The 142965-nt window shown below is 38.4% G+C and overlaps 9 protein-coding genes across 11 annotated transcripts; 3 read left to right on the forward strand and 6 right to left on the reverse strand.

The window, feature by feature from the left end:
- Window positions 1-4888: 4888 nt before the first annotated feature.
- On the forward strand, window positions 4889-16477 carry prlrb (prolactin receptor b). The gene is made up of 9 exons (XM_067519891.1): window positions 4889-5047; window positions 7154-7242; window positions 8590-8722; window positions 10168-10337; window positions 11686-11852; window positions 13501-13642; window positions 13751-13847; window positions 13931-14000; window positions 14086-16477. The coding sequence occupies exons 2-9, from the start codon at window positions 7182-7184 to the stop codon at window positions 14917-14919; spliced, it is 1674 nt and encodes a 557-aa protein (XP_067375992.1). The 5' UTR covers window positions 4889-5047; window positions 7154-7181; the 3' UTR covers window positions 14920-16477.
- A 2558-nt stretch (window positions 16478-19035) lies between these two features.
- Window positions 19036-26072, reverse strand: LOC137135587 (selenocysteine insertion sequence-binding protein 2-like). The gene is made up of 18 exons (XM_067519890.1): window positions 25883-26072; window positions 25241-25383; window positions 24967-25111; window positions 24784-24871; window positions 24482-24684; window positions 24292-24376; window positions 24097-24191; window positions 23558-23704; window positions 23387-23476; window positions 23183-23257; window positions 22894-23026; window positions 22592-22758; window positions 22372-22501; window positions 22080-22260; window positions 21738-21958; window positions 20092-20246; window positions 19807-20002; window positions 19036-19586 (listed from the first exon to the last, which is right to left on the reverse strand). The coding sequence occupies exons 1-18, from the start codon at window positions 25943-25945 to the stop codon at window positions 19462-19464; spliced, it is 2442 nt and encodes an 813-aa protein (XP_067375991.1). The 5' UTR covers window positions 25946-26072; the 3' UTR covers window positions 19036-19461.
- Window positions 26073-26719: 647 nt separating this feature from the next.
- Window positions 26720-32817, reverse strand: mfsd10 (major facilitator superfamily domain containing 10). The gene is made up of 13 exons (XM_067519892.1): window positions 32660-32817; window positions 31318-31508; window positions 30314-30410; window positions 30068-30171; window positions 29818-29976; window positions 29504-29695; window positions 28989-29091; window positions 28778-28889; window positions 28583-28691; window positions 28412-28502; window positions 27689-27736; window positions 27509-27598; window positions 26720-27298 (listed from the first exon to the last, which is right to left on the reverse strand). Exons 2-13 carry the CDS (start codon window positions 31477-31479, stop codon window positions 27195-27197), a joined length of 1371 nt encoding a protein of 456 aa, XP_067375993.1. The 5' UTR covers window positions 31480-31508; window positions 32660-32817; the 3' UTR covers window positions 26720-27194.
- A 796-nt stretch (window positions 32818-33613) lies between these two features.
- On the reverse strand, window positions 33614-45577 carry LOC137135586 (zinc finger protein 462-like). The gene is made up of 11 exons (XM_067519888.1): window positions 45420-45577; window positions 45018-45082; window positions 39821-44916; window positions 39260-39549; window positions 38847-38965; window positions 37923-38054; window positions 37562-37805; window positions 36890-37032; window positions 36581-36804; window positions 35163-35934; window positions 33614-34446 (listed from the first exon to the last, which is right to left on the reverse strand). Exons 2-11 carry the CDS (start codon window positions 45025-45027, stop codon window positions 34310-34312), a joined length of 7167 nt encoding a protein of 2388 aa, XP_067375989.1. The 5' UTR covers window positions 45028-45082; window positions 45420-45577; the 3' UTR covers window positions 33614-34309.
- Window positions 45578-46274: 697 nt separating this feature from the next.
- Window positions 46275-50270, forward strand: coq2 (coenzyme Q2 4-hydroxybenzoate polyprenyltransferase). Of its 2 annotated transcripts, none has more exons than XM_067519893.1 (8): window positions 46275-46418; window positions 46834-47191; window positions 47740-47906; window positions 48298-48419; window positions 49176-49261; window positions 49380-49513; window positions 49640-49828; window positions 49961-50270. In XM_067519893.1, exons 2-8 carry the CDS (start codon window positions 46879-46881, stop codon window positions 50114-50116), a joined length of 1167 nt encoding a protein of 388 aa, XP_067375994.1. In that variant the 5' UTR covers window positions 46275-46418; window positions 46834-46878; the 3' UTR covers window positions 50117-50270. The 2 variants fall into 2 exon arrangements, with proteins under 2 accessions (XP_067375994.1, XP_067375995.1); XM_067519894.1 differs by lacking the exon at window positions 46275-46418 and adding an exon at window positions 46499-46517.
- On the reverse strand, window positions 50246-53539 carry mboat4 (membrane bound O-acyltransferase domain containing 4). The gene is made up of 3 exons (XM_067521329.1): window positions 53418-53539; window positions 52678-52902; window positions 50246-51943 (listed from the first exon to the last, which is right to left on the reverse strand). Exons 1-3 carry the CDS (start codon window positions 53537-53539, stop codon window positions 50992-50994), a joined length of 1299 nt encoding a protein of 432 aa, XP_067377430.1. The 3' UTR covers window positions 50246-50991.
- Window positions 53540-56825: 3286 nt separating this feature from the next.
- On the forward strand, window positions 56826-75413 carry gldc (glycine dehydrogenase (decarboxylating)). Its single transcript, XM_067520127.1, has 25 exons — window positions 56826-57236; window positions 57394-57472; window positions 59677-59812; window positions 60205-60369; window positions 60727-60804; window positions 60978-61125; window positions 61222-61418; window positions 61559-61655; window positions 61799-61904; window positions 62227-62366; window positions 63062-63142; window positions 63266-63363; window positions 64281-64365; window positions 64461-64502; window positions 64618-64760; window positions 65952-66027; window positions 67860-67985; window positions 68675-68824; window positions 69511-69623; window positions 69723-69864; window positions 70890-71001; window positions 71109-71204; window positions 71582-71754; window positions 71876-71956; window positions 73948-75413. The coding sequence occupies exons 1-25, from the start codon at window positions 56961-56963 to the stop codon at window positions 74086-74088; spliced, it is 3081 nt and encodes a 1026-aa protein (XP_067376228.1). The 5' UTR covers window positions 56826-56960; the 3' UTR covers window positions 74089-75413.
- A 531-nt stretch (window positions 75414-75944) lies between these two features.
- zgc:114041 (uncharacterized protein LOC574425 homolog) lies at window positions 75945-84461 on the reverse strand. The gene is made up of 5 exons (XM_067520128.1): window positions 81128-84461; window positions 79876-80109; window positions 79637-79780; window positions 78492-79274; window positions 75945-77527 (listed from the first exon to the last, which is right to left on the reverse strand). The coding sequence occupies exons 2-5, from the start codon at window positions 80075-80077 to the stop codon at window positions 77364-77366; spliced, it is 1293 nt and encodes a 430-aa protein (XP_067376229.1). The 5' UTR covers window positions 80078-80109; window positions 81128-84461; the 3' UTR covers window positions 75945-77363.
- Window positions 84462-84523: 62 nt separating this feature from the next.
- jak2b (Janus kinase 2b) lies at window positions 84524-109779 on the reverse strand. Of its 2 annotated transcripts, XM_067520125.1 has the most exons (25): window positions 109254-109779; window positions 105207-105443; window positions 104445-104568; window positions 104238-104355; window positions 98444-98589; window positions 97850-98141; window positions 97248-97367; window positions 96959-97116; window positions 96703-96814; window positions 95910-96096; window positions 95387-95511; window positions 94785-94919; window positions 91741-91828; window positions 91437-91493; window positions 91143-91270; window positions 90800-90938; window positions 90181-90332; window positions 89476-89626; window positions 88822-88958; window positions 88216-88405; window positions 87897-88021; window positions 87616-87788; window positions 86919-87036; window positions 85508-85621; window positions 84524-85178 (listed from the first exon to the last, which is right to left on the reverse strand). In XM_067520125.1, exons 2-25 carry the CDS (start codon window positions 105436-105438, stop codon window positions 85071-85073), a joined length of 3429 nt encoding a protein of 1142 aa, XP_067376226.1. In that variant the 5' UTR covers window positions 105439-105443; window positions 109254-109779; the 3' UTR covers window positions 84524-85070. The 2 variants fall into 2 exon arrangements, with proteins under 2 accessions (XP_067376226.1, XP_067376227.1); XM_067520126.1 differs by lacking the exon at window positions 91437-91493 and having other exon boundaries at window positions 84525-85178; window positions 109254-109778.
- Window positions 109780-142965: the final 33186 nt, after the last annotated feature.

The following is a 142965-nucleotide window of genomic DNA, read 5'->3' on the forward strand; positions in this document are numbered from 1 at the left end:
TCCTCGTAGATTTAGAGAAAGTGTATGACAGGGTGCCGAGAGAGGAGCTGTGGTATTGTATGAGGACGTCTGCAGTGGCAGAGAAGTATGTTAGAGTGGTGCAGGACATGTATGAGAGCTGTAAGACCGTGGTGAGGTGAGCTGTAGGTGTAACAGAGGAGTTCAAGGTGGAGGTGGGTTTGCATCAAGGATCGGCTCTGAGCCCCTTCTTGTTTGCTATGGTGATGGACAGGCTGACAGATGAGTTTGACAGGAATCTCCATGGACTATGATGTTTGCAGATGACATTTTGATTTGTAGCGAGAGCAGGAAGCAGGTGGAGGAAAATCTAGAGAGGTGGAGGTCTGCACTGGAAAACAGAAGAATGAAGGTTAGATGCAGCAAGACAGAATACATGTGTGTCAATGAGAGGGACCCCGGTGGAACGGTGAGGTTACAGGGAGCAGAGGTGAAGAAGGTGCAGGACTTTAAGTACTTAGGGTCAACGGTTCAGAGATACGGAGAGTGTGGAAAAGACGTGAAGAGGCGAGTGAAAGCAGGTTGGAACAGGTGGAGAAAGTGTCAGGTGTGTTGTGTGATAAAAGAGTATCAGCGAGAATGAAAGGAAAGGTGTTCAAGACGGTGGTGAGACCAGAGATGTTGTTCGGCTTAGAGACAGTGGCACTGAAGAAAAGACAGGAGGCAGAGCTGGAGGTAGCAGAGATTAAGATGTTGAGGTTCTCTTTGGGAGTGACGAGGATGGAGAGGATCAAGAATGATCCTGGTGGGGTTTTATACAATCTTTTTTTAACTTAGAGTAGTTTATGAATGTCCTACTCTCTTTTACAGGAACACCCAGGATTTGGGCTTAATTGGGGTTAATTAAAGGCCTTGCTGAGAGCACCACATTCGCTTTGATGATGTCTTTGATTCTTGATCCTATCACTCTATGGCTCTGATTAGTCACAAGCTTACTTCTCTAACCTTTAGGACACAGTTGCCCCCATTTTGAAGTCATCATTAAACAGCCCTACGGGCTGAGCAGAGGGTCAAAGGCCGACTCAATAAACTAGACTCCCTTAACCTGAGTTAAAACAAAATTGAGAAGATTTTAATTATTTATAGGTTTTATGAAACGAATTGTAACCATACTTTGTTTATTCGAAAGTGGCTAAATGTAAGATGGTTTCCTGCCTTTATACTCTGCATCTGACTCATACTGTACTGTAAATGTCACATTGATCATATCAGGAGGTAAAAAAAAAATCAAATGTAAGTAAATAGGTAGATTTATGTGTTTATTTAGTTAGTATTTGAACTACATATTTAATAAAACAGCTTCTTACCCACAGCTGTTACAACTGAACTTACCACAACTGAACTCTGACACCCGCTGACCCCACACTCCCTCACACACTCATCTCCCCTCATCGTCTCTCCTGCAGATACAACCATTGAACTGTATCCATCTCCCACACTGGTCCAAGTCCTCATTCATTTCACTCATTCATGTACTGCATCAAAACTAATTAAAACATTTTAAACCCCTTGAACATGAGCCAGCAGCAAATTAACGCACAGTTTGCTGATATAAGGCTGCTTCAATGCGACTACATTCAATGGGGTCTCACCTGGCAGAGCATTTACTGTGCGAGGGGTAAACTAACATTTTCTAACAAGGACTGTCAAATTAAAAAGGAATTAAATCAAAACTTAATAAATGGATGAAAATGATTTGTTCTTTTGGTAAATGTTTAGTATTTATATGCTTGTTTATTGTTTGTGTGCATGACAGTATATGAAAGTTCTACATTTTAAATTAAAAGATTTTCCCTAACGTTGAGTGCTGAGTACCTTTATAGCTGCCTCCTCCAGTGGTGGAAACATCATCAAGGAATCAGTAGGAACAACATGTCATACGACATAAGTGTTTTCACTTCAGTCTTACCCACAGATATTTTAGGTGGAGCTGAATTGAGTCCACTACTGGTCTTATTCTCGACCCCGTGAGCCTTGTGTTAGTTATAGGGTTATAATAACAATGATCGCATGCAATCACAGGAGTAATTATGACAAAAATTGTTGTAGTTGCTATTGGATTGGATTTTCTACTATGTCACTTATTTGATTTTGCTGCTGTAACACTGCAGTTTCCCACTGTTAAATTTAAACTCTATTGGACAAATTAAGTATTACACAGAGATAAAGAAATAACAAAAACAAACAAAAATATTCTGTTGTGTGCCACAGACACTTGTTTTCTCAATATAACAATATAAAATTGTACATCGTCGTGTATCTGTAACCCATTTATCATCACAGACTATCTGTCTTTTGTTTCTTATACCTGACACCTAACAGTTTCCTCAAGACAAAAAAAGTCTACTTCCTGGAAGAAACTGATACAGACACACCATCCATCAGACACCTTTACTACTGTCTAGATGCTAGACTATGGAGCTAATTCTAGACTTTGCCAAAATTTGTTTCTGCATGTAAATGAACCACTAGGGGAATGTAATAAAATCTTTTTGTATGACAATATACTGGCAGAATAAAAGATTCAGACATTCACAAACTTTTTAAGACATGTTACCTTGTGTCTTTATTTTGTAAGAGTTTACACTTTAAACTGCTCCAAAGTACTCATATGTTTAATAACTGTCTTGGTGCCACATACAACAAAGTGTAAAATATCTTTTTACAGCAGCTCTCAAATGATCACATAACATCTTAGCCCTGAAACACAGTCACCCTAAAGCTGCCTTTGTTCGAGTGCTCATTCTACAAGAACATTTTTTAAGTTAGATTTATTGTGTAGAAGTCCCTGGGAATAATTAAAATGCGAACAACAATCTACTGCACAGTGTTTAAGATACATACATACATATATATAAACAGAGATAAATATGAACCGGGCTAAAATTGAAACACAGTTGGGCTGCAAGATATCATTATATACTGAAACAAGTAGTAGTATGAGTCACTCCATTCTTCTTTTTCTACTACCCTGGCCAACCGTGAAAGTACAGACAGTAAAGACACTTAGTAATTGTAAATAAAATAAATGCCAAATTTGTAGATTTTATAGTCAACAATATCAGTGAAAGACTAAAATTTACTCTTTAACAAGTGTTTCGTGAAGAGACCTTTGGGACTTTCTTAAATTTAGAAGCTTTTTTAGCTCAAAAGTTTGGTAGTTTTCACTGTTAGGTTGGTGTGTTTGGTTATTGTAAAAGCATTTTATGTATATTTGTCACCTCCAGAAGTCCAACATTGAACTTTTAGCAATTTGATTAATATGATTCCTGATATATTGAAAAGTAATTTTAACAATATGCATAGATGGAAAATGTTGTTATGGCGTGTAGAATTTTACAGGATATAAATAAAATGTCTCTTATTTTGTCCTGGCAGGTAACGTACATGACATCTTGTTGTCAGATGGGTGATATTTGAGAGCTACGCAGATCTGCTGCTAAACATCAACATCAAGTATAGACAACATAAGCATCAGATTATTTTTAAAGGTCAGCCATAACCTATTAGAACAAGTTTATTATGGTTGTCAGATTGTGGAAAATCCTTTGCTTGTTTGCAGGATTTCACTGCACGGCATCTGGATCACATTACATAAAAACATATTAACATTTACACGTACAGACATATTAAATTATTGTCGTTTAATAATTTACACAGAGTTTGAGACATGTTGATTTGCATGCAATACCTAAAACTAAATATACAGAAAATGATAGAGTGTAAAATATTGATGGTAAGTTTTTATAATTTTATAATTCTTTTGTTAACGTAAAGACTGTCGTCCCTGAGGATTTAAATGTCTTGGTATAATAGGCACATGTGTCTCTATAGGCAAATGCATTTATAAATGCTAATAAACAAAAAACAATTGGTATTTCCCACTTTTTAATACTGTTTCAGATTTTCAGTTATAAATATGTGTCCTGATCTATTGAAAAGTAATTTTAACAATATGAATAGGTGGAAAATGGGTTCTGTTGTTATTACATGTAGAATTTTACAGGTTATAAATAAAATGGCTCTAATTTTGTCCTGGCAGGTACCAAGTCTTAATAGGAGCTCATGACATCTTGTTGTCAGCTGGGTGATTGGGAGCTAAGCAGATCTGCTCCTATACATCAACTATAGAAGTATAGACAACATAAGCATCAGATTATTCTTAAAGGTCAGGCATAACCTATTAGAACAAGTTTATTATGGTTGTCAGATTGTGGAAAATCTTTTGCTTGTTTGCAGGATTTCACTGCACGGCATCTGGATCACATTACATAAAAACCTATTAAGATTTACACGTACAGACATTTTAACAGTACATTTTGACACGTTGATTTGAATGCAAAACCTGAAACTAAATATACAGAAAATGAGTGAGTTTTTACAATATTATAATTCTGTTGTATAGTAAGTATGTGTGTTTCCATATGCCATTGCATTTATAAATGCTAATAAACAATAAACAATCAGTATTTTATTACTTCATCAGATTTGCAGTTATAAATGATAATGAACAATGAAATCTTCTCTTGATGTTTTCTAATGATCCATTAACATAGTTAAAAATTCATGTCTCGGTTTTACAAGGCTGCAGCTGTAAATGTTAATAGACAGTTTTTACTTTAGTGCAAATGTGTCCTTCTAATGTTTTGGCCACTCTATTAAAAATGAATGTGGGGAAAATATCTGCGGTTTTCAGATCAAACAATTAAAACAATTAAAACGACCTTGGCAGCACAGAAATGCGGAACTTTCAGGAAACCCTGTCAGAGTGAGATGTCTCCCACCTCTGCGCTCTTTGGCTGCTCTCAGGTGGGCAACTCGTGACGACAACAAACCCCTCCCCCTTCCCTGACACAGAGGTAGTTCCTCATTGTACATCATACCTGAGGTGTTAGACGCAGCAGCGGCGGCCAGGTGTGAGGAGGACTTTTACGGTAATGTCATGACTGAAGACGGCGACTGTTCCTCTGCGCTCGTGTCGGTTAAATGTAGTTCATTCACAAAGAAGGTCGACACCTGTCCTGAGGAGGTGAGTGAACTGCAGAGGTGTGTGCACGTTTAATTGTGTCACATAGAAACACTTTTTATTTTCTGTCCCTGCAGCTGCTGGCAAAAATGCATATAAAGTCAGTCATATTTAACAGTAGACAGTGCCGTCTTTGATTGAGCTTCGGTCTGATGTGTGTGTGTGTGTGTGTTAGTGTGTGCGTGTGAGTGTGAGCGCGTGTGTGTGTGTGAGCAGCCACAGCACGAACATCGCGTTGTGCAATGTAACGCAATACCGTGTAATAATTAATCAGGCTTATAGCTTTAAGTTAGTTAAAGCATAATTTGCAGATTGTATCAGAGGGGGTGTTTGGACGTTCTTTAATCTCAATTTTGTGCGGTGATATGAAAATTGGGGTTTTAGTGTTACTTCTATTTTATCCAGGAATGGAGAAAATCCTAATCATAACATTTTAAGGTGAAGCTGGAGTCTGTAGCCTTGCTCATTTATTTGTCAGATGACTTCCAATAAAATAAATTTTTGTAAGCATCAGTGCTATTCCGCTAACTGATTAACCGATCTAAACTGATTGATTTGCACCGACAGTGGCTGTTTATAGAAAGCTTTAATCATAAGATTTCATAATTCCAGTGGTATGTTGAGTACCCACCCAAGCAATATTGTTGCAGACTAAACAATTCGACATACCAATATAAAAGTGTTTCAGCTTGTATCTTGACAGCAATGTTGGTTATTTTTTCTGTTTCTCATCATAACAAGATGATAATAATCGTTTTTGCCAAGAGATGGAACAGCAGTAATTCACAAGAACAATATATACATTAAAAAAGCTACGTTTTCACGTGTATACAAATGAACAATAATTATTTGCTGCCTTGTACCTCACTTGTAAGTCGCTTCTGCTGAATGACTAAATGTAAATGTAAATTATTATTTCAGCATTAAATTGAATTCTTATTTAGCTTGTAATGTATATAATTTATACTTTGCTACCAAACTAATATATGTTGCAGCAAATAGAATGGTGTATGTATAGTACATAAATGATTTTACCCCAGGAAATGCCAATGGTCCAGATGTCCAAGATAAAAAATGTTCAAACAGTTAATTAGAGAGGCTAAAAAGACTAAATTTATGCTGCACGGCAAATCCCACAATTTGGCAGCCCAAAGCTGTTCTTATAGATTACAACTGATAGTTTTAACAAATTTGTACCAATAAGCCACAACATGAAATATTTAGCTTCAGGTACTATTTTTGACATCAAGTCCTGCTTTTCTTTTGTCAGATCTGAGAAGTAAGCCCCATCCAGACCCCACCTTGCTCAAGTGATCCTGTTAAAACTTGTCGAAGCAGGTGCTGCAGAATGAAACTGAGCTAGTTGTTGCTGTGGTAACTGTACATAACAAAGACAAATCAGTAAAAAAAAAAAAAACCTCATTGTTGCCATCGCTTAACACACGAACCGATAGCCAGTGAATGAAGCGTTCCTACACCTCTTCATGTGAAAAAACTGAATGAAGCATTTCAGTGTTGTTATGTACTGACAGACAAAAAAGCAGCTTCAGAGTCTGGACCAAGGACCATAAATCTACAGAGCACTCCGCCAGGAAATTTCCAGTGTCCAAAAACGGACAGAAAACAGGCAGATACACCAGTGTGTACCTGAGCCGGTGGAGCTGGATGAGAAAAGGATAAAATCTGTGAACATCAGTGACTCAGATGAGCTGAAAATGTGAATGATTGGTTTATTGAAAATAGATTAAGGTGTGTTTTACAGACTTAATACAGAACCTCAGGATATAGCATAATCCACACCTCATGACAGTCTGGCTGCTACTGGAAAATGTAGTCATTTGAAGCCACCCGCTCTAGTAACTCTTCACCTTTGAGCTATCTTTGTTAACTTATAACCCTCATATTTTGTTCGGGTGACGGTGCAGGCACCTTCTCTCGTGCTTCATCGGGGCTGTGTGCGTCGACTTAAGCGCACCTACAATTTTCTGCTTGTGCTGACTGTTTTCCCTTCATCTGCCATTGTTTTAGGTAGAAACAAGACACGTAGCTACGCCGTGGGTTAAAATCACCCCATTGACAGCATGCTGGTATTGTCACTTTGTTTTTTAGGGCACACAACAAGACAGTTTGTGCCAGGATGAGGAAAGATCTTGAGTTGGTGCCACTTACGCTGCTGTCTGTAGCTGTGATGTGCAACAGTAAGTTGAAAGGCTTGAATGGCGTTAACATTGGCTAATGGCATCATCACGTTTAAAAGGCTGGTTCGGTCAAAATGTGAACAACAACAAAAATCATTCTCTCAAATCATAAACGTGTGTTTTTAAGTACAAACGCCTTTGAAAATGCAAATACCATAACAATTTAAAAAAAGGATAAATATAACAAAATCCGTATTTAAAACCTTACACATTTTTTAGTCTACAGCTATTTTGGCGATACATTAATATACATTAATCTTTTGAAATGTATAGTTTAATATAAACTACGTAGAGAATTCTTGCTTGTGAATTTGTTTTAACGAACATAAAATTGTCTTTCACAATTGGCAAATCCAAACAATAGATTTTTCACAAGTAATGCAAATGCAGACCTCAGATGAATAAATACTGACGATTTACTCCACTGTTGTTCATAGTTTTATATGGGTTAAGAGTGGTTTGCCAACACAGTGACAGGGATCTTTATTTACACAACATAAGAAAATCCTTAAAGTGTATATCAACCTAGAGGTAAATACAACATTCAAGGCTTCTTTGTCATTAATGCGTTTCTTTTGCATTTCATGCATTTGTGAAAAGTACATTTCAGTCCTAAGGGCTGCAAAACTTGGCTCTACATGTATTTATAGACAAAATGAATTGCCAAAAATAAACATTTCTTTAATTTTAACACCTTGTTAAAGGTGCTAATTTGTCCATTTTGGATTTAAACCAGTAATACAAAAAAAAATAATCAGTGGTTGGAGGGCAAAATTCACTTGGTAGCTAAGGTTCTGTTAGACCAAACTTGCGACATGATAGGTCCGAAAGCATAGAAATAAAGTGGCAAAATAAAGTAACATAATCACTTGTAGGATTAAGCAAGGCTGTCATTGAAGAAGCTCAATGGTTAGAATCTCAAACTCCAATGTGATTGAGCTGACTGAGACGTAGAAGTAGAAAAAAGGAGAGACGGCAGGTAAATTTCAGTTCCTGCTGAGTTTTGACTCAGATGCTGAAGCAAACACAGACGGCTGCATGTGGCTGATACCTCTATTTGCACCTAACAGACACCTAGCATTAGTTGGAACATTAACTCTGCGTATTACAAAAACATTTCCCACTTGTTGTTATTTTTCTGTATAGGATTTACAGAAAAACAATTATAACCAAACCAAAAACTTAAACTTAAACTTGGTCACCCAAAATGACTCGATACCACCCAACAGAAATGAGATCTTTAACACTGAGGGTGAGCCAGCCCTTTAAAATGTTCCCCTTTTTTTGCTGTGCTGGTGCTACATTGGGAATTGGGAGCTGATGCTTGTTTGTCTCATGTGTTGCCAGGCATGTCTCCACCAGGGAAACCAGTCCTGCTCAGCTGCAGGTCCCCTGAGAAGGAGACGTTTACCTGCTGGTGGGAGCCAGGTTCTGATGGAGGACTGCTGACCATGCACCGCCTCTTCTATGAAAGAGACAAGTCGGTCCAGCTGCTAAGTTTGTTTAGTGTTTTAGGTTTTTGGTTGTTTTTTTTTTGTGGGGGGGTCACAGTGTAGATGCAGTGAAGGTGGGTGGGACAGAGAGAGGACTGACATGTAGAATAGTTTCCAACCTTGGTTTAAATCACCAAACATTGTCTGCATCTTACCTACCAGACCACCAGCCTCTTGTTAAGTTTATAAGTAAGTATATAAGTAGGTAAATAAACCAAAGTAAACTTTGAGTTGTCTGTAGTGTGCTGTAGACAAGAGAGTGGAAAACTACCACCTCCCATGTTCACACATTTGTGCTCAGGTGACTGAGCACAAATCTTTGTTGCTGTGCAAGTAAACCTGCAGCCTTCAAATGCTTCACTTGTGTGACCCTCAATTCCCCTGGCCTGAAGGAAAAATGCCAGTTAAAGTCTTTTCAAGGAGAATGGAACAGTTATTGGTTTGGCTGAACAGCCAGTCCTCGTCCTCGGAGGAAGACTATTAATGATGCTGGTGATTCCCTGACTGAAGACCGATGTTCACGGAAAACCTTTTGTTTGTTCAGAACTTGTGTTGTTTCCTCCAAATAACCATGAAACTAACACCAGTCTGACCAGCATCAGCTGTAATTTGTGTTGATTGCACATTTGCATGCTAACAATCCAAACTTTAAGATGGTAAATGTGGCCAGCATCATACAACCAGTATTCTCGGCAGAGGTGTTAAAGTACACAAACTTAATGCTTAAAAGCGTTGCAGTATACGGCACTCAAGAAGAAATACAATATTAAAATATACTCAAAGTACTCCACTAAAGAAATTATGTATTTTACACACTGAATTTGATCAGGTTGATGACATAAATTGACAAGTCTAGTCTCTGAGTTGTAGTTGAGCAAAACTAACAAAATGGAAATACTCCAGTAAAGTAGAAGTACCTAAAAACTGTACTTAGTACAGTGCTTGAGTAAATGCAATTACTACGACTGATCACAACATTGAACAGTAATTGCGAGTATGTTACAAGCTAATGTTAGCAGTGAGAATTGCATAAATGTCCATAGACTCTTAAGATTATTAATATGTAAAAATGTATTTTGTGACGTTCACACTATTTCAAATTAAAATTTAATGATCAGAGGCTTCTGTATAAGTTAAAAATAATTCACATTTTTTTGTCCAGTAAATCTGTCAGAAAAACTAATTTCTTTGTATTTTTAGAGGATGATATTTGGGATCACATTGCATTGGTCAGTGATGAACTCACACCTGATTCATACATAATTTTAAGTATCAAGCCACTATTAATTGAGTCCTGTCTGAATGGTGTCATGTATTTACTGCCCACAGCAGTTTTTATTATGCTGACTTTGGTGTCCACGTATGTACAAAGCACGATACCCTGGTGCACCCCCATCCTCGTCAGTAAAGGTCTTGTTTTGTCTATGTACAGTATGGAAGGAACACACGAGTGCCCTGACTACCGCTCGGCGGGGAGAAACTCCTGTTTCTTTGATAAGCGCCACACCTCCATCTGGGTGGAGTACTACCTGATAGTGGTGGCCTCCAATGCCCTTGGGAACGCCACTTCAGACCCCTTCAAAGTGGACGTGATGGAAATTGGTACGTTGTTAAGGCTTATTGTAGATAAGATTAATGAATCAAACTTAAAGAGAGACATTTTGACTCCTGGTCCTTGACACTGGGGTAACCAAAAAGAAAAACCTCAACTCCATTTTTTTTTATTTAAATGAATATGAATAAAGAGGAAAAAAGAGAAGGTACATAAAAACAAATGTGCTGACTAAAGGTCATATTAGATTTTTTTTTATTTGTTTTGTATTGTTTTGCTATAATTAGTTAAGTTATAATTACTGTGTGCTGCTCTGCATTGTAGTACTTGTGGTACATAATGTACAAAAAGTAGTGACCTTCTTTGGACTTTATCCTGTATTGTTGTTTTAAAGCACAGACCCACACTGGGTATAATTATCATTTTCTGGCAGTGATTAACTGTGACTCCAATGACTTATTAACTCTAAATAAAAAAACTCTTTTAAATTATTAATGCTTATCAAGATTATCTTAATGTTCTCAGCTTAATTGTGTTTTTGTGGGCCAGTGACAAACTTTGAACTACTGATTACTACTGTACAAAATCTGTGTATTCGTTACAGTAGAAGTGTACACAGCAGAAAAGAATCTGTATTGATTTAGTTAATTGGCACAGTTTTATTGGCCGTGCAGTCTTCTTGAGCTCAGTAAGGAATGGAAAAGTACTGAGTGACGGACACAAGGCACAAACGAAAACAGAATGAGGCGGAACTGGTTACTGCCAGGTGTTTAGCTTGTGTACAGTCTCGGATCAAATTTCACATCCTTTATTTGGTTGTAAAGGTAGTGTAGTTGCACTTTATGTAGTGTGCAATAAATTTGGAGCAGTTCAGTGTACAAAACTAGTAAATCTACTGCTTTAGATTGTGTCCCAGTCATCTGACTATTCTTTAGATCGTATTTTTACATCACAACTGTGCATGTGTCAAAGTAACCAAGCAAGCAACATGCGGCTTTCTGCTTGCAGCACCAGCCTCTGAGGAATCCTGTTTTGTTTTTTTTTTTAGCTTTGCCGGTGCCACATTTCTACACGGGGCAGTGTCGGTCAGTGCACCACTTTGGTTCAGACTGAAATATTGGAAGGACTGGTGGACAATCAGAGTCCCCACATAGAAATACCAATGTTATTGGTGATTTTGCGCTTGCAGCACCAAACTATGTCAATAAATATTGGAGAGATGACTATGATTATGGCCTTCTCATGAGGAATTGTATTAACTTTAACAAAAAAACAAACCAATGCCATTCCTATCAGTCCCAGCTATGCTCCGATTTTAGTGCTATTAGCAAATATTTGTATTCTAATTTGCTGCATATTATATGTATGTATATACTGAGTCTTGTCTGCATTTGACAGTGGAGCCCAACCCTCCTGAAAACGTAACACTGCTGCTGGAGGAAAGGGAGAACAGTCCATGTCTTGATGTCAGATGGGAGCCCCCCCCAAACACGGACACTAAGTCCGGCTGGGTCACCATTAAATATGAACTAAGAGTCAAAGAAGAAAACGACGACCAATGGAAGGTGTGTGATAAATGTTAAAAACCGAATTCCTGAAAATCAAAACGGGTTCAAAATAATACTTTTTTTGATTTGTAATTATTTACAGCATTGTTTTACTTGTTTTGTTTTCCAAACCAAATAATGGTGTTATTGATTTTTTTCTTTTGTCTGAGGTGACTAGTTATTTGGCAAAACATGCAACAATTTTAGTGTCAATACGCAACTTAAGCCAGTACCAGCATTAGACTCGAATAACTTCACCCTGCTCGGCCTAATCTGTCTCCCTGCTCTGCTTAACCTTTCAACAGTCTATGCACTCATTCTGATGAATGAGTGAATAAATTCGGATTCTCCAAAACTTACTAATCAAGCAGAAAATGGTTGAATTTTGGTATAAGAAATTCAGGGGTGAATGTCTCTGCACAGCTGGCAGTTTTGTTCAGTGAACCTGGATCACAGGAGGATTTTAAAGCCCCTCTGCACATTAAGAACATATTTCTACCCAAAAGTATTTGAAAAAGTTACATGCAGCATCTATAAGAAAAATTTCTATTAAAAAAAAAGTCATAAATTGAGAGGATCCAGCATCACAAATAGGCACAGGTCAGGCTTTTTGACTGCTCTTTGATAGTAAGCTCCAGACTTTCTGCCCATTTTTGACTGTTGGTCAGTGTGTCACTCTGTAAACACACACTCCCATAAATGCAGAAAAATTCCTGTGCCTTTATATTAAAAGTTAGTAAAACAAACATGTCGTAACGGGTCATAACTGGAAACAAACTAGAGGTTATAAATGCAGTTAAGTACAATATTAAATGGGATCGCCGTTTACTAAGCAACTAAACTTAATGACCTTGGATCAGCCCGGAGGCTCCTGCTAGAAGATTTGAGGTGGCCATCTTGTCCATAAGGAGTTAAAGGTTAACGGGTTAATGCCCAGACCTAATTTTTCTGTGAAGGTAATCAGTGAGATTTTAACATACAGTGTGAAATCTATGAGCAAGATCTGCCAGCAAGTGATTTCACCACAAGATCAGGGTGATGAGTCCGACTTTTTTCAATTGTTTTAAGTGACTCATAGCTGCATTTTAGAGCAGTTGCAGCTGGGAGAGAAACCTGGTTTTGGTATGAGTGGCACCATAGCGAAATGAAAACAACCTATAAACATATCTTCAAGTCAGGTAAACAGTGAAGTTGTTGACAGCTAGTGGAGGGCAGTGGGCTGCCTCCAGGACGGTGAGCAGGTCAGCTAACCGACTCACTTCTATACTAACAGTGTATATGACTAACAGAGGGCCCCAGGGCAAAATTATGTTGTTGGGCCCAATGGAACATGTCAGTTTAATTATTTCCCAAAGCACCCAGGAACCAACCGGTTCAAAAGCAGTGGTGGATCTACTAGATTGTGCATGGGGTGGTATGGCAGCATCTGGGGATTTTTCCCTTACTTTATTTCAAATCACAGACAATAACTACAAACATGGGTGAATTAAATGGTCTGTTACTGTATTAAAAAATAATATGATGATAGAACAGAAGCTAAAAACATTAATTCCAACTGGAATTCAGCAGTGGCATTGTACTTTCAGGAAAAATAAAAAACAAATTTATTTCCAAATACCACTGTTGAGATAGTACTGTATGTTTTTTTTAATTTCTCTTCCTTTAGGAGTACACGTCAGGTAGACAAACCCATTTTATCCTGCATAACATCAGAACTGGGGTGATGTACATGGTTCAGGTGCGCTGCAGACTAGACCACGGCTCCTGGAGCCAGTGGAGCAACTCTACCTATGTGAAAATACCTAACTGTAAGTCTTTGGAGTTTTTCAAGTCTGGGTGACAAGTTGATAACAGTTAAGGGGTCACAAACAAATATTAACCGTCAATTCAATGTTTTTATTTTTTTTTTAAATTAGATTTTCAGAAAGAGAAACCGTTTTGGATATTGATTTCTATCCTCACTGCAGTTTCATTTATGACTGCCACGTGCATCTTGGTCACAAAGAGGAAATAGTGCGTATCTCCTAAAATAATATGCAGCTCTTAATATAGAGCCAGATTGATGATGATAATCTAACTCATTTCCTCTTGTTCAGTGTGACACAGCGTCTTCTGCCCCCAGTTCCTGGTCCAAAGATAAGAGGAGTAGATGTTCATCTTCTTCAGGTAACACTGCATGTGCATTACATTTCCAGCATGTCCAAAAACCCACTGATGACAATATTGAATTAACCCAAACTAACTCTTCCAGAGTGGCAGAGCTGAAGACATTGCTAATGCCCTGATCATCCACCAGAACTTTCCTCCTACAGTGGCCTTGGAGGACAAGATCGAGGAGTACATAACCGTGTCTGACAATGATGACGGACTGCTGCCAGATACATTCCATTCCCAGAAAAGCCAGAAAAGTTTTATTTTACACTCTGGCTTCCATATGGACTTGGAAATCCAATGTAAGGAGTCAAGTGCAGACCAGAATGCCTGGGAGGAGGCAGAAGAAGGCAAGGAGACTGTGAAAATGCCTCTGTCAGGAGAGACTTTATCTAACACAGAGACTTACCAGCTGCCAACTCAGAAGCAGCTGTGTCCAGGAATAAACTTCATAAACACAGACACACCATATCCGAATCCATCAAATCACAACATGGCAGCTGAGAACCTAATCCAGCCTCTCGCAAACAACAGCTATGTGGACATTCAGAGACACGAGAACCTGCAGATGGTTGATGTGAACCAGGTGGACGAGGTGAACCAGGTGGACTACAGCATGGTGAAAGAGGTGAAAGGTGGCAATATTCTCATTGTGGAGAGTGAAAAAGTCCCAGGCTACATGGACATTTGGAGACCGCAGGAGAACATACCTGAGGACTACAGCAGGGTGAAAGAGGTGGACAGTGACAATGTGGTTGTCCTGCAGAAACACAGTGTCTCCAATGACTCTTCCTTTAGGGAGAAGGGGGTCCACTACATAGACTGCAATAACCAGAAGCTAAGGAATCCTCATGTTACTACACCCAGTAAAGTGGGAGTGTGCACAGAACTCAGTAGCGGGTATGTAGATACTGTCTCTGCATCTTTAATGTAAGTTGGTTTCATATGCAGTTTCCACGTCTGTAAATGACTGATGTCCCTAGTGATCTATTGTTTAGAGTTAAATAAGGAGGTGGAGACATTGTGTATTTTATTATTACCTGATAGATTACTATGACATTTGGTACGTACAGGACATTCACGTTAACTAGAGGATGAACTTTGGTTTGACCTCTTGCACCATGATGATGATCGCAACTATTAAATGGGTGCAGTGAAATTTGCAGTGTCGCTTGAGGATACATTTTAATAAGATTCCTAGGTCAATGTTTCCCCCTTTTCTTTTTTCAGTGTGTGACATCTGCTGGATGGATGCGCACAAAATTGTACTTTGACATTAATAGTTCCCAAGTGTTGCACTGCCATGACATTTTCCTCAAACCTTCGTGTTTCCTACAGGATGAATCTGCTCAGTTTTGTGAGCCTCAGCCTTTTTGTCTTTTTTGAGTGACATCCATTGAATAGTTGTTCTAAAACTTGGTACATGTTGTAAGACACTAAAGAATGAGCATAATAACTTTGGTAACTAATAGCGCTATTATCAGGTTCAAATTTTAATTTGTCCAAAACTTTTGATTTATCAGCATTTATGATTTTTATTTCATAAGGAAATAATTTCAAAAGGAAAAGTATCCAAACAAGCTAAACTTAAGATTGTGAACATGGTAGACACTGAGAATATGGCTAAATAGATTACTTGTTGGTTTTAGTCCTTTCATGTGATTTGATGACAAGAGAACTTGAAAGATGACTTACAAGACTTTAAAGAGTAGCTGGTGATGAAATAATTCCATAATAGTTTTGCAGTCTATTAGTTTTGCCTCAGCCAGGTAAATTCTGGTCGTGCTGGTTTGACTGGTATGTGTCTACAAGAACTCTACTGTTTCTTTTTAAAGTTGCTAATACAAGCAACAACCAATGTGGATTCATAATGATTAATCTGGAAAAAAATAAGCCTGCACATGAATGTGTGTAGTCCGGGTAGTAGTAATATTTATTTATTTTCCAAAAAACTGTATACCACCAGTATATTATATGTACTATATACTTTAAATGCAACAGATTTAAAAATGAATGACTGTTCATTATTACTCATGCGAGTTTTATTTAAAAAGAATATACAGATGTGAAAACAATTGTTGGTACCCTTGCATCACAATGTTCTCTGAAATAACCTGACACTGACAAAAGTAATAACAGTATACAATAATGCAAATAATCCACTAGAAAATGGTCCAGATGTATTTGATAGAAAAGAAATTAAATAACTAGTTTATGATATTTTATTGATATTGACAGTTTCCTGTAATATGCATCACACGTTCTCAATCTTGTAATGATTCATTTAGCTTATTTTTATTTGAGAATAGCTGTCAGTTGTTTGGTTTGGCCTTTATTAAAAGGCCTGTATTATTTAAAACATCTGATATTTATTTTATATGTCTTAAAATTGTTTTTAAGAAAAGGTTATTTCAGAGAGAACGTTTGGTTCTAATATATTCATGGAAGGGTAGTAACAGTTCCTTCCATGGCTGTCTTTTTTTTTTTTTAAAGATAGCGCATATAAATAAAATTTTATTTATTTTACTTACAAATCACAAATTATACATTTTTTCCCACAATTTTATTATTTTTGAAAATTTATATTAAATTATAAAACACTGTTTTACTTTAAGAAACCATTTATTGAAACATGTCGCACGTAGACCCAATACAGGCTACTTTACATCTCACTGTTAAACATATGAATGTAAAAGAAAATTGTTAGTTCCATTTAAGTAGGGAGCTAGTAAAATAATTCACATCCGTTTGACACAGGTGACATCAAATTATTTTTTTATGTTTAATAAAAATAAAGATACTGTAGTAGATATTATTTCAATAGTCTGTTCCTTGTACATTTAAGTACAAGTCTGTCTAGTCTTCAGTGACACTATGCACCGTGCTGTTTGTGAAGCACAGTTTTAAAGAGTTTTCATTCAAGACTTCTGAACTCAATAAAAATGTTTGAAGTAAAATGCCTGTTGCAGAAATACTAAATATTTTCCTATATTCATCCAGTTCCTGTTAAAATTAAAATTTAGATTTTTTGTTTTAACTAAACAGATCCCAGGGTTTAAGATTAATTATGTAACCTCTGTTTATGATGGTATGGTGCCTCAGGGAAGAACACTTGGCCCAACTGTTCTGCCTATTGTAAATTAATAACCGAGTGATTTAAATACAGCCTTTTCCCTCTTTCATACAAGCATTGCTTTTGATTTCCCATTAAAAACCAAATCTGAGACCAATAAATGTAAAAATATATTTGTAATTCCCATTGAAAATGTATCTACACTTCATCTTTCCCCCCTAAGGAGGTACATAAGAGTTGAATCAAAAAATCTATCTTATCAATATAGCTTACTTTTTTGTTTCTTCTTCGGGCAGCTCTAACCTCAACAGTGTAAAATGTATAATTTCCCAAATTGGTCTACAACCACCACAATCTCATTCACTGATTTAAACAGTATTCAAAAGACTAGTTTGTAGAAATAGGTTTGGGTTTTTTTTTGGCAGAGAATTAGGAGTAAATTGATACACTGTATCAGCACAGTTCATATGATACCCTGGTGCTGTCTGTAGGAAACCAGATCTATCTTCCAGCACCTCCAAAGCTCACTAACACCTTGTATCTTTGTTTAACCTATACCAAAACTGATGATTGGAAAAAAAAAGTGATGTTTTATTGAACAGATTGTGATGAGTGAATGACTTGTAAAGATTCTTTAGAAATGTAAGGGTACAGACATTTTTCACAGCAGGCATTTTGGGTTTTCATACCCAACTAAAATTAAAGGTAGCCATAATTAATACTGTTCATCACACATGTCAGAATATCAGACATGAAACTTGCCTGTAGGCAAATTACATCTGCCTATCAGGTCCAAAGCAACTTGTAATAACGCTAATGTAATTTTCCTGCATTACATTTTGAAACATCCATAACTGAAATGGATAAGTTTTATAAGTAATAATCATCTCCTGTTACAATGTTCATCTCAGTCCTCTGCAATCTGTATTCAGACTTTTTGCTTCTTTTAACATGGCTGTAAACCTGCATTTCACATTACCATATCATGTTATCATGATGCCATTTTATTTTATTTTTCCTCAAAGTGTGGATGAAGAAATCACAAAACATGTTTATTTTTTTTAAATCAAGTAATGTTCTCATTTTCACTGTGATCATAATTGTCTCCACAAAACTTCTGAAATTTGCACCATAGTACAACATTACATAGTACCTATAGTGCCACACACAAATAAAAAAAAATAAATTCTCTATTTCTTTATTGCAACTGGGGAAAAAAAAAATACTGCTGACCGCTCGTAAAAAATAATCTTATGCAATTAAAAAGTTTTCTTATGCAGTTGAAATTTTAACTCAAAATTGGTTACATAATAAAAAAAAAAATAGGTTACACAAAAAAAGTGAAAAGGCGTTTTTGTGAACATCTGAGTGCTGACTGCTCCCTACTACACACTTCTAGACAGGTTTTGCATATGTGTTCATCCTAGAAAGCTTAAAAAAAAAAAATATATATATATATATATATATATATATATATATATATATATATATATATTCTCACTGACTGCATATAAAACCTGCTAGTGAGAGACTACTTTCCTGTTAAGTGAAATTGGTTTAGTATGTTGTTTTCTTGTATTTAAACAGCATACTATAAAGCTAATTTATATAGTGTGCAATTGATATGCGAACAATTATTTTAAATTTAATATACAACTGTTTGTCTCGCTACTAAAGCCAAAAGCAACGTCTCAAGCATAGTGTTGTAACTTTGAGCGCCACATTTATCAAATCTCAAATTTTGTACAGTACATTCACAAATCTCTCATTTTTTCATCTCAGTTTTACAAATTGCGATAAACACAATTACACAGGCTCACTCTGGTCTTGCTATTCTGCCTTTTATTGGCAGCTCTACTGATCCTGTCAAATAAAGCCAAACACACCAGAAAGAAATACTAAATGCTAAAATAAATCAAATGAATCAGAGAAACAATTCAATATTTATATAAACCCCTTAACAATTTCCATAGGGTCTTAATTGTTATTCCTGAATAACTTGTTTGTATTCTACATACATTCAGAGCACACAGCTCTACATGTCCTATAAGCACGTTCACATGGTGTCCACAGCTGAAAATTCATATTGCGGGATATCCTCAAGTCATCAGTCAGGTCGCAGTGTTTTCAGTGGTTAACCTTGCCAGTTTCTAACCTCTCAAATTAGACAGTTCTGCCCAATTACGTTGAACTTAAAAACATTATTCGAGAAGAACATGACGTAATTCATATGCAAATATTAGCAGCTCGATTAATTTCTTGACAAAACCACCAGGTTGAGAAACATTGCAGAAGAACACCTTGCCTCGCTCTCGCTTTGCATGTGGGATTAAGTCCATCCTAGTTTCTTTTGTGCTAGAGTGGATTCATTTGTTTTTTAAGGCACAGAGGGCTTCGCCACTGTCAACTCTTCTCGTCTTCAGAGTTTTCTGTGTATTCATTGTCCAAATGCATTGAGCTTAGCTGCTCCTCAAAGTTCAAAAATGTATGGTTGTTTTCCTTCTCCAACATTCTTTTCCAAACTTTTACTGGGAGAAACAAATAATAAAGAGCAATTATTTGATTTTAATTTTACTATCACTTTGAAATTTGTTACTGTATCCATAACCTCTTATTCAATAAAAGTTTTCCCCAGTATGTTTAATTGGTCCAGAAACAGACCTACAGAGCTTTCATTTGGTTTGCTTTCTTTCTTTTCAGTTCATATAAAGAGCATGTTTCCAGTATTGGGTTGAGAAAGTAACTTACTGTATTCAGGTTCCTCCACCTGTGTGGTGTCTGGAATGGCATCAGCCTTCTTCCCCAGGCTGCTGATCTGCAGCTCTTCCTCATTATCCTCGGCCTGTTCTGGTTCTGCCTGCTCTGTCTGCTCCAGGCTCGTCACCATCACTTCATAGGCTCTCCTGGCCTCAGACGACAACTCAATCATCTTGTGATAGCAGTCCTGTGGGTAAGAATATTTTAGCTTGCTAGAAATACTTCATCAACTTTCAGTGTAATAATATGTTAGTGATTAGTCTCTGCAAACCTGACCTGTGCACCATCATAGTTGAAGATGCCCACCAGACTGACAGGCACTGCCTTGTTGACGCAGCGGCCCAAAGCTTTCCTAGAGAGGGCAAATACAAATGGCACCCTCTGCTCTCGACATGTGTCAATGATGGTGTGGATAGCCTCATCCAGGCCACCTGTAAAGGGTGGGGTTTCTACATCAGCATCGCACTATAAATGTTTTTTTTTTTGCTAGTGCACATCTGTGGCTAACCGCTCAGGTTTTAATTTATTGGAAATTTATCAGTTGGATGCAGACTCTTACAAAAACTAATGCCTCTAATGACTATACTCACATTTAGGTGGATGCATTATTTTTTCCCCCTCAGGAGCCACACCAAGTTGACATAAACAGACCTATTTGAAAATCTTCTCCCAAATTAATAAATCAAAAAATTGCTGCTGTGACTTGTAATTCACTTTATTGAATTAAAATAATATTTATTTAATTATAGGTTATTTGATATAGCTTTTGCCAAAAAAGGTGGTGAGGGATTTAGCTTTGGCACCTCCATGTGGATTTTTTGCAAAACAACAAGGAACAATTTTTAGACAGTTTGTTGCAGATGAACCTCTGCCTCTCTGAAATGCTCCTGTCACGTTACTGACCTGTTGCCAATTAATGTAATTAGTTGTGAAATACTCCCTTTGTTTTCGATTTGCAGCAATTACTTTTCCAGTCTTTTGTTGCCCCCTTTCCAAATATTTGAGATGTGTTGCTGCCATCAAATTCAAAATGAGCTAATATTTTCCATGAAATGGTAAAGTCTCAGTTTCAACATCTGATGTTTATGTTTTCTATTCTGAATAAAATATGGGTTGATGAGATTTGCAAATCATTGCATTCTGTTTTATTTACGCTTTACACATCGTCCAGACTATATTGGGGTTGTATTTGCTGATTTCGAGAAAAGATACAAGTACTAAAATGTGCTTGTAGTATGACTAGCTGCACAGAAAAATCCTCATCAAATCACTATACAGTTAAACTGATGAGAGACACTGGGAGGAAATTGCTAGTCTAAATAGTAGCGGGACACATCTGAAGACAACCTGTTACTTTCGAAGAGTGGACAGTTCACTGTTTTCACCCCGTCACAGATTTTTAGTTTCTGTCTAGGAGCACACACCTGACAACTGGAAGATCTGAGTTACACAAATCTGCAAATCCTCTGAGAATCGAAATACTTGTGTGTTATTCTGCCAAAACAAAAATGGTGGCATCCAGCTTGTAATCGGCTTTACTTGTGTCAGTGTCACTTAAAACACCTTCCAACCACAGTTTCACCTTCGCCTAACTGCTCAACCATCAGTAAGTTAACACCGTATGGTGCCTGGTCAGAGAAGAGAGCACAAAAGGGCAGTACTGGACCTGAAACCCGATACTGGTATGGGTATCAGAACCCCCCTACCTAAAGTAGACTCATTCAACTGTCCACATTAATAAAAATGTAAATAAAACAAAAATAAAAGCTGCTGATTCTTTTTAGACAAAAAAAGTTTAGTCAAAGAAAAACCTGTATATGGACTGCTCAAAATGGTCTCTTGGAACAATGACAATAAGATGATCTGACATCTGAATATAAAATTACTATCCCTGAAAAAATAACTTAAAACAACAAAACTACCTTTGGACTGGATTCGTTCACAGTTGGGTGAGATGATGACACACTTGACTTTCCTGAGTTTGAGGTGCTTCAGGACCTCTCTGAGCCCCATCACAATCCGCCGTTTCATGCGGGCTTTCATGGGGTCCTTCTGGTACAGGCGATCCTGAAAACGAACCAGCTCCTTTAACAGTGTCGTCACACACTCATCAACGTCTCTGCTCAGCATCTGGCTGCAATAGCTGACACGTACAACAATATACATTTTAAATTGGCAGAATACGTGAGAAAAACAGTGATTGAAATTTAAAGCCAATAGTGTGTGACTGGGTTAACAGTGAAGCATGATGTTTTTATTCTTACTCTCTGAACTTTCTGCTGTGGATTTTAGGCTGATAAACTGCACAGGGCACAGGTGAGGTGGTCTGTTGCTCCACAATCTCTTGGTCTTTATTAGTCTCCTCATCCCCTTCCTCTATCATCTGGCTCATGCCATTAAACTCCAGCTGATCATCGAGTTCCTCTGTGGGACTTCCAAACTCATCTGTGGATTTCAAAGCAGAAAATACATTTGTACACATATTAGCACATTGCAGACATGGTGACTTGCTGTGGGTCTCAATTGTATTCAACGATCACATGTGATTGCTCTGACCTGAGGCATTTGCTTCACAATGCTTTTCTTCTGCAGCATCATTTTCAGGTTTTAACTCATTTTCAGGCAGAAGACCCATTTCCTCCATTAAATGTCTTTGTTTCCTCTCCTCTCTCTCTTTTAAAATGACCTGAGGAGCAGACAAAAATAAACTAACAAGGCTCCAATGCTGAAACACATTCTCACAAAATATGAAGAGTCTGTGCATAGATGGACCTGCCTTCTTAAGAGGAGTTGGCTTCTTGGCTTTGGGCACCTCTCTCTGCTTTCCTTTCTTCACCAAAGGGCTGGTGGAGTCCAGGGGATTGTGCGCAATTTTATCTTGCTGCCAGGGAGGCTTCCTCTGAACTGAAGGTTGTTTCTGGACAACTGGAAGTCCTCCACCAACTGCAAGTACATCAAGAGACATCAAGTACATCAAGAGGCAAACGCTGGGCACATTTTTAAACCACCAGATAACTTTAAGTCATCACAGTCCCAAGAATGTCTTTTGAAGTGAGTATAAAGTCGGCCATAACCTACCTGAGAGAATGACTGGTTTTGTGTCCTGGTTGGGTTTTTGAGACTGCTGCTTCTTTTCCAGAACTGCCAACATGTTTCCGATATCCAGCTGAACAGGAACTTTGCTCTTCTTGCCAGAGACTTTTTCAGCTTTCTACAAATAAAAAGACCATGATGTCCGATAAATGTGTACAAACACATTTTAATACATTTTCTCTTAAATGACAAAGAAAATAAAAACATAAATAAAAAAAAACAACAACACAAAATCGAGGGGAAATCTTTTTAAATGTAAAAGGAAAATACAAACCTGTCCCTTCATTGCAGTTGTTTTCTCCTTGTTTTGTTCAGCAGACTGATGCTGGCCAACTTCTCTTTGGTTTTCCTCAAAAAGCAAAAAAAACAAATCAAACAATACATTTTACTGACAATTTATTGACCTCAAGTGATGAAATGTGTCCAGAATTTAGACAAATACAGTGTTTTTAATTCATATGTGAAAGTATTAACATACCTCTTTGTATAACTTTGCTGCATTGCGGCTGCTTGTCAACCTATCAGCACCAGTCACAGCTAGACCCAAACCTGGAAACTCCTCTTCATCCTGACAAAAGGCCACAAAAATTATGCCTGCTTATAAATTGTTTTTTTTTTGTTTTTTTAATGAGTTTTAATTATTATTTACCTCAAATTTTGGAGGCTCCTGATAAAGTTTTGGTCCTTCTGACTCATCTTCTGGGTCTTCATCAGCATCTTTAGATTTCTTTTTCTTCTTCCTCCGTTTTTTCTTGCCTGGCGCTCCCACTTGTTGCTGTGCAGTCATTTCTCCTGTCTGATGAAAAACAAAATGAAGGACATGTTATTTCTAAACATCTTCTTAAAACCAGATGAGAGTTTTGCATGTTTTTAATTCACCCTCAGCTTATTCAATATATTTACCTCTGTGACTGAAACACATCTGCATTTCAAATTTGTTGTGGCTCTAATTTTTTTAACAAAAGGTTCCTAAAGCAGTAGAAACTCGATAGATATGGTAACCCATTAAAATAATAAATAATGCATGAACGTTTTTTGCTAAAATCATGATTTGCTCATTGATTATCTACCCAGATGGCATAGCTAGGAGTGGCAACAACCCAGCATTATACATGCCTTATTTTTCATTTATAGATGTGTAACCTGAAGATGTCACGCTGAGAGTCTAAATCAAACATTTCATTATACCTGAATGTGGTTGCTGCTGATTGCCTTATCTACAGGGACAGGTTTCTTTGGCGGCTGAGAGGCAACATTAGCCCAGGAAGTCACCACTGGCTGACCTGTTCAGAATAAAAGGGAAATAATAAATCACATTATCAGCATCAGAAAAATTACTGACATTATCTTATTCAGTTATTACCTGCAGGCATTCTGACTTACCTAATGAAACAGTGCAGGAATCTGGCTTAGCAATATTGGCAGTTTCTAGGAAATCGGGTCTTGATGAGGATCCCCTACTGACAAACTATCAAAGACAAAATTAAGCACACGATGTATGAGTGTAAGTCTGGTGAAGTGAAGCATTCACTGCAAACTACACAATATCACCTCCAATTTTCAGTGAGCTCACCTTCCGTGTAGAGGCTTGCTTTTGAGGGCTTGTAAGAGTTGGACCCCAACACTCTTTTTGAACTAGAGGAGGTTGCGCTTTGCCCAGTGAAACACCAGTTAACTCTGGAAAATCAGTCATCTTCACTTCAAATGGGACGGAGTCAGTCTCTACTGATTTCGACTTTTCTGCAGAGCCTGGGCCATATCTGGTTCCCCTATAACCTAACGATCAATTACAAAAAGTTATAGCCATTGTTTGCTACAAAAGGAATTTGACTGATGCCAAGAATCTTTCTGGAGGAAACCCAGCTGAATTACTACCTCCTCTTCTTCCGCCCCTCTGTGCATCAAGTGAGTTCTTGTCCACAATTGTGCCTTGTGCAGGGAAGTCATTGTTAACTTTTGATGCCTGTGGAGCAGGAAAGAAAGATGATTAATTGATTTTACTGAGATGATGATTTTTTTTTTTAAATCAAATCTTATGATCCAAAAAATGGAACCGACCTTTGCTTGTTGATTCCGTTCAGACCCATCTTTCTGATAGAAATCATTATTCGTTTCTCTAACACGACGGCTGCTGCTGTAGCCATGATTCCTTGACCCATCTCCTCCTTCTCCTGTTGACTTTGAGCTCAGACCTGACCTATTCCTTGGTTAAGTAAGACATTTACAAAAATAAGTATGTGAATAAATTACACAGGTGACTGGGGGCAGTTAGTTGGTTAAATGATTTAGCTTTTTTTTGACAAACATAAAAATATCATCATTCCTATCCTACCCTCTTAAAGTCTGGTCAGTAACATATGGGCTCGGTATCACAAGTAAAGGTGATGAGGCTGAGTGGATCTCTGAAGGCTTCTTCCTCAGTCTTCTCTGGTGTTCAGGGTCAAAAGGGCGGGCAGCAGTTGACAGTTTGCTCTCCTAGGTAAAGCAAATGTTGTCTGTCATCGACAGTCTGCTAGAATACGACCTTTGATAATTGCTCCAGTTCAAATGTAGTATCCATGTAGAGTATTGCCACAATTGCTTCAATTGCACTTTATCCGCGTTTTACACTCACAGTTAACACACGACATGTTAAACTAAATGATTCAAATAGTTAACTATTAGCTACTTTGCTAATTTGTTTCTTTCATTTTAACATTTAATCTCGTGTTAGTTAGCTAGCTAGCTTTACATTATGTTACATAATCAGTTAATCCTAACTTGAATGCAGTTAACCCATCAAAATCTTATTTTAAAACCGTCTTAACAATCAGATTAGTGGTGTGGTAAACAAAGCAGCTGAGCTGCTGGTGTCACTGAATCATGTTTACGGCAGATGAAGTTCGCTAAGTTGAAAGTTTGTTGACGTTTACAGAATCATTAGCGTTTAGCAAGCTAGCTAGCTAGCAAAAACGAACGTGGTTGCGTTAAATACCTTATCCATGTTCAGTTTTTCCAATGTGTATTCACATTTCCACGTGTCCGGTTGATCTTGCATATGTTGCTAATCTATCTATTACAGGAGCGGTACATGCACAGCGCTGCATCTACCCCAGTATGCAACCTGTCCGAAAATATAGCAGACGCTACTAGTTGGAAGTACGGAAGCGCCGCGGGGTCAAGTGCGGCTGCGCTCACATCCCTGCCAGTGCACTTTGAGCTCGGCCCTATGAGAGGAGCGATAAATGCAGCATGTAGTGTCACAGCATCCAGAGTTGGCAGAAAGACACAAACTTAATACTCAAGTGCATGCGTAAAAATACACCACCACATGTAGAAATATTAATTCTACATTCTTTTAACAAGTTCAAGATCTTAGTACATGCTTTAAAATGTACTTAAGTACAAAAGCACAAGTAAAGAGCATCTGAGCATCAGTGAATTACTGAATAATTCTAAACGTGATGCTCATGATAAAGTCAATGCGTAATTCTAGTCTATACTTGTTTCACATGTTTTATGGAAAAATGAAAAAATCATCAATATTAATTTTACAAATTTTCCTAATGTTGGTTAGTATCGAAATATTCAAACAGTTAAACCACTTGATGGAGCTACTTTTATTCACTTTGTGGACTTCCAGATAGTTACTCCATAATAGTACATCATCATTTTTTGTTTATTGTATTCTGTATTAAAAATCTACATCTTTTAAGTGACTAAATGTAATAAAAGGTACAATATATTTACAATATTTTTCAGTTACCCTAAACTGGCAGTGTGCAAACTTTTAACGCACTTTTGAGAAAAATAATAATAAATTCCCATAGGCAGGTGTTGACTTGTTTATTCTTGTCAAATTAAAATATAATGTCAAGATTTTAAAGTGAGCTAAAATAAAATGCTACTTGCAAAATACAAAAATCAAAGTAACTTATAAAATACTGCATTATAAAATTATATCTTTGTTCCATAAGCAAAACCGTAACCCACTCTATCCCATGGAGCCCATAATACGTGTAGGTGCACATCAGCAACATATAATGTGCATTTATTTCTCAGTTATACAGTCAAATCTGCTCTAACAGTTCCTGTGTTTTGGTATATACATATTGTGTTTCATGTAGTGAAAAGTGGCCAACAACACAGAAGGTAGTGCACACCTTCTATTTCTTGTTGTATAGGATTAAGGAAATAATAATTCAGTGCTTGCTTTCCCAGCAGATGTAAACATCATAGCATTCATTTAGGCAACTCGACATGGGAGAATTTCTGCAATCAGAGATTCTTTCTCATCTTTGTGCTGCTCACTCTTCCTTTTGCCTTCTGGCTATGGTCAGGAGACTTAGGGGTATAATGAAAGAGGCTGAAGTGAGGAGAAAACAGATTTGAGCTCCAGCTATCCAGTAAACTGTGAAGCAAACAAAAAAAAGTTCAAATTCAGAGATATTACAAACTACTCAAAATGTTCTGTCATAAAATGCTAGTGTGAATTCATTTTATCAGAATTTTGGGCAAGATCCAAAGCACATTAGAAGAAGATAAACACAATTATCCACAAAACTGGACTATAACTTAATCATTATAATATCCTTTTGTCTCATAATCTTATCGTCCTCACCAGAAGATGATACAACTGGTCCTAGCGCTCTGGCGAGGGCACCCAGGCTACGCAGGATCCCCATCACTGTGCCCTTCTGATTAGTTGAACCTGGAGGATTATCCACAGTGGGTGATCAGTAACAGTGTGGACATTAAAAGCCTAATTAAAAAAACTTCTGAGAACTAATAAGAGGCTCACCATGGTCAGAAACAAGTGTTGATAAGCATGGAACTACTACCGCAGCCGCTGTAACAACAGGAGAAGCATAACATTTTAATATAATGCATTTAACATAATTCATTGTTTGTGAAAATTATTATGCTGCATACCAACATGGATAGGTGATGTGTGATTTTTATGTTATTTAAACTGTATTTAACTAGGAAATCTGTGAAATACATTAAAACTAGAGCACTGTGCCTTAGCGCAAAGACAAAAGAAAGAGGGTTTGTTAGCCAAGTTCTCTCTCTTTCGGTTGATTTGATTGTTTTATTTTATTTCTTAATGTATTTTTTTTAATTTAATCATTATTGTATTATATAACATACACGGGGCTCGTTTGTTTTCATTTCTGTTTTAAAAAAAGGTTATTATCATTATTCACACAAGATTATTATTATATAATTATTATTTGCAGTGTAAGAACGCTGTTTGTTTGGCTTTTCTATATCCCTGAGAAGATTGTGGTTCACACTGTACAAACTATAAATGCATAATGCAGCACTAGGATTTGTTTCACTCTTTCACTCATGAAGGAGATGTAGTATTTCTGATGCTATTTGTACCGTAATACTACAATTTTATTTGTCTTTACAATTTTATTTCATAATTATAATTTGCCTGTTTGTGAATTTCCGGCTTTTACCTTGAGATATGTGTTAAATAGTGTTTACTGTTCAGACACACTGAAACATGACTCACCAAAGGAGTACAGCGCCAGGCCGATGTAAAGCATTGTTAAATTCCAGGATAACCCAATCAGAATAAATGCTGGGATCAATATTAAGATTGCCTGAAAGTGAGAAAAATTGTTTAGCAAATTTGACACGTGCAGCAGAACCTCTTTGTCATCTTAACATATATCACTTTTACCATACGAACGGCCTTAATATGCTGCCCAGGTTTGATCCTGCGAGCGTATCCTCCCTGGATCAAAGCCATGATGACGCCAATGAAGAAGAACATCTTTCCCTGCTGCATACTGTTGAGAGGAAGCTGTTGAGATTACTGTTGAAGTGTGTTTACCAAAATACATAATATACAAAGCTTTATCTTGGTGGTTCATACCTTGTAAAATGGAAACGTTGGTGAGTCAGAAAACTTAGCGTAAACTCCAGACCAGAGAACAGGAAGAGGTAGCAAAAATAAACCAGGCCCAACACCTGAAGCTTTTTCATTCCTATAAAAACACATCCCCTCACTTATTAGTTCATTTGTGATTTATTAATGGGTTATATTGGTGTACACATCTGCCTCATCCAATGTGTCCACTACCTACTTTGTCTTGAAGGTGGATCTTTTGTCCTGGTTACAGCTGAGAAATAGAACAAAGATAACGGACTGAGAAGGTCCCTGGAGTCTCCAAAACCTGAGGATGAAGCCTATAAGGTAACAAAAACATGTAAGGTGACATCCCAATCTATGAAAACCAGAGTAAAGAACTGAAAACTGATATTATGTGGAAAAACTCCAGGATTTATGTCATGTTGTTACTTAATAACTGTGTTAAGAGCACATGGTTTTATATCTATTTAATGTGTTTATGTTTTAGGTCTCGACAACGTTGTACTTTACTTATGCTGCCTAACTAGACCTCTTGTTAATGCTGCCGGGGTTTGTGTGGACTGTGAGTTAGGCGACATCAGGTACACAACTGGAGCTCTATTAATAAGAGAGCTAGTCAGATATACCAAGTGAAAACACTCCTGTGGCTCCTTTGGATTTTAAATAAATCTTTCTTTTATTAACAATCCAGAATCAATGATTGAAAAAGAAGTGCTTCCATAAACTAACCTTGACATCCTTTGTTAATGTCTCAGGCAGCATGACACAAATAAAGAGCAGATCGGCAAAACTGAACGCCAAAGCGAGCAGAGCTGGGGTTTGGTGGAAGACGTTTCCTGTTGCCGCGGAGTTGATCGCAAAGTAGGCACCCATCAGAGGCCCCACAGTGAAGCCCAAGGAGAAGGCAATGCCAATCATAGCCTGGTCCACAAAGAAATGTATTTAAGTAATTAAAGTAAAGGTCTCACAATACCAAAGTGTGAGTATCCTGATACTCAGATGTGAGTAAATCTCGCTGTGGGTGTCCAAAAGTCTGTGCTTACCATTCCTCGGTTTCGTGCTTTCGGGGATGGCAAGTCGGCTACAATGGCAGTGCAGAGGCTGACATTGCCCTTGCAAATTCCCCCAATTACCCGAAACAAAAGGAACATGCTGAAGCTCTGGGAAACTGCCCAGACTGCATAGGAGGACATCAGCCCTAACTGAGACACAAAACCCCTCATTAGGCCAGGTTGAGTCAGTGTTAATGGCTTGTATATATTTTCTTACACACGTAGGATGTGAATGACTCACTGTGGTAATGATAAGCAGGGGACGTCTGCCATGACGATCGGACAGAGCCCCCGTTACAGGCGAGGACAGGAACTGCAGCAGAGAAAACAGTGACCCGATCAAACCTGAAAGGTAAATTAAGGAGCACTTCAATTAAACCTGCGATTCCAGTTTTTCTAAATTACTGCGTTTCTTTAATGCTCAAAATGTGACGCAAAGCCGGAGCTCCACACCAGCTGTATAGAAGGTGAAATCAACCAAATATACCTCCAAATAGTACACTGTTGTACTTCTTCTCCATAGGAATCCCAACAGCCTCCCTGAACCAGTCCACCAAACTCTGCAGCGACTGATATACGTCATCCTGATGAGGAAAAAAACACAAACATATAGCGTTACATGAGCCGAAAGGTCGACTCAGCGTGAGTCAGCACACAGACTGTGTTGATGCACAGTTCACAGTTGCAAATCTAAGCACTCAACGTTCAGTCCACTTGTGGTTTCTATGGAACACAACGCCCCTTTTGTTCAACAAACCAGTGCAGTCTGCACCTCATCTGTTCACTGAGCCCCAAACAAAATCACTTTCGTTCTATTAATTCTACTGACGAACAAGTTAGAGTGTAATTACTTGCCTAAAAATACACCACTACAAGTAGCTTCAAATTCTTTACCGGAGTTGAAATAGCACGTACATGCCTAAATTACCCTTAAATAATAATGGATTTCTCTGAGCTTCTGTCTAAAAATTACAGATATAAAAAAAAAAAGTATTTTAAATGCTACCGAACTCCATTCCGTTGAGGACATGAAAGTCCAAATCTAGTCCAGATTCCTTCCAAATGATGTACTCCATGCTACTCTCAGCTACTAGTTTGAACAATGATCTAATATTATTTAAATTTCTTATTTTCAGAACAGTGCCCTTACGTGTGTAGCGATAAAAAGAACACAGTTTGGCCCTGAGATGGACTGGACACTTGTCCAGGATGGACCCCGCCTTTCGCCCTATGACGGCTGGGATAGGACCCAGCCACCGGTGACCCTGAACAAGATAAATGGTTGCAAATAATAGACTGATGGATGGAAAACTCAAGTATCTCAAAATTGTACTTCAGTACTCTACTTGATTAAGTGTACTCACATCATCCCAGCTGCAATAAATACTAGTTCCAGTTTAGTGATTATGTCTCGTGATTCAAGTAGTACTGACACAGAAAATGCAGGGCAAATAGCTAATTATTAGTATCATCAAAAACAACAACACTAACCCCTGTTTGTGCATAATGGTCCAAAATCGAAGGTAGCAGAGGTAGAATCAGGGTAAATCCCAGCAGGTCCAGCAGCAGGGTGATAAACACGATGTTGATGACCTTCGATGAGAACGAGTCACCATCCTCTGCAGATTTTGCAGATTTGTTTATGGTTGACATTTCGCCGACTGAATATCTTTCTTCTGTTTCTGGTCATAAGTAAAACACATTCAGCACGTTAGAAGAGAAGCACTACCATCACTGTAAACATAACACACGGACATTAAAATGTGCCTGGAACAGAACATCTGATACGTTTACAACCAAAGGTTTGTATTTTCCTTTAAGCAATTCTGGAAAGAAATATGTTACTTGGGACTAATTTATATGGACAAAATCAAAAAGAGGTTTGTGAGTATTGTTAGAGTTTTGGTACATTTCTTCAAATTTCCGTTAAAGAATGGCTCCATTCACTATTAATCTTTCATTGGAAACTGCGTTTTTCGTCTTGTCAGCTTACCAACTGTGAACTATATGTTATGCATTATCAATTCAATAGTCTCCATTTTTTCTATAATTATTATCACATTATATAATTTTCCTCAGGAAACGTCCAATGGATTCACATCTACACTCACTGTCCACTTTATTAGTTACACCTGTAAACTCTAACGCAGTCAAATACAGCAGCTCTGGCCCTAATTCTACTTTTACAAGGTTAAAATTTCTCAGTTTGTAAGTTGAAACTGTCAGGATGGTGGTAATTCAACTATGTGTTTATTACTGAGGGCATAGTGGGTGGTGGAGATTCATACTGGAATGCTTTTGATTTAACATTTAGTGGAAATGCCTAAGTAATTTTACATTTATTCCGACAATATTTGAGTAAATGCTCTAAATGTAAAAAGTGTACAAAAAGTACAAAACGTTCTATCTTACAAAGTGGTTTTGCTCATTTTTTCTCCTGTCAATTAAAATATGGGAATACTTCATTTACCACTGATTGTAAGGTCAAGGTGGTCCTTCCACAGGACAAACGTATATAAAGCAACTTTCCCAAAAGCAGAGGTGGGCAACAAAGTCCGTTTCCAGCCGTCTTACAGTAAGTTATCAGGAAATGAGGGAACGTGTTGCTCAGGGAAGAAGGAAACACTGCTCAGAACAAACTTTGCCCGTGTAAACTCCAATAAATGCACTGGCATACAAACTTGAATGTTTCTAAACCTGCCAGTCTTGTTCTAAAATTATTAAAACTTTTCCGACAAGTGGCTCCGATTATGAAGTGACTTATCTATATGTAACACTATTTGGTCTTTTATTTACGGAGCGACTACAATCACTGTAACTGGATTTTTCTTACCTTATCCCTGCAGACTCATAAATGAGAAGAGCAGACCGCACTGCTTCGTGCAGCTCTAACGTTCCTTTCATCAGCCCATCCTTATTACTGTCCATCCACACCAGGAAGCGGTGTCCTCTTACATCAGGACAACATGCGTCGTAAGCAAACCACACGACCACAGTGCTGCCTTCAGGTGTTCCTCCGTGGCTCGTATTTTAGTGTTCTACACTAGTTCCGGATTTGTTAAAAGTAATTTAGGCAGTTTTAGTAAAACACCCTGTCCACGAAATGTTTGTACAAGTAAAACTGTCCATACCATATCAGTAGAAAGAACCATCCCACCGATTCTTACAGGGGCTATAGGAGGTAGGCTAAATGTATTATAATTAAGGGTTAATAAAACGGTTTGATCACCCCCCCCCCCCCAACATTTAATGCCATAGAATGTCTTGATATTCTATTTAAGGAAATTATAAAAAGTGATTAGATTTAAATTTTCTATATGAGCCCCAATGAACGCAAACACAAAGAAATAAAAAAAAAGTTCATACACATAAAACATTTAGTATAACTAATATACATTTACATAATACACTCATTATCAATACATCTGAAAATTATTTTATTAACCGTTTACTGAAAAATGCCTTAAATTACTCCCCGTTGCCCAATTTAATGTATTTTAATCGTGTTTTGCTTTGTGAACAAATACTTACAGTTAACACATTTCCAGAAGAAAACAATATTTGAATAAGGTTTTCTAACACTTGCTGAGTTATGCGAAGAGAACTGGTTTATTTCTGTATGTTGATGAAGAAATTTTAACAGCTGTGGTTAACAGCAAATGTGGCAGCACCGCAGTGCCCTGTAAACATAGACAAATACAACTTGCTTCTGGTAACAAATAAATATTTAGATTTTGTTCTCTAGCTAATTTTAAAAAGGAAAGAGTAAGAGAGGGCTAAGGTCACATACAGGTAAGTTTATAATAACAGAAGTAATAAATATGTCAGTTAACCTCTGAAATACAGTGGACCCCACCTAACCAGCACAATGAGAGCTAAAGACAAATGCAGTGATAAATGTTTCAGTTTATTTTAAAAATGGTATCTAAGATAAAAGTTTTAGAAAATAAACAAGTTTATAATGTAAACAGAATACCAAACTAAACACTTCTCCCTGTACATGAAGAAAGTATTTCCTTGCAAAGGTCAAATATCCAGCAGCATGTGAAGGTAGCAGAAGAATTTCCTCAGTCTGTGGAGTTGAATGAGGAAGTCTAATGTTTTCACTTAACAGTAGTTCACAATGCAGAGAGGTTTGCATATTGTACAATAGCAACCTCTGACACCTTTCATATAAACTGCAGGAGCAAAACAACTTACTTTTCCGGTAGTGTCACACCTAAAAAAGGTTTGAGTTGCACAGTCTATGAAGTTGTATTTATTGCATCCCTCAAATTAAATCCTCTCCATAGTAGCTGTACTCATAAAAAACAGACCTCTTAAAAAATAAAATACATAAAATACATAACACAAAAAGTCATTAACAGGTTGTTTGCGCAATACAGACCCCCCCCTCGCCCCCGAAAAAAAAACAAACAAAAAACAGCAGAAGCAGTTCTGACAGGAAAAGCCGTTTGTTTCACATGCAACATAAAGGAAAACCTTACATTCCATGTCGCATAATATGACGTTCCAGTTCACAGTTGTTCAAGAGGTTTCTTCCACAAAGCTCACAGGTGTACAGTTTCTTTTCTCCAACTGAAGTGTGCAGGACCAGAGCAGCTCCACCTGCAGCTGCACCTGAAAAACAAGAGAAACATTTTTTTTCCAGGAGAGAATCAGGGCGAACCCTTGTCCTAATCACCAATTTTTACAACCTAAGTATAGTCCATAGGCTTTCTCATTAAATCCAGTCATGGTGCGTCTTGGAGGATTAAATGTATACTCGCCACACGTGTCACGACTATTTCGACAACGGCCAGACACGTCTGATGCCACCAGCTGTTCTACAACAACTACAACAGGAACTGTTAGGCCCAGCTGTTATATTTTTACATTTAGTCCTTATCTAAGGGCCTAAGCGTATCCAGGCTTACCCGACCTGTGCAAGTTTGATGATTTTCTCATGCACTAAGTAACCCCATTACAGTAGGCATTCCCAATAAAGCATATTTCTTAACTGTCGAAAAAACAAGAACCCTGGTTTCTTATGATTGGGGTTGGTGATTTGCCAGTCAATTAGATTTGTCTAATGACTCAAGCTGCTTGCTTATCTCTAGTCTTGATTTTCTATAACCCCACAATTCACACAAAATCCGACAATTAGTGTTTCATACAAGGCATCTTACAGAGTGCCGTTGCACAGTCTAGAGTCAGGAAACACCGGGTGCAGGTGTTTCCTTGCATTTATGATTAGTGGTTGGTTTGTGTTGCACTGGGTATTGAAACATTTCCTCTGTTCATTCAATTAAAAAAAAAAATCATTTAGGTTCACTGTGATAAATTGAGATCCTCACCTGTTGGACTGCTGTCCCTTTTGCCGGCTCCCTCCTCCTGTTCATAATCCTTACAGTGTTTCTGATTGTCTTTGATGATCATCCCATCCTCTCTGGGCTGTTCATTCTCAAAAATATCAGTGTCTTCTTCCTCCTTGCAACACTCAAGAAGCTGCATTTCCTCCTTGAGAGGTGCATTCTGTAGTACTGGCATTTCTTTGTAAGAGTTCGTTACTTCCTCACTGTTTTTCTGAATGTGCACTTCCGCTTTGCAGCTTACAAGTGAGACCTCTAAATTGCCCTTTGGGCTTCTCTTAAGATGTGCACAGCTGGGCACAGAGGTTGGCTTTTCAGCCTTAATAATGTCTTGAGCCTGTGTTTTTTCAGTTTTTTCCCCACAGGCCAATGGCTTCACTGGGCCACTGAAATACTCTGATTGTATAACTGCATTCCAGCCCTTCCCAGCAGTTTTTATCCCCTCCACATTTGCAGCGTCTGACAAGAACCCAACTCCTGCTTGTTTTATTGGCTCCTCTGCGTGCTTTTGTTCTGCTTCCCTCATCTGCAGAGAGGTTCTCTCTTTGAAGTCATTTTCTGTCAGGTTGCCAGTTAGTATTTCATGTAGTAATTCACTACAGTCTGTAACTAACTCCTCTGTTTCTCCATCCTCATGGTCACTGTTGTGCTGCTGCAAATTAAACAACCGTTCCCCTTTCTGCACTGGCGTCATATCAACTGTTGCTTCTAGCTGATCAAGGCTGACCTGACCCACAAGCTCATGATTCCTCACAACCTGAAGCAAAGAAAAACATAAAAATCAAATTATAAACAGCAGACAGATGTAAATAACCTATAGATGTATACATTCCTTATATTAGAAAGAATTTCTATCAAATCTTTAAAAAGGTCCAGGAGACATTTTAAATATTTTGATAAGTGGAAATAGACTCTAAATTAAGTTCAACAATATTTTTTTTCCCAATTCATATTAAAATGTGTCATGTCGCTGTATTCATCCATTCTTTTTTCTTTTAATGGTTATTCACGTTTTAAACACCACAACAACAATTTTGTATACTTAATTGCTCCAAAAGCAAAGTCTACAGAGCTTTGGAGAAAGTGTGAAGAAAGGGATTCAAAAGTAAACTGAAGAGTTCTTAAAGACTTTGCCAAAGTCCTTCCTGATTTGCAGTGGGTCCAAAAATCTCAGTGCACAGGTGGGAACACCGTGCAACTTATTTTTCAAAATTTTATTGGAATATTTTCTCTATCATTATAGCTATGATAGGATTATGTATGAGAGGGTAATTTTTTACAGATTTGAAAAAATATTTCTCAGACGGTCAGATTTTTCCATTACAAAGAAGTTGCCTATGGTCCTCTTTTCTTTTTAACGACATTCCAGTGAAGCTTGGAGGGCTTTAGCTACAAATCATCACCTGATGCTTATCACTCAGGTGGCCTTCCAAGTCGCTCAGGTGCGTGCAGTCAAAGTAACACAGCCGACACCTGTAGGGTCTGACGTCATTGTGCCTCATCATGTGCAAATGGAGGTTTTCAGCACTGCTGCTTGTGAAAGTGCATTTGTGACAGCGGAAGACAATCCCCTGAAGGTAATGTGACAGCTTAGGGCGTCGGACCTCTATTGGCACAACACGTTCCTCTGAAAACATACAAACAAAAACACTTATAACACGAGAGATAAAGAGATTATTACGTGTGAAAGCCAAATCCCCTATCAAACCTACCACGATGTAAGACGATGTGATCAATCATGTTGTTTTTATTCTTGGTCTGGTAGAGACAGAAAGGGCAGCGGAGGTCCTTCAGATGAGTGGCTTCTGACTGGAAGGTAGAATGACCAGTCTGCATGTGCATTTCCAAAGTTTTCCTAATTAAGGCAGGAGAAGCAAGTGATGAGAAAGCATGCCAGTTACAAAACGTAGACTTAGTTTAAAGCCAGCTTCTGGTGTCAGATATGTCCCAAATAAAAAGTTAAAGGCTTATGACCGAAATCTGCCAAGTCAGCAAAAGGTTTACTTTTTAAATCTGACTGATTAATTAGTACACGAGTTCTTCAAACGTCCTCAATACATAACTGAGGATCTATATTTGAAAGCAATGTTATATTTAAATGCCCATGTTAATATCATCTGTTCACCTCAATATATAAAATTATTACAAACATAAAATCATTCCATTTTCTATACTTTACACAATTTATTTTGAATTCCTGAACTGTGTATACAGCACCCTCAAGTGTCCAAAATTTATAATGACTAGATATTGAAGAGGTCTTGAATAAATAATTTCTCAATCTAATTTAATATGTAGCTAGATAAAGCATAATTAAAACGTGGAAAAAGAAAAATTACATTCGTTTTCAATGGATATAAAATACAAATTGTGGCGATGGCTACCTTATACCAGTGACAAAGTCGCAGTCTTTACATCTGAGGAGCTTCCTTCCATGGCGGTTTAGGTAGTGCCGTCGCATACTAGACTGGTGTCCAGTGCTAAAGTTGCATAACTCGCAGTGAAGCAGACTGTTCTCAGATAATACAGTTTCATGCAGGTTCTCTTTAGATGAGACACCAATCTGTGCCATCAAGCTGTAGTGGGTTAACTGCCGCTGCACATCTGGAGGCTCCAAGTACAATGATTCTATCAAAGTTTCACAAACAAATGTGTGTCAGCATGGTTACTAATGTGTGTAGAAAACTAAATGCAAATTGACTGTTCTAAAGATTATAATATTGAAACATAAGAGGAATGACTTGCTTTCAGTCATCTCAGGTTGTTCATCAGGTTCAGGGGAATTGTGTATTTCATCCGTTGAATGCAATGACTCCTTTTCGGGCTTCGAGCTCTCCTCATCTTTGTTACGAGTCTCACCCGTATCCATGAGGTAGTCTGGGCATTCATGAAATAAGAGAAAACCTTAAAATGGAATATTTCAAAACTGTTCTATTCAATTTGCTCCATTATTTGGAAAATTCCATAACTTGGCTGCAAGATAATGTGCTCAAAACTAAACTAGATTACTAGGAATAACAGTGATCAAAACAGTGTGAGTAGCTACACGCAAAGGTAGCAGCTGAAGTAAAATGGCTGAACAGCAGTATATTTTAAAAAACACTTTTTGGGGGTTGGTAATATGAAGCTATCTTGATCAAAACCAGCTAACAGAACTGACGCTACAGCTACAACAGGTTATATTCACAGAGTTGGTAGTTTGTTAGGTACATCTAGCTAAAACTACTGTATTCTAATGTTTTGTTTTGTCCTTTCGGGTTAACCCGTGAGTTCATACAATGTTTTACACAGCTAAATTTAACTTTATAGTCATTTTGGTGGATGTAGTTTGTGCTAATTTTGAACTTCATACGTAAAAACTTGAGAAGTCATTAAATAACATTGTTGTTACAACAAATATAGTGAATGAAATATCAAAAACACACTCATAAAAGGAGAATGTGAGGGCAAACTAGTAAACTGTAACAGCCTAGTTTAAAACATGATGTCTGTCAAGATGTCTTGAAGGTGTCACTTGTCAAGATAACCTTCATATTCACTGCTGATTATATTATCTGAAGTCAAAAATGAAAGTTATCAGGTCAAAACAAAACAAACAAAAAACTTAAAACCATAATAGTACCATGATACAATTAACAACTGTTACACACACAAACAAGTTACACAAACCTTGATGTTTTTTCATAAAATGACTTTTCCACAGGCCGAGGACGGTCGTCCGAAAGGAGCAGATACTACATAGGAAAGGTCTTAAAGTTCCAGATTTGTAGATGAGATATTTGTTAATGCTGGTGAGATAAAGGCAAAATAAGAATTGAGTTGGATTAAATCACTTTTGGACAATGTAATGAGTATGAATAATAACATAATAGTTTTAATTAACTTTGTTTGCAAAGGTCCGTAAAGCTCACCTCATACATGAAAGTCTAACCTTAAGGGTAGCAATAATTAACAGCGTTCTATGTTTTATTTTTTAATGAACATTCCTGCGATATTACAGTTAATGACAATATCCCGCAAGATGATGATCATGTAATCAGAGTCATAAATCTTAACTGTAAACGACCAGAGTTTATCCTTACTTGTGCTTTAATGCTGAGAGAGGCAGGTTGTCCAGGTTCTTGATGGCCGCCAGGGCTGCATGGCTGCGCTCATGCGAACGCAAACCCTTCAGTGACATGAATGTCCGCCTACACTGTTTGCAGCTGTGCTCGCCTTGTCTCGAGTCCCCCTCAGGTTGCTCTGGATCAGTAGGCTTTGAAGGTGATGGCACCGGACTTGCTGGCAAAGTGAAGGTTTGCACTGGTGTCACATTCCACTGGGCCAGCTCTTCCACGGTTTCTAACAAGGGCAGCTCATCTTGCCTACAGAGCTAAAAATACAACAAATAGGCATTAAATTCTGACCCAGTGACAATAAATCCTTCTTTGTGAAGTTGATACGTTTTTTGTTGGTACTGTTGATCTGTATTGTGTTGGCATTCCTATTATTTTGTCTCCATTTATATCATTTAAGCCAGACTAAGTAAAAGTACCACCTCTCTACACAATAAAGCACAGTTCAACAGCCAGACAGGTTATAGACTACTAGCTAGGTGTACGTTTGAACTGCTAACTCAATGATAATGGGAAAAATCCACTTACTTCACTGGATCTGGCCTCTGGTGTTGCCGCACTGACAAACGATGCCTGCCTCTCTGCAGCCTTTGCCTTCTTTATCTTATATGCTCTGTGTCGATCCAGGTGGGAGCTCAGATTCTTAATCCCATTTATTTGTTTCTTGCAGTGGGCACACCTGTAAATCCCTGTGCTTCTCTGTGTTCTTTGTGACAGCACAGTAAAGTCAAATTTGCAATCTGATCTATGAAAACCACTATAGTGAGCAATAAGATGCCGAGAAGATTCAAACGTTAGGCGCAGACACTTTTTACATTTGACAGGTGCAGTTTCCTCATATTCAGCTCGAGTCAGGCTCGGAGCCTTCCGTTTACGTTTGTTATACCTTTCCAGCAGCTTGTACATGCGAAGTGCATCCAATTTGTGGGTATGTTTGTAATGGCAATACAAGTATTTACGACACGATCCTGTATAGGTGCACATGTAGCACTTGTACAGTGGCTCTTTGTTTGGCACTGGTCTTGCACTTGATTGGCATGTCCGGGGAGAGCCCAACTGTTGACTGGGGTCTTTCTTTTTCACTGCTGATGTTTTGGTTTTTAAACTGGCAGCCTCTAAAGCCGAGCCTACAGAGGCGTAATCACGTTGTTCTTCAGTTTGAGATTCATTTGAATTCTCAGAAGCTGCCAGTTCAGCCTGACCATGGTCCCTCTTGCAGTGGCTTTTTAGTTTTACTATTGATGCATGGATCTGCGGACATTTTTTACACATGTAGCCTCTTTCATTGGCACCTTTGCCCAATGTACACTCGATCATGTTGGTTACAAGTATTTCATCAGTCTGAAGTTCATCTGCCCTGACTACGAGATCTGGATGGATCATTTGGCAGTGAGTGAGAATTCCATGGTAGCTAGCATTCACATAGGGGCAGGTTGGACACTTGTAAATTAATACTTTGGTTTTCTTTGTTGTTGTACTGGACTTAAATGCCTCAGAAGTGGTTTCCGGTTGCTGTGTTAATGGGTGACTGGGGGACTTCTGTGGCTTGTGTACTGGTGCATAGTATTTTAAGAAGGCATCCCTTCCATGTTTCTTAGCATAATGACTTCCAAGGCGTTTTTTCTTAGAATAGGATCTGGTACACAGGAGACACTTGTATGCACAGTCCTTAACTATTATGGATGGATTCCTGTGGTGAACGAGAATGTGTCGACTGAGCCCAATTTTGGTGCTGAAACTATAACTGCAGAGCTGACACTTAACCTCTGCGTATTTTTTCTGACATAAAAAGGAGGCTTTCGAAACTGATCCCCGAGTGCTGTGAGAATTAGATACAAGATTTTGTTTTATTTTACTCACAGCTGTTGGTTCAGGAGCTGGTTTGGGTGTGTTTGACATCAGTGCAGTTTTTTTATGGTCCGTCTTGCAGTGCTTGTTTAGCTTCTCCGGTGTTGCATAGATGTGATGGCAGGTTTTACACATGTACCCTCTATATCTCAAATTGTCACCAGAGCTGTTTGTTTTCAGACACTCATCCAAACTCTGCAAATGTCTTTTATCCACATGAAGGCTGTTGGCTCTGGATACAAGGGCAGGATGCTTCATCTGGCAGTGAGTAAGAACTCCTTGGTAATTGCTGTTGATGTACGGACAATGTGGACACTTAAAGACATGCACACGCATTTGGATTTGCAGCTCTTGCTGTTCGTCTGAATTTTCAGTTGCAGCACCTTTGTGTTTCATTCCACAGTGGGTGCTGAGGCTGTGCCAGGTATGAAAGCTTGCAGTGCAGTGAGAGCATTTGAACAACCCGGATGATTCTGCTTGTTCATGACAGGTATCCATTGACTGGTCGAATTCAAGAGGTATTTGGTACGTCTCAAATGACTCGGGTATTTCATGGTGGTTTTCCAGCTGGCTGTTTGCAATTCGTTTCTTGTTGATGACAACGCCCAGGACTGATCCATCTTCTTTCACAGACCAAGGATGAACGGCTCGATAGTGTTGTGTAATACTTGTTATTGAACTACCTTTAAATGAACACGCTTTGCACGAATACGTCTTTGTTTCATTTTCTCCAAAACTTGGGGCACCATCAGTGCCATCACTAGCATCATTTGTGTGCTTTGGTTGAGGTTTCTCCCTTTTAGGTGTGGTTGTTCTGGGACCGACATATAAGTGAGTACTGACATACTCAAAGCTTACTTTTTGTCCTGGGTGCTGGTTCTGGCAATGCTTATAGACTGTTGCTGCATTTGTGTGCGAGAAGACGCACAAGTGACAGTGATACCCCGACTGTAAATTTCCTTGGTTAAAACATGTTCTTAAAACATCATTGCATGAGCGATTTGACCTATGGATTTTCCACATATGCCTCCTCAGAAGATACACAACCTGAGTAGTATATGAGCATCTATAGCACTGAAGGATCCTCTGTGTTTGGGAGGCTCTCAGTGAGGGCGACACTGAAACTGAAAAGCATTTGGCAAGTTTGTTTGTTGTTTTCTTAGTATTTTTTTTATTCTCAAGGGTTGCATGATTGGAGCCTTTGTTTTCAGCTCTTTTTAGGTGCGATTTTTGTGTTTCTTCAAGAACCAGAGAAGTATACCTACGAATTAGCTCGGCCTTACCCTTAACTTCAGGATGTCTTTTGAAGTAGTGCCTCAAAACTTCATTCAAAGTACTGTGCCTATAGTTGCAAAAGTGGCAAAAAAAACAATTTTCATCACCTTCATTCATAAGTGGCAGAGGTAGATGAGAAGCAACGCGTGACTCCTTGGTGTGAGAGCTAGATTTTTTGATTTCTTTATGAAGCAAAGCTGTATGTTTAAGAATGCATTCTTTGTTGGAATGTAAACGTCTGTGGATTTTACTTTGATGGTTCAACACTCCTTTAAGAGATGGATTTCCAAAGTTGCATTTCTGGCAGTAAAACAACTTTTCTGGATATTTGTAAAGATGAAATCCTATCATGGAAGCATCTGCTACATCATCCTCTTCACAGCGAGGTTGTTTTCCGCTATGTGCATCATGTTGTTCAGTAGTTTGAGCATCAGAAGATGAGGTATTGGCTGAGGCCTTCGCTTCACTTTGAAGTTTCTTTTTTTGCAGCTCGGCAGTATGTTGCAAGAGCTCCTCAATGGATGTTGTTCCATGCACAATATGTTTCGCATTGCAATGACCAAGGACGCTTCGAATCTTGTAGCTTGAATAACTGCAAAACCGACAGTAAATCACTTGTAATGATCCATCCATTCCAGTAGATAGTTCCCTTTTATGACTGGTGAGTGAAGTCTTTGTTACACTTCTATCCTCTGCAGATTCCATTTTCTCAGCATTTGGAGTTTCTGAATCACAAGCTTCAGATGTTTGCTTCGAGTTCATCAAGGACAATGAAACCTTTTGGTGTGAGAGTTTCGCTTTGTCGTATGCTTTTGTAGAAGACTCCGTGATATCCTTTTGAGGTGTAGAGTTTTCCTTTATTGTGTTAGGAGTATTTTCAGTCGTCATTGATTTTGATTTTGTAGATGCCAGTTTAATTCTGTCTATTGTGACAGGCTCATCTGGGTGGTTTTTTTGATAGTGAACATGCATAACAACAGCTGACTTGTGACTAAAGTTGCAGCTGTTGCAATGATATAAAGCAACATCTGCTCCTCTGGAGATGGAATGTTGGGGTATTGGTGGATTTTTGACTCCCTTACATGGTGATTGGGCACCCTCTGGAGTACTTCCATCTGGTCGTTCTGGACTGGGTGCCTTTTCACATGTATTCAACAGAGATGATGCCTTTTGCCATCTAGATGCAGAATATCTGAAGTACAACAAGGGATTATCCACCTCATATGTTTGGTGCATGTCCACGTAATGTTCTTTCAAGGTCTTCAATAAAGTAGTGGTAAAGTGGCACACAAAACATTTGAAAATCAAACTGAGCTCACATGATTGCAGTGTGAATACATCTGGAGCCTCTGGATGATTTTCCATATAGTGTTTCTTGAGATCAGGTACACTTACAAACTCAACTGGACACTCCAGGCAACGAAAGGTTGCGCTTTGATCCTGTGGATCCTGAATGTAGGCAACGTTGCAGTTTACACATGGATGTTCGTTATGATAATGCATAGACACATCTTTGATGTTTACACTGTTGTAGTCACAGTGCTTACAAAAATACATTTTCGAGCTTTCTGTGTCCCCATTTAAAACTCTAACCCTTTCTTCATCCTCTTTGCTTAGTTCAAATGAGAAATTTGCACTACTTGATAATTGTTGTTTACTTGCATTTGTGTTTCGTGCGGGTTTTGTCTCTTCTTTGCATGACTTTGCTTTTTTAGCGGGAGGACCTTCTGACCTTTCAGTACTGGCTCTTTCAACAACATTGTTAGTAACAATTTCCTCGACCTTTTCATTAGGCTTCAGAGATTTCAGGTTAGAAGCCTTTCTAGGGATATCAATCATGGACTTTGCAGTGACTTTATACACACCACAGGAGCTTGAAGGAGACTCTTGCAAAACCAGGGTTTCTTTGTTGCCATTTAGAGGCATTGAGGCATCAGCTAACTTCACTGGTGGTTTCCCATTTGATGCCAACGATGACGTGAAGTATTTGGTGATGGTCTGCAATTGGCTGTTGGATGGTTTTACATCTTTTGATAAGCTGGGTGTGCACTTTGCTTTTGAGGTAGAAATTTCTGAAAATGATGAGGAAATCTCTTCTGCATCTTCCTTCTGCTGGTTCATCAAAGCTGCAGTTAATTTCATCTCTGGGTTTCCAGAAATATCTACTGTGCCATTTGGACTTTCATGTTTTTTCTGACAGTGCTTCTTGTGTTGATTTAAAACGTCCTGCAGAGATGACTGAAAATCACAGTGCTGGCATAAAAAAACATTTTCTGAACTGCTACTAAGGTTGTCAGGGTTAGCTTTAGTCCCGTGGTGTTTCAGACCAGCCTCTGAGAGAGCAGATTCTACATCAAAGCCATGAACCTTGTTGAGGTGTTCAAAAAGGTAGACCTTGGATTTAAAAATGAGCGTACATTGAACACACTGCAGAGCCTTGATTGTGGGTTCCTGAGCTTCACTGTGCATCATGTGGCCAGATGTGGAAAAGGGAACTGAATCTAAAGGTGTACAGAAAACACAACACTGAATAATAGTTTGATGCACTACACTAAAGCACTTAACATTGTCGGCACATTCATTGAGATAAATAAATAAATACCTTGTTGCATCTTGCATTCCTCCGAACCCCAGAGCCTCACATAAACAGACAAAACCGTGGCACTCCTACCGGACGGAAACACACGTTATTGCTCGTCTCAAGGTACAAATCCCTTGCCATTTTTATTGGCTACTACAACTGATTCCGCTGTCATGGCGATAAGTATATATAACAGATGGATTTTAAAGCGAATCAGAAACCAGACATATTCTGTTCTTCTCAAGCGTTTCAGAAAAGTGTAACAATGGCAGCAATAAAAACTTCGGGGTTTAACTTTCGTTCAGGTAACTTTAACAGGAAAGAGCTATAAAGCGACTAAACTCTTAAAATAACACGATCACAGGAAAAAGTCAACAAATTTAAGTTAATATTGACCCCATTGCACACAGTGGATGTACTCACGTATACAGGCAAACGCTAGATGAGGTTTAACATGCAATGTTTTGAATCGCTGTTGATGACAAGCTAAAGAGGTCCCAAATTTCCGCCATTTTTCCCGCGAGTCTCCGACTCGACGTCGTCGTAGTCTTCTTCTTCGTCGTCGTCGTCTTCTTCTTCTTGTCCTTTGTTTCGATGGCGGGTGGCAGCAAACGTTAAAGCGCATTACCGCCACCTACCATGTTGGAAGGTGGACCAGACTGAACCACTCATCATAAATAGATCGTTCAGTTTGATAAAATTACGTAAAAATTAATGCCCAATGACATTTATTCCGTTAACACCTACATAGAACCGTGCAATGTTTTCCTCTCCGGTGTTTCTTCGCTGTTTGTGACTGTGGTGCCCCAATTTCCAGCTGTTTTGCCACTTTTACAGTAACTGCAGTGACACCTAGAACGATTTGCTTGGGATATTCTTTGGGGGAAATACATCCAGGCTTTGCCACAGAAATTTATCATCCAATGCTGAAGCTGCTTTTGAGACTTGTAGCCACTAGATGTTGCTGTACGACGTGAGTACAAGTCACAGATTGGGTTAAGGACATGACTGAGGTACCAATGCGAGTGTTAGGAGAAACGTAAAATAGGCCTGCAAATAACTACTTACTTTTATGATTGATTGTGTAGGTGGATATTATGTCAATTTACCATTTAGACTAAACGTCTAAACACAAAAATAATTAACAATCAGATGTTTGGTACGTTTTCTTGAACATGTTTTCAGCGATTTCTGATAACCAAATTAAACCAGGTGCTGAATATTTTTAAAATTAATTTAATAATAAACCAATAGCTCCAGTTTTAAAGTTTTTCTTTTCTTTTCTCGGGGTTGTCAACAAGGTTCAACATTGGTTCCGAGCACTAATGTTGTTTCTAACGGAACAATACCGAATGCACCATTACGGGAAAAGCACGTCTACCCACTGTTTACCTTTGTACTTTCTCTGCTGTAACGTACAGTGTAAGTTTGTTTCACTGTTGCACCACACTATATTTTGTTTACGACTAGCTAACGTTGGTAAAAAAAAACAAAAACAAATTGAAATAATTAATTCTTAAGGTAAAGTTGGCACCACGGTTCGTTTGTCCTAACATTTCATTCGTTAGCAAACGTTAGACGTAACGTTACTGAATTAAAACGTGCATGACTGTAGTGTTAGTGTGTGCCGTTGTCTGCGTGGCTTAAGTCTAATATAAATTGACTTATTTCTACTTGCACCAGCCGATACAGACAGAATGTTATTCACACACTACATCATAAACAGCTGTCATTGTGCAGCTTATTCAGTGCAGCACAAAAGAAATGCTTGTTGAAGCAAACGAGTCCTGTTCTGTGAAAAAAGCCATTGTCAAACGACTTCTGTTTGTGTGTTTAGGGGTGACGTTGAGAAAAAAGATGTCAGCCTGAACTCAGAAACACAATGCTCTTAGCCAAGCTGACCCACGAGTTAACTCTGCACGTCCTGAGGAGGACTCATTACGGACCTTGCTATCCGTGCTTTGACTCCCTGTCAAGCTGCATCCTTCACAAGGCAAGAAGAAGGACTAAATGTGGTGCTCACTCACAGACTACATTGTTGGGAAGAGGGTTTTATAGCACAATTCAACCATCATTCAGACAACGTGAAGCACATCACTATGGAAGAAGGTCATTCAGTGCTGCTAGGATCGTGAATTCAGTGCCAGCACCTGTCCAGCCATATCTCCGATTGATGAGGCTTGACAAACCTATTGGTTTGTACAAAACTCTGTTTTTGTTTATAGTTAACCCAACGTTTTGGAAAAATGTGGAATTGTTTTTTTTTCTCTTTAGCTGTAGGATAAAGCAGAAATATCTGATAATGTAAGACCTAATATGTATTTTTGAAACTGTAAAAATACAGCATTTCTAGTTTTCATGAGAAACCATCCACCCATCCATTATATGTAACCACTTATCCTGTTTAGGGTCGCGGAGGGAGAACATGCAAACTCCACACAGAAAGGCCACAATCGACTTGTCAAAGAATTGTCAAGATAATTCTTTTCAAATTCTTATGTGATATTCTGAGCACCAGGTTAACTATTGATGAATGTGACTTTTATGTCTGAAGCTAAAAGTCAAACTTTAAACATGACTAAAATGTAAACAATGATTTCTACTCTCATATCTGATTGGTGTACAGCAACACTAATTGCATTTCCCTAAGCTTAAATGGAAAGTCTGGTACCTAATGTTTAGTAGTTTGATGGAAGCTACTTTCTTTATGCTAATCTCTTGTTGTGTCTGTGTATTATTACAGGGACATGGCTGCTTTACCTACCTTGTACATGGAGCATTGCGCTTGCTGCTGATCCTGGATGCCTCCCAGATCTGGGCATGCTCACTTTGTTTGGCACAGGTGCTCTGCTGATGAGGGGAGCAGGCTGCACCATTAATGACATGTGGGATAAGGACTTTGACAAAAAGGTATATGAAATAATTATTATTATTACATACCCATACTTTATACTTTATAATTTAGTTTTTTGTAATGTAATACTTTTCCACTTTTATGAAGGGAAGATTATTGCGAATTGTTTCTGCTAATTGTATAGGTTAGTTCTTATTTTATGCTTTCTCTTATCATTTCCAATTTATCATCTGCCTTCTGTAGAAATAATTGAAGCACATATTTTTCAAAGCCATAATACACAGAATGCTAATAGTATACAGAATATTGTAGCTGTGCCTTGTGTTTATCTTCATCACCTCCAGCCACACAGTGACAAAAAATAACACTTTCTACATTCCACTATATCACAGCAAGGACTACATGTTTCTAATATAATTTATGATTGAAAGTGATGTTTTTGTGCAGGTGTCCAGGACAGCTACTCGACCGATTGCCTCTGGGGACATTTCTCAAATGCAGGCACTTATCTTTCTGGGAGGGCAGCTCTCTCTTGCCCTTGGGATCCTCTTGTGTCTCAATTATTACAGGTACACAGGGATCCTCATGTTTAAAAGTAGATCTATACCGGTTTCAGAATACCTGCAGGAAAAAGAAACAAATAACCAAGTTCACTGGTCAGACAAAAACAGTCTTTGGACTTTATTTTACATTATTTTATTTTGCCTTTCCAATAATAAAAAATTAGGTACTGTTGCCCTGTTTGGGTGTTTAATACTTCCGGATGCAACCCATGACAGAAAATAGTAATTTTTGGTAATTAAAACCAAGTTCACACATGTTCTCGTGTGCATTAAAACAGTTGTCATTTTACACATGAACACTAGCGAGATTGTCAATCATAAATTGTCAATCATAAATTATATTAGAAACATGTTGCCCTACACATAAATAGTAGTGGCATTGTCCTTCCTCTTCCCCATACTGGGTACAAAGAGACCCTTTTCCAATGGTTTTCCATGTTAGGGATGGAGGATGAAATTCACATCCTCCTGCCATGCAAAATGTTTCCCAAAATTTATAGAAGCTAGTATAATGCTTCAGCAGTCCAAGGAACAATTACAGCTAGACAAACTTATTTCAGTGTTCATATAAACACCTTCATACAAACTCTGTCTCAAACTGTTCATTAGTTGGAATTTATAGATATGATAAAAAAAAGATTTTATCAATTAAAATGAACAGTGATAATGTTCAACGGCAAGGCATATGTAAAACTGCCGACAAAAGTAATACCTAATGCAGAGTTTTTATGTGTGTGACTTACGGTTTATTCTTTCTCACAGCATTGCTTTGGGTGCAGCTTCATTATCTCTTGTTGTCACGTACCCGCTGATGAAGAGGATCACTTATTGGCCACAGTTGGTGTTGGGTACAGTACATATATTACTAGTGTATAAACATATCCCACTCTACATCTGATGTTTCTCTAAAACAGCAAAAAAAAAACTGGCCTTAAGTATCATATTTTATCTGGTCCTTCTGTTTAGGGCTCACCTTTAACTGGGGAGCACTGCTTGGCTGGTCAGCTGTGAAAGGCTCCTGTGATTGGTCTGTGTGCCTCCCCCTGTATTTCTCTGGGGTGATGTGGACGTTGATATACGACACAATATATGCACATCAGGTGAAGCTGAGTTTCTGCTTCTTAAATATGGGCCAAGATATATTTACATGATGATGTCAGAGGCCAGAGACCCTTAGGATTCTGGACTAAATGAGTATCTTTGTTTGATCTTTCTCTGATGATAAGGACAGGAAAGATGACTTAAAAATAGGAGTAAAATCTACTGCACTGAGGTTCCAGGAGCAAACCAAGCCTTGGCTAAGTGGCTTCATGGTGGCCATGATGTCAGGACTGGTTATAGCTGGTGTCAATGCTGAACAGACTCTCCCTTATTACGCTGTACTGTCCACAGTAGCCATTCATCTAACACATCAGGTAAGGAACACACTGTAGTATTGTGCAGTGTAGTTACAGTCGACAGAAAGTTTTCATTACTCAATAAATCAGTTACAAGCCAAGTGGAGAAATGAATGCCATTCATGTTTCATTTATTCTCTTCTGTTTTAGATTTATACATTGGACATCAACAAAGCAGAAGACTGCTGGAAGAAATTTGTCTCAAACAGAAACCTTGGGCTGTTGTTATTTTTAGGCATTGTTGCTGGCAATTTGTGGAAAGAAAGAAGAGAGACCTTGCTGCAAAACGAGGACGAATCCAGATAAGTGGGATAATCAGTGCACAGCCTATTTTATTACAATTATAGCAAATCGTGCACTACATCTTTGCAGAGTGTTGGTTGATTTTTAAGAGGCAAAAAGGCATGCTGTGTAAGCTGTGGACCTTTAAGCCACATAATAAAGTCATTGGATAAATGTCTATTCTTTTACAGTTGTCAATTTAAAAAAATCCATAAAGACCTGCCGAAAGATTTTACCACTGGAGGCATTCTGATACATTTCCATTTGATGAATTTACTGTAAGTCTTGGGAGCTTTAGCAATGTTTTGTGTTCTTAACTACTAAGAAAAATGTTTGGGTCATTAGGTTAACTTTCTTCATGGTTCACTGGGTTACAGGACACACATTCTACACTCACCTTGAGTCAACTTGTTTACTTGAAACTACCTCTGTGTTTTCTGCATATGAGGGAAGGGAGGGCCCATTGAGACCAAACCCTACAGTTTCCCCTGAGTACTCGCAGAGATTGGCAGCTTTCAAAGTTAAATGTAATGGCTAAATGTGAGAGTCCATTTTTATCGTTTAATGACCAACCTTTTCATATTGGCTAAATATGGTCATATTTTCATGTAAATTTCCTCTATGAATAAGCATGACCCTTTTGAACAAACGTGATAAAGAAGCGAAGCTTAACATCACTGTGGTAAATATAACAATAATTCTGAGTATGTGCTATAGTTACACAAGATTGACAATCCTAATGCTATGACCGACCAAATCAAAGGGCGTGTGGGGTGAACTTAGGCAACCCTGTCTTGGGGTAACTTAAGACTACAGCTAAGCTGAAGCAGTGCATTAAAGCGAATGATCCACAAACCCTCTTCAACATTGTGCACATTTAGGAATGTGTTCACATGGCCTTAGCCAACCGTGTTTATTAAGATAACTAGTAGAATGATATTACCAAGTGGAAACAGACCAATATATGTAACAAACAAAAGTCTCAAGCCGGATATATTTCGTAATTCTACAGATATAACAAGACAAGTAACAATCATTTGAGTATTTATCCAACATAAACAAGTGTACAGCTGCTTCCTCCATGGTGAAGAAAGTTTTGGGTGCAAGTACCTATGTATATAGTAGTCTGCTTTCACAGTTGCTGCCCAGGTCAGAAACCCTACAAAGTGACCTAAGTGTAAACCATGCCACCACAATGAAAAACCAAATGTCATAAACAATGGGAACCGTTTACACCTTATAAAAACCAGTCTACGCAGCCAAGTAGCGGTGGTGGCATTCCACCGACGGGCAAACTCTGATATACGACTTGATGACTCAGTGATCCAAAAATCTCCATCTGATAGTCCACTCAAGTCTGAGGAGTCTCCTGATGAATTTTTCCAAAAGCCCAGGCCAGCTGCATTACTGAGGCATTCACTGATCTTCCAATGAGAGTAATATTGGATCCTCAAAACCACTGCAAGAGTCCACACCCACAGGATGGCACAGAGAACAGCAGACGAAGATGAATCAGATGTGTTTTGTTTGATAACATAAATGAGGCATTGCTTTACCAGCTCCAGCGATATCACCTGTATCAGTTTTAGGCATACCAACGCCAGTGGACTGGGTGGAGGTTTGAGGTTGATTCTTTCCATTTGGGACACAAATTGACTGTAGGAACACAAGGGGCCACCAAGCAATGTGGTGAAATTGAGTATGTAGCTAATGAAAGGGAGAAGTGTCACACATGCCTTTCTTTTGGATGAAGCATTAAATGATAACACAACTGTGTTCTCCTGGAGGTCCATGGAGACGGAGGTGATTCTCTGAGTGAGCAGCATCAAAGAGGACACGGCCAAAAACAATCTGCAAGTACAAGACGTGGTACTTTGGTTATTTATTAGTCCTTTTAGTCAGACTGGGACTTCTCATCCAATTTTTTCATTCACTCTGGCTAAAAACATAAAATAAATACCACTAATCCAACATTTATTCCTCAGAGGTCCTCTGAATCATAGGTCCCCTCAGTATTCTGTATTCTGATGAGAATCATGTGAATGTGGTTGAAAGCTTTGGGTTGGTGGAAAATAACCACTTTAATTTCTGTACTGTTTTATATTTTTCTTACTATGCATCTTACTGGATAAGGACAATATTCTGCTTTTTGTTACTGTCCATAAATCCCATTAAAAAAACAACATTTTCCAACTTTTCCATTTTTCCAACTTAGCTTAAGCGCTTCTCTCTTTCTCAGTTCATGAGATATGACTCTTCATATTTAAAATAATAAGACCAAAAAATGAAACAACCTGGGCCCTGAACATTTTGCAAAAAGATGTAAATTGTGCATTTTAAGGGTGTACTTTACAGCAGCAGGAAGACGTATGTGGGATTGAAGACAATAAACTACATGTAAATTGTACCCAAAAGAAAATAATACCCAAGTCGAGTGACCGATGGGCTTTTACCAGTTTTTGCTCTGTGCCACACAGGAATAAAATATACTAGGTGATGGTTATAGAAGCAGTTCATTTTTGGTTTTAATTGTTTTTGTGGGATTTGTTGACAATGAGGAAAATACAGAGTATTACAACACATACCTGATACTGACAGGCTCATTCAGATAGTATTCCCTGTACTGTATAAGGAGGTGCCAGAAGGTTAGCCACAACATCTGGATACTAAAAGCCCAGGCGTGGATACGGCTGGGGTCCATGGAGCAAAGGAGTATCACAAAGACAAAGCTGGAGATGACCAACAGCAAGCTATAGATGCCCATTGTGACAACTGCCAGGACACATCCTCCAACAGAAAGAAAGAGGTACCTGTAGGCAGAAATTCATGTTGACAGCCAAAGCTGTGATGTGCTGGTTAGCTGACTCATGATTTTGACAATTAATAAAGTCAATAAAGTTAATAAGAATTACATGCAGTTCCACTATTGGAACTAGTGCAACTATTAAGCAGTGCTTTTACCGACAAATATAATGAGATAAATAAAATACTAACGAATAACTATGAAATTTACATTAAATTACTGAAAATACTGTTGAAAAATGATCTGCAGTATTATAAGTACTTTAAAAAATAGTATGGTTCTGCTCGTGCCTCAAATTCCTGATACTCATTATTATAAACTGACACATTTACAAATCAAACAAATTGTGCTAAAATTCAAATCTCAATCAATGGATTCACTGAAACACATGACCCATGTTTAAATATTCAGGATCCCAGCGAATGAGGGCCCTCTAATATACTTAAAAGTTACTGGACATTTTGGTTTTAAAATGTAGTTTAGTACATAATAAAATCAGTCAGTGGATTTGTAATTACATACCTGTACGTCAAGTTCAGATATCCCCATATAGCAAGAAAATAAAACAAAAACGCAAATGGAAGTGAAAAACACTGATGCATTAAAAGCTGATGATGCTCCCATAGCCAGCTGAACAAACCCATATCTGAATCTCAGGATGAGTTTCCTAGACAAAAGAACACAGGCTCTGATTGGAGTCATTTGGTTCGGATTGTCTTATTGAACAGGTGAGATACTCGCATTACCTGGACAACTGTGTTTGTCATTCCACCTGTGGCCGGCATCAGAGTAATTTTTTCTGTTTAACATTATTGCACAGTGATGGTGGTTATTCCCTTTGTCTACCATTGTTAGTACTTTGCACACACTAAAGCTTTATGTCAATCCATGTTTCAGCAACTGTAGCAACCAAAACATCTAAAGATTCTATTTTATGCTCAAACTTACCATAGCAACTGTTGAGATTGACTCTCTCCTTTCACACTCTCTTTTATTACAGTATTTATTGGAATGAAAGAGCTAGTTTAATACTTTTCCCCTAATCTTTTATATTTTTAATACCATTTTTCTATATTACTGTTTTGGTCTGGTGGGATAATACAGCACCTTGTTTTTTATGTTGTGGTCTATGTTTTTCCTACGTTAGATTTTGAGTTAAACTCAAGGTGTGAGAAATAATAATAAGCATTGGTTCCCAGTATTAGAAATCTTCTGTATGTACACTTACCCAATACTTACTGTAAGTCTTGGAACTCTGCTGCTCTATAAAATATGATAAATATAGATCAAGCATGCCAAAAGTATTTAAAGTCAGTAGCTGCAACAATTGAAAATTCAAATAGAAATACCAAATATTCGATGGTTCTCAATTCTTAAACCTGAGAGTTACAATTTTATACTCCTAGCATAATATAACATTGGATTTCTTGAGTTTTACAGTGTATTTCATATTTTATAGAATAAAGTATGATTTTTGTAGAGAAGCTGATAAGCTGAATATTCTTATTAAAAAACCTCTATAAAGCAGTAGCAGAGATACAAAGTTTGAAAAAGAAAGGCCAAACCTCCCTATATTGGTCTGTGACATTTTATAGGCTAAAAATGGACAGAAAGATGTTTTTCTTCCAAAAATTGGTAAATTAAATTACTTTATTTGTCCTTATGTGGATATATTTAGGACATGCAGTGAAAGGTGTAGCTACCATTTCAACAGTTAAATGACCTCCTAAAAGTATGAATACAACAAAACTGCAGGTTTGTCATGAATGACACTCCCTCTAATTACCATATCATGATTCTTTTGACGATATTTATGTCACAACAGGAGATAATGCAAACTGTGTCTTTGTTCTGTAAATGTCCTCATTCAATGATGTTTTGGTCTTTGATTCCGCTCATCAGTTTTGCTTAAGGGCTTGAGCTATTTCTGGCAGTGTTCCCAAAAAGTCTGCTGACTGAGTATTCATTAGGATTTTTCAACTGTCTGTACATGTTGCTCCTGCTCTACTGAGCTTTACAGAATGTCCTGCTAGTGGAAATTCATTCTATCTTATATTTCTGAGTATTTGGAAGCTGCTAAGATGAGTGATCTCTACACTTTGACACATTAACAGTTAATATGAGAACCGTATTATTTATAAGACAAAAAGCTCATTCAGAGCACTGAATCAGTATAATCCCTTTGTTAAATTCAGGGCCCTTGTCCACAATTGAGGCATTCAGTGTCCCTGATACTGAATAGAGAAACACGCTCGATCGATGTTGTTTTATTAACCACTTCTTGACACATTGGATTTTGGGGTAAAATAACTTCCCATGATACAGATAGTCAGTAGATTAAATTTTTACTTGCTTTAAAACATTTTACTTTTCTACTAGTACAAGCAAATATGTGTGGATTTGAGCGTACTTTTACGACACTACAGGCCAAAACCACATTACAATACTAAATACTTGTTTATACAGTAAAGCTACTAATGCATTTATCTCCCTGAGATCTGAATGTGGAAATAGGTAAAGTGATAGGATCCCTTTGTGTTTATCCTAAATGCACCTTGCATTTTGTCTTTAAACAACCATCTTGCTTGTTCATATGACCAATATGAGTGAGAACTGTTGATATTTCTTGTTTGAAAGATATGCACAACAACTACAAAGGCCACGAAGAAAGAGACATGAGCCCTGCATCATGTGTTCTTGGTAATTATTTTGTGTCTCTTTCAGTGTCTGCGTCCTGCTGATTTGTAGGAAAGGCAGGGCCCATGTTCTGGGGCCAATCATGTGCCAGTGTTTTCATCTGATGTGACAATAATATAATAACAATACATTCTAGCTCTAGTCATGGACATCTTACTAAATGACAGGCTGAGAGATTAGTGTTTGTGAGTTCCTAATACTTCTGCAGAAGGAGGTTCATTGCATAAAGAGACTGAAGGTGTGCAGCATTCGACCAAGCAAAGGGGTCCAAGATGCTGACCATGATCTTTGCTTACTTGAATGCTGTACTTTACTTTTTTATTAATGATATGGGTGGGCGACACGGTGCAACCTTTACCACAAAAAACATGTTATTGTCAACAAATCTCATTAAAATCCCATCCCAAGTACTACTAAAAGTATTTTAGTATTCTTCACAGGGGCCTTGTGGATAAGTGGGTAATTGGGTAATTGGTGGACCAAGACCGTCCTACTGCAAGTGCTAAAGGAATTATGTATCAATAAACACACAAAAACATCTGTTCTTTGTGTTTATTAAATTTGAGGGGCTGAATTTAACACTAACCTTTATCACAGTTACACTTTTTTTTTTGTTAGTTTAGAAATAAAAGTTATTTTCTGTACTCAAACAACACATGCCTGGAAGTCTGTTGGTTGTTACTTTAAAACTACATTTACTGAGTTTTAACTTTCAGCAGTTCATTCATTCAAATCATCTTTTAAAAGTAATTAGGCCTCAAGTCGGAACCCACTCATGTTTAAAAGTTTTAAAGGGGTCTGAAAATAAAAACTAGACTTCAAATTGAAATGACCTACATATTTACATTAAATGAACTAGAAAGGCCTAGTTCTTTGCACGAAATTGCCGTATGGTGTTTTATAATGTATAGAACCGCTGGTCGTATCCATTAATTAAACTACCTATATCACTTTATTGTGCACAGGAAGGTCAGAGTACCACTTGTTCTGCAGCATGTCCGCGTCACGCGCTCACACTTTATCACTGAGCACACCTTGACGTTGATTAGAGTCTGCGGCCTCATCTTCAGGGTGGACTTTTAAACACCTCTGGGCTGAAACCTCTCTGTTTCCCTCCTCTCGTTCGGGCACGTGGGAAAGTTTAGCAGCTGTTTGATCGGGGCTCGTCAATGCGTCACGCAGCATCTGCGCTCTGATTGGACCGCTCTTGTGCAACTGTGCAGTTGTATAAACTCTGCAGTTTGAAGGAGTTGGCAGACTCTGTTGCAAGTAGCGCATCTCAGTCCCAGTGGAGGGAAACTGCTGATCGACGGGCGGAAAGGGCTTCATCAGTTTCTCTGTCGATTTGTCTTGCGAAGTGATTTAGCGATGCAGAGCTGCGCCAAGTCCTGGGGACTCTTCTTGGCCAAGTCGGTGAATCCCAGCGTACGATGCAGGCATCTGAGCGACAAAAGCCGCGTGGTTTGGAAACTCCGAAACACCGGGGCATCCCAAACCACAGAAACCCGGGCTCTGAGGACATCTGCAGCCGCCTCCTCCAGACAGATAGAGAGAATATTACCCAGACATGATGATTTCGCAGAGAGGCATATCGGTCCAGGTGAGAGGGAGAAGAGGGAAATGCTGGATGCTCTGGGACTCGAGGTAAGATTTTGTTATTACTATGGCGCGTTTAATTTCAGTACACTAAATTTTAGCATGAACAGTTTCAATCCCAATTGCGCCAGTATTGTGGTATTATTTTGCCTTCTCAGTAGTGTTTGGGATTTTTGTTTAGGCTATTAAATATCGTTTTCCACAGTCGATCGACCAGTTGATCGAAAACACTGTTCCAGCCTCCATCCGTATGCGGAGAAGTTTGAAAATGGATGATCCAGTGTGTAAGTTTGCATTCATTTTGATGCATTTGTCATTTATGTAATGAGGTATTTGTTACATCTCTATCTTTCTGCTAGGAGGTTGCATGGTTAATCTCGACGCAACAGCACCAAACTCGATTTAAAAGCTCAAATATCGAATTGCATACGAAGACAGTGTTTATCCCACTGGTCTCCAGCTCTTCCCACATTAAACGGGTGGTAAATGAAGCCAAGTGAGTGGCTGAAATGTAGGTTGCACCTCTATTGTGTGCCCTTGATCGCGCTCCCTTGTCTAGTCTTCCTTTGAACATATTTGGAGTTGTTTTTGCGAAACTCGGCGAGCGGCACCAATCTCCTGTTGGGAAGCCGATGCTCATAGGATGGCAACTGGAGTGTAAAGTTTAGCCTTGCGCTCCGGTCCCAAGTCCAGTTCAATCTGGTTACAGCGTTCACATTACGTCACAGCTTCCTAATAAGGTGACTCTGGTTCCTTTTTCTGAGATCCGCCTGGATGGTGTCCTTTCTTTCTTCATGTGCGTTTGAGCGCCAGATACAGTCAGGCTAGTCAAGTTTATATTAAATGCCTGTGTGTGTGTGTGTAGATAGATAGATAGATAGTGCCATCCTCAGACCATTAGTGGATTTCACAATGGAAATTGTGAAATTCGATTAATAGATACATGGCTTCCTTATTTGATAAAGGTCTGAGAGACTACATAAATGATCCATATTCATGAGGGTTGTGCTAATTGTCTGAAGAGGGGATATCATTATTATTTCTGTAATATCACAATGGATTTATTAAGACCCCCCTCTCTCTCTCTCAATCACACACACACACACACAAACAAAATAGCTTACTCAATTAACCAATAATCAGACCAGCTACTGTGTAATCCCATGTTAATCCACTAAACTGTGTTGACAGCACATATTTAATAAGTACATGATTAATTTTAAGTTTTAATGGCTGAGTAACCATAAACTCTGGTTGTATGACTTTTTTAAAAAGACAATAAACTGACATGGTCATCTTAAGACTGTAGAAGACAATACTGTTGACCCTCAGGTACTGTATCTTGTCCCATATCACCTCGTCAGTGCGGCCTGCCCTTGTGTCAGCCCCTCCTCTGACTGTCAGGTTTCATAATGCAACAAGCCATGCTGAAGGAACAAACTGGAGGCCGTGCTGGTTTTCTGCTTGTTCAGCTTTGGAGGGCTTCAGCAAAGCCAGCAACGGATTCTCTCTTTAACAATAAACCTCCTGGATGGTTCTGAATCAGGCTTTTTTTTTTTTTTTTTTTTTTTGCAACCCATTAGAACTCAGGGACCGTTGGAAAGCAGTTCTTCAAACTGACACACAATCTTGCACATACACACAGAAATGCACACTAATCGCTTAGCCGGACCCTACTGATAATCTTTAATCACTAAATTCTTAGTTGTTTTTTTTTTTCACTGATTTTTGCCACTTCCAGAGCAGATTTTAATGTGCACTCTCCTGCCCTTTGGAAAACGCTGTAAATATCCACTGGATACTGGCTAAGGTCCCTCTCACCACCGAGGACTTGAGGTGTCTTTCTTCCCTAAAAACAGGAGTGGTTTCGGTTCAGACGGGCAGCATTGTCCATTCCTTGGAGTTGCTAGGCAGCAATGAAGGCTGGTTGTGCACTGGCAGAGCTCCTTTACAGCAGTGGGAAATCAGGCTAAATAACTGGCTGTTTGGCAAAGAATCCTTGTCCTATTTTGATAGTTATATAGGGATGGTTAATTGTTTATGAAATATTAGAAAATTCGCACCATCATATCCTGAAGCACAGCGTTTCGGCATCTATAGTTTTGCCTTAATGATCTTCACCAGTCCGTGTCTGACGGGACAATGTTCATTTGGTTGTTCATCACTTTTTTTTTTTCAATGTAAACTAACAATATAAAATTGTTTTGTTATCCCACTAATTACATTTAGGGGAATACAGATGAAATGTATCACTGTACCTGTAGTTTTATACCGTAATATGGAACAAATCTAATTGAGAAACAGGGAAGGTCTGTTTTTGTTTAATGTAGTGATTTAAATAATTATTGAGATACTTTGTTACATAGTAATGAAAATAGTCACTTGCAATAAAACAGTGCTGCTCAATTTAGGACTCGAGTTTTTCTGTTGAAGCTTTTTGATATAACCAGTAACCATTGGTGGCTAATGTGAAGAACTTTTTTTTCAGGTGAGAATGAGGTTCTGGATTCTCTACAGAAGATTGCATCAAAGAACAAAGTTTGGAGGTCCTACATCGGCATGGGCTACTACAACTGCTCAGTACCATCGCCCATCCAGCGTAATCTCCTGGAGAATGCAGGCTGGTGAGTGCCATCAGAATATTGTCCATCGGGAGAAACTGTACGGAGAAGAGCTGTGAGCTTGTTTTATTTTCTGATACATCACAGATGACTAGATGCATCAAGTTTGTTTACTCTTTTAAAAGTAAATTGCTGTGCAGAGTAACGTGGCCTTAATTGTGACTGGAGGCCACTAAAACATTTCATTCCTGTAAGATCTGATAATGTGCTTCTCTCTTCCAACAACACTTTCTTTCACCCAAATGCACCACTCTTGCCCATACTTTCTCCCAAATCCTGGGTTCGGAGGAAGTACGATGCATTCTGTTGTCCTGCCTTTGCTTCTTAAATAGCACAAACTTTACGCTATTGTCCAAACTCTCTTGGATGACTCAATGTATTTGTTGTGCTGTCAGGCTGACTCAGTACACGCCCTACCAGCCTGAGGTCTCTCAAGGTCGCCTGGAGTCGCTCCTCAACTACCAAACCTTAATTTGTGACATCACAGGCATGCCTGTGGCCAATGCCTCACTGCTTGATGAGGGAACGGCCGCCGCCGAGGCCATGCAGCTCTGCCACAGGTATTAACAAGTTCAGCTACGCGGTAAACAAAATAAGCTGTGACGTGGAGAACGCAGTTTGCTGCTCAGATTGTGAAATGACATGAATTAAAAAATGACAAATTCCTTGTTGGCCTCACAAAGAAATTAAGCAAGCATATTCATTTTCAATACTTAGAAATATGTAAATGTTGTCTGTTTCCTTACAATCGACTCCGCAAGATATTTTGGATGCTGGGGTGGGGGGGGAGAACTGGAGCATGGATAAGAATAAACCAAATTTAATTAACCATGTGTTTGTGTATATGCAGCCATAAAGCATTTTTGGCCCAGTTACTTACTCTGACCAGTTACAGTATTTGTGTTGATCTCTCATAGACAGAACAAAAGACGGACTTTCTACATTGACCCACGTTGCCATCCTCAGACCATTGCTGTAGTGCAAACCAGAGCCAAGTACGTGCTTTACACACATTAATGTATGAGCTCTCCTATCCAAACATGTAATTTATATAAAACCTCTCCATACAGCTACTATGCAACAGTATGAGTTTATTTCTTATAGTGAGATCGATAATGCTTTGCTTTTAAAAAGCAAAACGTCTAAAGCCTTGACTTTTTGGTTGCAGCTACATTGGTGTCAAAACAGTGCTGAAGCTGCCTCATGAGATGGACTTCAGTGGGAAGGATGTTAGTGGTGTGCTTTTCCAGTATCCAGACACTGACGGCAGAGTGGAAGACTTCACTGCTCTTGTGGACCGTGCACACCAAGGAGGGGTGAGAGAAAGTTCCCACTAGAGTAAAACAAGAAAAGAAAACCATAGCATTTGTGTCAAAACTGCTGGACTAGTATGATTTTGTGTCCCTTGCCAGGCCCTGGTTTGCTGTGCTACAGACCTGCTGGCTCTCTGTGTGCTACGTCCTCCTGGAGAGTTCGGTGTTGATATCGCACTGGGCAGCTCCCAGAGGTTTGGGGTTCCTCTCTGTTACGGGGGTCCCCATGCTGCTTTCTTTGCTGTTAAGGACAACCTGGTGCGGATGATGCCTGGTCGAATGGTTGGAGTCACCAGGTGAGACGGTACCAAACAGCAACACTTGCACAGATTTTATTGCCTGAGTGGAAATGTATTGTACATGTAAGAAAACCCATGGACAAACATCAAATGCCTTGTTTGGAAAAAGTAAAGAAAAAAAAAAGTTTACATTTTAGGGATGCAGCTGGTAAGGAGGTATATCGGCTTGCTTTGCAGACCAGAGAGCAGCACATTCGCAGAGACAAAGCAACCAGTAACATTTGCACTGCACAGGTATGAACAGATTTTATAACAATCTAAACATTTAGATAAAGTCAATAATTTGTATGAGCAATTATCGTTGTTGCAAAACCAGCTATGTTGTTTTTTGACCAAATTAAACACTGTCATCTCTGTGTCCTGACCTCTGGCTCTAGGCTCTGCTGGCCAATATGGCCGCCATGTATGCATTGTATCATGGTCCTCAGGGACTCAAACACATCGCTGAGAGGACACACAATGCTGCTCTGATTCTTGCAGAAGGTAAATCCATGTATTTTTATTTTTTAAATTTTCTTAAGCTGTTACCGAGGGAGTAGCAGGATAATTTTCTGAATGTAAAAGTCTCCGCATTATTCTAACCTGCCATTTTGACTGTGCCAGTAACTTAGCAAGGATTAAGACTTAATACTGTGGACAAGTAATCAAAGGATTGGAAGGAGACTTATGTCATCTTTTAATGCACAGTTACTAAAATGCGGAGAACTATATGCAGACAACTTTTTCCATTGTCATAGACAGTTCCACATGTCTTAACGTAATTCTTTTAGATTATGTAACCATTCACCTCCACGCTTTGCTTTAGGCCTGAAAAGAGCAGGACACCGGCTGCACAGCGAGATGTTCTTCGACACACTAAAAATCACCTGTAGCGTTGCGGCTAAAGACATCTTGGAGAGAGCCGTGCAGAGGCACATAAACCTGCGAGTCTACTCTGAGGGAGTGGTAAGAATTAAATTACCAGCACAAGTACTTCTAAGGAGGGAGATGACCACCATTTATTATATATAAATTGTAAAAATCATTAGTGTGAAACATTTTGTTGGATGCATTTAATACCCCCAGAACATCCTCATAATCAATTTCCATAATCAGTTTTACATGTTGCATGTCTAAGCTATTTATGCTTTAGTAAGTAGTTATAATGTAAATTATAGATGGTTTTGAAGCTAAATCGCCTAAATTTGGAGAAATTAGCTGTATACTGCTACGTTTTAGTCAAAGAACATCTACAGATTAGAGCTCACTCTTGCTTTACTGATGGAAACTCTGTCATGATAACCTTTTTATTTACCAGGCAGATAAAATTTATTTCCCAACTGTCTGTGGCAAACATCCAGAACAAGTTTTACCAGTTACTGTATCTAATCTACAATCCTGTCATTAAATACTTGAGAAATGTGTGTAGACTGTAGCAGAACACAGTGCACACTGCAGAAAATAACAAGGAAAAAGGAGGCTTTAGATGAACCCTATTTTCTGCCATTTATAGCACCTCAACGAAATCATATTTGCTAGATAAACCATAATGATGGTCCCTGTCATCCTGCAAAGAAAACATTGTCATGTGTGGCAACGGTCTTGTGTTGTAACAGATTTGTATATGCACAGTGAAAATATTTAAAATGTTCTTTCAACAGTTGGGTCTCTCTCTGGATGAGACGGTGACTGAGAGGGACTTGGATGACTTGCTCTGGGTCTTTGGCTGTGAATCTTCAGCCGTATGTTCAATTGTTATTACAATCTACATTTAGTTTTTAGCTTTTTATCTTAAGTCCAGGGGATCAGATTGGTTATTTACAGATGTAGCTTTAAAGTAAAACTGCCCTCCCTTGATGTTTCAGGAGCTGATTGCTGAGAAGATGGGCGAACGGGTGAAGGGGATCATGGGAAGTCCTTACAAGAGGACAAGCAAATACCTCACACACCAGGTCTTTAACAGGTTGGGTTTCTGATTTACATTGCAACAGTGTAGCCCATGATGATACCAATGATGACACGTTAGACAAACATAATAGCGTTTTTATGACACATTGAGCTACAAATATCAGGATTCAGGTTTTACTGATTGTCTGGTATCGACCACAGCTGCATTTAAGCATGCTAGTGATATCAGCTTGTTTATTACTTCCTTGATACCTGCATTACATTAATGACATAAAAGTGTGTCTCAGATTTTCCTGCTGCACCTGCCATTGGTGTAACAGTAAATTGGGTTTATTTTAGTTATAACAAATACTCAGGTGTATTATCTTTAATTGTTCTGTAATGAGATCGGTGTGTAACCATAATTCTCTGGATTTCCATATAGTTATTTAATTAACCCCTGCTGCCCTTGTAAAAATAATCATGCTGTTTTAAAGTAAACCATTGCTATAAATTAGTGCGTCAAAAAACTGAAATGACTTGTTTTTACAGTAAAAACCATTTATTTATTTATTTCAGTATTTAAAAAAAAAAATTTAAAAGTAAGGAATCAAGTCTCAATGTTGAAAGAGACCACTGAGCTTCAACTGTCCTCAGTTAAACATTAAGACGTTCAGTAATTACATGTTCAATACAAAACACAAAATGAAAGTGATAGTTTTAAAAAATAGTTTTTATCTTTATACAAAATCGACTAAACAGTAATGGGAACTGAATACTGCCTTGATTGTTCTTGAAACAACCGTTTGTCTCTAAAATTTCTCACAGAAACACATGGTACATCTAAAGTGCGTAAAACTTATGCACTTTGGTGATAAAAGGCTTAGTCAGACTTTTACTCATGCTCTTTGTTGTGTGAATTTAACTTGAGTTTACTGGGATACCAGATTGTCCTAAGCGAAGCCTACTTCTGTCTCATTAATCCACCTACAGTTATCACTCCGAAACAAACATTGTTCGCTATATGAAGCGTCTGGAGAACAAGGATATCTCCCTGGTGCACAGCATGATACCACTGGTTAGTTCTACCTGATACCTAAGATATTTGCACGTGCAGGAACAGCTGCAATGTGTGCATATGCAAGAGTTACAGTTAAATGTTGTCTCCCTTAGGGCTCCTGCACTATGAAGCTGAACAGTTCCTCAGAACTCATGGTGAGTGAATAAGTATTCAATCTAGAGATGTTCTTTACAAAGTAAAGTAGTTTTTTTTTTCTTTTTTTTTTTTTTTTTTAAGTTTTATCAGTTTCACTGCTCTCTTGCTCTTTAGCCGATCACCTGGAGGGAGTTTGCCAACATCCACCCCTTCGTACCTCTGGATCAAGCTGAGGGCTACCAGACACTTTTCAGGCAGCTGGAGAAGGATCTCTGTGAGGTGACGGGCTATGACAAGATCTCCTTCCAGCCAAACAGGTGAGACCCGACAGTGCTGCAGCACACAGTGGAATATAAAGTATTAATGCCACCACTTTTCATAATGTGTTGTTACGACATTATGAATCTATTTTTATGCCACTTGTCCAGGTACACAATAATTATATCGTGTGAGAAATTAATAGCTTTATGCCATTGTATCCCTATTAATGTTTTAATACAATGAACAGGTGGCATTTAACACTTTTAAGAGCTTTTTATATTACACAACATCCAGTTAAAGGAATGGTTCAGGATTTCTGAAACTGGTCTTAAGGTGCTTATGCCTATGTGACAGTATGTCTTTGTTGGTTGGTCAGAACAATAACTATATGAAATTTCATCTGGAATGCTATTATTGTATGTAGGACTTTGGGACATTAAAAGCTGGTGAAACTCTAAGTGACTTTCAAGTGAGGTCAGACACACACACGCGCACACACACAATTTAAAAAGGAGTTGGAGCAAACTTTTTCAAATCATGTGACTCAAAACCCCAAACTGCAGATTCAGTTTGGGGGTTTGGGGGAGAGAGGGAAATTTGTTTGTAATACATTGTAACTTGGAAAACACCAGCTCAGTTTAGATCAGTGGGACTGTTTCAGGTTTGGTGAACTTAAAGCTATATTTCCTCCCCCATTTCATACGGTGACTTGTCTGAACAAAAGCAGATGTAAAGACTGAGAGTGACTGTCCCATACATAAACAGAAAACACACCAATATTGTATTAAGACCAGCTACAGAATTTATGACTATTATTAGAAATTTCACAGGATGAACACGGCAGAAACTGAAGACTCCCCTAAGTAATAACTCAAAAAAATTCAGTGTGTTTGCTGCCAATGTCATTCTGTAAATAGTCATAAGCTAACATCACCTGGCTAGACAGTCAAGTTCAGGCCTTATTGATTTCAGTCTTTAGTCAGTATTCAGTAGTCAAATGTTAGGAATGAAATATAGCTGATAATATGCTCAGTCACCTCTGCTGTCTATCACCTCTTATCAGTAGCAGCAGGTTTATAAACTACACACCAGGCCACCCTGGCCTAGAGAGTTATCACGCAGCCGGGTATTCATCCCATCAGTTTCTCCCCTTTTGGTAATGTCTATAGACTGGTCTTTGATCTGTGCTGAGGTTAGGATCTACTCTGTGTGTGTTTTATGACCACGGTGTGTGTCTTATTTTTCAGTGGGGCTCAGGGAGAATATGCTGGCCTGGCTGCTATAAAAGCCTACCTGAACTCTATGGGGGAGAGCTCGAGAAGTGTAAGTGTGCTGCTACAGAAAGTTTAAAAAAAAAAAAAAAAAAATCTTTAACTGGAGTCATACCACATCAGTGTGATTTTGTGTTGTGTGGAATGTAATAGGATTTAATAAAACTTTATCTTATTAGCCAACACAAGTTTTATGATTGAATAAAGCTCCAGATAATCTGCAGTGCAAGACAACCCTGTTTAATTCTCTGTTCAAAGTGGAAAAAGCTGCTTCCTAAAATGTGGTATAATCCTTTAAATTATATACTTTACTGTCTCCATATTGAGAGGATCACATAAGCCAAAGCATTTTAAGCTTCTGAGACTCAACAGATATGAAAATATGATTTCTCAGCTGGCACAGCTTAATTCAAAATAACAATTTAAGAACTTTACCGTTTCTCAATACAAATTAAAATGCAACAAAGCAATAATATCATTGCTTTTCTTAGATGTATGCCCTATTATTGTGAGCACAGTAGTATTATGAACACTGGGCTGTTATGTAAGGTGATAATGATTTATCACAGTTATTCAGGTGGAGGTTAATAAAGGGTATTTGTACATAAGTAACACCATTTAACCCTAAGCCAGGTTCATTGTTCCCTGTCGACAACAGATCACTTTGACATCATAATAAATGAACATGTCTCACACTTCACGGTTACAAGTTCCTTAATTATCCAGACATAGTGATTGGAACTAAGACGAGGCAAAAATAGACCCCCCATAAGAGGGGTCCTTTATTTTATGTTTTACCCAAACCTGATTAACAATACATTGTATCATCCATCCTTACAATATCTAACATTTATCCTGTGTGGGGGCGCTGGAGCTTATCCCAGCTGCCATAGGACAAGAGGCAGGGTACACCCTGGACAGGTTAACAGTCTATCTCAGGGCCAACACAAACAGACCGAGACAGAGAACCATTCAAATCTAAAGTGTTGACCTCTTCAGATTGTTTCCCTTCTCCCTGCACCTTGGCAGTAGGTAAAGCTGTGCCATAGATTCCTACTCTGAGATAAGACACCTACAGATTAAAGACCAGCTGACTCAAGTTTTTTTTTTTCCTCCATGTACTTTAATTTAGCCTGTGTGTGTGTTTTTTTTTTTTTTTTTTTTCCCCTCTTACATGTACATCTTAGATAGTGGCCTGAAACCTTGAAAGAGTCAAGGTCCAAATGGACGGGTGTTTGTACAAACAAAGGGGCAGAAAACGCTCTGAACCCACTATAGGCCATCTGCTTTTTAAGATTCCATATTTGGAGGTTTTAAGACTTTGACAACTGCAAGTCACTGGTGTGACAGGCTCAGCAGTGTTTTCCTGGGCAGTCATTTGTCAGTGTTACCCAACGGACAGGTCCAAGTGCCCTAGAGTTCTCGTGTGACTAAGTTGCAAAATGTAAGTAAGTGTCCTCCTAATAAGGGATAAAATCAATTAGTGTCACGCAGGCAGGTTACTCATTAGTACCAGTGTTGCTGGCCAGATCAAAATTCAGAGTTACAGAATTTACCCACACAGACAACACGCTTGAAAGCCCTGGAATTTTTGGATAAACACATTTTTAATACCCTATGTGAGGGAGTTCAAACCACCGATTAAGTTTCTATTTTGAACGGGATGTTATTTGCTCTAATATTTCTGTCTTTACGCTTCCTTTCTGTACAAAGCAGCAATATTAGATTCAAACTTGCTCTCTGATTAAAAACACTAATCTTGTGTAGTTAAAACCCAGTTAGTTCATCCCCCAAAGTCTTTTTAATGTCAACATCCTGTGTTTTTGAAAGGCTGCCTTGTTCTGCTGGTTTTTTATATATTGAAATGTTTGCATTTTGTTCCAGGTTTGTCTGATCCCTAAGTCAGCCCATGGCACCAACCCAGCGAGTGCTCAGATGGCTGGCATGAAGGTTCAGGTGGTGGAGGTGGACAAAGATGGCAATATTGACCTGGCACACCTTAAAGATCTGGTGAGAGCTGAACTGTGATGTCATCAGTAGCTCAGTCATAGCCCTGATATCGTCATCAGGGTTACAGTGTCTCAGGTTGGGCTGTACACCTAAAATCTTCAGTCTGTTGTGAATCTGCAAAGTGGAGTTAGAAAAGGCATCCATGTAGTTTTGTCTGGATATTCCAGATTTTACTTTATAGACTTGCAGTATAAGTTTTTACAAATTGTATGTCCCACTTTATACTTTTTAAACCATAATACAACTTAAGCTAGCATGAGACTTTGAATCAATCCACTCTACTCTTTCCACTCCTCCTAGTCTCTGCAGATCTATGCTATTCTACTTTCAGCTACGCTCTAACTTGCTCTGCACAGAATTTAAGGTATTAGCTAAGTTCTGATCAATTTATTATAACTTGAAAGCTGCAAAACTTGAAGCAGAAATTGCTGAAGTTCTGACTGGTCAGAAGAGGTGAGCAATGACCAAAACTCTTCTGCAGCATTGCCAATGTTAAGTGAATCTGACTTCACACAAAGCACCTCCACATTAAGATACATTTCGGAATGGACACACTGACGCCATTTTCAAAACGAGGTGAACCAAAGATTAATAGTGTAAAACTATTCTCCAGTTCTTTGAACGGATTGGTCAGACTACTTTCTACAATTTGATTTTACTGATTATTAATTTTCTGACTTCTCTTACAGGTGGATAAACACAAGGCGAGTCTGGCAGCCATGATGATCACCTACCCCTCCACCTTTGGTGTGTTTGAGGAACATATTGGAGACATATGTGATCTTATTCATGAGAATGGTGGCCAGGTTTACCTGGATGGGGCCAACATGAACGCACAGGTGAGAGAAGGAATAGCTGTGTAACACAAGTGATGTGCGCTGTAGAAATTCCAAAATTTCAATTCTGCTTGTTAAGTTAAAATATTACATGTGAAAACGGAAGACTAACATGATAAAGGTTTATAGATGTTGTAAATATACAACCTTTGGTCTCTAATAATATGCAGATGATATTTTCTAGGCCAGAGATACTTGCACCAATCCCTGCCAAACCAACAGACCCTGCCCATTTTATCACCCAGTGAAGCCAGTCACATGAATTCTGAATATCTGGACAGATCATGGAAGAATCTGAAATCAATTACTATTTAGAAATTATTTTCAGGAAAATTAGTCACAATACTGGCATGTTTTGTGAAATGCTGTATTGTACAGAAATTTTAAATTGTCAGATATAGTTTTAACAAACACTGACTCTTAATACTCCAACTATACATATATTCAGTGAAGTTGCAAATACACTTTTTTACTCTAAATTTCTAAACAAATTTGATGTGAAATCACATCCTCCATGTGATGAGAAATTCTGGTAATGGCATCAGTGGTAATTTCCTTTTTTTTTTTTTTTAAATTAAATTGTATTTATTTTTTAATCCTGTTCAGTTATTTTGCTTTAAAAGTAAAAATTGCACTGATTTAGTTATGCCAGCAGAGAGTTAATTTTCCTCCCTTTTGTTGGTTATCAGGTGGGTCTTTGTCGCCCTGGAGACTATGGCTCTGACGTGTCCCATCTCAACCTGCACAAGACCTTCTGCATCCCTCATGGTGGAGGAGGACCCGGCATGGGGCCCATCGGCGTGTAAGACACTTTATAAAATGCTAAGAACTTTCACTGGGTTGCTCATGTGCAGGTGAAAATCAGCCAAAATTCTGATGACGTTCATCTACTCTTCATCAGGAAGGCCCACCTTGCCCCTTTCCTCCCGAGCCACCCTGTTGTGTCCATGCAGTCAGTCAACACCAGCAGGTCCCTGGGCACCATCAGTGCCGCCCCCTGGGGCTCCAGTGCCATCCTGCCGATCTCCTGGGCTTATATAAAGGTCAGCACAGATCCGGAATGAATGTTTTTAGAATTTTATGCTCGGTTACATAAAGAACAAAAGCACAGACTTGTTTAGTTTAGTTTTATTTAATACATTTCTGAAGAAAACTAACAGTAAAAGGGTAGAAAAAGATTTGAAAGGATTTATTCCAAGACTGCGTGAAAACGCAGCAGTTACATCAGCTCAGAAAATGAGAAACACAAATGCTAGGACTAGTAGTAGCAAGTCAGGGGAAACTCATTTCTGCCCTTTGGTCTTAAATATTTAGAGTAAAGGACATAGGATTCTTCTGAAATCTTCATATTGTTGTCACGTGAGTTAGTCACTTGCCTGCCATATAAGATGCATCATTTTTATGAACTACGATGTAAACTTGTGGAGCGGCAGGCAGGACACAATGTCCACGGTTTCAGTACATAACTTATATGAACAGAAACGGTAAAATCCAGTTGCTGGTATTAATTAAAAATGTTACATACAGTTTAGAAAAAATTGCAAATGTCCAAAATAAGATGATCCTGTGTTTTTTTTTTATATATATATATATATATATATATATATATATATATATATATATATATATATATATATATATATATATATATATATATATATATATATATATATATATATATAATTTAAAAAAAAAAAAAACAAAAAAAAACAAAAAACAACAGAGCTCGTGCTACCAGATGTGTTAACTTGGTCCCTCTAGGATTTCATGCATCTTTTGGTTTTTGTTAGGGCCTAAAATTTCTGATTTTATGTTTTTAGCGGTGGTTTAAGATTCAAAGGTCTCGTAGAAGTCACAGGGAATTGGTTGATTTACTTGTTGCGATAGCAAAATCATGACTTTCTGGAAGGAATGATTCATTCTATTAACCATTATGTCCAGTGGACATTATGGTTTATCCTACTCTTTGTAGGATAAACCATCATGCCCAGTGGCAGTTTTGATAATCTATCGTGTGTCACTGATTAAATGAAAACTTTGTGACAACACTCCTGTGTTTTGTCTTTAGATGATGGGATCCAAGGGACTGCTGCACGCCACAGAGGTGGCCATCCTCAACGCTAACTACATGGCCAAGAGGCTGGAAGGTCACTATAAGATCCTCTACAGAGGCAGGAAGGGTAAAGCTGTGTTTTTGTCTGTACTGTTTCTGCTCTGATGTCTACAGTCAATTAACTTTATTGAACAGTAAAATTCTAACTTCCTGTTCTTGTGTTGGTGTGAACAGGCTTTGTAGCCCACGAGTTCATTCTGGATGTGAGACCATTCAAGAAAACTGCTAATATTGAGGCTGTTGATGTGGCCAAGCGCTTGCAAGACTATGGTGGGTTACACCCAGTGACCACATTAGGCACATGTACAAGCTACAATGCAGCAGCATTGCCGTAAAGTCTACTTTTGTCTGGAATTCTGTTATGTTTTGATGCCATGGTCAGAGCAGGAAATGTTTGTAATAGTCCGTTTGCCTCAGTGACTGTAAACAAGACGGCCAGAATTGAATTTGACCATCAACATAAAACATTATGAGCTTTATAAAGGGGGAAATTTAAGCCTGAGCTAGTAAAGTGGCCTCTCTGCAGTTGTTGCCGGGTTCTCAACATTAACTATACATACTAGCAATACAATTTGACTTCTAAATATTTATAACCAGCTGAAGTTGTTTCTGACTCATGGTTATTTCTCTGTTTTGTTGGTGCCCAGGTTTCCATGCACCCACCATGTCTTGGCCTGTGTCTGGGACCCTCATGATCGAGCCAACAGAGTCAGAGGACAAGGCTGAGATGGACAGATTCTGCGACTCCTTGCTCGGTATCAGACAGGAAATTGCAGACATTGAAGAGGGACGGATGGACTCCCGCATTAACCCGCTCAAGGTATGCCACTCGTCTAATTTCTGTCTTTTGGGTGAAATCAGGCGTGTTGTTTTTTTTTATATTATACATAAAACTGTGACATCTACCATCTGACGTCCTCTCATGTTCACCTTTGATTAAGATGGCCCCTCACTCTTTGGCCTGCATCTGCTCCTCCAACTGGGACAGACCATACTCAAGAGAATTGGCTGCTTTCCCACTGGTAAGTAAACTCATCTGATTTCAATACATAGACATCAAACTTGTCTATATCACAAAAGGTGCATTAGGTAAGAATTTCCTTTTCGCCCTAGTGGCAAGAAATGCAGTTACTGTAACAAACTGCCTATATTACCCTCCAGATTTGATTTAAATTGAGCTTTACCCATCTGTATTTGACATCAGTTTCTTTATAAGTAAATTGAACATTTCCTAAGCAATGTTGTTTATGTAGAGCTCACCACTACATTGTGCAAAGAAAGTCAACACATTACATGAAAGCTACTTGTAGCTTATTGTGCCACATACTGGCTGTTCTCCAAAAACAGTCGAATCAGCCAGACACGGCGACCCACTAGGTGATAAGTTTCTTCATTCCAAACCAAACAAATGTTACCCTAGAGCCAATTCATTGTTAGTAGTGTTAGAAGATAAGTGTTTTCTAAATGTTGCATGTTGAACAATCCTCATAAGTATACAGTGCATTCAGTGCTTAACTTTTCCCACATTATGTTACAGCATTGTTTCAAAATGGATTAAATTAATAATATTACCACAGTATTCTACAAATATTACCCCACAATGACGACATAAAATCTTTGCAAAATGTATTAAAAATAAATAAAACTAAAATCACATGTACATAAGTATTCACCCATTTTGCTTAATACTTTGTTGAAGCACCTTTAGCACCAATTACAGCCTCAAGTCTTTTTGAACATGTTTGGCAGTTTCTCCCATTCTTCTTAGCAGTACCTCTCAAGTTCCATCGGGTTGGATGGGGAGTGTTGGTGCACAGCCATTTTCTGATCTCTCCAGAGATGTTCAATCGGGTTCAAGTCTGGGCTCTGGCTGGCCCACTCAAGGACATTCAGAGTTGTCCCGTAGCCGCCTCTTTGTTATCTTGGCTGTGTGCTTAGGGTTGTTGTCCTGTTGAAAGATGAACTGTCACCCCAGTCTGAGGTCCACGGTGCTCTGGAGCAGGTTTTCATCAAGGATGTCTCTGTACATTGATGGATTCATCTTTCCCGCAATTCTGACTAGTCTCCCAGTTCCTGCAGCTGAAAAACATCCCTATTGCATGACGCTGGCACTACCACACTTTACTGTAGGGAAGGTATTGTTCAGGTGGTGAGCGGCGCCTGGTTTGCACCAGACCAGAGAATTCTGTTTCCCATCATCAGAACTCCAGGTGGGTTGTCATGTGCCTTTTACTGAGGGGTGGTTTCCGTCTGGCTTCTGCACCTTGAATGCTGCAGAAAGTTTTCTGTATCCTTCCCCACATCTGTGCGGCAATACAATCCTGTCTTGAAGGTCTATAGACAATTCCGTGGACTTCATGGCCTGGTTTGCACTCTGACATGTTCTGTTAACTGTGGGACCTCAGACACTTGTATGCCTTTCCAATCAAGTTGTAGAAACATCTTGATTAGTGGAAACGGGATGCACCAGAGCTCAATTTTTTTTGTTTAGCTATAATACATTTGTTTAAAAAAAGATTTTCAATAAACTCCTTTCACGTTGTCATTATGGGGTATTGTTTGTAGAATTGAGGAAAATAATGAATCTGATCCATTTTGGAATAAGGCTATAATACAACAATGTGGAAAGTGTGCTGGGAATACATAGATGTAGAAACTAACATGAAGGTACAAACATATGACACATGGCACATAACACAGGAACTTTAGTCCTATTAGCTTTGAACTGCACATAAAAAAATAAGTTTTCCAAAACTAGTTAAATGGTGGAAGAAGCATTTAAAGCAAAGGGGGCATATGCTGCATCTCCCTGACCATTCTATGGTGGTACATCAATATTTTTAAATGTTATTTTTCCTAGTTTGTATCCAGTCTGAAACGGGTGTTTGATTTGGTCACTGTTTCTGATAATTTTGTTTTAGCCATTTAGTGAAGTCTGCTTTTGGGACTTTGACTTTCACTGCATTAATGGTCTGCCTTTGTCTTCACTGTTATTTCCCTTTTTACTTCACAGCCCTTCATAAGACCAGAGACCAAATTCTGGCCAAGCATCTCCAGGATTGATGACATCTATGGTGACCAGCACCTTGTGTGCACCTGCCCACCCATGGAGGTCTACGAGTCTCGATACGAGGAGAAGAGAGCTTCCTCATAGGTGCTCTCTAGGTCCAGTCGCAGCTTTGAAGCCTCAGACTTTTAATACCTGTTCGCTCATTGTTGGTGCAAGGGCTCAAAAATGCTACCTGTGAAAATCACATTAACTGGGGCAGAAGCTTTTCTGTTACCAGTTAATTGTGGCACTCAAATTGCAGTTGGCTGTTGCTCAGTGATGGCTTTTTCAGGCTTGATCAAATTACATAAAAAAAACAACAACAAAGAAACACAAATCAGTGTTGTCAAAGTTTTGATTTCAGATTCTACAAAGTGAACCCTAAACGCTTGCGGATTTCACATGCAACAGCCCTGAGCCCTTGCCAACTTGGTCGAGGGGTTTTCTGTGAGGTGGGAAACGGGACTGGGTTTTATCTGATTGCACTCTTCTTTGAGTTCTGGGGGGTTTTCCTCTGAACTCTAATGGACTAAACGGTGCAACTTTTGCTTTTCCAAGTCTGCAAAGTGATTGCACCCTTACAGAGGCTGCTACATAACACCTGAAATACTGTACTTTGAACTGAGTACAGTTAATTTCAACTCCTAGTATCTAAAAATGCACTCGGTGCCTCTGTTCTTGTGTAAAATAGATGCCTTGACTTCCCTTTTCCAAATACCTGATGATAATATAGAAGTTTCTTGTAGGTTTTTTTTGTGTATGAATGGGTTTTAATGTATGTTGTGACCTTCAATGACCACACAGGAAATATTCCCAGTCTTTTGTTTTTTCGTAATCTAAACTGTCGTCTGTAGAAGAATATGTAAACTTTTTGGCTTTAACTGTGTGTCCGGTATGTCCTGCGTGTAAAAGTAGGCAAGATTCACAAGAAAATGACTTTCCTGTTTTAAGCAGCCCAGTTATGATTGGAATATTTCATGCAAAGTAAATGTTTTGGGATAAAAATGGATCTGTTTGTTCCCAGTTTAAAATTCTCAATTTCTCCTTTGACATTTCTAGTTACTTGAGATGAATAGATTAAACTGGTACGAACCTTTTACTCAAGCTGAAGTACCTGCTATAAATCTACTTAAAGAACAAGTACTCCACTGAGAAAAACTGTATTTGATGTTTCTAAAATGTACAAGTATTGTCAAGATTTGTTTTCTTTTAAAGATGTGAAATCTAGGCAACCAATCTAGAACATCTTTGTATGTGGAATAAACAGATTAACCACCTGTGAATGTGAAGTGGTTAGTCAAAGTGAATTATTTGTTTAGAAACTAAAGCTGAAGTGGCAAAACAAAATGGAAATACTCCAATAAATACAGGTACCTCAATTGTACTTGAGTAAATGTACTTAATTTCTATTAAAGTAACTAAATCCTTAAGGAATTTTATTGTATTTAATTTAAATATCAGACGCACATGTCTGGTCCCCTCTGCTGCCGCTGCTAACTAAACTTCTTGAAAATTTGGTTTGATCTTTTCTTTGTGGATAGATGCCAACTTTGAACACACTCCTCCACACGCCCCTTTGTCTTTGGTTAAGGGAGATGTTCTTTTCCTTTATACTGGTAGATTTCATTATGAAAGCAATTTTCACTGTTGCACTTCAAAAGTCAACACTCCCAAAACCCAAAGATGTTAAATTCCCATTATTGCATAGAAGTCATGGCCGTCCATTTTCCTTTGATCAATAAATCATCTTAAATCTAACAAAGTATTTAGCCATGTGGACAAGCTGAATCTGGTTTAGGTTGCATAACTGCACTTGAGCTCCTGAGAAATTTGTACAGCACATACCAGAGATGTCTGTTTCATTCTGGGAAGCTCTGAGTGTCTCAACATGCTGATCTACATTAACCTTTTAAATGTCTAAAGCTGAAGATGATGCTAAAGAAAAGTTCAGACAGTCGTGCTTAAAAATGATCAGTGCAGTGATTTATTTAAAGTGTTGCATTTTTAAACTTTACAGCAAGTTAAACATTGTATATAGATATAAAATGTACAAGACAACATTACATCAGTTAAAAAGGTGCAAAAGTAACTTTCCTTGAATTAGATTTAAAGGTCCAGTGGGCAATTGTGCATATGATAACTGGTATTACAGTACTTCACTAGGAACAAAAGTTACATGGGCCTAAAGTTATTGTTTACTCGTGAAGAAGTTGTTGATCGATAAAACCTTTAGTGTTGTGTATAAAGAACAGATTTGATTGAACCCAAATCACAAAGAACACAGGAATAAGAGCCCTGATGTTATAACAGAGTTATGTAGCTGTTAAATAAGTCATGAAAAAAATAGTTCTGCTTCTTCCTCTACAGTGGGCCTTATTCAGAAACATTCTGTCTGGAGAGGAGAAGCTAAAGAGCCACACTTTCTGCTGGTTACAAAATGCCAAAAGGCTCCATTCAGAGGACAAAACCCAAATATTCACCCAGTGTTTACTTGTAAGAAAACTAATGTTCTAGAGGTTTGTAATTCCCATGAAAAGAGCAAAAACAACAGTTGAAAGATTTGTCCAGTAATACTTGTCAGACAGATCCATGTGACATATTACTTCATATTAATCCAATCCCATGCACACAGCACACTGAAACCACAGCTAATAGAAAAAAAGCCCCTAAGAGACCATTTATCTTGAGTGAAAAGCTACAGTGCACCTATTTTAATGAGACTTTTTTTTTTTTATATAGATTTTTATTACTGCTTAAAAATGTCAGCTTTAAAGCTCCCTGTAACATATTTGGCTTTAGTCTTCTCATGGGATTTGCTTACATAATACACACCATTATCGGCCTTATTCATTAAACACTAGTGCCAGCTCTGTTTGCTTGTGGTTTACACAGGGAAGCTGTAACAACAAGAATTTTAATTTAGGGAAACTGAGTAAGTTACTGAATATTATTCTAATTGGAGGATGTAAAATCAGTTTGAGATCCACATTTGTCTGTACATGAGTCTGGATGGGATCTGACTTAGGATCAGAACTTAACATTTAAACAAGTGGCATTAAAAAAAAAAAAAAAAAGGTGGGGAATTACATTTTACACAAGACTAAAAACTTGATTTTATTGGGAAAAGCAAATTAGCTAACTGCCAATTAAAACAAGTTTAAAAACAGCTAAAGGCTGATTTTACCACATGCACACAACAGTGTGACACAGGTCAATAAATTGTCTGACTCAGCGAGCTAAAGTTGTCAAACATGGCTCACATTACAGCTGGCATGTCATCAAACATTGGACAATGCAACAAACAAGTCTTTCTGGCATGGCACGCTCATTCAGGTGTAATGTGTTTTTTTGACAGTGTCTCACTTGACTTATCTGGTTTCCTATTCCTCTTGCTGGCCGATCACCTGATAGACCTCACCCTCGTTGGCCTTCTTCCTCTGGATGAGTCGGTCCACCAGGACGATAAACACCGCTGAGGAAATGAGGCACAGGCCTGAGAGGTAGAAGGCAGAGCTGTAGTCCTTTGTCTCGTCCACCAGCCATCCTGAAACAAAGAACCAGAACATCGAACAGGCCTGTGCGAGGGCTGATAAATAATTCAGACGTAATTCAGACGTATCTGGCCCAGGGCTCCTCAGACCAGTGGCTTGTAGGCCTATTCAGTTATCCATGTTTTGCAGATACAGTATTGTATGTACACTAGTTCCATCTGAGGTTTTCTTAGGCTTAGTTTAGTACATTAGCATGTGAAGAAATAAGTGCAGCTGAGGCTGATGAGAATGCAATTTGTCTAACCAATAATCAAAGTCCTGGATAAATTAAATATTTCATAGTTACGGGCAATTAAAAAGTTTACTGCAGTTACAAAGGTTACTGCAGTTCATCCTCTGAGGTCCATAATTCTATTGTCCAGATATTCAAGCTGGACAAAGTGTGGAGCACTGATAGAGCCCCACTGGTACCATGGCAAAAACATTCAGGTGATAAACTAAAACTGTACTTTCCTCTACTCTGTTGATGGGAATTGTTAATGACATGGAGACACGAGCACTTGGTTGATATTAACATTATTTTGACAATGTTCAGTCATACTCAATGCAAATTAAGGTCTAATTCTATAACTGCACCTAAAGCTAAAAGAGTCAGGGGACGCGCTGCAGCAGGTATGTCTTGTAATGTCAAGAATGTTTGGGTTTAGTGACGAATTAGTTCTGCTTCTTTAGGTCAGCAGAACCTGCTTGTGTGAATCTTTCCTCTGTATCAGGCTACAACCTCAGCTGCTTTTGAGCACAATCTCGAATGTGTCTGTTGTACTGCTTATGAAAAAGTTCAGAGATCTGTAATTAAATACCAAGTCAGATTCAGTAAATTAAGTAGTCAAATAACCATTCTTACAACTAAAAAAAACTGCATCAGTACCAAAATTTAAATACAAATCCCCAAAATCTTAAGTAATGCCATGCAATTGTTCTTCTGGCTGTATAGTGACTTTGCCACAGACCGCTCACCTGCAGCAGGTAGACCCGTGAAGCCACCGATGCTCCTAAACATCATAAAGAGCCCCAGTCCGCTGTCAAATCCCTCCAGAGTGACAATGTCTACGATAGAGGTGACATGTATGGCCACCACACAGCCGAACAGGAAGCCGTAGAGTGAGGAGAAGACAAGGATGACCCAGTAGTTGTGGCTGATGGGCAGCAGCAACAGCACCACCCCGAGCAGAGTGACCAGCATTGTGAGCAGCTGCAGGTTCCTCAGCAGCCTCATGTTGGCTATCCACCCACAAATCAGCCTTCCAGCCAGGTCCGCTAATGCCAGGACAGAAAGGATCGAGGCTGGCCAGTAATCATCCATCCCCAGACTGTTGGCAAAGGGCACTAGAAAAACAGGTGGAATGAAAAACCCAGCGGCAGCAAAGATGGCAAACAGGATGTAGAATAAAAGTTCAGGTTTCCGCAGCAGGGAACACTGGAAAATGACAGTCCTCTTTGGTGCAAGCACAGCAGCATCGTCTTCTGCATCGCCTTTGGTTTTTTGAATCGGACTCTGGGTTGTTTCCAGAGGCCTCATGAGAGCGCCGCAGACGCAAAGGTTGAGCTGAAGGCCTCCGATGATGAGCAACGCTCCCTGCCAGCCGTACATCTCTATCAGCCACTGGAAGAAGGGGCTAAACATGATGGCAAAGACACATTCCCCTGAGCTAGCGATAGCGTAGGCAATGGGACGCCACTGTGCAAAATAGTGGCTCACCATGCTGTTGGCAGGGACCCACGAGAAGGAAATGCCTATTCCTGAAAAAGGAAGATGAACACCTTTAACCATCCAATAATGGGATCTTACTCATTTTCACCTAATTATTGTACAAACAGTAACACGTATGACATAAACGATGGCAGTTTTGCAATGTTATTTTAATTTGTGGCTCTGTTCTCTGAAGTAAAGATGAACTCCTGGGTGTTCAGACACAACACAAATTCTAATCCTCTTAGACGTTTCTAAATAACTAACCATTAGAAGCATTAGGAAATGTGAAAGTCTCAGAAGCAGAGCACGGTGCTCCTTGGATGTGCTTGTAACCCCCTCAGAAAGTTAAAAAGCAATGATCAAAACTGGACAAATAAGAGTAAAAATGCTTCCAAGAGTTTAGATTTACCTTGCAGGATGCCCATGGTAAGGTAGAGGCAGGGCAGACCAAGGTCCAGAGATGCCAGCAACATCCCAGAGGCACTCAACAAGCCTCCGACTATGATGACCGCTCTCTGAGAGAACAGTAAGGTCAGCGCACTGGCTGCTGGAGCTAAGAGGGAAAAAAATAAATAAATTAAAAAAAACTATAAAAACCTGTGGTGTTAAAAACAACCAACAACTTCAGGCTGAAAAGCAGTAATTTACCTCCAAGGTGAAACGTGGCGATGGTGGTGGCGGTGATCCAGGAGGTGGTGCTGGTCAGGACTCCGAAGTGACTCTGGATGTCCAGGAAGAAGAGGCCGAAGTTTTTGAGGACAGCAGCAGTAAGGCCCATGATGAAAAAGGCTGACGTGACCACCACCCAGCCGTACCCCCCGTCTGGAGGTACGACCCTTGTGGACTTCATCTTGACCAGCTACTCTGCAGGCCCGGCCCGGTCTGTGCCAAAAGGTTGTTAAGCAACAAACTGATAAAACTTAAGGAATGGAAAACAGCATGCAAAATACACAGGTACACGAACCAACTACTGTAAGAGTAGTAACAAAGTGTACACATTTACTCAAGTATTGTACTTCCATTTTCTCCTACTTTATACTTGTAGTTTTCAACAATTCATAGAAAGACTTTCTACTTAACAGCACTCCTCAATGCAGGTCTTACACTTATGTAAATGAGCACTTCATCTGTCTCTACACATTGATTTTGGTACCTTTGACGATCGAAGATAATTTTGCGAAAATGTCAAATACTTTCGCTCTGCTTTAAATACAGGACCATTTAAAAAAAAACCGATAAAAAAAAAAAAAAACACGTAGTCCAAAAATACCTCAAACTTCTTGAGATTTTTCTATTTTTACTATTAATACAAAACCCATTTCAATATTATAGCAAGACAGTGGAGCTTCGACCTTTTTCTAAGACTGGGAAAATCCTACTGACGTTTCTTTGTGGTAACTCAACTCCTCAACGTTAACCCACCATAGAATTTCCGTTAAATTTAAAGAAGAAACAAATAAAATCAAAAAACCAAAAACTTGCATTTAAAAAAAAAAAAAAAAAACTCTATACTGCAGAAGTAAACATTTTCTTTTTTTAAACTTACTTACACACACGATCTTTTAAATGAAATACAAGGCATTCAATTAAAGGACACAGGTGTTTTGAGTTATGTTACTAATCACTGAGGTGCTGTGGGTAAACTGCTGGGATTTAAACTAATACAAAAAAAAACAAACAAAGTGAAAACTGAATTTCTGAATTCCAGAAAATAAATACATAAATAAAACGAATACCGTGCATGACCTTGTTTAAGGTTAATATACTGTGTACATTAGAAAACTTTTTTTTTCCTTTCAGTGGCACAGCTTTTTTCTCAAATTAACATTGAGCACAAACGTAGATTAAGTCGTCCAGTTTGTAATTAAAAAAGAAGACATGATTAAAATTAGAAACTCACCTCGTTCCCGCTACAATCCTGCTCGTTGCGTCCGCGTCTTGTGAGCGCGCATTCTTCTATTTGTGCCTCGGTGACGGCGTCGCGAGTGGCTGGTGCTAAAAAAACAAAATCTCAGTGCGCTCTTATTCGCAGGTTTAAGGCAAACGCACTGAAACGACAGAAACATGCTAACGTTAGCATCGATGTTTGCGATATTATTCCCTTTTTTTCTTCTCGTGTATCCAACAACCGCACAAGCGTTAACGCGACTGGTTCAAGGCACTGTGCGCTATTATCACCAATTGGGTGAATCATATTGAGATATCAATACTCCTCAGCTCTGATGCTACTAATCACCGATTCATACGCAACATCCTCGTTTCAAAATAAAATGTCGAAACTGACGTCACCGTACAGCAGTTTCTGGCAAACGTTTTCAAGGAAAACATTTGTTTTGTTTTTGTGACCTCTGCAGCAAACAATGATGACAGGAGTATTTTTCAGCTGTTAATGCAGTTACTTTTACTGTTTTTTTTTTATTATTTAAACTACTACTAGTAATATAATCCCTAATATTTGGAAGTCAGCATGTCCCTCCACTGCTTAAAGGGGGAGATCGCACCATCCTAAATAATTATTGTTATCTCTAACTTATCTGTTCTGGCTAAGATATTAGGATACCTTGTAAGAGACCAATTACAGGAGTTTTTTACTCATGTTTAATCCAATGTACCACTTGGTTTTAGAAAAAAACAAAGTACAACATCTGCAGCTTTTTAAAGTTGTCAATGATTTTATTGAATGTATGGACAAAAAGCAGCATTGCACATTTTTAATGACCTTTCTAACGCATTCCACACAGTAGACCACACAATGCTAAATCAAAGGCTTCCCGGATTTGGACTATTGGAACAAGCGATTACCTTTTTCCATAATTATCTCTATGGTCGAACCCAGTGTGTGCAGGTAAAGGGCTATATTTCTACCCCAAGGATCCGTTCTAGGCCCGTTTTTATTCATTATTTACCTTAACATTGAACAAATTTCATTTCTTTGCTGATGACACTGTTCTATACTCCATTGGATCAACACTAGACCAGGCAATCTCCCGACTAAAACAGGCTTTTAACCCTGTTCAGCAAGACTTAGCATTTACTTTATTATCATTTTACAGAGGACAGAGATTGAATGTGTTTCTACCGACAAATACCTTGGCATTTTAATTGATTAAACTCTTTTTCCTTACATATTCAAGAGCTGGTGAAAATGTTAAAACTCAAACTGGGTTTTTATTTTACAATTAAGTAAAATTGCATTACGTGCAGGATACTGTTCACCATGGTGCTCTGAGATTTTTCACTTATTCAAAAGCACTCACACATTGTTTGAATGAGTCGTGTCCAGGTCATGTCCTACCTGTCTCTGCGCAGATTGAAGCACTTGCATATTTTGATCTACAAGGCCATTTTAGGTCTACCCCCTCAGTATCTTTTAGACTATGTGAAACAGAAGAGTTCAGGAGTTTTTTTTTTTAATTTTAGAACTGAACAGGGAAATAAGGTTTTTTTTTTACCTTCTTCATGAATTAATTGCAAACAAAGCCACAACGGAACAAGTGGTTTTATTGGACATTTAAGACATTGTTACCTGTCTTGGAAGATGAGTCATCTGGCTGCAGATACTTTGCCTGACTGACCTTTTTACTGTTTTATGATTTGAGTCTAATGATTAATTGCTGGTTTACTTGTTTTAAAGTTTTGCACTTACTGTTTGAATGTTTGTTTTAATTCTGTGTCTGGAACTAGTTGACTGCATTGCTGCCTGGCTTTTGTCAGGAAACTCTTGAAAAATAGATTTAAATCTCAATATGGGTTTTCCTGGAAAAATAATGGTTAAATAAATAAAAATACTAACATTTGTGTTAGTCAAAACAAGATCTGCAAGACCAAGGAAACCTTTAAATCTGAACTGAATATCTGCTGGGCAGAGAGCCAAGCAACAGTGACTGCAAAGGAGGGACAGGAAGGTTTAATGTGAGACAATTTTCCACAGTACTGATTCACACAGTCTCCAAATCAATACACAAATAGAAAGAATAGAAATTCTGAATATGCTTTTAGTGAGTCTTGCTGTTTTAGAACAGACCTCACAGTCCTCCTACTTTATCATCTCAAAGTGCTGCCAAGATCTTAGATGTGCTGTATGTGCAGCAAAGCCTAAAAATATCTAAGAAGGTCTGATAGTGATCTGCAGAAACAGTGGGTCAAAACTCCTAGGTCAAGAATAAACACTCTTAGCTGCCAACAAACTTTTGCACATGCCACAATTGCAGCTCATTGTGTTTATATATAGCTGTATTATGGCATGTATATTTTAGCTATAGATGAATGTCTGTAAATTCTTACATTACTCAAATACTTCTCACAAGAAAGAATGAGAAAACCAATCATTTTTAGACTGACCTTTACCTGCACTATTTACAGCAGAATAGTTGTTCATAGCTGAGAGTCTACTAAGCAATGTAGACTGATGCTACTGGAACTGGAAAAGCTCTATTAGCAACTCAAAATGTAGATTTTAAGAAGCCCCTTAATAATTCCCCATGAAGACAAATGTCAAAATATAGACTTTTTTTAAATGTTAAACCTTTACAAAAATAAATTAATAGATTTTGGAGTTTTCTCCACAAATCTGAGAGGTGTTGAGCTTATAATGCAAAATGACTTGACATGATTTTTGAGGTGATAAGGTTGAAATAAACACTTACTGACCAATGAATTGGTCAGTAAGTGTACAATGAAAACCTTTTACAAGGTTATAGTTTGTGTTAATATGAAATTGTCAGGTGATTCTTTCTGTGTTTTTATTGAGGTCATAGTGGGCGTGGATTAGTCCTAGAATGCATTATATTAAGAGGGTGTTTTAATCATTTGGCCTCTCTGTTTAAAACAAATAAGTGGGGCATTACGTTAGAACCACCTCTCGGCCAGTAAGTGTATTCAATCCAAACACAAAATTCAGCATTAAGTATGTAAATATAGTACATATGAATACATAAACTAATTCAAACTGAACAAATAGTGAGGTTTGAAGCACCTAGTCCACGAAAATTCACAACACAAACACAGCTGAGGTAAACTGTTTTAATTTTCACACCATCTCTCACAATGAAAACAAAACAAGAATGGATTTTAAAAATCACTTTTGTATGTACTTCATTTACACTGACATCTTTCTGGCAGTTCAAATATAGTATTGACTATATTTAAATTTTATAAAATTATAAAAATTTTCTGGATATGTACACAAATGTACTGAATACTATATATATATATATATATATATATATATATATATATATATATATATATATATATATATATATATATATATATATATATATATATATATATATATATATATATATATATATATATAAAAAAACACTCAGCTTTATAAATCAAGGTAAGGAGGGAAGGATAGCGAGAGCTAGCCCTGCTAGCTTTCTATATGGACACAACACACACTTGCACGTATAAACGAAGAAGCACCCATGGATGCGCATGCGCACACACACACGTATTTCTAGCTTTAGGCCTGGTAGTTTACTCAGTCTCTACTTGCTCAGCTTTTATAAGTTTATGTTTGACCTTGAACATATTTGCTCATTTCAGCAACATCTCCTTATCTCCTTCAACAGCTCTACAAATCCAAGCCTCCACTTTCTTCTGCTGGCTGCTCCACTAAAGTCAGGGGGGCTGAGTGCCTTGTTTAAAGGCAACTTGGTTATTTTATGAGCTGGTTTGGTTTCAAACCACCACTCTTGCAGTCCCAAACTGCAGCGCCACACACTGGCACTCAGCAGGAGAAGGACCTCATTTTGGTCTTTTGTCCCTTTGCCATAAATAGGGTAACAAAATTAAGAGCATCTCAGTCGTAGAAAATCGGGGCACTTGGGGTGATTTCAAAACTCCTTACTGTCCCTGAACAGGTCAATGCGTAGAGCGAGCTCCTTGAAAGAAGGACGCGAGCTTGGGTCATTGTCCCAGCACTCCTCCATGATCTCGTGTATCTAAGAGAAAGATCACAAAGGCAGACACTTACTTTCCTCAAGGTGTTGTACGTGTAAGTAACAACACTGCAGGTAGCAACATTTTATAATATTTGGGTTTATTTACAGCTACATTTCTAACTATGGAGGGTGAGTTAATGAGTTGAACTTTTGACCTGTTGCATCTGAGCCAATGTGGATGATTGATCATTTCACAGATATTTATCAACAGTTAATCAGTGCTTCAATTATTACATTATTTAAGCTCTACAATTAACTTAGTAAAATATTCCTGCATAAAAAGGTGCCTATGAAGCTTTTAGAAGAAAAACAGCAGCACATGTTCCTACCTCTGTTGGACAGCCCAGAGGTTGAGGCAGCCTGCTGCCTGATTTGAGGAGCTCTATCAGGTGGTAGACGATCAACTGTCCCTGTTTGTCATTTCCCATCATAGACATAAACACCTGAGGAGGAGAATAATGTTAGCCAAGACAAAAAATCTACTTGGAATATGATAATGCTTTACCTAGTTACAAATAACATAATACAGATAGAAGTGGTGACACCATAGGAAACATTGTTAAGGGCCAAGTGTAGCTGTGAAGAATATGTTTGGAGATAATAAAACTGACTGTTCCTGATTTTCAGGGCTCAAATGTCAGTTTGTTCTCTGCTAGCCATTGTAATCAAATGTCAAATAAATACTACATGTAAACTGTCTTGACAGCTTGACAGTTTGTTCCAGTAGGGAATTTTTTTTTTACATCCCACACTTTTCTACATGTCTTAACAATCATACAGCTTCCTTGACAATATTTAGTTTGTCAGTTTCTTTGTTTTCTAGACTTGGTCTAAGGAAGCAGTCAGCTTAAATTAGGTTTGACAGTGCAAAAGCCAATGACCTGCATTGATGTATAGTTATGGTCCAAGTAGGTGATTGAATTTGTGTGTTATCAGTAGCAGTGATAGATCATTGTAAATGCAATAACAACCCCAATCAATACATTTAACTGCAGAAGCCCATGATTTAATTAATTAAATAAGTATGTGTGTGAACGTGACAACATTTTCTCTTTTAGTGTACAATCTCTTCATTATCTAAGCCCTTAAAGAGGAGATGACCAATCATTTTGTTTTGGAAGTGGACAATGTGGGACATGACCTTTTGGTGAGCAGAGAAGTGTTGCCACCTAGTGGCACTGGGTCTCACTCAATGTGTGTAGAAGTGTGTTCTTACAAAATAGGGGTACATGCAAAGTCACCATCATATTCCTGACAAGCACACGTGCACATTTTAATCTACCGTTCATGCTTTATTAAAACAGAATTGCCTCCATTTCTCTATATTATTAAACTTACCAAGAAGGGCATCATGGAATAAAGAAGCCAGGAAGACTTAATCACGTGTGAATGGGACAAAATTACTTATTCCCACTATTTCTTTCCTGGTAAACCCATTCTGTGTTTTAGTAAAAGTTAACTAGACTATTAGATTAAATTAATTTTCAAAACACACAGTTTTGTAGTGTGAGATATCCAATAATCCAACATTTGTGTAAAGGTTATTAGAAGAGGTTTCAAATAAGTAAAAAATTATGACAGTTTGTACATGTTAATTTAGAAATAAAGAATGGACAGAATAATGATCAGTTTCAAATCTTTAATACCTAAGCAAGTAGACTCCTGATACCATCTGTCCCCCCCAATTCCAAAACACAATATGACCTTTTGACCAATCATGGAGTTCCCGTTATCACTTACTGCAGGAGGGCTGCAGTTCTTGTCACTGTGCGTGAAGAGCTCATAAAGCACCACTCCAAAGCTCCAGACATCTGACGCCACTGAAAACTTACTCTCAGTCAGCGACTCAGGCGCATACCTGCAAAATAACACACTGAGTTACTGTTTGAACCTGTTTGGAGTTGGTTTTAAAAGTGTTCAGACTTTGTTAATAGCATGTTGCTTCCACTAATTTAAGCAGCTGCTGTCAGACTGGGTGGGACGGAGGTGGGGGGACAGTATGGCGTGCTCCCATTAAACAACCATCATATTTTACATTGATGTATTTTTCTGAGAGATGGACACAAAGATGCATTAATGATTGCACTAAAAAAGCTAAGTGGTCAGATGAGTTTTGGGTGATCAGCTCACAGTCAGCCTTGGTGGCTGCTTGCACTTGTATGCAAGTGCTCGCATTCTGCCTCTCGGAAGAGGGTTGGCAGTTTACAAGGTGTCTTAAGCGTCAGTTATAACAGCTTTTTACAGTACTCCAAAACAATATCACAAATAAAACAGAAATTGGCAATACTAGATTAGAAACAAGACAAAAAGCAAAATCTAAAGAGGTGCACAATTTTTAAATCAAAAAACATTTCAGTGCATTCTACAACATAATGAAGATGGCAAAGCCTTCTGCTACATAAAACATGGTAAATAAAAAATAAACACCAAGTCTGACCAGAATATGGGGCTCTCTCCTGGCTCTTTGACCATGTAGTATTCCTTGTCCTGGGGCAGAACTTTGGTGAGGCCAAAATCTCCAATCTTTACCCTGAGCTCACTCTCTACGAGAATATTTCGTGTTGCCAGGTCTCTGTGGATATACCGCTTACTTGACAAGTACTCCATACCCTGAGAGCGGGGTGGGGGGTGGACAACAACAACTTTTTATTTCGCATCAGTAGCTTCAGTGGTCAACAACTGTGAAAGTGCATGACAAAAATGGACAGAGGGAAGTACCTTTGAGATCTGAGAAGCGTAGTGCACAAGCTTCTTGTGGTCAATCCTCTCTTTGTTTTTCATGAGGTAATCTCGCAGACTTCCAAAGGGCAGATACTCCATGATGAGACGCAGATTTCGTCGTCCTGAAAGAAGCCAAAAAACCCCAAAACAAAACAAAAAACAAAGAAACCCCAGCATCATTAGTATTGTGATGTCCTTGGCTGATCCTCTTGGACCAAGGCTGGGACATCACCATGAATATCTTGAACTTGGATGAAAGTGAAGATTTTTACAAACATTAGAAAAATAATTTATTAATACAAAAAGCTAGTTGTACCTGCACTGTAGCAAACGCCTTTGTACTTGACAATATTTTCATGCTGGAGAGATTTCAGGATCTCAATCTCTCGCTCAAAGTCTCGTATGTGCTCTGCAGTGCTGTGCTGAAGTTTCTTCACAGCCACGACCTCTCCAGTGTTGTCCTGAAGCGGGTCATATCGACACATCTCCACACTGCCAAAGTTTCCCTGAAACAAAAGACACACCCATAATTTAGATTTTAACAGAGGTGGGAGAAGTACACAAGCTCAACATTTGATTGAAAGTGCAGTTACCTGCCTAAAAAGTACTCCAATATAAGAAGTACCACTTCATATACTTTGATCAAGCTGAAGTACTTGCTTTAATATTTACATAGAGGACAACTAGTAAGTAAGTTACAAGTAAGTTATAAATCCAACGTATTGTAAACACTATTGGATGTCATGCTGTTCTGGTCATGTTGAGTGTATGAGTAGATATAAGGAGACAACCACTGCAAATCAATTTATTCTTGAGAAAGAAATCTGTTTCAGTATGATAGACAATCATCAGTCTAGAGTAAATGACAAGTTTAAATTTAACGTTTTAACAATTAAAGCAAAGTTCCCACACATGCTCATACCTTGCCAAGCTGCTGTAAGAATATAAGGTGCCTCTCTTCAAACTGAGCTGGCTCCTGGTTCTCAAAGCCCCCACTCGACCAGGTTGAGCCCACTGTCCTGTTTGGCAAGATGTCACTGTCCATGATCAACTCATAGTCTGGAGACAAAAAAGAAATTGTGTAAATGCAAGAGATGAAGTGACTGTGCAGTTTCCCAGGTCTGAGCCTGGCTGTGGACCCCTGCTGCATGTCGGATCTCCTGTTTTCTTCCACTTCAGACAATCAAAATAGAGGCAAAAATGCCTCCAAATTATGTTTAAAAAAACAGATTAGGTACATCTAACGAGAGAATCAGTCATAGTATTTACAGACAGGCTGAATCTGACTCTTTCGACTCTCCAACATTCATTTATTGCTTCTGGTATTTGCACTGAGCTCTGATTCATTATGCCTTATGTATTTATCACACAGTTAAAAATGACTGAATTCCTCATCCAACATTTGCATAATCTATATCTGCTGGTGACAAAAACCGTATAAAAACAGGAGCTGAGAATCCCTGTAAATTGACTTGTCTTGTGCGTGAAGAAATTTAAGATTCAGCCCCAGTGTGACCTAGATTCTCTGTTGTGATGTCATTAGGCACATTTTGGTTAGTGAGGGGTGTACACCAACCTGGTGTAAAGAGACTGTGGAGGTCACGGATGACGGCACGAAATGTGGGCCGGAATGTGGGCTCATAGTCCATGCAGCTGGTGATCAAATTAGCTAGTTCGGTCCACTTTGGTGCAGGCAGCTGGTGGTGGTCCTCATAGAACAGGGTTTTCTATGAGACCAAATTCAAAGTTAATATTCGGCATCCAATAAAAAGGTATTAGATATATTATCTGCTCAAAACAGCATCTGTCTCTGCACTTATACTGATGTTAATTTTACTATCAGTGCACAAATATTATAGACTTGTTTTTGCATCTGGAAAAAGTCTTTAATCAAGGTCTTATTTTACACTTATACCTAAATGTCTAATTTTGTCATTGGGGTTACTCTTTTTGAGAGTAAAGAATGTAGACAAGGAAAACAATTTGCATTTTATTTTTCAGAGTGCCATCTCTCCCCTACCCCAACGTAAACAACAACCAACACAAAACACATCCTTTCCAGTCATCCTTTGCCCTACAATTCAAGTTATGGTAATTATGTCATTATGACTGTGTGGTACAATATGCAAGTAGATGTGTAAATAAATTGAGGAGCATCAACTATTGGATATAAATGAACCAACACTACCATAAACCTTTACATCACTAAACAAACTAGCAGGGGGGCATGGTACATAGCTTACCACAGTATATAGTTTAGGTCATTATACTCTGCTTTTACCTTAGAGTTGTCCAGTGTTGCTAAAGGTTTCTCCCCACCACTGCAGATCTCCCACAGTGTGGTGCCAAAGCCCCATTTGTCTGCAGCCAGGCTCAGGTTGGCAGAATCCTCAATACACTCTGGCGACACCCAAGGAATCCTCTCAATCAGGACTGATGACAAACAACAGCACGTAAGTCATCACTGTTAATAAATATTTATTTTCAGTTAAAACTGATTAGTAGATATTGTTCATTTTAGGTAATATTACAGTGTAATTTTTTGAAAGTTAAGCTGCAATGGGCACTGTACCATTTCATAGCTAGCTGTAAAACTCATGTAACATTTATGTTTTTGCAAAACAATACAAAATAAGTTGATTTAAATAGCACTATCATAATGAGCTAACTGACTGAATTATTGACAGAATTATTAACAAACACGGGAAGAGATTTTGATTCCTAGTGAGACCATGGATGAACCTCATTAAAAAAACAAGGCAGCATTCTCTAGTTGGGGAAAATCAGGTTTCCCTAATCACCTACCTCTATTACAGAAATCAGATCTCTTGTTTAAGTAACTGTTGAAAATGCAATCATTACAGAAATTGACTATCATGCAAATTCACTGATTAACTCACTTTCTTTGGGAAGGACAGTGATGCTGATGCCAGGATCACTAAGTTTAATGAAAGGGGGGTTTCCAGCCCTCCGGTCCTCCTCTCTGATCAGAAGAACATTTTTTGCACATACATTCCCATGGACAAGATGTTTTTCTTCCTGCAGGTACAGAAAGGAAGAAGTTTATCCATAAAAAAAAAAAAGTCAAATCCAGTCACTTTTTACACTCTGAACGAGATTAAATTGGTTAAGATTTGCAGCTTCCATATAAACTACAGCTGTAGGTGTCCCACCAACTGATATCTGCCCCACTTCAGGATTGGCTGGTCAAGGCATGAATTCTGACAATTCGTAGATTCTTACCAGGAAGTTCATGGCCCAGGCCAGCTGCTTCGCCACTTCAAGCTTCCACAGAATGTTTATAGAGTTCTTGTTCTTCTTCAAGTAAGTGTCCAGTGAGCCAAACTTCACATACTCCTGCACCATGATGTCTAGAATAAATGTAATTTTTTCAGACTATAATTTTGACAATTAATTCTTTGTGATTAAAAGCCAAGTTTAACTTAACCAAAGCTACCTGCAAGGACAAGACAAACATGGGATACAGTTCACTATTAAATCATCTTCCACTGTTATATACAGTACACATTTATTCACAAAGTAGATGAGCAGGACTGCTGGGGAAGATGCCTTTGGAGCTGTAGCAGCAGAAGTCTTTTGAGGGAAAGAGAGGGAGGGGAAGGTCAAAGAGTTTCTTCATTAGTTTTGTAATCCTAACAGCAGCCCCCCATGCCTCAGGCTAAGAGATGCTGATCAAGATTGGAGCATGGGAGACTCTTGACAACATTAGACTATGATGACATAAGCTTATAATGTTTGTAAACTGAATGGATCTATGAGGATGTGCAGTATGCTTAAAGCAAAAACAAGTTGAGAGAGGTTCTTTGTCTCTCAAACTTACTTTCTTCTCCACAGACACAAACGCCATAGTTAAGGATCAGGTGCTTATGGGACAACTGGCTCATCATGCTGGCAGCTTCAAAGAAAGACTGTAGGACAAAGCAGAGATAGAAAATAGAGTTATTCAAGTGCCCATATCCGAGAAAAATGCACGCTCCTGTGAGTGGCCTGAGAGTGAGTGACTGAGTAGGAATGTTGACAGATTCGCATTTTATTTGCACCTGAAGAGTGCAAGATTACCAGATGGGAAGATTTAGTTGTGGTGTTTCTGAGGCAGTTTCTCTACTTTGTGTCTCTGTCTATCGGGGCGGGGGAGTCCCCATACAAACATATCCTAGAGACATATCCCAGCTAAGGTCAGACAGGTGCACAACTCTTCTACTGTTTTGTTACATGCAAATGCAATACAATACTTGGCAAATAAAGAGCTAATTAAAGTAGATATTAAAACACCCTTTAAAATTATGAAACGGTAACGTCAGCTCTGCCCACTATGATCACAAATATGTGTTAAGCATGGTAAGCTTGTTTAAGCGCCAGTTGCTATGTATATGTTAAACCAATAGTGTATTTTACGTGTTTAGCCTGATAAGATAACAAAACCTCTACGAAGTACGAAAGCCATCTGTCCACTCATATGCCAAAAACCTAAAAAAAATGTCTGTTTACAGCAAATTATTAATTATATAAAACGTGTGCTTAATTTGCAATTAATCACACTTAATTTCAGACAGTCTGGAATAAAAGCGCAATTATAATTTTTTTTTACTTTCAACCATATTGGTCTTATGACCATCTGATCGTCCTTCACAACGCGTTTATTGGGAATGCTTTAAAAACTGATGTTATGTGACAGATGTTTCATCCATTTAGTCTGTTGATTTTTTATTCTGAACATAAAATGATTTATTTTGAATTTTTAGATTTATTCCAAAATTGTTCAAAGTTCCCAATAGCAGTTACCAAAATACTCTCTAGGACAAAAATAAAAAGCACAGTTTGATTAAAAATATCCAATGATTTTTAATTTAAATAACCAAATATAAATTCATAAAGTTGCTCTGTCTGTGCAATATTAGCATTTGTTTTAATAAACATGTATCTCTGTACTAAATGCGTTTTTGTGGTTAATTGTGGTTGTTCAGTTAGATTAGAGCTGCATGAAGAGTAAAACGTTTACTCTGAGCATGTAATACCATCCAGAGTAAACATTTTCCACAAAGTGGTTATTTTAAGGAACACAGATGAGAGCTGCTGTATTAGCTGCTGTGTGTTACATAAAAAAAATTACAATTTTTGGGGCCCTGCATTATAGATATCTTCAAATGCAGGATTCTACAAGAGAGATGGCAAGAAAAAAATTATAAAAATAAATTAGCTAACGCTTACTAACCGTAGATAACAATCTTGTGAAAACATCAGGCTCACAAAAAAACAAAACAAAAAAAACTCTGCAGACGAATTAGTGGGCATACTTTCAGCTTCTGTCCTGCCTGTGTTCACAGTGATCATCAAAGTCTGTATTTAGCCGAAGCATCTGGTACTGTTGGTTCTGGGTTATGCTGCAGGACAGTGGCTCTCAATCCTGCTTGTTTTTCCAACTAACCCACCACTACCTACTGCTGCCACTAGCTGTATCAGGTCTATTTAATCAATCATAAGCTGGAATGGGTGCCTGTAGCTCAGTTGGTAAAGGCAGTCGAGCACGGGGTTGGTGGTTCGATCCTCGGTCCCAGCTATATGTTGAAGTTTGTCTGGGCGAGACACTGAACCCCTAAACAGCCCATTCAACATCCCCAGCTGTACAGTGCCGGTCCAAGCCCGGTAGAAATTGGGGAGGGTTGCGTCAGGAAGGGAATCCTTGCCAAAACTGATCCACTGTGGCGACTCTGAACTCACGGGATAAGCCGAAAGGACTGGAAGGAAGCTGGCAGATACCAATTCATTTTGTCTTTCTTCACTTTATCCTAATCTATGACGGTAACTTCCAACTTCAGCTTACCTGAAAACATCTAATGCAAGTAATGAGCAGGGGGTAGTTGGAAAAGAAGCAGTGCAGGTGTCCTTGTGGAACAGGATTGGGCACCCCTGCTCTAGGGGATAACTGTTTCAACAGCCTAGTAATAGGAGGAAGATTTTATGCATGTGTAGGCCTAAAATTATGTACAACCCTAACTTCAAAGAAGTTGGGACGCGTAAAACGTAAATAAAAACAGGACGCAATGATTTGCAAATTTAATTTGCGGATTGCACAGGGGACTGTGTTCACAAACAGTGATTCCTGGAAGTGTTACTCAGCCCATACAGTGAATCCAGTAGAGAATCATGCCTGTTTTTAATGCAGTTCTGCCTGAGGGCCCAAAGATCACATGCATCCAGTTTTGAACTTCAGCCTTGTCGCTTGCACTCAGAAATTCCTTTTGATTCTTTGAATTTTTTGATGATATTATAAACTGTAGATGTTGGAATCTTCAAAGTCTCGCAATTTTAGGTTTAGGAAAAATGTTCCACAATTTTTAGGCGTAGTTTGTCGGTGAACCTCTGCTCATCTTTACATTTGAGAGGCTCTGCCTCTGAAATGCTGTTTTTACACCCAGTCATGTTACTGACCTGTTGCCAATTACCCCAATTAGTTGTCAAGTGATTCTCCATTTGTTGGTTATTTGCAGCAATTACTTTTCCCACCAGTTCCAACTTTTTAAAGATGTGTTCCTGCCATTAAAGTCAGGAGCTAATATTTGCCATGAAATTGTAAAATGTCTCAGTTTCTACATCTGATATGTACCTTATGTTCTAATGTGAACCGTTTTATTCACAGTAGAACATTGATGGGATTTGTGAATCATGGAATTCCGTTCACATTGTCCCAAGTTCTTTGAAATTGGGGTTGTGCTACTTTTGTATCAGATTTAAGTTTTGAAGCTTTCAATAAAAATATATCATATTTATAACTTAAAAGTGTGCAATTTGGCCTACAATGTTAATTTTTAATTAATTGTTAATTTGTTGATACTAAAACATTTGTCCAACTCTGAATGAACACACCTCAGAGAAATTCCTGTGGGCCTGGTCCAACACCTTCATGACAACTTCTGTTTGGTGCACCAGTCCATAATCCCCGAGCTCTTTACGAACTCCTTTGAAGATCTTGGTAAATGTTCCTTGACCAAGACTCTCGATCTAAAATGAAAGCCATTATGGTAGTTTTAGTAGTTGTAGTTTTAATTTCCAACACTCAACTGCCAGTTGCCCTAATTAGATCAAAGCCAACAGTAAAATTACTATACTACATTGGTATGCACCAGCCAGCCACAACATTAATGCTACCTGGGGGTCTAATATAAAATTAAAAGTAAAAACACCATGTACTATAATCAGTACATAAAATTGATAAAAATCAACATCATCATCAACAGTGATTACTGTACAAGTTTTTCCATACTGACTATAATCAGCATTAAATTGCATTGATTTCTTACTTTTGCACACATGTAAAATAGATAATTTAAATATTAGATAATCTGCCAGACTGCTCAAACTGACCCTTTTCCTTCATGACATCATTAAGACCATCAGTGTATATTGGGACTGATTGGACTAAAAATACATGAAAAGCACAGAGGAAGGAGAATGCAAGTTAAGCGTACAAATTCCAGATCTTCTTTCCTGATCTTGTGAAACACCATTTGACTGATGTTGTGACGATGTAGTGATGGAGACAGAGGGACTTCTGAGCCTTTGTTGCTCCTGCACACGAGCAGGCAGGACTTTTCTAAAGAAAAAGAAAACAAAACAAAAATTTACATAAAGGTCAGTTACCAACTTCTGCTCACTGTAGAAAATGACCAAACCTACTGTCCAGCTGGCTTGACCACTGGAGTCCAGAAAGGAAGTATGTGATGCACTGCATTTCTTCATCATTGAGAACGTTTTAAGATTATTCTTCCACTTCTACTACCTCTACACAGTGTATTGTGGTTTGCTGTGTATGGGGCCGTGTAGCCAGACTGGTCAAATGGCTCCATGCTGACCCTTTTCCTTCATGACATCATTAATACCATCAATGTATGTTGTGAGTGATCGGACTAAAAATACATGAAAAGCACAGAGGAAGCGCGCGCGCGCGCGCGCACACGCACACACACACACACACACGCGTGTTAGCTTTACCTTTAGATTTAGGTGGACAGCACTTGCTGAACTGGAAAATGACATTATCAGAGCGCACGGTTTCCTTTTGGTAGCAGCTGAGTAGTTCCTGCAGGCTGCTGAAGTTTCTTTTGGTTCCACTGAGGTTAAACTCCCCACTGGCAGACCTGGTTATCTGGCAGTGCTTGTATTCTACAGCACCATATGCCTGGAGAGTAGGGACCTGAGATGTTAGTGGGACTACATATAATTTGAGTGAAATTCACAGTGATACTACAACAACAACAGGAAAAATATCACTCTTAAAAAAAAAAAAAAAAAACAAACAAAAAAAACCCCATCAGGTCAGATTTAAATTTTACAATGAAAGCACACAGGACCAGCGAGTGTCATGACCTGTAATGATGTTAAAAACTGGTCCAGAATGCTTGGTCAGATTCTTCAGCCATAAACCAAATAAAAGAAACTTACAGCAGCCTTGTTGCTGTAGACATTTATTTATTTATATATTACAGGTGCCAAAATTAATGAACAGACAATGACACCGAAATACAGTTTATTGTACAAGTGGATCTTAAGTTTAACTGAAATTAGGAGGCTGTGTTTTACATCTAAATCAGATGATGATACAATGTTTATTCAGTTTTAATCTTGTTTGTAATTAATCAAAATGGCATTGAAAGTAAGGTAATGAAAAAGTTTAAGTGGCCAAACTGAGTTCCAGGTGCTGTACTTGCACCAGTCCCACAAATCAAGACTTGCACAACATGCAACTTTATGCTATCATTAAATAGCACAGAGGACTTTTGCTCACCTCAACAGGGAAAGTCAGAAAGTACTTGTTGAAGTCTTTAGGGCTACACCTCAGAATATACAACCCCCGCTTGTTTCCACACTTTTGAAGCCGATGGATGGCAAACTCCATTCTGATAAAACCAAACAAATAACAATCAACAGTACATTTACAGCAGGTTATTTGTCTGCATTTGTGTTTCACAACTGACATTTGTGGCACTCCTTAGTAATGGTATTGGTAAAATAGAAATTAAGCTTTGTGATTCTTCACTTACGAAATGGGACCATGGCAATGAGAGGAGATGGCCTCCACAAGCCTAGGAGGTGCCACTTCCTTACAAAGGTAATGATGCGCATCTGTAGTCAGACGGTAGTAGCCATCAATCAGGGACACAAAAGAGAGTGCTTCAGATAATGTGGGAAACTCTAGCTCCTGAAAAATAAATGAATAAATACATAATAAAATAAAAAACATACACCCAAATTAACACATCAAGTTTTAACAGTTTTTGTCAAGGTGACAGACACATACAATTTACATTTTTTTTGTGTATTTATTTTTACCAGATTCTTGCCATCTTGCTTGTTTATAGTGACCACCCGACTCTCGGCAGCACCCTCCTTGCTGGCCTGTTTGATGCTAATGTCAGTGACATCAGGAAAGTCACACAAGGTTTGCAGCTCCTGGCCAAACAGCAGAAAAAAACGATTATAGCGTCACTACAAAATCCAACGTTTTATCTTAAAATTAAGTATTTTCTAGGTAAGCAAAGATATAGGTTGACAAAGCATATGTCTTCAACAAACAGTTTTTCACTTTCATCCCAAAACAGTGAAAAGCATGCTTATAAAATGGGTGACACGGTGACTCTTCTCAACTAATTTGGCCAAAGCAGTTTGTTTTCAAACAGTGCTCTAAGATTTGATTTATTTTTTTTAAAATTTCCTTTTGCAGCAGTTTATATTAAGGCAAATTTTAGATAACATTAGTGCTCTAAAATTTGAATCCTAGTATCTGTTTAGATCCTTTAATTCTAATGGTCTAGGAAGTAAGCCAGTGTTACTCAATTTATAATGTTCTGAATGTACAAGTCCCATTTGTTAATTATAATGACAGCAGAAAACAAAACTTTAATGAAACTAAATACAGCATTAATAGTACCAACCTGATCAGAATCTTTCAATTTCTCTCGACACCACTGGATGCCAGTGTCCGCTGCCACCAAGATGATGAGCTGTCCACTGGACGGCTCTCTGACCTGAAATGTCTCCGTGTAGAAAGCTTTCTCCAGGGACTCCATGCTGATGAGGTACTTGAGTTTGAGATCACGTGCAGTGGTCCGACATTGACTAAACTGCTGGATGAAGCGTTTGAAGCGAAAGCGGATTCGCTTACGTGTTAGAAAGCTGCAGTCCTGGATCTGAGCTCTCATTTCCTTTGGCAAGAATGACTTGTAGCTGGAAGACATTCAGCAGGAATAAGTGTTGGAAATGAAAAGCATCTAAAACGGTTTTCTTATTAGATATTTTACAGATTTGAATAATAACTGTGACACGTACGCAATAATTCTCATATGGCTGTGTTGGTTTAAAAATGCTTTTATAGAAAAGTAAAACAATGAAAAAAATATTTTTTTGGAGTCAGTGCTGAAATTCAGTCACTGCAGTGGCACTAGTTACACTATTATATCAATTTGTGTCTGGCTGATGTTCATTTTAGATAATTTCTGAAGAACCTGAAAAGGCAGTACCAACAGTACCTTATAGTGTGGTAGATGTCCAGTGGAGAAATCTGTCTCTCCTTAGCGGTCCTTGTCATGTCAAGTACCGCCATGCCGAGGCACTCTTCTTGAGTCTCATGGCTATTGGGGATCTTCACCAAGCCATTCACAAAGTCATTCCTCCACTAAACAAAGAAATAAGAGCAAAATGGTGGCATACAGATGTTTAGAGGACTGTCAGAGTATTGACCCGTGTTTTGTTTTTTGTGTACAATTTCATACTCCTATGTGAAATGTACCAATTATACAAGTCTTTATAATGTGTGAATTAATAATTTAACTGTTGTTCCCTGAGGCTACATTTTGCGGTTTGTACATTGTGTTCATGGAAAGCAGTCTCACTACAGATGTGAGTTTGTTGTGTATGTGACACCCTTTAAATTCAAATGCTATGCAAATTCCTTCAGGCCCTTGTCCCATTCCTGTCCTACCTCTGGTTCAATCAAGTCCTTGATATTTATGAATTATTTGTCATCTTCATGAGGTTGTCAAGAGCAATAAACAAACAAGTGTCACTTTTTGACTTAAGCTGGGCTCGACGGAAGAATCCAGGAGCCCATATTTATGGTAAATGGCCACTTATATAGCGCTTTTATCCAAAGCGCTTTACAATGTTGATTTCCATTCACCCATTCACACACACACTCACACACCAATGGCGATAACTGCAATGAAACTGTAAAACTGGGCTTTGTTAGAATCTATTGTATGTTGACAACTTACAGCACATCTACTTTGTGTAACGGAAACAAAATTAGAGCTTTTTCAGTACCTTACATAAAATTTTAAACACAAAAGGGAAAAATGAGATTTTCAAAGAACATAACACCATTCCCCTTGTGAAAGCTCATGTTATGTTACAGTATGGCATTGCTTTACTGCACATATGACATACTATCAGTGTCAGAGAGTTCAGCCTCAGTCAACAGTCATGGTTCCTCCAACAGAATAATGACCCGAAACTACACTGGAGCATTCTGAAGTAGCCTGCTAGGAGTCCTGCTTGAACTCAACATCTATGGGACAAGCTGAGATAAAACAGCTATAAAACCAGAGATGAGTGGAGCACCTTGCTCAAGAAACAAATTTCAGTAACTGCCTTAAAAATCGAGTTACAGAATATTAAGTCCCCAAATATTTTTGTTTATGCTGTATTTACTTCTTTTTTTAAATAGCAGTGTCTGTTATATTTAGAAAATTGTGTTTTTTCTTTGTGTCAAGTACCAACACTTTTAGCCATATCTGTAAATACAGGTACAACATGATTTACTGTCGGTCACTAGAACAAACTGTTTTCACTTTTCCCTGCACGTACATGTAGCACTGATAATGGCAGCTCGCCAGAACTGACCTATAAATGATTCATGTCAGTTAAATTCGTGTCACAGTTGCAACGGTTTTGATTGTGAAAAGTCAGTGTGAACATAAAACAGATCTTCAGAGTAAGATAAAAACATCTGCTTTTGTTTTTCTTTGATCTGAATAAGGGAAACAACAAAATGAGATAGTCTCAAATATTAACCACCCTAAAGATTGATTTTTGTTATATTATCTAACTTTCAACTGACAAACTGAGGTGCAAACTCTGCATCTCATTACTTTTAAATTAGAATAAAACAAAGTTTTTTTCTACCAACATGATATTTAGTGTACGTTCATCTAGTACAAAATGTTCCTTCATCTTCACTTATAATAAAAATGTCCAAGGGGTGTATAAAAACAAAGAAAAGGAAATGTAAGTCCTCCTTTGCCTTTATAACTTCTTTAAGCCTCATTCAAGTGTAATTTTGCTCATTCTTGATGGCCTACAGTAATTTCTTTTAAGTCTAACAGACTGCATGTAAAGCCTGCCATGTAAAGCCTGCTTCAAATCTATACACAAGTTTTCAATAATATTTAAGTCTAGAGACTAGCAAGGCCATGGTAAAACGTTCACCTTATTCATTCAAAGTAATTATTTTTTGTTAAAGCTTTTTGACTTGTTACAGCTTTTTGACTGACAGTATACGGCTTTAAATCTCCTGACATTGGGCTGCATTCATTCATTCACTCTATGCAAAGCTCCAGTTTATGCTGCAGACATGCACCACTAAAACATCACCAATCCTCCACCAAATTTGACTGTGTCTCCTCTAAGGCACTTTTTCCCGCCACACATGTGTGAATTATGATTAAATAACTCAACACATATTCTTGTTCCAAAACTGTTCACATTCTCATTAGCATACTCTAAGCCTGCAGCCTTTTGTTTAGAAGAAGCAATGACATCCTGTGTGCTTCTGTCCCAAACAATCCAGATTAGTGCAGCCTATGGTTGAGTGTGAAGATGTTGACTTTGACTCCTGTTGCCCCTATTCCAGTTGCCTGCAGGTTTCAACAATCTAATTTTAGGTCGTTTTAGGACCACTTCGATATGATATGCAACTTAAGAATTTTTACCCACTCCACAAAAAAGTATGTGTATAAATGTGTATGTATGTGTATGTAATATAAAAACGTTTGAAACTACATTATAGGACATCAAAAAGGACTATGATGAAATGGCTCATATGTGCATTCCTTTTAAAAACAGCATCAGGTTGACACATTTGTTTTGTAAATGAGGTAGGGATGTGATTTTTATCCAATCAGAATTAAGTGTAAAATCAAATTGATAAAAAATGTTTAAATCCTCAAATACACAATCATCAATACTTCATTAAACTAAGTCAGTATAATAAATCCTCACTTCATTTTAAGTTTTTGTTGAAATAGATTGAAATGCTGACAATTATTTGGTAGGATGCAGTTTTTGACAGTGTTATGTTAAACTAACAGGACTTTATTTATATTACTACATTTTTATGAATCCTAGTAGGCTACAGGACCTCTCACAGTACAGTTCAACAGAATCTTCCACAATAATCACATATTCTCACTGCCCATCTCTGCCCATTAGGTAGACCCCCTCATATTTATGGTAAATATAAGAACGATTAGAACCACCTCTTAATATAATGCAGTACAACTTCGTTACTCACTATGACCTCAATAATAAACACTTAGAGTAATAAACTTAGAATAAAAAAAAAAAGTATAATAATAAACACAGTAGAGTGCTTAGTTAATTGCCTAGAGGGTTTATCAAAAGGATGCAAACGTTTGCACTATTTTAATTATTTTACTATGACATCTTTTTTATATAGACCTAGACCATTTTGTTAGGAACATTTGTAGTAGCAGAATAAGCATTTAATATTATGCAAATAAAAAACAAAACTGATTACTCTTTTTGACCGTTTCAGCATAAAAAGGAAGTTTACCTTTTTACTCATTTGTACATTTGTATTTTTGTTGAGATTAGTTGTGATTTCCTGGGAGCTTTGTCCTCCCAAGAAGAGAAAATGTACCTTTTCACTTCATAATGTTTTTGCCTTTGTTATGACAAACACAGAAGCTCAGCTCTAGGCTAGACTGTTAGGAATTCAACATAGCCTTCACAAAGCAAAACACATCTCTTTAGTGAATTTGAGCATGTGAGTAGCATAATGGCTGCAAACAGTCAATGGGATATGCCCCCAAATGACCCGTTCCCTTTCAGGGATCGCCACAGCAAATCATGTGTTTCCATCTAACCCTGTCCTCTGCATCATTTTCTTCTCACACCAACTAACTTCAGGTCCTCTCTCACTACATGCATAAATTTCCTCTTTGGTCTAAATTTCCTCTTTGGTCTTCCTCTAGACCTTCTGCCTGGCAGATCCAACCTCAGCATCCTTCTACCAATATAATCACAGTCTCTCCTCTGAACATGTCCAAACCACCTCAATCTGGCCTCTCTGACTTTACCTCTAAAACATCTAACGTGAGGTGTCCCTCTGATGTCCTCATTCCTGATCCTGTCCATCCTCGTTACTCCCAAAGAGAACATCAACATCTTAACCTCTGCTACCTCCAGCTCTGCCTCCTGTCTTTTCTTCAGTGACACTGTTTCTAAGCCAAACAACTTCTCTGGTCTCACCACCGTCTTGAAAACCTTGCTTTCATTCTCGCTGATACTCTTATCACACAACACACCTGATACTTTTCTCCACCCGTTCCAACCTACTTGCTCTCGCCTCTTCACCTTTTTTCCACACTCTCTGTTGCTCTGATCCGTTGACCTTAAGTACTTAAAGTCCTGCACCTTCTTCACCTCTGCTCCCTGTAACCTCACTGTTCCACTTGGGTCCCTGTCATTCACACACCCATGTATTCTGTCTTGCTGCAGCTAACCTTTATTCCTTTGCTTTCCAAAGCAGACCTCCCCCTCCCTAAATTTCCTCCCCCTGCACACAGCTACAAATCACAATGTCACCTGCAAACGTCATAGTCGATTCCATTCCACTGCAGTGTAGTTTATATAAACCATCGCTGATTACATGTAGGCCGGATACTTTCTTGTGAGGAAAAAGTCAACTTATTACAAGCCATTTTTTTTTCTTTGGCCCAAAAAGGAGGACAAAAACTTGACCAGACAAAAGGGAGGTGAGGAAATCAAAGAATTCTGATCTTCGGGCATTAATAAAGTAGTAATGATGCTTTTGGCTTTTGGTGGTGTTTTATCCTGAGCTATGGATCAAATTTATACATTTGCATAAACCAGCAACATCTTCTAAATGGAAATGGGGACATTCTAACATGAAAAACTATCAAAACATAAAGCAACAGTGCTGGGACTAAAATAAAGGGATAATTATGCTTGCCGCATTGGTAAATGCGCATGAGCCACCACAGCATAGCCATAACCGTTTATAAATGTGTTTGAGGTGCTACTGACACACTGCAATCTTCTCTTTAGGTAATGTTGTGGAGAAAAACACGGTCTACACCGCTGGTATAGCAATAGCAGTAATGTACAGGAGGTATGTTCTGTAAACATCCAAGACAGGTTTTTAGTTACATGAATACTGCCTGCTCTTTCGTCATTATTAGTGCACAGGTGCGCTGGCAGGTAGTTACAAAGACGTCTGCAGTGATGAACCTGTTCACACTCTTGCCTCCAGTAGTTATTTTCCTACTGTTCCAACCCTGCACTGGTAAGTTAAAAAAAAAAAACAACCTTAGATTTACAACAGGTTTGTGCCTCAACTATTGACCTCTGCTTTTCTATTGAGTGCACTCTCACTGCACACTACCTGCAAACAACATAGGAGCACTTATTCTCATTCTCAGTGCTAGTCCCTAGAGTTCGTCACGTTTTGTAGTTAATCCTCATTTGCAGTATGAAAAGAAGTCCATGCATGTCCAAGATGAGACTATGGGTTAATAGGAGGGCAAAAGAAAAAACTATAAGTCAAGATTTAATTTTGCTCTCTTTTATCCAGGTTTTGTGCACACTAGGGTTTGTATTTTTGCCAGCAATTTGCAAAAACACTGTATTCCTTGCCATATGAAGGATGTAGCTGCACTAACAAAGTGGCAGCTCTCAGACAACAGTTTGTGTACTACCAGGAGAGGACCTCCATGGACAAATGATTGAAAAAGAAAACAAATGCAATAGCTTCAAAATTTGTTACCGTTTTTATCAGGGTGCCTAGGCAATTCTTTAACATAATTTGAGTTTAGGCACTGACCCAGGTCAGATATTATTGCAGTTGGTAAGGACATGAGGTTGGTTGTTTTCTGAAGCCTGAACAAATAACAACAAGATGCTCTTAAATATTTTTGTTAAATTGACCAACGTATGAAGCACTTATTCCTAATCAGTACAGCACATGTAATACATAGTGTAGCTGAATGCTGAGGTGCTTACCTGAAAGAAGAGGTATGACATTACAAAGTCATCAAGGACAGGGCTTTCTGACCCTTTTGCAAACCCATATCGATATGCCCGGGATGCCCCACCACTGTACCAACCAGGGAAGTAGTACCTGTGATTAAACCGTGAGAAAATAAAGAACATTTTAAACTGGGAGGCAAACTTGAGAAGCAATAGACCTACCAAACTAATGTACACTACCTAATTCTGAAAACCACATCTTCTGAAGAGGATTCGTCAAGATGGAAGATTTGGTTTGGCGAAAACCACAAGCGGTCTTGCTCCCGGAAGAGACCAAAAAGGTTGCAGTACTGAGGGGATATACCTAAAGTAGCCAAAGAATGAGAAACCACATTAAGTTCTGTAAACGTGCATTAAAATAAGCAGCATTTTATAATGTGTTACTATACTGATCAAAACACCCTTATCTTATTTTAATATGCTTGTATTTAAGTGTCTAAACTACAGTACACCTGTGGAGATTGTGTTATTTCAGGGGAAGCGACGAGCACATACTAAAATAGACAAGACTTTTGGATGCACTTCAGAATACTGTGTTTCTATTACCAACACAGGTGAACAAAAGGTCAGCAGAGACTGCCAAAAATGTCAGTCGTGTTTGGTTTACCATCAGACCCACAACATACAATTCCAACAACATGCAGGTAAGTCTAGTCCACTCCCTGCGTAAACCTGCTTGTTATTAGCAGTCATACTTGTATTCACCTATTCACTACTAAATTGTACTGCAAAAGAAAACCATTCAAAGATTATCCTTAACAGAGAACAGAAAGTTCGAGTGTAAACAAAGCATGAAGAGGACTGAAAAGGCAAACGATTTTTCTGCTGATACATTTCACTGTGGCCTTTTGATAACCTTATCTTGAAACTTATCCCCCGTGCTACAGTAAAAACGCATGAATGGGGCTGCTTTATGTAGGCTAGCACAGATCGAGTACTCACTGCATGCCTTGGCAGCATCTATACAAAGCTCCTCAGCAATGTAGTCCCCAGGTGGGTAGCTGAGGAAACTGCGGTCGGCTGATCCCTGGCCACTATGGTAGATATGAAGCCTCAAAACAGCAGCAGCTGGCGTTGCATCTGGAGATTCTCGATGGGCAGCCCCATTTTGGTGCACTGCAGGGCATGTGTCAGTCACAGTGTCCATGGCTGGGAGGAAGGCCATCAACAACATTCACCCTACAATCAATCAATTATATGAAAAATGTCAGGGAAAAATTCAGCTGCCGTTTTTCTTTAGCAAAGTGTAATGACTTTAAGGTCAAGATTAGCAAGGTTGTAACTTATATTAACAATTAGCACAATTCAATTGTATAAAGGAGCAGTACAGAAGAGCCATTGTCAAAAAAGGTTATAAAATCTGTAAATCTAATTCAAAAATAGGCTACCTGCAGTGAAAGCTATCAAAGGTTTCACTGTATATGGCACATTGGGATTTTTAACACTGTTGCATGTCATTTCAATACCAGTTTAGAGTTGCAAATGATTTTTTCTCAGTGATTTATTAGGTCCAAATAAACAAAAATCCACAGTCATTGCTACAAGAATAATGCATTTTGTACAATGAGGCATATAGAACCATAAATCCCGTCTTTTAAAACAGCTGCTACTCAGCCCAACTTGCCTCAATGACAATATGTGATCAAAGTGACAGCTGAATTACAGGGGCTATACTATTTCCACAATCATAACCTATCTTTGCTAACCTATCTAGTATCTTTGCTACATAGGAAGGATTTTTTATTTTTTGTCCTTTCGGCTTATCCCGTGAATTCAGGGTCGCCACAGCAGATCATTGTCCGCGTTCTTATTTGGCACAGTTTTTACGCCAAATGCCCTTCCTGACACAACCCTCCCCAATATCTATCGGGCTTGGACCGGTACTGAACAGCTGGAGATGGGAATGGGCTGTTAGGGGTTCAGTGTCTTGCCCAGAGGCCCTACGGCATATAACCAGGGATTGAACCACCTTTACCAACTGAGCTACAGCCGCCCCTTCCCATGTATCTTTGCTACATAGGAAGAATACTTGTGAGTAAAGCAAAACACTGATCTATGGCAACTTTAAAAAGGGGGCTGCATGATAATGGAAAAAACTGGCATTGATATATTTCTTGTTCTGTAATATGTGCAGTATTGCAATATATAAAAAATACAGCAACTTTCTGAGTGACATAAAAGCTCCATTTGTACTAAATAGATAGATAAGATTAATAGGCCAATAGATAGATAAACTGAAAACATGACTTTTTAACCCTGAAGACATTTTTGAATGAGAACCTTCCTTTCAATGACTCGAAAGCTATGCAGTATTGTGCAAGTTCACACTTCACAAGAGCTAGCTCAAAGTTCAGTTAACACAGATTCAAATGAACTATATCATGCTCATAGTTCAAAATGTTGAACTAAGTTCACAACCCAAAAATTTAAGAAGTTCACAAAAGTAGCAATAGTTTTTATGGCTAGAACAGCTTCTTGCTAAAAATCTAAAAAATATGATCCATGTACTTCACAGATTGCAACTTAATTTTGGAATGGCAAAAAAGATACCTGCTCTGCAGCATTCAGGAAACCAAGGGAGTATATATAATCACTGCCAAAGGTATCCATTGAAAAATGTTCTCTATTTCAAATTAATTATATTCACTATTTAGGTCACTTTGTATACAGAGAGGTTCATAATTATTTGTTTTCACAATGAAAACATGACAAACACCCATCAAAATTTCTCAACTCCCAGAGAGCCCAAGGTAACTGCAACAATCCAAAATCAGATAATCAATTCCCAGCAAAATTGAACTCCAGAAAAAAAGCAACTCATCAGATTTAAGGAACTGAAAAACTAAAAGCTCATCAAGTTTTTTAGTAAGTGACCAATTAACAACGTCTGGGTTGATTTTCTGTCAATCAGCCAGGGAGGGCTGCAAATAATAATAATAATAATAATAATAATAATAGTGATTATGAATAACTAAGTCTAAAACATTTTAAACGGTTTGAAGTTATTTAACATTTTGTCTAAATAGAAAATCCCAGTGAATAATGTACATTGCTTGCTACACGTATAATGTCCTACAGTCCAAGATGACATCTTTAAATGTTTCCTATCATCTGGTACTCAAAAATATTTAAAAATATTCATGCTTGCTATCTTATATTACAAAGAAAAGCATAAAACCCTCACACTGAAGAAATGATGCTGATTAATTGTTTTCAAATCAACATTGCAATTTAAAAGATGTAATTGCAATTTCATTTTTTAAATCGCAGAAGCTGAAAGTAAAATGGTAGTAAAATTAGATGCTTGAATAATAAGAGAAGTGTTCCAGTAGGCTTCACATGCAGAGATCAACAATCTCTCACTTGCAGAGGAAGTGAGTAAGAGTAGATGGAAAAAGTTTAAGACACAAACAAGTTTAACTGCACTGCTACTAACAATAGTAAATATTGTCTCAGCAGAAGCAAACCCCATTGTTGTTTTGATACATTTGGTTTTAAATGAGAGGATGCTGAAGTGACCACACAAGGTAACACCACAAATGTCTTCCAGCATTTAACTTGTCAAACACCGGGCTGTGCTTGACAAGTTAATAATTAAAAACACGTCTGCTAATGCAGCCTCTAAATGCTACTTAGGTCACGTTAGCTAGGTATCATCTGAAAGGCATCCGTGGCTGAAGTGAAGTCTTTAAACAAAGTTGGAACAAAAGAGCTAATTTAAATGTAGTATACTGTCAAAGTTTAATCTTTGCTCTGGAGAAAATCAACCTACTGTAGGCATAAGAGAGGGGCTAGGGGCTAAGCCAGTCAGCTGGAACATTGTCTGCATTTTTACATGTCGTTATTGTTACTTTGTGTTTACAGTTCTTTAAACAACAGCTAACATTGTGTGCAGGAAAAAGAGTGGGGGGTGGTAAAAATGAAGAGATTTGTTAGGATGAACGTATAAAGTGACTAAGCTAAGACTAGAACAGTTAAATGAATAAGTCTGTTTAAACTAAGTAGTAATAATCATTTATAGCTTGATTGCATTAAATACAGAAAAAAAGACAATTGTTATTTTGTTCAGCAATACACTTAAGTGAGAAATAGCAATCATTTGTAATTTTGCTTAAAAAAAACAAATAAACACTGCAAATTATTATTCCATAACCTAAATAGCTGCCAATTCATTTTTCTGTGATCAGTCCTTAAAATCAATTTACCACTTGTTAATATGGTCTGATTCTTTGTTTATTAAGCAGAATAACACCGAAACATACAGCACACAGTTTGACACAGATATGTCCAACAAAAAGAGGAGAAAAAAAAGGAAATGGGAACTATGATCAAAAATTGATTTGGTAACATTTCTTAACTTCTGAAAAGAAAATGACGTCTGACAATCTAACGTGAACGGTAGCTCGTTTGTCTTCAGGCAGTAAATTCCAGTAAATGTTTCCGTCCTAACTCTTTCCAACATTTCCGATTATCAGTTACATAAAATTGGTACATAACTGTTCCAAATATTTACATAACCTTTGTTATCAGATTTATATTCGAGTGGCAAAAACTACGTAGGCAATTTCGAGACTGGAAATATTCGGGTAAAAATAATTACTTTTATTTTCTGTAGGCGGACTGTTATTAAGTAATGGTTATACCAAATTCAGCGCCAATTGAACACAAGTTTCTTTGTCAAGAGGCAAATTTCAAAATCGACATTTAGACTGGTCAAATATCAGAAATTTGGCAGCCGAATAAAACTCCCCAAGACCGTAGTCTGGGGTGCTAACGTTAAAGCTTCAATATATTAACCTAACGTTAGCAGCCTCACACACCCACCTGTAGACGTTAACGTTCACTACCATATAAACAAGAGTATGCAAATTGATTTTTATCAACTTAACCGACAAACGTTGGACGACTCCTTTTCTGCGCCTTGATAAAATAAAGCTGACAAGGCTGTCAACGACTTATTAATGAGTTTAACTTGAAAACAACACTTACTTTAGTACAGCAGCCAGGCGTGCGAGTGGCTGCTAGCTTGCTGATAGCTTCCTAGGCCAGCGCTGCAGCCAGAGGACGAGCGTCGTGTTTGACAGTTAAGACCAGAAACTCTTGCTTCAATTCTTTAAAATCAGTAACGTTTCAGAAACATCCGGTCAAATAAATAACAATTTATTTATGGTCTAAACCCATCTGGAACTGTGTAGCTGGCTAACCTGCTACATAAGCTACCCCTGGTGAGCGTAACGTTACCCATCTCTCCGGAGGAACTTTAGCCGTCTGTCTTGTCAGTGTTATAACTTAAGCTCATGCTAGCTAAAACCATGTCGTACTCGATTACAAATTGTCCCGATAACACCAAATTCTTCTACAAGCAACCGACTTCGCGTGCCAGGACATGTGGCGACAGCTACGACGAGAGATACATTACTGGTATCTTGTCTACTTAAACGCTTCAACTGTGACAAGGTTGCATGCTAGTTCACCAGGCGTAGCGACGGTGCAGCCGAAGCCCCAAGTGAGTCAACAAACCAGCCTCTCCCACCATACTCGTGCTGCTTTTAGGGAAGTCGGAAATGCAAGAATGAATGGTAGAAAAGTCATATTCTACGTTCATTTATGTGTAAACAGTAAAATTACACTGTTTTATCAGGCCTACACTAAATATGTTTATAGTTTAAACTTTTTCAAAAAGAATCAGGTTCAATAATCTAACATAGAGAAGACAAAATGGAGTTTTATATACACGTACTGCCCAAACTAAGGCATCGAAAGCAAGTTGAAAATTGGTGAAGTCACCTTTTAATAAGCATAGCCTGCCCCAGTCCTTTCAGATTGGATTTTGTGCCCCCCCCCCCTTCTAAAGATGCGTTTATAGCTTGAGTTATCGTATCAATGCCGCATTTATATCACGGTGATAGTTAGTAAAGTGCACGCTACGAGATCCCCATGAAGGCAGCATCTTCGTCAGTCAACAAACCAACGATCTAGCCACCGCCCACCGAAACTACAATTAACCACTTGTGGTATACATTGTGCACCCACGGGTGCTAACAGAAGACAATACAAATACTGTATGAAATGCAATACTGTGCAATAGCTTTGGAGGAAATTTTCTTTAGTGCAGACCAATGTATGACGTTTTTCGTCTATAAAATCTATTATCTAACCTCTACTTTATCACGTGTTTAAAGAACAGTATGTTAACTTCCAATTTACCGATAAAATGTTCATTTATAAATTTGTTTTTATTACTACATTCACATATACATACACACATTATACAATACATTGTAAAGAGATTCTGGATGCGATGTCAACCCCCCCACCCCAATCCTTATCAAAGTTAATGACGTACTATATTCATGGCACTCCTTTAGGCTTTGCTCTTAACTATCTGCCCAAAAAGGTCTGTCCATCAAAGCCCACCCGCTTGCTGCTCTCACTCATCTCACCATGAGACACCTCAGGGGAATAATCACAAGCAGAATCGTTAGACACAGCAAGCATCATCTGGTCCCAATGCAGTTTGCCTTGAGGTCTACACAGGGTTTTGCATTACTCTCAATCTTCTCGGTGTGGTCTGCAAGCAGGAAGGCTTCAGGCTGCCTCTAATTATAACAGGTTTAATATATAAATGTAGCTACTGTCAAAAGTCATTGCTGTGTTTCCTAGAGCAGTTAATTGGACAGCAACTGACTCCTAAGTTTGACTACAGGAGTAAGAGTGGATTTATTAGGCAGACAAAGAGACTGCATGTTCAAACGTATGTATACCCCTCAATATTATGTTGACAGATGTCTTTTTTAATAAGAATTGCAGTAAAATTCAAAGAACCCATGGACCTTAATTAATATGTGTATTTAGGCATGGACATTGACTAAACACAAATGTCTATCCTTACATGTATGTGTTTTAATGTCACATGATGGACCAACAGGAACAAACTGTTTACCCAGTGAATGTCTGGGCATTTTCAAGAATGTCCTTTTTTTTTTTTTTGTCCTGTGGTCAGTGGATGACTGCCTTACCAACTGAGCTATGTCCATGAACCTTCTTTAACATAAAACGTCACTCATAAGGGAATACACAAAGATTTTGGCTGCAATGATTTGTTTCTATTCAGCTAGAAGAACATGGATGAGGTTAGTGGGTTAATGATTCAATACCAAGTTGGGAAAAAACATTTCTTGGAAGACCTTATTTTCTGCATAAGGGACATGTGCTAAGAGAGGAAATGGTTTGAAGCACACTATTGTCTGGAAAAGGTGGCTCCCAGTCTGGGGTTCTAGAATAGGCCACAGAGATCTCAGGGAGTCAGAATATATTTTTTCTTCTAATGTTTGCTTTTTACCGTAAGTACCGTAAGTCTACGGCAATTCTTTTTAGCTAAATGCTAACATCAGAATGCAAACAATGCAAACTCTGTGCAACTGGGACTGATGCGAATGTAAAAATGTGATTCGATGATGATGCAAGATAAAAAGCAAAAGTTATTTAATGTTTCAAAACAAAATATCATGAGAATCCCTGTTGAGACATTTGACTTAAATCCACAACCTCAAATTAATAGTGGAACTTTTAAAAAAAGAGGATCACGAAAGTCATTAGCATGCCAAGAATGGCTTTACAGTTCATGACTGTAAAGCCATCAATTGAATGTTTACATGTACCACAGGACAAGGGAAAACCTTCTTCTGGTGGTGCCACATAAAATGCTGAGATCACTAAAAGTATTACGTTTTATCCTCATCTCACGAAGGGCTCTACAAAGAGAAATAATTGAGATAATTGATTCTGGATTGACTGACAAAAAATACAAGGAAAATTAATTATTTTGTTGAACTGGTCACAACACATGCTACAACTGAGGGGGACAAACAGACAATTCTTTACGACAAGGGCTTTCAGTAGGTAGGTAGACTGATCAGCTGCTGCAAGGGAAAGATTTGTATCCTTCGGTGAAGCCCTTGGTGAAACCCTTGGGCAAGCACCTGACACACTCACACACATACACTTGGATGAATAAAGGCATTGGTGGAGTCCTGAGGCATTCAGATGAGACACGCACACATACACAGACACACAGGAGCACACAAACCTAGAAGAATATCTTAAGGATGTCATCAGGTGTTTGGGTGACAGCACTCATGCTTGCCAAGAGAGATGGGAGGAGAAAAATGACACAATAAGTGAGCAGGAGGCAGGAAATGAAAGCATGCGAGGGAGATAGAGGAAGAAAGAATAGTGGAGGAACTGAGAGAAAGCACAGAATGAAAAAACAAGGGTGGGGTGCTGGGAGATACAGGGAAGTAAGGAAGTCAGGAAGGAGAGAGCAAAAGGGGAAGTTGTCCAATTGTCATTTATAAAAGATATTGTTAAGTTAAGGTAGACTTTTGCTTTTTACGTGTTCCTATTTCTTGCTCAAGGAGTTGACAGTTGGAATTGGCTCCAGCCCCTAATTGGGTATAGCTGATGGATGAAAGAGTTATGCTTAGGTATTGTTTTGCATTCTTATCTGCTGACAAACTAAAATAACTTTTTAAAAATGTATAAAAGAAATATTTTGATGCTTTGGGAAATACATTATTAGTTTATTTTGTCAGGGGTTGGACAAGAACATTACACAGTACCACTCTCATGCTTGTAGGGTAAACTTAAAGCCGATCATTGTAGCAGGGGACAGGCAGGTTGGACAGAATGTAAATCTAGGCAAAACATCATGAAAACATGGAGAACTTGTGTGGAAACATGGCAGTCTAAGAACCAACTGGGGAAAACCAGGTGGGCATAAATACAGGGAAGCTGCTGGAGGAAATGGTAACAGGTCTTTAACAGAGCAGGGCAGGTCAAGCAGTGTAGGGGAACCAGGGAAAAGGAAAAAAGTCTGGGGACATTAGGTAGGTGGATGGAGAGTGAAAGTGGACTTTACACTCAGCAAGATACCAAATGAGTCTATTATAAATTCTAAAAAATATAAAAAAAACTATATAATAATCTTTATTTTCAAAACAAAATTAATGCAAAGGTGTTTTTTTCAATACAGTTAGGTAATCCTGAACTTTAAAGAATCAAACCAGTTTCTGATTTACTTAAATACTACAACGGATTCTTTATAGACACAATGCAAAGGTGATTGCTATCCGTAGGATTTACCACTAGATGGAGGAATGTGCACACAAGTTGCATCATGCAGAGCAAACCTGTGCAGATAAAATAGAACATGAGCGACAGGGTGAAGAGAGTGGCAATGGGTTACATGGAGCAGAGGTAAAAATGTTCTTCTTTTGGTCCCTGTGGGCTTCAACAGAGTCTCCAAAGGCTTTTCATGCCTGAAACTCACCACCTGCGCATCTCTAGTCACCCTCCTAGCCAAATACACGCAAACACATGTTGCCATTTGTGCCAATTTCTCTTTTAATTCCAATAATGTTGGAGTTTTTGGAGATTTGATAACAGCCTCAAGCTTTTGTAACAGTCAAAACATCAGGAGAACATTAGTAAGTATAAGTGTTATCTAAATTACACAAATTTACACTGCAATTTTTTTAGTGTGTGGTTTTTAGTTTTGTTGTCACCGCACTGAAATACATTTGTCAGACTGGGGATAAAGCACCAAACTAATGCCTGTAATGTTGCTGAAAAGAGAAAGTGACAGTAGTGTTTCTAGATCTTCCTTGTCAAAGCTGTAGAAAGCTCTATAGAGTGGAGAAACAAATGAAGCTGCAATGGTTTAATTAATTCTGGACATGTCCCTCGCTACAATATGAAACAATTTATCATTAATCATACTGTTGTCCTCTTTAGGAAATTACAGTCAGTTCTGACAAATATCCAATTTAACGGAACTGCTGCTTGGCCCTATTTTTCTTAGTGACACTTTAGGAAGACTAAGTTGCGTCCAATAATTCCCCTTCATCCATTATCTGTAATCGCTTGTCCTGTTTAGGGTTACGAGGGGCTGGAGCCTATCCTAGGTGTCATTGGGCAAGAGGCAGGGTACAACATGGGCAGGACACAAGTCTATCTTAGGGCCACACAGACAACCATTCACACTAAGATTCTGTCAATTTTGAGTCACCAGTCAATCTAACATGCATGTCTTTGGACTGTGGGGGTTAAAATGGAGCACCCAGAAGAAAACCCACACAAGCACAGGGAGAACATGGCACACAGGGAGGCCGCAGGTGGCTGAAGATTCGAACCTGGGATCTTATAAAAAATGTAAATGTACACCGCAAATAAGAGGACAGAAATGGGGTGAACACAGACAGAAATGAATGAAATGGGATTTATTTTAGGTTTACACTGCCTAGAAACCGTTTGGAAACACCTACACACTTTAGGAAACTTACGAAGCTCCTGGAAAACTCTCGCTGATCGTTTGGATCTGCAAAAAACGATCAATAAAATGCAACAGATTTGTCAGGTGTTCATTGCAGCAAAGGCCAATTTTTAGATCAAGTTAAGTTTAACATGAATTTGATTTGACCATTACTTTGTGCTAAAATATGCATAAAAATTAATTGTTTTTCATTTTTGTGTGTTTTGTGATCCATTTAAAATGATTTGAGTGATTAAAACCAATAAAAGATTTGTAGATCCCAAATTTTACTCTGTACTTTTCAGCATTGTTCTTTCATGGACATGCATATCTCCTTCATTTAATATTTTCCAGGCAGCCTGCATAATTTACAAACACCCAGCAGCTTATCCACAGGAAGGAGCTTAGTACTCGTTCACCATGTACACAACTGTGTCGGGGACTTTGGCACAGGAAGGTAGAGCAGTCGTCCACCAATCCCCCAGCTGTTGGTTCGATCCCAGGCTCCTCCGGTCACTTGTTGAACTGTCCTTGAGCAAGACACTTAGTTGCTCCCATTGAGTGTTGGCCAGCTGCATAGCAGCTCCCCCATCGGTGTGTGAGTGCAAATGGGTACCTAAAACACAAAACCTTCAATATAACATAACGACAGAGTAAAACTTGTTTTTTAAATTTATAGCAAAAGAAGGAAAAGCTCATATTTTGACCTTTTAGATTGTTGTTGATCCATGCACCTTAACACTGGGTGAAGTTGTGCCAGAAGTTCCTGTTTGGATAATGAGGGAAAAAAAATCTAGCATTCAGAAAAGCATGTAGACCACCTCTCTGCTAATAAATCCTGTTTGATTTAAATATCCTTAAGATGTGTTCACAACATGATTGGAGGCCACCTGGGGGAAACTGAAGCGATTAAAAAGGCACAAACCTACAGGCAAAACACTGCAAGTCAGGACAAAAACCATTACCAGTAACTTTCTGTAGAACTCTGGGATAAAACTTCTAAGGAAGGAATATAAAGCAATTTCTAAAGCTTTCAGTGTTCCCAGGAACACGGTGGCCTCAATAGTTGTAAAATGAAAGAAGTTTGGAACCTCAGGACATACACCTCGGGTCCATCTAAAACAAAGCAGAAGAGTTTCCTTGCAGAAGTGAGAGAACTGTTTCAGCGGGACTCCATCAATCAGGGTTTAATGCTAGCGTCATCTCTTATTTAAAAAACAGTTACATACAACCCCAATTCCAAAGAAGTTGGAACGATGTGTAAAACGTAAATAAAATCTGAATCCAATGATTTGCAGATCTCATCAACGCATATTTTATTTACAATAGAACAAAAACAACATATCAGATGTTGAAATTGAGACATTTAAACATTTATGGAAAATATTAGCTCATTTTGAATTTGATGTCAGCAACACATCTGAAAAAAGTTGGAAGAGGGTGATGTTTACCATTGTGTAGCATCCCCTCTACTTTTAACAGCTGTCTGTAAACATCCCGATTCTCTGAATCCTTTGATGATATTATATGCTGTAGATGGTGCGATCTTTGAAATCTTCACAATTTTACATTGAGGAACACTTTTCTGAAATAGTTTCACAATTTTTAGACACAATATGTCACCCATTGGTAAACCTCTGCCCACTTCTATAGTCGAGAGGCTCTGCCTTTCTGAAATGCTCCTTTTATACCCAGTCATGTCACTGACCTGTTGCCAATTGACCTAATTAGTTGTCAAATGCGCCTCCATTCGTTTTTGATTTGCGGTAATTACCTTTCCAGCCTTTTGTTGCCCCTGTTCCAACTTTTTTGAGATGTTTTGCTGCCATCAAATTCAAAACGAGCTAATATTTTCCATGGAATGGCAAAACGTCTCAATTTCAACTTATGGGTAGATGAGAACTTACAACAATTGCATTCTGTTCTATTTACATTGTACACATAGTCCCAACTTATTTTGAACTGGGGTTGTAAATAACCTGCTTGGATGCCATAGCAGCTTTGAGACTGTCTGAATAATTAAATTTAAATAAAGAAAAAGGCAACAGAAGTTGCTGTATTGCACTGACTAAGGTGAGAAATTTAATTCAGTTTAAAGTGATTATATTGCACTGCTGTTTCTAGTATTAAGAATAATTCCTAAAAGCTCACAATCATTTGAACGTTTTGATAATTTAGCCAATTTCCATTACTCTTTTCCTTGTATTAGAAATTAGACTGTACCATTGTTGACAGCCACGACAGTTTGATCCTTTGCATTTAATTATTATTATTATTATTATATTATTATAACTTACCAGTTGAACCTAGCGATGACTGACCACGATCAAATGCAGATTGAATGACAATTTGTACAGAAAACCTTTAAAGGACAGGAACATCCATTTCAAATTATTACTTTGAAGATGTAGTTACTATGAGGGTAGATGTTCTAAAAATGTGTCTCGTGCACAGACATGCTTCAATTGATCTATGATAATGTCAACTACAGCTTAGTATGGACTTGGATATAATCTAATCTCTATCTTCACCTGTCTCTCTCTGTATTTCTTACACCCACATATACATATTCGCTCTTCTATACTTGAGAAGACCTTGCCTAATCCTTACCTAACCCTTAATCTAATCCAAATTCTTACCTTAAACCTTGACACCAAGTCATAACCCCCTAACACTTAAACACAAAAAATATTCTCACTTTCTGAGAATGCCCTCATTTTCAAGGCCTACAATTTAACAGTCCCCACTATTATAGAACCACCAGAACACACAAACACACATATAGATGCACACGATACCCAACACCTGAAACGACTCAGTTGGGCCGAGCTGGGAGGCACAATTATGAGAAGCTGCCTTCTTGACCTTCTATCTGCCAACCAATCAAATTGAATGATGATTATCATATGAGCGATAAGCTCCTTAAAGCACTTTTATATAACTTTCTCCTTTTTCCCTTGCACTGTTTGTCTTTTTCATTTCCCTACTTCATATCTTTCTTTCTGTGCTTTACCTGAACCTCTCTCTCATTTTCCACTTTTCACCTCTCTCTCTCTTTCAGTCTCCCTTGCTCTTTCCTTCCCTCCTAAAAAAGGGCTCCCACTAAACTTTTAGTGCATCTTGGATTTTAGTAAGAAATGTCATGTCACAGTTGATCGTATCGATCACAGTCCTGCACGAGCCGCATTTCAAATACCCATGGCACATCCCTGGGGCTACAGCTAGCTTGATTTGCAAAAGTTCCATTTTGTACAGTAGCATTAAGCCACCTTAATTTGAAACATAACATTTCCTGCTACTGCTCCTTCACATTAAAAGCATGGAACTGGCTTGACATTTATTTAGTTCTGGTAGTGTAGAGAAGGTCTGTGCCAAATCAACACGTGGGCTAATGATCTGCTGCGGTGAACCTGAATGTACGGGATAAGCCAAAAGTGTAGAGAAAAAAAGTCTAGAGAAGGTTCTGAATGAGCATTTGGATGTTTATGATGGTAAACTTTATTTACATAAAATGTAACATACAGGGTTCCTGGTGGCTCAATGGTTAAAAAGCATCAGGTTTGATGCAGAAGGGTTCGAACCCCACGCCACCAGGTGTGCTCCCACCCAGACATCAAGGGCTACCTTGATGCCGTTCCCGAGCCCAGATAAAATGCGAGGGTTGGGGCAGGAAGAGCATTTGGTGTAAATAAAAAACTCATGCCAAATCAACCTGCGTTTAGCTGTAGTAACCCCGGAAGGGACAAGCTGCAAGCCGTTTATATTGACATAAAATGTAACACACAGAAAATATGGAAAATGCTAATAATAATTAGTAGTAATTATAAGTAAATAAGTAAATAATAATGTTCTAAAACGTTTGATGAATGTCCTTTTGGTGACCGGTCACAAATTTCTGAGAGGGGAGAAGCACCCTTAAACTAGGTTATTACTTAAATCCTTAAATGTATTACTAAGACCAATTTATATTTCAATAAAAAGTATAGTACAGTTAATCTCATAGGAGGCTATAGTCCAAAACCTCCTTAAACCCTTTTTATTCCAATTATATTCAGTTCTAAATTTTGTAAACGTATTCACACTAAAAACATATAAATCTTCATGAGTGAATAATCATTTTATTGACTTCATTTTTCTACACTTGGTCAGAAGCATTTCACAGTGCTTAAGCCCCGTCTTCTAAGCCCATAACTTAGCTTTCAACAACACAGTCATATTTGACCAGATGGTTAATTACACACACAAAATGCAATAAACCTCCCATTAACAACGAAGACATGTCCAAAGTGAAATGTGTTCACCAGAGTAGTAACTTTTGTACTATGCTGAGTATTCTGTCACACAAACATAATGTCTGTAAATTGCCATTATCATATGCTGTAATTTAAAACTACACCATGGGCTTGTATTCTTGTTAAATACAGTTTACATCAAAGTACAATCATCAACAGTATTGCTCATATAAAAAAACATGATGTAATCACTGTATAAAGAAACCCTCCATTCACTCTATTTGATCTTGTAATACACCAAACAGCTGAGTGCTCAAAGTCTCACAAAAGAACTGATGTCTGTGTTTCCTGATAAACTGATGGACATAGTAAAAGGTATTTGTCATCTGTAACGATCTTCATATTTTGTTAGGCAGGTGCATCTGAGTAGATGCACCTCAGCGTTAAATATTATTTACACCACTTCATTAGCTTTCAATGAAGCAAAATGCAAAAAGTGCCTGGGAGAGACAGCACACAAAACAGTAGTCTGTGCGAAAGATGTGATTTCTGGCAGGAGAATGAACTGTGTGTTTTGGGTTCATCACACTGTGGGGACAAAAGTCTGCTTTACGGTTTATGACTCAACTTGCATGGCTGGGCACAAATTTGGTCTCCACAATGTTAACTATTTATTTTACAAATTAAGGTTTAGAGGCGGCTCGCAAATGTGTGTATGTTGGGCTAAAACCTTTATGTCTGATTATGAGGACTCGCATCCTTTTGTGGACACAAACTAGATCCCCATGGAGTACAGCATTGAAGTTTAGGCTGATGACTTGGTTCTAATTGAGGGTTGTGCTTGTGGGTAAGGTTAGGGTAAAACTCCAAGGAATCATGTCAAGTCAATCCTATGTCCTCTTACTGTAATTGAGAAAAACTGTCTGCTAATAGTACAACATGTGCTCTTTTGTGTGTACATCTGGCCAACACAAAAGCCTTTAAACAAAGTGTCTGTAAATTACATTTGCATTGCCTTTGAATTATTATTTTATGCTTAATTAAATCATTCAGTGACAATGTAGGTAATAACCAAGTCATTTTAATCATCCTAACCTAATTTTGAGCTATGCTTTTGAAAAACTGAAAGAATAACCAATTGAAAATGACACAGACATTTGTGCTGTAATTATAGTATTTTAACGTTTGTCTAGTTGGGTAACTACATACTTGTTTGATGTGTGTTGCTCAGGTGGTTCCAAACATGCACATCTGTTTAAACCTTGATGTGTGTCCCAGGCTGCATGTTCACACATTCCACTCAAATGAGAATAGAGTGAATGGAATCATCAATTTCTGATACAAATGATTCAACCTTGCTCTATAAAAGATGCAAAATACTCTATTTAACATTCCAATTGCAGATAACGTTACTTTGTTTTATTAATTAAATGTAATTTTGCTGGTCTTTCTCTATTTCATTCCAGTCCTTCTGAATCTGGCCATATTGTAGTGTAACCCACTTCTGAAGGCTGAAAATTATTGATTTGTACACATGTAATAGATTGCCCTGGCACATCATGGTGACAAGAGTGTATGACATTTTATCTTGTAGGGCAGAGGTCATCAACTGCCTGCAGCCCCCCCTGACTACCTCCCCCCATTTGCATGTTGGGCATATTAAGGGCCTGCATTGAAAACTAGTTGAGGACCACTGTGGTAAAGAATTTGACTTAATATACTTAATATACTCCATCTGCAGAGCAAGGAGACTCTTAAAACATCCCTTTAATTGCTCTTGTGGCCACTAGAGATTGAGTCCAGCTAAAAAATGCTTTGACATTTACTGTACAACAGAAATTAAAGAGCAGTGGTTACCAGAAACATAGCACTAAGTGTAACAGTGAAAGTGTCTGTAGACTCACATACATAAGCACTCAAGCCATTAAATGAATTAACAACCAAAGAGAAAAAACTAAAGAGAAACGGAGAGGGGGTGGGGGGGGTGGGGGGGGGGAAAGATTTTTAAAGGTTATCACTATGATTCAAACAACTAAAAGGTCCAAATTAGATCTCTCGGATGTAAGCTAAACAAGTCACTCAGCGTGTGTGTAAAATATTCTCTATGTTCGTCTTGTATTCATAGAAATGAGGAAAGGAAAACAGAGGGACATGCTGGCTGGTTATTCTCGTCCATACGCCTGTCATTTACATGTTCACACCTCAGCCACCCACCCCCACTAAGTCTGTGTCTCGTTTGTCCCCTGTGTGCACACTTATGAGAGAAGTCTGTGCAACTGGGTGTGTATGTGCTTGTGTGGATCTGTGTGTACATGTGCGTGTAAAGTCTGGCTTGAACTACTAATTCGCTTTGCCAGAAAATGTCCTGCAGCAAGAATTTGGAGTTGAGAAAGTGTCCGCTGCTCTGTCGATATGTGACACGGTGCCAAAACGGGCACACAGCCACTTTCGATTAGCATGGTCCAACACTGCCCAATCACAGCTACAGCAGTGCCAGAAACTGGTTGAGATTGCTGAGAGAAACTCCAGATTGCCAAAAACAAGTTTGAGGTGCTGCAAACAGAAACCCGGAACTGCCAAAAACTCGTCCAAAATGCTGCAAATAATAAAAGCAATAATAAGAAATGTATAATTGGATCAGTGCTGCTCATGCCAATCATGCAAAACTCCAAGAGGGTTTTTGTTTACTGTCGGCCAACAATTAGTGAGAATTAGTGAGAATTAATGACACAGTGTTTTGGCCAAAGTAGAATTTTAAAGTCTTATTCTGAGCAAATCCCTTCATTTACAGCTCTACTATAACAATATATTGTGTGTGTGTGTGTGTGTGTGTGTGTATATATATATATATAAATGGCATTGAATATGCCATGTACTCATTATGGATGTAGTAAAGCTGCAGCTTTAAGCCTCATACCACAAGTGCTTGATGAATTCAACATCTAAGAAATAAATCTGTAGTGACAAACTAGTACTGTACTGTATATTTTCAGTAAATAAGCTAACTTGAAACATGAAGAAGGATCATATGAATTTAATACTTTTGTGCATTAAAAGATTACATTATGGAATCTCAAATTCAGATATCAGCTTCCTAATACAAAAAGTTCATCAATAAAATAAAGAAATAAAATAAAATAAAACAACTTGTAGGTGGTCCAACAGGTACAAGACTTGAACAGAACCCAGAATAATACCAGCACTGGACACAGCAAAAATGTTTTCTCTTTAAATACATAAACTATTTAGCAATATGAACATGAATAACAGGGCTAAGGTTTTTGCTAACTGACACTGATCAAACATGGAAGCAGATGCTGCACAAACACAGTTTCGCCGCTTTGCCGTATGTTTATTTACTGATAGTGATGAGGTTTGTATTTGCTGAAATCACACACTAGTAAAATACTGTAGCTTTTACTTCAAGTACCTCTTAGTGATTCCACTGCTGTTAGTCAAATCAGTGTACTCAAATTGATAACTTAAGGAAAAGCCGCATTTTACAAAGCTGAAATATTATATATAAATATAAAATAAATCAAAACGTTTGTAGGTAGTGCAAAAGTACAGAAATAATTTTTTGTGCATGCTGTTCAGTTCAGATTTTTGGAATCTAATATTATAATTTTTAGTATTTAACACACTGCTGACTAGCTTGTGAATTTTATCCTAGAGATGATAAAATCTGCTTATTATGCTGTATTTAAAGTATTATTTTGATTCCAAACAGTAACTACTACTGTAGCTATAAAATACAGTATTTGCTACTGAAATGTAGTGAACTCCAAATATAAAGAACCTGAAAATGTAAATACTTAATACTTAAGTGGACTTCCCTTAAAATTGCATGGAAATACAGCACTTAAGAAAAGTAAATTTACTTTTATTTACTTTACTTTATTTGTCACTTAGTAAATATAGAACAAAAAAGATGTCGTAAAGTCATTTCTACGAGACAGGATTATGTGGATGCCACAGCCTCGTTTTACGCAATGATAGCAAGGTTACTGAAACACAGGCCTGTGACCTCAATATTACAACGCCACACAGCCTGGGCTCCAACTGAATATAGTTTGGATCCGACCTTAAGCACGTTTCCATGTCTCTCTCTCTCTCTCTCTGTGTGTGTGTGACTTTTGCTGATTACCTCCATTCTTTTGTCCCTCTGCTGCTCTTTTCATGTCTTGCTGTATCAGGTAATATAAGGTCAAGTAATTTTTCTTTCCCATTACTATCATTTATCTCTTTTTTTCCATGCTCAAACCTTCTACACTGCTTTCTGTCAGTATCCCAGCACCTCCCTCTCATTTTCCACTTCCTTTGCTCCTTCCTTGCCATCATACTTCCTAGTATTTTGGAGCCCGGTTAACCCGTCATTTAAGCTCCATCTTCTCTGCTCCCTAATCATACATACAATATTCATACATAGTTGTCACTCATGCAGACACATTAAGGCTGTCATTCCCCCCTGTACTCCTCTTCCCATTTCTTTTTCTGATCTCCCTCCTTCATCTCCTCGTCTTCGCTGCTTTCCTTCCTCATCTCCTCCCTACTCTCATCTTTCTGTCTCCTGTTTCCATTTTCTCCTACTTCCTCTCTGCCCTCCCTCTCCCTAACCCATTCAATCTTCTCTGTTCCCATCTGCGTACACAGAAAGAGCGAGACTTCTTCAAGCTTTTCATGTGATCAAGTGAGCAGGGCTGCAGTGAAAACTGTTTATCTTTTTATAGAGATGCTAAGCGCAGGATCTGCTTATTGGTAATCATTTACTCTAATTCAGCTACGGAGATATATTATAATAACAAATATGCTTCTCGTAGGACCAGCTTTAATTTAGGTGACTATGGAAGTCTGTATACTTGATTGCCTGCTGTGTATTTAAGATGTAACTGCCAATAGCATTTTCAGTGTGGAAATAGCGAAATGTGGTCCTAAAAACAAATCACAGTCCTGCCAAAACTGGCATAAAGAAGAAAATCTGCATATAGGTAAATTTTACCAATGTACAGAGTGACATAAAGTAAAGCTTGTCCTATTTACACCGCCCCAAAAGTATAGACGCTGAAACATTACACTCATATCTGGAGTTTGAACATAGATAAGTTCGGACTAGTTCATCCAAAATGTGTTGGACGGAGTTGGGCTCAGGGCTTTGTCTAGACCAGCTGAGGTCTACCACATAAAAATGGAAAACAATTTCTTTATGGGCCTTGCTTTGCACACTAGGACTTTGTCATATTAAAACAGGAATGGATATTCCCCAGACAATTTGCCCAAAGTCAGAGAGCACACTTTAACATTAAAGGAGAGGTTAACATTTTGTTTATGTCTGTCTTTAAAAAATGACCATGTATCCATATGAAGACACAAAGCCATCTTACCTGCTGTTACAGTTCATCCTAATTATACTGGCCCTGAAAGGGATTGTTTTCTGAATAAATTGCACTGTCCTGGTTTTTTTACAAAAATTTCTTAAAATGTGTATCCGAAGTTTAAGCAAATGTCCAACATTTATTGGTTTTAGTGTGCATTTCCCTCTCTTTGTTTCCTTGGACAGTGTTTCTCAGATTTGCAATGGGAAGGGAAGAAATTTGCACTAAAAACCCTTCAGCGTTGGAAGATATTTACTTAATGTCAGTAATAATGCACGGATGAAGAACTGTGGATTTTGGCTCTTAGCCCTTGAATAGGAAGCATGTTTTATAAGAAATGCTCAGTATAAGGAGGAATGGTCACAACATGTAAAACCTATTTCAGTGAACCTATGTTTTAAGAATTCCTCTCATTGCAGTGGACTCCTCTCTACCTCTTTTACTGAACTTTGCATTCAGACAGCCATCTGTCAAACCCTGTTATCAGTCTGCCAGACAGTAAACTATAAGTCACCGCTGCTGACAACACCTTTCCTGTAAGTGCAGTGCCATTATGTTTTGCAACAGTCCAGCTCATGCTCAGCATTACACACTGTGACGTCCGGACTGCGTGTTTCTGCTTTGTAAAAGAAACCAGTGTTAAGAAATGAGGGCACCAATAGAGAATTTGAAGTTGTTGTCACACCATGTTATTTGTTGGTGGAATGCAGGCACAAACAGCACTGAGGTGGAGTGGTTAATGCTGCTGCCTCAAAGCTAGAAGGTCACAGGTTCGAATCCCTGGCCGGCTGTGGGCTTTGTAACTTCTTCCTGTGCTTGCATGAGTTTTCTTTGCATATTCTGGTTTCCTCCTACAACCCAAAGACTATATATATAGTTAATCAGTGACACTAAATTGTCCATAAATGAAAGCGTGAATGGTTGTGTATGTCTCTCTGTGTTTGCCCTCAGGGTATACTCCGCCTCCCACCCAATGAAAGCTGGGATAGGCTCCAATCCTCCTGTGACCCCAAACAGGAAAAGTGGTTATTGGTAATGGATGGATAGATGGATGGGATTCAGGCATCATCTTTTCAGATTTCCAATGATTCTGTTGGTGAGTTGGAGTCTTTGTTTCGACTTTCTGTCATGATTCTGGAAAGCGTCGCCACAGCAGGACAGTGCTGCTGCCATAGTAAGTCAGCAGACTTACTTATTCATTTTTAATTTAAATTAATTAAAAACATATAATAATCATATAATAGCTGTATTGAAGTTAGTTTTCCACGTGCAAATATATATTGTGCTGTTATTATTTAGTAGATTCAGTTTGACTTTAAGTGGTTAAAATTTCTCATTAATAGCAATATGCTGACAACTGTGCATGCTAATAAGTCTCCCTCACTAACTCTCTCTGTTTCTCCCTCTCCCAGCTCTTTCTCCGTTTGCCACATTGCAAATCAGCACGTGTGTGGATGCGTATCCAAACGCAATCACAAACAATTATGCGTCCTGCTGTGCATGTGTATTTGTATACGTCTGCAACTGTGTGTAGATATGTACATTTCGGCCGATTAGGAAGTGACGCACTGATTAGCCTTCAACTCTCCTGCTGCCCAACTGCCAGTCACGTAGACAACAAACGAAAAGCAACACTGACTTTCTAACACACAAACACACGCACACACACACACTCGTTTACTACCCATTATGCACTCAGGACACTAGTCAGAGTAATTTTCCGATCAGCAGGATAAACTGATGCTCATTCAAATGAATAAAAAAAAATACGGAAAGACTTGGGTAATATTTATTACCAGAATACGGACACTATTTCCAATTTTCTGACTAACTGTACGGGTTTTTTCAGCTTGGTTTGCCTTCCATGTGTTTTATATTAGATCCTTACATGCTGCACTGTGTTGTATTGTGCTCGTGTGAATCCTGCACAGTCTGGTTCATTCTCCAACATGCTGACCCAGTTGTGAGACATGCTCACCCACCATCTGCCACACTCTTTTATAGTTATTTATATGTTATTATAGTGATTCTGGTACATCAGGTTTCTGTGCAGTGTAACGCAGCCTCAAAAACAGAGGAGTTGCTGGATTTGGTTTGTGTTCTCAAAATGGCAATAAGTAAGATTTATGCTGCCACCAAGCACAGATTGACCGCACTGAAATACTGTGTATCTGTGGGAGTTTGTTGTTGCACAGCTCCATGAGTCAACACCAAGTACTTTCTGAGAGTTTTGGATTTCATAACTCCTCTCTCAGCCTGTGCAAAAACTCCCCGCCCACTTCCATTTCAAGAGCACCCACCCTTCCCACAACACACACAAAGACACGTACACACAAACACAGAGAGCCTCCCAACTGCTCAGCTGTGTAATGTGACCAGTGACTGACTAATGTTACAACACACTCTGACCTCTGGAGGTTAGAATGACACTGTTTTGTTGTCTTATTAATCCATTTTCTCCCACAGTTGTGTCAAATCACCTTTCATTTTGTCTCTATTGAGCTACTGTAGATTAACTTTTCTGTTTTTATTGTGAGTATGTGACATCTCCAACAGGAGCAGCCACTTAAGTACAACATTACAATCTAATGCAACTCAACACTGTTAGGCCAAAAATCCTCTGTAAAGATGCATGTGGTGTTCAGTTGCTGGTCATAAGGGAACCTAATCTTGATCCCACCATAATGTCATTTTGGTCTAAGATTCTTGATAGAGTTATACTTGATCAGGCGCAACCTTTTTTGGAAAATAACAATAACCTGGAAAAATTCCAGTCAGGGTCTTGGTTAGACTTAGCACTGAATCTTCCCTTCTGAAAGTGCATGGTAGATCATAAAATTCTGATCTCCTGTCTTGCTCATACGGTGGGTTTCCAGAGCACTGTGCTTAAATGGTTTAAATGTTATCTCACTGGCAGATAACCTCTATTTCAGTCACAATAAGAGACGGTTCATCATCATCATCTCACTACCCACTGAAATATGGTGTGCCTCAGGGATCTATTTTAGATCCAATACTATTTTCACCATACCTTCTCCCATTGGGCTCTATTCTCTTTCCTTTCACTTTTATGTGGATGATATTCAAAGCTATCTCCCACTTGGTGCTAAAAATGGCTCATTATTATATTTTCTTCTCTGCTTAAATTAAATTAATTCATGGGTGGCACAAAATAAAATTACCAGTGATGGTATTTTTGAAATCAAAAATGGTTGGTCAAGATATTTTTAACAAATGCTCCCCGAAATACACGAGCCAATATGCCATACATACATATAACACAGTCTAGTGAAGTGCTAGTGCAATCGAAGCTTAGCTATTCTCAGCAGGGTTCCTACAAGTTTCCTAATGAGTCATTTAAAGAGTCGGATTTCTGCAAATTTTCACCCAAATTGGTGTGTGTGGACAAAGAGAGAGAGAGAGAGAGAGAGAGAAAGAGAAAGCGAAACAAAGAGAGGAGAATGAGAGAGAGAGTGCACAGCTGTGGGGATCACACCACTGCTTGCAGCTCTACAGTAAAATAAGATTTTAGCAGTTTAGTATAGTCCGTCCATCTATTATCTGAAAACCGCTTATCTTGTTCTAGGTTGCAGGGTGCTGGAGTCTAACCCAGCTGTCATTGGGCAAGAGGCAGATATATCCTGGAAAGGTCAGCAAACAACTATCAACACTCACATTCACACCTACAGGCAATTAAGAGTCACCAATTAACCTAACATGCGTGTCTTTGGATTGTGGGTGTAAACAGGAATAGCTGGAGAAAGCCCACACAAGCAAGGGGAGAACGTGCAAACCCCACACAGAAAGGCTGCAGCCGGCAGGTAGATTTGAACCAGGGACCTTCTAGCTTTGCCACTCTTGCCAAAGTGTCTCTCTAGTTATTTGCTTAGTACACCTACGTATGTACTGACCCTGTCTGCAAGATCCTCAATGTAATGATGAGAAAAAAAGGTCCCTTAAATTAGTGTATTTTCATGTGCAGTTGTATTTTCAGTTAATTCAGCTGAGAGGTTTCTCTATGTAAGTACATTTAGAAACACCTCTCAACATAATGCAGTAATATACAGTATGGTCACAGAGTATACAATGTTTACTGTTGCTGTTTGACATGTCAGTTAAGGTCGTACATGAATTTATTGAATTTATTAAGATACAGTACATGACACCACTTTATTGTCTGTATAAATATGAAGCTACAGCTAAAAGCTGCTTCATCTAGTTCAGCACAAAAACTGGAAAATGTCTAAACCTGCTACCAACACCACTAATAAACAAATTATATGTAATTTATTTAATCTGTACAATAGCTACATGTGGGTTTTCTACATGCGGTTATGTTATGTGCAGGTCAGCTTCATTCCCCACTGCTTGTGTGGCAACCCCACAGTAATGACAAATGGAAGTTATCGATCATAACATATAAAGGCCCTTTTGGACTCTTTGACAGCAATTGTGTAAGTTTATTGCTTGTCACGCTGTGTGAGACGGGTCTAATAAAATCTTTGTCTCAATCTGTGTCAGACTGCACAATATTAATTTGAGGGATGTCATGTGGGGCCGGAGTGTCTGTTTTTTCCTCTCAACTTCACCAAATAAATGACACATGCTGCACCTGCCTGTGTCTTACAATGTTGTATTCTGATTTCTTGGTACACGTGGGCTGGTGCAGCAGAAGCAGTCACACTATGAGAACCTGGTTCTAATTTTCCTAAACGGACTTAATGTAATTACCTAAAGTCTGACAAAACATTCAGCTAACACAAAGTGCCTTGTAGAAGTCTAAATAAGTCACTTTAATTCAGACAGTTCCCATTGTGCATCAGCTGTGTGTCTCCCATCTCTTACTCTGGTGCAGAAAAAAGAATAGTCACAAAGCAGCATTTACTTTCACTATACAGGTAAAATCAGTGAGCCAGACTTCCAAAATAAGTCTGAGGAAAAGAATCAGCTTACTCTTCTGGTGCTCATCTACCCAGATTTCTTAAGTGCATGGACACACTTTTCCCCGATTACCAGAGAAAGCTGTTTTCCCTGGTACCTTGGTTGCTTAAGTGCATGTAAACCTATTTGATAAATATTTATTTATGTAAGCAGCAATGTCTTTCTCAAATATCCCATTTAGTACCTGTTGACCCATAATGTTTTACGTCTTCTGCAAGAATCACTGAACCCAAAAAGTGCTGCTTTAATTTCCTCGTGGTGGACATCTTGTTTAACACTGAAGCTCTGAGAGTCTGAAGTGGTACACGTGTAGTACTTTGTGAGCTCCTTGAGCAGCTGTTGAGAGTAATTAGTATTTAATCTTGGAGAGGAGAGTGTTGTGAATATTCACACTTTGATCAATGCAAGCAGCCTTCTCCTGTCCTCTCATTTCACTTTCTCCTCTTTCCATTTATTCAACTCCATCTCCACCTCTCGTTGCATTTCCCACTTCTTTGCACTCCCAAAAGGAGAGGTAGCTGTTCGTCTCTTAATGGAGGACAAATCCCCCTCTTTCTCTCATCTCTCTTGCTCTCGGTTTCTTATGCTGTTATACTATTTGTCCCATGGAATGTATAACCGTAATAATGTGCAACCAGATTTAGATCAGTATAAAATCAAAAATGTACCAGACAGTAACACGCGTGCCACGAAAACCAGCAGCCTACAAAAAGTCAGTTTTTAACAACTAAATAAAGAAACAAAGTTAGTGGGTTTTGTTAATCTTGTGGTTTTAAAACATGAATGTGATACAGAGAAACTGTAACACCCGTCACTTAAGAGTAAAAAAACAACAACAAAAAGCGTTTGCGCTTTCTGGAAACTGTGAGGAGACAAGTTGTAAGGTACAAACAATAGATTTTATTTCTTTGAAAAAAGGAGTTAACACAGTTTTGGACTTTTTGCTGACAAGCTGGAAACAGAGGTTACACCATGATAGATGCTGGAGCAGAGACTAGAAGAGAAAAAAGCTAGATAGCTAGATACTACATTGATTTGATTGTTGGGTGGTTTGAGAAACAAGGGATCCAACAGCTATTTGTGCCAAAATGTTAATCAGTAGACGCATAGGCAGGTATCCAAATGCAATCACTGACAATTACAATCTTCACTAAGTGTGATATCCTGTGTATAAGTTTGTGCACGTGTGCGTGAGTGTATGTGTAAGTATGTGTTTGATTAGCCAGTGTCTTGCTGCTGATTAATCATCAATCCTCATGGCACCAAACTGACTGTCAGTCAGACAACAACCACACATCCCTCACTGCTGTGTGTGTGCCAGTGTATGCACATTGACAATGATGCGTCCTTCTGGGTTATCTATGTTCTTTCATATGCCGTGCACATTTCAGGTTCATGCATGCGTGCACATCTGCATTTTACTATCCAAGTCGGTGCCGTCCTCTTGCTGCAGTGAATAATTGTGTTTTCTGTTGTGTTCTCTGACATTTAGCATGCAGCTAAAGCAGCAAAGTGAGGGGTGACAGAGAGAAAAAGCAGTGGGATAAATGGGTAGTGTAAGAGGTGGGCAGACAGACAGAAGATAGCACTTTATGTGAGGAGGTGATGGTGACTGGAAAATGAAAATAACTGCATGAGAAACCAAAACATCAACTGGTTTGTCACATTTTATTTTATGTATCCTCACTAATGATGATTACTGTTTGTGCTGCTGTTGTTCTCCCTTGTTGCAGACTGTGATAAATTTTCAAATGTTGTGTTACACTGCTTTAAAAGTCACAGAACTTTGGATTATTATTTTTTTTTTATGGTTCCCACACAATAATTTTATTTAAAGGCATTATTACAGATACATTTAGTCGCTGGAAGATTATTTGGTAGGTTAAAGAGATTCTGTATAAAACTATTCAAGTTCAGGTTCATGTTTGTCAACCCAACAACTCAAAGTTGTTCTGCTGTGTCTAAAATCTGGGACTGGCATTGTTTCTAGTGTAAAATGTAATTTGCATAAACTCAGTTCAACATTATGAATTGCAGAGCTGTGGTTGCATTAATGACAGCATTTTGTCAAACTATAATTTCAAAGGACAAGAATGAAGTTACAGGCTCAACATCAAATTAATGTTTCAGTCTGTGAATTGTGAACTTTGGCGTGTATCCTTGCTTCCTTAAAGACATATATTTATGATTTCCCATCAACAGGCAGGCAGTCAGACAGATTATTACTATTATTATTGCTGTATGATTACAGTCATATTAAAATGATAAACCTTGTATTGCAATCTACATCTGATCTGCAGCACAAAGCACAAGCATCATCTGAAAACAAAGAGCATTCAGTTTTTAGACTATTTGCTTTAAAGCTGCGGATTTATAAAAAAAAAAACATAAAGAGAGAAGGCAGACATATGTAGATCTTTGTTACTCATCGTCTGTCTCTGCATTTATTGGCTGCTTCTCTGCCGTTAGCTCTCTGCAGATCCTGCCTGTTGCCTAACTGTCTTTGTTGTGTGACAGTTCAGAAGCCAATCGTGACAATGCCGCATCTTTAATTGTCATGGGAGGTGACCCATTGATTTCACTGCTGTCAGCGTCGGCTCCTGTGATGTGTGCAGCTGCACAAGGAATGAAGAGACAGACAGGTAAAGGAGGCAGGCCAGCCATTCGTAAAAAAACTGAAATAAAATACAGGAAAACTGGCAAATTAACCAGTCAGATTGGCAGGCAAGTCATAATAGACAGTAGAGAGGCACAGAAACAGGCAGATAGACAGGCAGATAGGCAGCCGGATAGACAGGCAGATAGACAGGTAGCAAAATCTACTTTTTAAAAATTGGTGTCACAGGATGCACAACCTCGTGTCTCTGGATTTTTTTAGGGTGATCAAAGCTTTGTTTATGCTGCTTCTGAACAACCTACAGTATGAAATGAAAGAAACAGGATATACAGGGTGAAAAACAGAAATAGGAAATTCTGTCAGAAGAAAGAGAGAGAGAGGAAAAAAAACTGATAGGAACATGAGTGTTGATGTTCATTAGTTTCAGTGTGAGTTGTGTGTCAGCAGTGGAGCGGAGCAGATCTGATATAACCTTTTAATTACTCAGACCACTTTTGAAAAGCAACATCGTAGAGTGACATGAACTGCAAGACCTGCAGATGACACACGTAGTGTATAGCACTGCTCTGCTTGCTGATTTCTTGATTCTTTTATTTGGGCCTTACTAAGATTTCAACCCCTCACTTTGGCAGTGGTCTTAGCATCTCATAGTCCACCACATTACAAAGAAAAAAACCCAGAATAACTGGGTGTGTGATATTTCATTAATTCTGATAGTTACATAGGACAGATCATCAGTCTGAAATGCAGTACATTCAGATCCTCCTATAGATTATGGTCCAGTCCTCATACTGTGTAATATGACACACTTTGAATGTGCGACTTCTGGATACACAAAAACTACCATATCTCTTCTTCCGCCTTTTTTTAAATGTATTTTGTTTTTATTTTCCTATTTTGTACAATCCTCTCTTTGAGTCCCATGATACAGAGTGAGGTAGAGTCAGTGGAGCAAGGTGTCTGTCAGTGTTACACTCACATTGAAAAGACACACACACACACTTAAGCTCTCCTTTCTTGCTCTGATTGTCAGTGAAGGCTCTTTGTGATGGTATATATTTCTTAGTTTGCAGAAGCGACTTCAAAAATCTAAGCCTAATGAAAACAAAGAACCAGAATCAGTTTTTGATCGGTTTTCCTGTGCTTCACCTTTTTTGACACTTACTATGATACTAAGTGACCCTTAACAGCCCATTCCCATCCCCAGCTGTGCAGTGCCGGTCCAAGCCCTGTAGAAATTGGGAAGGGTTGCGTCAGAAACGGCATCCGGCGTAAAAACTGTGCCAAATCAACATGCGGACTATGATACTTAGTGACATCTGCTAATAGCTTGTGCCCATCGACTGTGAGATCAGCTTCTGCATTATAAAATAATCCTGTATTGTTAAACCCAAGCTCTTTTTGAGCACTGTCAGGTTGTAGGTCTGTGTGTAGGAGCTACTGCGCTTGATAACCCTGGGAAGTCGCATAAGTAAAAAGAGCAAAAAGTTGCTGTTGTCTATGATTTCTAGGGATTTAATAAAAAAAAAAAAAATCTGTTGTTCAGTTTAAGACAACAATAACTGCTCATTTTATACATGAAACATTTGCCTGACATTAATCAGGTGGACAATCAGGTACTCGGGTGTCATTTACGCAAGTGTCGCAAACCCCACATCTGTTCAAATTGCACAATTTTGTCACCTGGCAACAAAATGAAAGCGGATGTCAATTTCACCAAAATGGCAGCTGGTGAAACACTATTTTTTGTCCTAAACAGTCAAATACATTGGAATAAAACGGTGCAAACATAGTTTGGCTTAGGCAGTGAATAAACATGGTTAGGTTTAGAAAAAACGTTGTGGGTAAGATCAGAATAACTCCTTCCTTAATGTTTAACAAAGTGCCTCAAGTATGTAGTTTCACATACATGACTGTCTGTGTCATGTTCCCTATAGCAGCTAGATGTTGCCCACAAGTAATATGCTTGGAGCCGAATTTTATGGATTTATTTGTTTGATGTGTACTTATATAGCCTATGTATTTCTTACATACTTTGTGCACCATGAGTAATCAATTATCCTGTAACTCTGAAAGGGAATATGAGGAATTTCGTTTGTGTGTTTGGTCTGTTCATGTTTCAAGTTGCTTGTTAATAAGTGTAATTCAAATTATTCAAACTAAATGTCTAAATTCAGGTAAGACAGCAGTTAAAGTAAACTTGTTAAAACGTATTAAAAATAGAATATTAAAACTAATCGTTTGTAAGGTCTTCTAACTATTGTTTTATTCCCAACTTGGAGTCATCTGTACATCCCTCAGGTAGCACTGTGACTTGCTAGTGCATGCTAAATCATACCTGAGGCAGCTGAATCCCCCACTAACAACAGTTGGAGGGTGTTATAAACAAAGCTGAGCTCTTTTCTCGCCTTTCCGCCTATGTTTCCTCCAGGCCGATCTACTGTCCTCACCTCTTCCGTCTCCTTAGCTTAATCCTAAGTCTTCTTGTCTCTCTTTTCATATTTTGTTATTCCTCATCAGCTCACCTCACGTTGCCTCTCTTCCCTCCCCTTCTCCTCTCTCCATCCGCCTCTCTCCCATGGCTCTCCTGTTGCAGTTTGCATCCATCTGTTGGGAAGGAAAGTAATAATGGCAAAGCTGAATAACAACATGAGGAATCAGGAAGAAACACCCCGTAGGGTTTAAACTAAATCCAGGTGTAAAGCCTGACTACTTTGCTTTCAGGTTTTCTTCTACACCTATCATTACAAAAACAAACAAGAAAACAAACTCGGGGTTTGGTTTGTATGGTTTCTCTAACCAACATCATTGAGGGCCACTGACAGGCAATAAAACGTGACTATACGTGGGCAAAGAACTGCAGCCGGCAGGGATTTCTTTTTCTTCCTTTGCGGCTGTTGTTTAGTGATTTCTGCCCTACTTCTTCTTGATGAGATGCATGGAAGTTTTTCAAAGAAGGCCACATGAAGTTGTTTTCAACCTTGAGTTATTCTGGAAGTCAGTACACGTTCACTGTCAGCCGTTCAATGCATTGTTTTTAATCAGGTCACAGCTCCTCCCTTGTCCGGTAATACAGGAGGATATCCAGACACGGTGGCCTTATTTTCACCACGGCTTAATAATCGATTTTACTTCAACTTTGCTTGCAAATCAATTGGAATTTTGACCCATTTTAGCAGTGGGACTTACATAGTAAATTACTGCTGTTAAAGGCGCTGCACCCTGAGGTTTCTGGATGCAATGCACCATCAAGTTCTGGTTTTAAAGCAACCCTGGTACTGGCAACCCTAAGCCCATTTCAGACATGCACTGCTTTCAATCAGTCCAGTGGCAAATTAATGTGTCCGTTTCATGCACTAATGACCACCCTGGTCACTTTTCCGTAAATGTTACGGGAATCTTATTAGGTCAGACCTACTAACATTTCCATAACAACATGGCACAAGTTACTTTAACGAATAGGCACCAGGGTTATTATCATATATTAAAAGAAAACAAAAGAAATGATAGAATGTAAAACTAAAGTGGCAGTAGGCCAGACCATACAGCATGCTTTTTTCCAACCAGTTAACAGCAGAGAAAGCGCCACAAATTCTAAAGTTAATTTTCAAAGTGACCGTCAGAGAGAATTAACGTTGTTGATGGAAGTGGATGGACAAAGAGCAGGGAGGGGAATGTCTATAACCTGCAGCTGCAGCACTGAAAAGATCAGAGGATGCATTGCAGGCTCCAATCACCAATCAAAAGAAAAAAGGGTAAAAATCCTCATTTGAGTCTATATGCCAAGCAGATTACAAACTCTCAAAGACTTTATTGCTACACTCTTTTAAATTCATCAATCTGTTATTAATGTTTTTATTTAAATACACAGAGTTGATGTCAAACAACCAAATATTATGTTGATGCGTAATGTGTCCTCATGTAAATTGTTCAAATATTCAGTGAGCCTTTTGCAGTCTGTAATACCAGGCTTTGTCACGCCGACATGAGCTAAGCCCATAGTTCATGTTAACAAAGTTAAAGCGTTGAAATATTGACTCTTCATGATCAGTAGATTATTTTTCACACCACACTGATCTTTGGTTAAATTTTATCCTTAAATAAAATGACAAAGTAAAACAGTACCTAAAATAGTTTGGCACGTACAGTATGTCAGATATTAAACGTAACGTGCCTCTTTCTGTCAAAGTCATGTGTGAAGGGAGTCAAAAGTGAGCAGTGTCTGAATGAGACAAAGTTGGTGTTTTAACAGCAATGTTGCATGTGTGAACAGGACTTTTTTCACAATTTCACTGATTTTTAACTTGCGTTCTATAGTTCTACTTTGTTAAATGCAGCCACACGAATGGCATTAACGTCCCTAAAATATCTTTCAGCTTCTAGCAGAAGCCATAGAGTTTTGGGTTCAGATTATGTCATTTAATTGCTCATTTGATTTCAAATAAATAAAAACTCAACTGAATAAGACTGAAACTGAAGGCATCTTCCAAAAGGATAGACAGTAAATTAAAACAATTAACAATATAATATACAGATAATTAACAATTAAAACAATATTTTGAAAAAGTGTTAGTAACATTAGAGATGGAAATAAAACGGGAACAAAAAAAAATTCTTTACAAAATGGACCTCAAAAGTCAAAAGCTGTAATGATGTGTGATGCGTGCAGACAAAAAACAACTTGTTATACAACTAGTTATGTATGTATAATGTCTCCATACATTAATTAATCATTATTATAAGCTTTGTTGTAATTGTATTTGTGAAATAATAACTCTAATAGTTTGAGTTCATAAATGCACTTTAATTAAAATGTTGCTCAGGTCTGGCCAACTCAGTGGTTTGACACATGATGAAAGGTGAAGTTTCAGAAGACGAAAAGGAGTTTCACTTTTTCCAGTTTCATCAGAATGAATTTTTTCGATGTTCAAATGTTCACAAATTCTATTGAAATTATCTTGACATGTAAACAAGAGAAGCCATGACAGAAGCCATGAAGTTACTAAAGAAGTATAAAGTGATGTGGACAGGTGGACAGACGTGGGCATGGGAAAATTTTAACGCATGTGACAAAACACAGTGCAACACAACTTTTTGTGTCTGCGGCTGCGTGGCCTCCGACCAGTAATGAAAGCCAAGCAGGTCATGACTTGCCTGATATTTCCTGCCATTTGGCATTCAATACATTTTTTAATCAAGTTTTATATCACCAGCTGGCCTTTGTAAACAGCGTTGCAAACATCGCTCAGTGTTTATGAACGCAGCTCAATGCACCACCGGGCAGAGAGTGCAATAGGATGTTGCTGCTGACTGCTGGTGTGGTGCCAAAAACTGATTTTCCTGCCCAATCTCATTCCCAAGGCATCAAACACGGTAGCTTTGTCCAGTGCTTCAGTGTCAGTGAAAATTCACCTTTGGCAATAATACATTTCTATGTTACAAAATACTTCTATATGTATCTATATTCTTTAAGTTTCGACATTGTAATTTTGTTAATAAATGCGGAAATAAAACCTGATTAAAACAGGTATTACTTTCTGCTGGAAAAAGCAGGCAAAACAGAAAATTACTGCATGCAAATTAAGGCATAATTCAGAATTCTCATTGTCTGCAGCAATGGTTAGTAAAACTATTCTTTTTGTCAAAAATACCCATGACTTTTACCTAAACTCTCTTAGTTTGACTGTAACAAAATAATTCCATAGCAACAGAGGAACATTGTATTTAGCATCATTCATTTTATTCTAAAAACACAATACACAAAAGGAAGAGAAATGAAAAAAAAGTTGAGTGTGGGGAGAAAGAGATGAATAGGACTGGGAAAATAGAGGCAGGGGAGAAAAATCTATTATGGTTACCATTTCCTCACACACTGACAACAGGTATTTTCCCCTTCGTTTCAGCTGTGATGGAGAAATAGACAGCTTGTGTTATCTGACTCACAAAAAGCCCCATTAAAATTAAACACAATGTGTGAGAGAGAGTGTGTGTGTATTACAGAAACAGAGAGAAAGTGTCTGTTTGGTCCGCGTGTGTGTGTGTGTGGGTGTGTGTGTCTGTTCATGCTGAGCAGGTACAGCTGGTGATTTCAGTTGGGAAATCAAAACGGTGCTGAGCAGGACCTGATCTGAGAGCAGTGACCCAAAGACAGACACACAAACACACACACACACACCTGAATGTAATAGGCTTCCAAGACACATTGGACACTTACCAGCTTCCATTACTGGAAGCATGAGCATGAGCTGCTATTGTACCACAACACCTTTCTATAACAGTGGCTGATGGAAAGGTGGCTACAATAGCTCTGTGTGTGTATACACTAAATTAATTTGCATAGTATATATCCTGATGAATGTAGGTGTGTACGAGGGGGAGCTTGAAGTACACCCAGATTTCTTGGTGTCACTTGATGCTTTGTGTCTGTTGGGATCAACATTTAGAGTGCGGCATTACATTTCTTGTACTCAATGTGGGTGTGTTGGTTTATTGTTCTTTTTTAATTTCCTTTATGCAGAGTGTGTGTGTTTAAGTATCTATGATCTATGTGACAACAAGGTACAGGCCATATGAGATACACGAGAAAGTAAATAAACATTCACAAACACACACACACACTTTCAAACCATCAACTCCAAAATAAAGGTGTTTTAAGACTTAATATTTAAGCGCTGTTGCATTCAGGCTAACGTTAAAGAGTTGAGCAGAATATGAAAAAGGTTTGGATGTGGTCAGTGTATTTGAATTGATAGCTCTAGAGCTTTAATATCTCCACTTGGTGCTGATTTTTGTACAATGTAAAGTACTTAAACCTTCCCTGTTGTTGAAGGTTATTATTTTTTTAAAAGTTACCTCACTGTTCAGTTTGTACAACTGGCTGTTTAGGCCAAACAGTGCTGGGAAAAAAACTTCACAAACCAACAAAGTCTTACACAAGTAATATTTACCTCCTTCTGTTAAACTTGTTATTTTGACATTTGCTTCTAATTCTCAGTAAACAGTAGAAACAGACAGGAAATAAGAGGTGACAGCTTAAGGAATGACATGCAACAAAACAGGATTCAGATTGTTGTGATGCTGTTCCTATACCAGCATGTGCCTAATTCCCACTCATAATCCATCTTTAAAACCTAAAGCTGAGTCTAGTCAAGTCAATTTATGTATAAAACCACATTCGAAGCCAACACACATTGACTGAAATGCTGCACAGCGACATTTAATGACAACGTATGTAGTAAAAATAAGACATTTTGACATTTGCCCCAGATAAGAAACTTCTGCAAATCAGATTGTTTCACAGCTTTGGAGCAGTTACTGCAAACTCACAGCCCATTTTTAGCTTTAATCCAGACCTAGGGCTAAACCAAATGACCTGGTAGAGGTACTGAAGTGTAGAAGCTCAGAGAGGTGGGATGGTGCTAACCCAGTAAGTTCTTTAAAACAAAGAAACTCAATCCTGTAGCAGACTGGAAGCCAGTAAAGAGACGCTAAAATGAGGGAGGAGTGGTCATTTTTACGAGCTGCTGCTGGTTTGGACCAGCTGCAGACGAGAATGTGGGGATTGCTAATTCCTGTGAACAGTGAATTACCATAATCAAGCCGGGATGAAATAAAGGCATGAATTACTTTCTCAAAATCAGTAAAAGAGAGAAATTCTTGGCCAGGTCCCGGGTCTTTTGAATGAAGAACCAAATGGGAGGGCTGGTCCAAATAGAACAAACTCTGTTTTCTTTTTATTTAAATTGAGACAATCTAATGAAATCAAGGTTTTAATGTCATCCAGACAGGCGAGAAGGGAATCTATAGAGTTCTTTAAACCGTCATGCATGTTATTTTGTGCTGTGATGTGAAAAATGCCATTGTCATGAAGTTTAAGATTCTTCAGTTTGTAACTGAAGAACAGCTTTCTACAGAACCTTGGAGAGGGACGGTAATGCAGATATATGAGAGTTAACCATCTGACAGAGCATCGTAACACCAAACAACACAGATCTATGCTCAGAAAAGAAAAGCATTGCAAATTTCAGTGTCGAAAACAGGCAAATTGTGATAAAACCAAGTCTAGACTGTGTCCGTGTCCATATGCTGGACCTTTCACCTACTGCACAAGGTTAAAAGGTTCAGTCAAGTTCAAAGCGTCTTTTGTTAAGGGTTTACTTAGAAAGCAAATCTCCATAAGTTACATATAACCTTTAGGCCTAGTCTAGTCGAGGGCTAAAGGTTAAATGTAACTCATCAAACAGTCATCTGAAGATCAAATGTACACACTTTTCAAAAATCTCCTCACTTGCAAGTGTTAACCTCAATTTGGTCCTCACCAAGACAGAAAGGCAAGAAAGACACACACCACCTGCCTGCGCATTCATACTCTAAGACACAACAAACACGCACGCACGCACACATATACACACACACAAGGCGGAATTGAGTGAATGTGAATGAAAATCGATAGAGCAAGTTTAGTGTAATTGAATGACTGTGTGTGTGTGTGTATGAGCCTTTATAGTGAAGAGATAGAGGTAATCTGTATAAGTGCTGCTACACTCCTAAACCTTTTAAAGCCTTGTCTGTGCAAGATTTACCTAAGTGTGTGTGTGTTTGCACGTGTGTGTGTCTGAATGAGTGAGTCTGTCTTCCACACTACTGAGATGCCATTTTAAACAGGCTTTACATCAGCAACTAAATCAGAGACAAGACACATCACAAACAGCATTTCTTGAAAATGCAAACCGGCATCTAAATTTTTATTCATTTAAATGAAAAAAACAAACAAACACTTGTGTAGAGCTGACATCTGGTTTGACTACATGTTATATTAAAGAAAGCGATATAGGAACCTAAAAAAATGGATATATTTGCAGACTTGTGCTGCATTGTCAGATAAGTGGAAAAACCTCGTCACTTGGGAACATTCACACATTATTTAAAGATCTTTTCTAGTATTGCAGTAACACCAAAAACCAAACAAGAAAAACCAAACAAAAAAACAGCATTTAGCTCCATTTTAATCAGCTGAATTAATAGCATTAGCTTCTATTTAGATGTGCAGCAACCGTTTGTAGACTTCTTTTCTCCACGTTACAAAAGCAGGATAAAGAGAAATGTCTGTGTAGTTTGCCTCAAGACAGCCGAGCCTTGAGCTGAAAGGGTGGACAGATGGTGCTTTAACAGAGCCTGGGTGAAGAGCATGGAGAGAATCTAACCATTACAAATGACATATTGTACAAAATACATTTTATTTTAACTCTTGCTTTAGTTTGCCTGCTTAGAAAACATATATGGTTCTCAATAAGATATTTTTTGTGAGAGTTAGTAGATACAGTAGTTCAACTGCAACTGCCTAGAGGTGATGCCTCTGCTCCCTACATCTGGGAGCTTTCAGTGGCCCCGTGCTTTTCTGACAGTTAAAAATGATTGCGGTTGCAGTCCTGAATGTCACACAGTTTGGGGTTTTTTGTTTTTTGTTTAAATCTGCAACTGTGCTGGACTGCCTGTGGCCTTGCTGCAGCATGGCTGACATCATTTGCATTACTGTTAGCTTTTAGATGCTGTACAAGGAGCTTTTGTGTTCACATTTATGAGGTCAGACAACGAGAGTAAACGTGTTAAAGTTTAAACACACAACCGTGGTAAGAGCTTTTTTTCCCAAAAGGTTTGCGGTACAAGAAAAATTGGCAATTGCACAAAGGGCATTAACTCGCACCAGCACTGGATATTTTTTCATTATTGTTATTAACATAAGCATGTTAATGGTGTTTACTCCAAAGCTTCTCAGTGGATTATGTTCCCAGAGCAAATGATGATTCTTGTGCCCCATGTTTTATTTAATATAATTTGTTATGATGCAAGAAAGATGTTTTACAGTCACAATGAGTTGTATATGCTAAAATACACATTGGAATCCTGCACAAAACTGCTCAATATCAAGACCAATTAATCTAAATGGATCGATAGCATCCACAGATCAATGCTACACCCTTAGTGTTTAGCATAATTGTAACTACTTTGTACGATGCATCCATACATTTGACAGAAAGGACAGAATTTTAATGTGTTTTAATACTGTAAACCAAATTATTGAAATCAAATATCAGGTCAACAGACAGATAGCAGAAATCAAATATCTGCCGTTGCTTTTGTTTTGTCAGTTGGACTAAATGTTGTTGCAGTTATTTTCTGTCTCCTCAGTTTTTTGGCTGCATACTTGCCTCTAGGTTCCAACCTGTTCACCAGGCACTATCTCTGTGTGTCTGAGCGTTTGTGTGTTTGAGTGTGTATGATACAGGTCAGAGAGTGTCAACAATGGAGAGAGATGAGTTCCGCATGAATGGTTCACCACCTCTGCTTGCCTCTGTCTCTCTGTCCTCACTCCATCCCTTCATTTTTTTCTTTTCTTTCCTCTATTCTTATGCTCCACAACTCTTTCCATCTCTCACTTGGCTTTGCTGTTGCACTCCAACTCATCCTCTCTGTCTCGGCTTTTTTATTCGGCCTACATCCTTCTCGATCTTCTATTTCCCACTTAACCTTTCTCTCTTTTCATCTTCTTACTCCTCCTTCTCATCTTTTCTTCTGTCCCTAACTACATGTCTTTTAGTGCATTTTCATTTTTTCTTCTCCTTTCAGTCCTTGTTGCTATTTATTTATTCTCTCCTCTTTCGTTTTCTCCAATCTCCCTTTGTTTCACCTTTCTTTTACTGTCTTTACCCGTATGTTTCTTTATAAAGACCTGATCTACAAGTTATTTACATGTAGAGCATGGCATGGCTTCTACGCATGTACTTCTACTTCTTTTAACCAGCGGAACTCTGTTTACTATTAGAAGAGCAATCAGACCCAAATTCTCCCTGTCTGATGCTGGGAAGTCTTTCATTTTGATGTATTGAATGTATTAAAAGAAGTGGGCAAGATGAGTTAGGCAAGCTTCATGCGTCATGCCTCCTGTGAAAAGTGGTGCACAACCAGCTCACCTAAGCCTGACCTCCCTGATTACTTCATTGTAGCACTGGTTCATTGGTCAGAGGAAACGCTTACCCAAACACTCCAAAGTGCACGAATGATAAGATAACCAATATATTTATAAAACTCAACTTCGAAAATTTCGACTTCAGAGTTCAAATGGAACTTATAAGCCCTGTCTTTTTGTAAGTGGCCAAATGTGGTACTGCAATTAAAAAAAATCCCTCGAAGTATATTTCCATAAACTGAGCTGGTAAGCTGATACTGG

This window comes from Channa argus, chromosome 11, assembly GCF_033026475.1.
Source record: "Channa argus isolate prfri chromosome 11, Channa argus male v1.0, whole genome shotgun sequence".
In the NCBI taxonomy this organism is placed as follows: Eukaryota; Metazoa; Chordata; class Actinopteri; order Anabantiformes; family Channidae; genus Channa; species Channa argus.

What these genes read in the sequence shown, in the direction of transcription:
- prlrb (XM_067519891.1), top strand. Translation starts at nt 7,182, where the DNA reads ATGAGGAAAGATCTTGAGTTGGTGCCACTTACGCTGCTGTCTGTAGCT. An exon ending in CTATGTGAAAATACCTAACT is followed by an intron (nt 13,643 to 13,750) that starts GTAAGTCTTTGG and finishes TTTTTAAATTAG; the next exon opens with ATTTTCAGAAAGAGAAACCG. An exon ending in TTGGTCACAAAGAGGAAATA is followed by an intron (nt 13,848 to 13,930) that starts GTGCGTATCTCC and finishes CCTCTTGTTCAG; the next exon opens with TGTGACACAGCGTCTTCTGC.
- LOC137135587 (XM_067519890.1), bottom strand. Translation starts at nt 25,945, where the DNA reads ATGCAAGATCAACCGGACACGTGGAAATGTGAATACACATTGGAAAAA. An exon ending in AAAAACTGAACATGGATAAG is followed by an intron (nt 25,384 to 25,882) that starts GTATTTAACGCA and finishes TGCTTTACCTAG; the next exon opens with GAGAGCAAACTGTCAACTGC. An exon ending in AGCCAACTCCTCTTAAGAAG is followed by an intron (nt 22,502 to 22,591) that starts GCAGGTCCATCT and finishes TCTGCTCCTCAG; the next exon opens with GTCATTTTAAAAGAGAGAGA.
- mfsd10 (XM_067519892.1), bottom strand. Translation starts at nt 31,479, where the DNA reads ATGTCAACCATAAACAAATCTGCAAAATCTGCAGAGGATGGTGACTCG. An exon ending in AGATCCACCTTCAAGACAAA is followed by an intron (nt 28,890 to 28,988) that starts GTAGGTAGTGGA and finishes GTGTTTTTATAG; the next exon opens with GAATGAAAAAGCTTCAGGTG. An exon ending in ACCAGTTGTATCATCTTCTG is followed by an intron (nt 27,299 to 27,508) that starts GTGAGGACGATA and finishes TTTGCTTCACAG; the next exon opens with TTTACTGGATAGCTGGAGCT.
- LOC137135586 (XM_067519888.1), bottom strand. An exon ending in TTTTATGAAAAAACATCAAG is followed by an intron (nt 38,055 to 38,846) that starts GTTTGTGTAACT and finishes ATGAATGCCCAG; the next exon opens with ACTACCTCATGGATACGGGT. An exon ending in ACAACCTGAGATGACTGAAA is followed by an intron (nt 37,806 to 37,922) that starts GCAAGTCATTCC and finishes AAACTTTGATAG; the next exon opens with AATCATTGTACTTGGAGCCT.
- coq2 (XM_067519893.1), top strand. Translation starts at nt 46,879, where the DNA reads ATGCTCTTAGCCAAGCTGACCCACGAGTTAACTCTGCACGTCCTGAGG. An exon ending in GAGGCTTGACAAACCTATTG is followed by an intron (nt 47,192 to 47,739) that starts GTTTGTACAAAA and finishes GTATTATTACAG; the next exon opens with GGACATGGCTGCTTTACCTA. An exon ending in ATAAGGACTTTGACAAAAAG is followed by an intron (nt 47,907 to 48,297) that starts GTATATGAAATA and finishes GTTTTTGTGCAG; the next exon opens with GTGTCCAGGACAGCTACTCG.
- mboat4 (XM_067521329.1), bottom strand. Translation starts at nt 53,539, where the DNA reads ATGGGTTTGTTCAGCTGGCTATGGGAGCATCATCAGCTTTTAATGCAT. An exon ending in TATCTGAACTTGACGTACAG is followed by an intron (nt 52,903 to 53,417) that starts GTATGTAATTAC and finishes TTCTGCCTACAG; the next exon opens with GTACCTCTTTCTTTCTGTTG. An exon ending in AATGAGCCTGTCAGTATCAG is followed by an intron (nt 51,944 to 52,677) that starts GTATGTGTTGTA and finishes TTGTACTTGCAG; the next exon opens with ATTGTTTTTGGCCGTGTCCT.
- gldc (XM_067520127.1), top strand. Translation starts at nt 56,961, where the DNA reads ATGCAGAGCTGCGCCAAGTCCTGGGGACTCTTCTTGGCCAAGTCGGTG. An exon ending in ACCGTGCACACCAAGGAGGG is followed by an intron (nt 61,126 to 61,221) that starts GTGAGAGAAAGT and finishes GTCCCTTGCCAG; the next exon opens with GCCCTGGTTTGCTGTGCTAC. An exon ending in TCTCCTGGGCTTATATAAAG is followed by an intron (nt 69,865 to 70,889) that starts GTCAGCACAGAT and finishes TTTTGTCTTTAG; the next exon opens with ATGATGGGATCCAAGGGACT.
- zgc:114041 (XM_067520128.1), bottom strand. Translation starts at nt 80,077, where the DNA reads ATGAAGTCCACAAGGGTCGTACCTCCAGACGGGGGGTACGGCTGGGTG. An exon ending in CGCCACGTTTCACCTTGGAG is followed by an intron (nt 79,781 to 79,875) that starts GTAAATTACTGC and finishes TTTCCCTCTTAG; the next exon opens with CTCCAGCAGCCAGTGCGCTG. An exon ending in TACCATGGGCATCCTGCAAG is followed by an intron (nt 79,275 to 79,636) that starts GTAAATCTAAAC and finishes TTCCTTTTTCAG; the next exon opens with GAATAGGCATTTCCTTCTCG.
- jak2b (XM_067520125.1), bottom strand. Translation starts at nt 105,438, where the DNA reads ATGTTGTTGATGGCCTTCCTCCCAGCCATGGACACTGTGACTGACACA. An exon ending in TCTTACAGCAGCTTGGCAAG is followed by an intron (nt 88,406 to 88,821) that starts GTATGAGCATGT and finishes CTTTTGTTTCAG; the next exon opens with GGAAACTTTGGCAGTGTGGA. An exon ending in AGAACTGCAGCCCTCCTGCA is followed by an intron (nt 85,622 to 86,918) that starts GTAAGTGATAAC and finishes TCTCCTCCTCAG; the next exon opens with GTGTTTATGTCTATGATGGG.